General features: G+C 39.8%; 1 protein-coding gene across 1 annotated transcript; it reads right to left on the reverse strand.

The window, feature by feature from the left end:
* Positions 1 to 3,465: 3,465 nt before the first annotated feature.
* LOC126416367 (L-2-hydroxyglutarate dehydrogenase, mitochondrial) lies at positions 3,466 to 102,304 on the reverse strand. The gene is made up of 7 exons (XM_050084047.1): positions 101,759 to 102,304; positions 79,799 to 80,213; positions 79,476 to 79,670; positions 56,808 to 56,969; positions 23,021 to 23,130; positions 22,428 to 22,607; positions 3,466 to 3,982 (listed from the first exon to the last, which is right to left on the reverse strand). Exons 1-7 carry the CDS (start codon positions 101,875 to 101,877, stop codon positions 3,784 to 3,786), a joined length of 1,380 nt encoding a protein of 459 aa, XP_049940004.1. The 5' UTR covers positions 101,878 to 102,304; the 3' UTR covers positions 3,466 to 3,783.
* Positions 102,305 to 144,179: the final 41,875 nt, after the last annotated feature.

The raw sequence follows: 144,179 nt of genomic DNA on the forward strand, positions 1-144,179 counted from the left end.
TCTGTCCAGCCATGGATGGTGAATGACAATGACCAGTTAATAAATGGTATGAACTGACAAATTCAGAAAAATAATCAATGCATCATCTGATGTTGAGTAAAAAAATTATTATTATTATTATTGTTGTGGATTGGCAAGAGAGCCAACCCACTATGAGAGGAAGTCGAAAGGCACGCGTTTTAGCTCACGCAGGCTGGCGTGAGGTCTGAAACAGGTCACGGAAATTAGACTAGCAAAAAACGTACGTAGCTGCTGGAATACTTAACTTTAATCCATAATTGCTGAACATCGCTCTTGACGGTAAATGTTTTACAGCATCAATAGTAACTGGTAATGGTGCCTTGCTAGGTTGTAGCAAATGACATAGCTGAAGGCTATGCAAACTATCGTCTCGGCAAATGAGAGCGTAATTTGTCAGTGAACCATCGCTAGCAAAGTCGGCTGTCCAACTGGGGCGAGTGCTAGGAAGTCTCTACTAGACCTGTCGTGTGGCGGCGCTCGGTCTGCAATCACTGATAGTGGTGACACGCGGGTCCGACGTATACTAACGGACCGCGGCCGATTTAAAGTCTACCACCTAGCAAGTGTGGTGTCTGGCGGTGACACCACAATTATTACTATTATTATTATTATCAATATATTGTTACCACATATGATACAGACAGTCTGTTAGAACGTATCTGTTTAAATAGGGGCTGGTCCTTGTTGCGTATAAAATGACTGTTTGATTTTGTCCATTATAAATGGTTTTGTGAAAGCCTGTAACTTTGAAAAGAATGGGTTTGTTTATAAATAACTTTTCGTCTAATAGTCATGGTTTTCTTTTATTCATATTTTACATGACACTTTTTTGGAAAATGATTTCCATTTTCAAGTGTGTTCTCTCTTTGTGCTATGCCATTTTTACTTAAAGATGACATAGTACAAAGAGAAAAACCACTTGAAAATGGGAATCATTTCCCAAAATGCATCGAGTAAAATATGAATAAAAGAAAAGCATGTTTGGTAGCAGAGAAATAAGTGTAATGGGTGTTTCTTTTATTAATTTATGTACTCTGCATCTATATGTGATTGGTATATGACAAGTTAGTTGGCAACCATTCCCTAATATATAATTGGTGAACAAGGAACAAATGTTTCACATGAAATTTTACCACATAAACCAACAATACATTTAATTTGCAGTTAGTTACTCATATTGAAAGGAAAAAAAATGAACCGTACATAGCTTTGAAGTTGTCTTGCTTCCACAATATTCCAACAATCAGCAGAAATTGCAAATGCATCTATTTACAAGTTCCATGGTAGCTCTGAATACCTCATTATCAGAAGTTTTCCTAGCATAGTAGACCTTTATGTGCAACTCAGGCCTTTCTGGATGCATTTTTACTTACATTGAGGTGATGAGTCGTGGGATACAGCCTAATACTGTGCCAGACCGCCATCTGTCCGCTGTAGTGCACCAACTAGATGTGGCATGGACTCAACAAGTCACTGGAAGTCCCCTGCAGAAATATTGAGCCATGCTGCCTCTATATTTGTCCATAATTGCGAAACAGTTGCACGGTTTTGTGCATAAACTGTCCTCTCAATTGAGTCCCACAAATCTTCAATGGAATTCATACTGGACGATCTGTGTGGCCAAACCATTTGCTTGAATTGCCCAGAATGTTCTTCAAAGCAATCGCGACCAGTTGTTGCCTGCTGATATGACGCACTGTCATCCATAAAAATCCCATTGTTGTCTGGGAACCCGACGTCCACAATGCTACCATCAGCTCTTGCCAACTGAAATTTGGACTCGTCTGACCACACCATGGTTTTCCAGTCATCTACAGGCCAAACAATATAGTCACGACCCCAGGATAGGCGCTGCAGGCAATGTTGTGCTCTCAGCAAAGGTACTTGCGTTGGTCATCTTCTGCCACAGCTTATTAATGCCAAATATTGGCGCACTGTCTAGTGGATACATTTGTCATATGTTCCACATTTATTTCTGTAGTTATTTCACATAGTGCTGCTTGTCTGTTAGCCCTGGCAACTCTATGCAAACGCCACTGATCTTGGTCATTAAGTGAAAGCTGCTGACCACAGTGTTGAGCATGGTGAGAGGTAACACCTGCAACGTGGTATTCTCAGCACACACTTGAGAGTGTGGATCACGGAATATTAAATTTCCTAACAATTTCCAAAATGCCATGTCCCATGCATTGAGCTCCAACTACCATTCCACATTCAGAGTCTTTTAATTTCCACTGTGCGGCCATAATCAAAATTCAAACCTTTTCGCATGAATCGCCTGAGTACAAATGACAGCTCCATCAATGCACTACCCTTTTATATCTTGTGTACACAATACTACCGCCATCTGTATCTATATCACTATCCCACAACTTTTATCCTCTAAGTGTGGAAAACAAGATGAATGTTTCAATTATAGCATTTATTCAAACTGCACATACAGTTGTTTGCTTCTTCAGGCAACAAGCTCTCATCATCAATCTCATTTCAACGAAGTATTGATGATACTCATACACAGAACCTGAGCCATTTCACATCCGTAACATTTATGAGTAGAGATCAGTTACTTATGGTCAATTTTTTGTCACAACAGATACCCTGAATCCTGATCATGTAAGCAACTCAAGCTGAGCGAGTGAAATATGGAGATCATCTTTAACAAACAAATGATTTGAAGAGACTAATCTTTCCCTACAGCAGCACTATTTTATCCAGTATTGGTAGTATCCTTAAAAAATATGAAGGTAAATGCGCTTTTTATCCTTTCACATGTGTCTGACCTTTCCTGGGTTCTGCGAAGGACAACATGGGCTTCATATGACACAGTATTCTTGAAATCTTTGAGAGTTTGGAAAATCTCAACATCGGTCAAAGTTCTTACACTATTTGGGACTGGGAGCAATGATAAAAAATAAAGCACTGTTGACACCACATGTAGTTAGGGCAGAGAAAGTGTTTGCATTTTTGCAATTGATAATTTAAGTTAGAGAATGGTATAATACAATGGCAAGGCATGGGATGTGCGCTGAGTATTCTACAATTGTATCAAATACAGAGTGTGATGTAACGGGAGGAATAAGGAGGTGACCATGTGCATATTAAAATTTGATGGTCTATCCAATGGCCAAATTTAATCATGTGCTGTATCCAAGTGCCAGCACTAGGGGCTGTAGATTGGCACCTGCAAACTTTGATTTATCATGATACTTTGCACCCATCTCAAGGACTGCATCAACTGTCAGCAGCATCAGCTAATGATGTTGAAGGAGTACTCAATCAAAATTTTTTGAAGTTTCAGTGGCTCTATCTGACACAGTGCCTGGGACCTGCAGCAACAAGAATAATGTTCATCCAAAAATGCATAACTACAAATTTTAAACAAGGATATTTGCTTTAGTATAATTACTGTGTAGACTATCTAGTTATTAGCGCTGTAGGATAACATAACACTCATGAACAAATTTTTAATATCAAAATACTTTGAATATACATGTGATTAAATGCATATGTCTCAATATGTAAAACATAAAGCAGTCAACAAATAAGTTCATGAGAGAGGCACTGTAGGTACGAAGTACATACTCGTTAATAATGCTTAACCAATCAACAGCACAGTTGCAACAAATGTAACACAGTCAGACGAATAAATATTGTAGTCTTCAACATATAAATATAAAAATATTTGCATACAATAATATTAACAAATAACCATTTGTGCAGGCTTAAAAAGACTGTACTAAAGGAAATGCTGCCCAGTGGTCATCACAGATCAAAAACAGCTTTGGCTTTGTCTGCTATCATCATGGCAATGGCTAGACTTGATGTAGCTCCAGGTGAAGGAGCATTCCGGCAATGGAGAATACGTTCACCAAACTCCCCTATTGCTCCAGTGTCAAAGACAAAGTCATCAACAAGCTGCCCTGAAGTATCCATGGCTTGAGCTCGAACTCCAGCAGGCCCTCTGAAAGACATGTACTTTCATTACTCAATGAACATATCATTTACTTCAAGATTACCACACAAAAAAGCAGGTTCAAATGAAATTATACATAATAAATTTATGTTGTAGCACAGGCATGTAAAAGCATGGAAATTGGTAATGTTGACTGACTGACTAATCTTGCATTTCTTCAGCTGGTGAAGGGAAGACAGAAGTTCAAATTTTGCATAGATCGCTGTCATAAGTAAAGTAAATTAATGGGATTACTTGTAACTGGGAGAACAAGAACTCTTCAGAAAATCTGCACACTATTGCCTGTTAGCTAATAACTTGCTGTTTTGTGTGACATAAAATTAAGAAAAATCGTAGAAAGGTAAGGAATCAAAAGAAAGAGAGGAACTTTAGTAAGCTGAAAGAGCCAGAAGAGTGAGCATTTTAAAGGGGGGCATTAGGCAAAAATTAGCTGAAACCAGGGAAAAGAATAGAATAGATGACAAATGGGTAGGTTTGAGGGATGAAACAGTGAAGGCAACAGATAATCAAACATGCAAAAAGATGAGGCCCAGAAGATACACTGAATTTAATAGATAAACAAGTAAATATAAAAAATGTGGCAACTGAAAACAGACACCTAAAAAAGTTAGAATGGCAGAAAGTGCAAACTGGCAAAGCAGGAATATGTAGAGGAGAAACGTGTAGAGGAGAAATGCGAAGTGTTGTATGGCCCTGAGAAAGGAACAGTGAGATCATCAGCTCCCTTAGCCTACTAATTAGAGACAAATATGGTGTATGCAGTGAAAAGTATGCACCAAAAGGTAAATTATAAAATGTAATACTCAGCCACCCTGTTACACTCTCTCTTGCCTCACAGTCACACTTTCAGGTAGCAGACCAAAGTCAGTTTATGATTAAAATATACAGACAGTAACAACAGAGAAGCTAACATAATGTAACAGGGAACTATGCCCAGTTAATAAATGGGAAAATACAAGGTGAAGCAATCTCCTTGGAAAAACATTAAAACTGTCTACCTAATAAACTACTGAAATAATCAATTTTTGACAATATAAAGTGATTGGATAGGTAAAAAAAAAAAAAAAAAAATACTCACCAAGCAGCAGCAGGAGAACATGCACAAAAATGTTTAACTTATGCAAGCTTTTAGAGCCAGTGGCTCCCTCTTCTGGCAGAAGAGGAGAGAAGGAAAAGGACTTGAGAGGTTTAGGAAAAAGGATACAGTTCAGATAAGTCACCCAGAATGCTGGGTCAGAGGAGACTTACCAGACAGGATGGAAAGGAAAGACTGATTGTTAGGAACTGCACCAGATGATATTTGAAAACCTGAGATCTTAAAGATGGAAGACAGGGTACTTCCCAAGACAGAGATTACTGCTAAAACATCTTGCACGAGTTAATAAGAGTGAAAAGCTAAGAGCATTGTATGTAACGGTGGTGGGAGGGGGGACAGGGAAAACTAGACAGGTCGACAATGAAAGATGTAGAATACTAAAATAGAGTGAAGACAGGAGTAGTTACTGTGAAGAAATGCTGAGACCGAAGGAATTAATGTAAATTAAGGCCAGGTGTATAGCAAGAACCAAGGGCATGTTGTAGTGCTAGATCCCACCTGCAGAGTGAAGAGAAACAGGTGTCTGGGGAAAGAATCCAGATGGTGTGTGCAGTGAAACAGGCACTGAGGTCATGACCGTAATGTTGTGCAGCATGTTCTACAGCATGATATTTGTATTGCTGGTATACACCCTCTACCTATGCCCATTCATTCATCCTGACTGACACCTGAGTGGTAGTCATGTCGATGTAAAAGGCTTTTAAGTGTTTACATAACAGCTGCTATATAACGTGTCATTTCACAGGTGGGTCTCCCTTTGATGGTATTTGTTTTGACAGCTATAGGGCTGGTATAGGTGGTGGTAGGAGGGTGCATAGGCCAAGGCTTGCAGTGGGGATGGTCACAGGGGTAGGAGCAACTGGGTAGGGAGATGGGTACAGAAGGATCATGGGGTCTGACAAGGATATTGCGGAGATTGGCAGGGTGACATAAAGCTATTCTAGGTGTGATGGGCAAAACCTCAAGACGCAAAGGATCTCATTTCAGGCATAATTTTAGGAAGTCATGGCCTTGTTGAAGTAGCTGATTAATACATGCAAGAGCATGATAATACTGAGTGTCAAGAAGTGTCTCCTGAAGTTCTTTTTGAAGGGATCAGCAGTACCAGGATTGGATGTGATGGCCTGGGAAATGTGCTTTTGAACTGGGCTGGTGGGGTAATTATGTTCAGTGAAGACTGAGGTGAAAATGGTGGCGTATTGCTGTAAAGAGTCTGCATCTGAACAAATAAGTTTGTCTCAAATGCCAAGGCCGTATGGGACGGAATGTTTGACATGGAAAGGATGGCAACTGTCAAAACGTAAGTACTGTTGTTTGTTAGTAGGTTTAATGTGGACTGAAGTGTATAGCTGGCCTTCGGTGAGGATGAGGTCAACACCAAGAAAAGCGGCATGGAATTTGGAATAGAACCATGTGGAATTTAATAGGGAGAATGTATTTAGAGATTCCTGGAATTTTAACAGGTCAACCTCACCATGAATCCATATGGCAAAGATGTCACCAATGTATCTAAACCAAACTAGGGGCTGAAAGCTTATCGATCCCAATAAAGCCCCCTCCAAGTGACCCATGAAAAGTTTGGCGCAGCTGCTATATGACGTGTCATTTCACAGGTGGCTCTCCCTTTGATGGTATATGTTTTGACAGCTATAGGGTTGGTATAGGTGGTGGTAGGAGGATGCATAGGGTAAGGCTTGCAGTGGGGATGGTCACAGGGGTAGGAGCAACTTAGCTGCTACATCTGCTGCTTCATTACCCTGAATTCCCTCTTGCCCTGGTAATCAGCAGAATGATACCTCCTCCTTCTACTGCCTCTGTAAGTGAAAAAGTATACCACTGATCAACTGCATATACTTTTTTGTTGGGTACGTGTGACAAACAACCTGAAGGGCACTTAGGGAGTTGTTGCAGTTGTTGCATCCTGGTTCCCACAGCCATACCCCTGATCCATTTGTATGTCTGCCCCTCAAAGATGAAGTAATTGTTGGCAAATGTAAAGTTGATTATGGTGAACATGAAGGATGTCTTAGGCTTGGAATCAGTGAGCACTGACTGAGGAAATGTTTAGCAGCAGACACACCATGAATGTGGGGGATGTTGGTACAGAGGGCGATGGCATCAATGGTGACAAGAAAGGTTTATGGAGGGAAATGAATAGGCACGGATTTCAGATGATCTAGGAAATGGTTGGTATCTTTAATACAGGAAGAAGTCTTTGTACTATGGGTTGTAGGTGTTAATCATCTAAGGTAGATATAAGTTTGAGGGGTGCCCTATGGTCTTTCTACACCCATCACAGTACCCTATGGCTCCTACAACTGTGACCATCCCCACTGCAAGACTTGACCTATGCACCCTCCTACCACAATCAATACCAGCTCTATAACTAGCAAAACATATACTATCAAAGGGAGAGCCACCTGTGAAACGACACATCATAAACCAGCTGTAATGTAAACACTGTTCAGCTTTTTAAACCAGCATGACTATCATACAAGTATGAGTTAGGATGAAAGGGCATAGACAGAGGATGTATACTGGCCATACCAATATACTGTTGCAGAGTATGCTTTGCAACATGACAGTCATAACCCCGGTGCCCATCTCACCACACACACTATCTGGATTCTTCCCCCAGACACAAGTTTCTCCAAATTCCTTCCACAGGTGGGAACTAGTGTTACACCATATTCTTGGTTCTCACCACCCACATGGCCTTAATTTACATTAATTCCTCCAGTCTCAACATTTCTTCACAGTAACTACTACTTTCTTCACTCCGTTTTAGCTTTCCACTTCTTTCATTCTCTGACCATCTATTTTTAGCCATTCCCCCTCCCACCGCTGTCACATACAATGCACTTTCCTTTTCACTCTTATGAACTCATGCACAATGTTTTGGCAGTAATCTCTGTCTTGTGTATTACCCTGTCTTCCACCTTTAAGCTCTCAGGTTTTCAAATCTCATCTGGTACAGTCCCCAAAAATCAGGCTTTCCTTCTAATCCTGTCTGGTAAGACTCCCATGATCTGGGATTCTGGGTGACTTTTCTGAACTGTATCCCTTTTCCTAAATCTCTCCAGTTCTTTCCTTTCACCCTTCTTCCTTCCCCTTCAGCTATTATGTCGGAAGGAGGAGACTCAGGCTCCAAAAGCTTGCATAAGTTAAACCTTTTTGTGTGTATCTTCTCCTGCCACCACTTGGTGACTACATTTCTTTACCTATCCAGTCATATTATATAATAAACTACTGTGAAGTTCAGACATCAAACACCAACAACATTCAATTCATCATCTCCTAAAATAGATGGCAGGTCTGCTGGTAAGCTGGATGCAGCGCTTATAGTCTGATACACAGCACACACTGTTAAAATGTGATGTACAGACACCTACACACCACAAGCCACAAGCTAGCGTATTCTGCCTCCTGCTGGAGGAGAAATCCATACATCAGAGGACATTGTCCTATCTGGAGGACTGTTAACTGTATGTCCTCTCACTGCATTGGCCAGAAAGAGGAACACCACAGATGTTTGTTTCACTGACCGCAGCATGTTGTTCCCCAACCCTAACTACTACTCCTCCAACAGACGCAGGATCCTATGCCTCAGGTGAAGTAACTGCACAGACATGGGCAGCATGCTCAGAAATTGTATTTTCCACACACGTATTCTTAGCTGCTACATCTGCTGCTTCATTACCCTGAATTCCCTCTTGCCCTGGCAATCAGCAGAATGATACCTCCTTCTACTGCCTTTGTAAGTGAAAAAGTATACTACTGATCAACTGCATATACATTTTTGCTGGGTACGTGTGACAAGTAGCCTGAAGGGCACTTAGGGAGTTGTTGCAGTTGAGGAATTTGGTAGCATGATAACACTGGATCTGCTACAATCCCCCACACCACAAAAAAGCACGTATATAATTGTCATACACAGTGATTGCATGAGGCAAGCAAGCCTTGAGAACATATTTTGGAAATGACACAACACAGACAGTGGAATTCCCTGTCTTAGACCCAACAGTGCAAAGCAGAAAACTCTCACAATGCCCAGATAAAATTCTGTAAAACATTGATTTAAAAACATAGCCTGGGGTATAATTCCTTTTGTATGCTGACATATCAAAAAGAACTCTGGGAATCTTTATTAACCAAGGAATTGAACAACTCCAACCTCGTAGTACAGAAACATGGTCCACATTAAGAGCTGCTAGATCCTGCCGCACACGAATCCCAAATGGCATCATTGCTCGTGGTCTGTTTCTGAATAGTCGGTTCATTAGAGGGCAAACAATGGTATGGAATGCTGGTGGCTGTAGGGTTGATAGTAGGTCACATATATAGTGCATCAGAAGCATTCTGCCACTGGAAGATGAACAGTGGCTCACCAGCCTCAACACAAGAGGCTGAGAATCAGATTGGTTCTGTATGCTCCTCGCACAAACACCTCGTAATACTGGAGCAGATATGTTTGGTCTGTTTCCCATCATCCTTGGCTGACGCATTTCAAAATAATTCAATGGTTTTAGACCTGTAGCCTTTTATTCTTCAGATATGGCAACCATGTCAGCTTTCAATCAAATGTGAGACAAAGAAACTTTACCAAACTTTTAAAATCGAGAACACTACCCCTCATTTTAAGAATAGGCAGATTAAGAGGGCAACAAGAACAGCTAACTCATTCTCCAAAACAATGACTTAACTGAAATCCAAATTGGTCAGTAATTCTTAAATATTCATATATTCTGAAACCACAACATTCAGTTTATGTTTGACTGAAATTTAGTCCACGTACGAGGGTTTCAAAAGGATAAAAAAATAAAAACTATTTAAAATGTTTGATGGTCTGTATCTCAATCTCAATATATTTCAGTTAAGTCACATTTCTCTGAGGAAAATTTAAAACCTGTGCTATCTGCTCATTCCTCCAAGCACCTTATCATTAACTGCTGCTGATGAGATCTAATTGCAGTGTTGAATGAAGAGCAGAATATGGCAAAGTCATCCACAAACAATGAACATCAGATGGAAGACTCAACCACTGACATATCATCATTTATGGCAATAGCAAACAGACTCACACTTAAAACAGATCACTGAAGGACACCATTTTCTTGTTCAAACTGCTCAGAAAGAGTAACACCGACATGATACACAAGACATAAGGTGGAAAGGAAGGACCGAATGAATATTGGTGGTCATTCACTGAAGTCACATTTGTGAAGCTGTCCTAGGATGTGATGTTTCCAAGTAGTGTTGTAGGCACTCTCAAGTTAAAAAATATATATATATGAGGTGCTGTCTGGGTAGGGAAGATAAGTTATATTTCCACCTCCAGCAGGATGAGGTTGTCAAGAGTAGAACGATACCTCCACGTATGTCAACTAAGTAATTCCCATGATTCTGGGACCTAAGTCAGATTCTGGTTGACCGTGTGTTTTAGTGTCTTTCCCACACAGCTTGTGAGGGTCACACTTATGTAACTATTGGGCAATGTGAGATCCTTTCCTGGTTTCAGAAGGGGTAGTAAATTGTCTTCTTCCATGATTCAGGATTATTACCAGTTAAACGAATTTATTAAAAATATACTTTTAATCCTGTGTCGTGTACTGTAATATGCTGTAGGGGATTTGAACCTGGTGCAAACTCCTAAGTTTTCACATAGGAAAGGGACAGCTGTAGTCCTCGATTTTGTTGGAATGGAAATTCCAACCACTCCTCTCCATTAATTCCTGAAAGTGGCAGAAAGCTAGATCCTGGTTTTTGGTGGCAGTGATCAAACTGAAGTACTCTGTCATTGTCTGTGCTGTTTCCAGATACAGACTGGAGACATCCTAGCTTCAGTATAGTATTTATAGGTGCTCACACACATTCAGCAAATATCCTCTTTATGGTGTCCCATACCTTTGTAGAACTAGTGGAATGATTTATTAAGTCCAGAAATGCTCTTCATAGCCTCTTCTTGCTCTTTTTGACTGTCCTTCATGCTTTTTCCCTAGTAAATGAAAAGGCTGCAAGGTTGATAGCAGATGGGTGGCATTTGAAGTATTGCAAAGCCATCTGTCTAGCCCTAATTAAGGAGACACACTTGATGTTCCACCATGGGATGTGTTGCCTCTGAAACTGGCCTGAGGACTTTGTGATAAATGCATCAGCAGCATGGTGGAATATGCTGGTAATGTGATGCACTCAGTCTTGGATACTGTATTGGTGTTCAAAAATAGCTAGCTGTTTCTGTAGCATCCAGTCTGCTCTGCTAAGCATCCACTGTGGTGGATTTCTTTCAGGGTCAGCTCTATCTGAGAGGTGTAACAAGACAGGGATGTGGTCAGTCGAATGCAAGTCATCAAGCACTTCCCACTGAGCAGCATCTATATGGGCTGTGGTGGAGAATGACCCCATAGCAGGCTGTGTGCTATTAACAGAAATAAGAAGGCAAAATTCTTCTGACACAAGGAGGATTTCAAGAATTCAACCCCTGCCTCACCCTCACAGCACATTATGTGCATTAAAATCTCCTACAACCAAGAATGGTTGTGAAATCAGGTCAGAAAGAGCCTCTGTATTTGAAACTTCATTAGATGGCAGATACACATTACACAGTATAACTTCAAATGAAATGTGCAGTGTGATAGCAACTGCCTGAAGAGCTTTTCCAAGAAGAACAGAAGCAGAGTGGTAAGTGTCATTCACAAAGACAGACAGCCCACCTTTAGTCCTGTCCTGACTGAGGTCATCTGTTCGATGGAGGCTGATCACTCAAAGCACAGGGACATCAGTATGTTTAAAATGTGTTTTCCTGTACACACACACACACACACACACACACACACACACACACACACACACAGGGATCTCCCCCACGCCAACAGCTTTGGTTCCTCCACTTGTTCTGAGCCCGTTCATTTTCCACTGGAGCACAGGAGCCATCCATAAAGCAAAATGTAATAATTCTAGCATTACTTTTCCTCAATAGCAGTTGTCAATATCAATATTATTTTTTTGAATTTTGGACAGGTCAATATTATCTTAGCTGCTTTTCTGAAAACTTCCATATAATTTTATACACAATATGATATACTTTAAGCTAAAATTTTGAAAAGGAATTACTTTATTTTCAATGTTACAATCAATAAGTACTAGCTCTCAATGCACAGTTAAAATTATTTTTTTTACAAACATTTGAAATTATGAATTATTTGGCACACTTAAAATTTCTATTACTATTTACACAATTTAGTACTGTTTACTACATTTATTTCTGGGTTCATTTATGAAATAGTAAATGAACTTAACAGAAATTCATTTTTCAAGAAAAATTGTAATGCATTTTGTGTTGCTTCTGTAACAAGTGATGTTAAATAAAATATGGCGTTTCAGTCTTCGATCGCTATTCTTTATTTTCAATTACCGGTTTCGGGCTAGCTGCCCATCTTCAGGTCATATATTGCAGTTACTCTGTAACTTGTCAGTACAGAACACTCGGTTCGCTGTCATAAGTAAAGTAAATTAATGGGATTACTTGTAACTGGGAGAACAAGAACTCTTCAGAAAATCTGCACACTATTGCCTGTTAGCTAATAACTTGCTGTTTTGTGTGACATAAAATTAAACATAGGATGCAAAAAAACCAGTAAAGATAGGAGACAAGCAAGACAGTACACATTTCTTCAATCCTCAAGTCCAAGCAAATTTTTCTCCCTAATCTTGCTACAGGTTTACATGGCGTGCTTTTCTTTCTGCAAAAGAACTATTACTTCATCGAAGTTCGTCACATGTTTTGCTACATGAAAAAACGAAATGTCGTTGTCTAATACCGATAAAGCTGTTAATACAAATAGTACCCAAGACTGGTGTGGTTACTCAATCTGATTACGTCTATTTTGTCACTGTGTGCTAGATAAAACAAAATAGGCCTTTCTAATATTACAACAATTGTACCACACACAACACGAGCGAGTCTGTTTTGGCAATAATGATCATTTTTATAGTACGACAATATAATTCACAAAGTGCCAATACGAAATACCTATTTGGCCTACTACAATGAAAAAGCTTTATGTTAGGAAATAGTTTCACATTCATTCATACGCTCCAGTTTCTCATGCATGAGACCGAAAAGTAGTAGAACGAAATTTTTGTATAAATTTGGAATCGTCATATTCTGCCATAATTTGTGAGACGTCCCAGTTTCTTCTCCTTCTTCGTTCTAACAAACAATCATGTCATCACTAATTCTGTAACTATTCCTACTACTGTCAAAACTCATTCTCCAGTTAACTTTACTAACCCTGCCACAACCACCGGTTTAGTTATCCAGCAATTACTCTCCGGTTAGGCCTTATTACGTGTTCGTACAATGCGTTTTCCGCGCTACTCCCAGAATGGAACTTAAGCGGCTGCCAGCCGGGGACTACAACTGGCCCTGTCTCATGTAGTGATCTGGCCAAAAAATTTTTTGTCAGAATTTCACTTTCTTGGATACACCATGAAGATAATACTAATCTGTCTTGCCTGTTATTCCTGTTAGTTGTTTATTTCCACTCTGGTGGTCTGAATCTATGGATTTCGCTGGTAATTATAACAACAGTAAACATTTGCAACGCTAAACAAGCAGCAGTTGGCATTCACCAGTTAGGCTTTGTTCCACTCAGCTCCTATAGGCCCGTACTGTTTTGTCTGCAGGAAAGTTCATTTCTAGATGCGCAGAGACACCACGTACACTATGCAAACATTCAAAAATCAGCTTCTAATTCATTCAAAAATCAACTTAGACCGTGTTAAAAAAAAATGTTCAAAAACCAGCAGAAGTGCGTTTCAAAATCATACGAATAATCGATAGACCGACGTGTGCTGGACGCTAGGTGCTTTGTGAAACAAGGTTTTTTTTTTTCTCTCAAGAATATGAATTTGCCCCCTCCCCCCCCAAAACTGCCACCCAGTTCAGATACCTCGGTTTGCCATCCCCCCCCCCCCCACCCCCCCCCCCCCCCCCCCCCCTCCACTAGATCCGGGCCTGCTGCGCTCGTGTGAATCTGGCATCTTGGGCATGCCAGTAAAATTTTTCCGGGTACCATGTGGCTGATTGCTGCTACTGCTGCTTACACAGCCAACAGCCACACTTATTTAGCCAGAAGCGGGAGACGGTATTACTCATATGCGACTCAACTGCGCACGTGCATGAGCCCGTTCGTAACTGCTTAAATGAATCTAATGTAAACAGTTGTGACGTCACGCTCAATGGAGGCAATTTGTTGTTATGAAGCATTGCATAGTCTTCCTAAAGCCTTTGGCACATTTCGCTGTTGGCAGATGCTTGTATGTGCACTGTGTTATTTTATATGATGCATTTCCTTTGCAACTGAAGTTTTATTTCCGTTTTTTTCTCTCGTTCATGTTTTAATGCAGCAGTATTACCCTGCAGTAGCGGGATACAGTAATATCCTTTGTTAGAGGATCAGTTCTTAGCAGTCAAAATTTAACTGAAAACTGAAACAACGAAAAATTCCCGGAATATTAAAAAATTCCCGGGTTTTTCCCGGTTTTCTCCCGGATGAAAAAATTCCTGGGTTTTTCCCAGATCTCCCGGTTGTCCCGGGTCGTATACACCCTGTCTATTATTCGTTACATATGATTGAACTTACTGATATATGATTATGAACTTTATTCATTTTGTTGTGACAAAACATTTCTGCTAGTGTGTAACCAGTGTGGTTTGGTTCATGGCTCAATCCCCACATCTTAAGCCTAGGCCCTAATGTTTTTAATTACTTTCTCCCTTCATGAGTCAACATATCTATAAATATTCTGGTCTATGTGGCTGACTGATTTTGTGCTACACTCCTACTTTTGATTGAGTTTATTCTTCTGGTCTGTAGCCATCATTGTGAGTGTTTTGAATTGGCTCACTCACCCTACACTTACACTCTAAATATTTTTTCTTCTCTTTTGATGATTTTGAAGGTGTGACTTTATAGATGTAAACTTGCAATTTGTAATTCTAGTAATTTACACTGCCTCTGCACTTATTTCTATAGTTTAGTGTTGTAATATTGTAGTTTTGGCTTTGTATCAACTGTCCTGAGACAGAATGTTCCACAGATCCGAAAATCTGAATGCCATGTCCTCATATATATGTATAGATTATGACTTGTATAGTAGATATTTTTCTTAGATTTTCTGTGATATGTTATGTATCAGATACTTCTATACAACTGTATTCTATTTTCTGGCATGATTTTGTTCACTGTTTGGCAAACTTTATAGAAGGTCACAAAATATTGTAAATACATTGTTTCCATATTATGTGAGGGGGATATTGTAACAGGACATCCCCCTCTATCATTACTGTTCCTCAACAGTAGTTGTTGATGCCAATATTATTTTTCGAATTTTGATCAGGTCAATATTATCTCAGCTGCTTTTCTCAAAACTTTCATATAATTTTATACACAACATGTTATACTTCAAGCTAAAATTTATGAAACGGAATTACTTTATTTTTGATGTTACAGTTGATAAGTACTAGCTCTCAATGTACAGATAAAATTATTACTTTTTTTTTAAATTTGAAATTACGAATTATTTGGCACACTTAGAATTTCTATTACTAATTATGCAATCTAGTACTGTTTATTACATTTATTTTTGGATTCATTTATGAAATAATAATCAAAATTAATAGATATTCATTTGTTGAGAAAAATTGTAAACCCTTTGGATTATGGTTATTACAGCAGAGTGAAGTAGTAGTAAACACGTCTCTGATGTGATCAGATGTATTTTTGTATTTTGGGTGAACAATGTAATTTCAGTTTTGTTAATGTGAAATTCAAAAGGCTGTACGATATACTAAAATGTGACAAAATATATTAACATAACAACAAAAATTCTTGAAAAAACTATCTTCAGATTTATTTAGATAAATTCAACCATGAGGACCTAAAATGTGGGAATTTCAGCTTCAACAATCAGACACCTAGACAAGAAGAACTGGAGCCAACTCTACACAAAAAGCTATATAAACTAGAAAGTTTATTGTAATCTTCACTCCTCTCAAATATTTCATAAAATACTTTGCTTATTGTGAACAATAACTGGAATTAAGAAAGGAAGGGGGAGATTACATATATCAACAGCCATTATATTGATATTGTTTTATTGGGCAACCAGTTTCAATGTTCCAATCACATCATCTTCAGGCCTGCTGCATGAATGACACCAGGTACCATTTGTATATGTTTTACACGTGGCACCAATACTCTTGGTTTCTTAGATATCTGAGCTTCATGAGTATGTGTGCTCTTCACACATGTGACAGGAGTGAGTAGGAGTTGCTGCCACGTGTGTAAAGAGCACACATGCTCAAGTAGTTCAGATATCTATGGAACTAGATACAAATGCTGGTGCCTTATCTTATACATGCACGAGTGGTGCTTGGTGTCATTCATGTGACAGGTCTGAAGGTGATGTGATTGAAAAATCAAAATTGGTTGCCTAATAAAACAATATATTAATATAATGGCTGTTGGTACATTACAATTAGATTTCATTGACCAGCCACTGTCTCACACTCCTGAACCTAGGACAAAATTGCATTTCTATCAGCAATTTATCGTAGATCGCTGGAAGAACGTAAAGTACCTAGCGACTGGAAGAAAGCGCAGGTCGTTCCCATTTTCAAGAAGGGTCATAAATCAGATGCGAATAATTATAGGCCTATTTCGCTTACGTCAATCTGTTGTAGAATAATGGAACATGTTTTGTGTTCTCGTATTATGACGTTCTTAGATAATACAAACCTCCTTCATCATAACCAACATGGATTCCGCAAACAGAGATCATATGAAACTCAGCTCGCCCTATTTGCCCAAGAAATTCACAGTGCCGTAGACACTGGCGAGCAGATTGATGCCGTATTCCTGGACTTCAGGAAGGCATTTGATACGGTTCCGCACTTACGTTTAGTGAAAAAAATACGAGCTTACGGAATATCGGACCAGGTTTGTGATTGGATTCAGGATTTCCTAGAAGAAAGAACACAACATGTCATTCTTAACGGTTCACAATCTGCAGATGTAGAGGTAATTTCGGGAGTACCGCAGGGAAGCGTGATAGGACCTTTATTGTTTACAATATACATAAATGACTTAGTTGACAACATCAGTAGCTCCGTGAGGCTATTTGCAGATGACACGGTTGTCTACAAGAAAGTAGCAACATCAGAAGACTCGAACGTACTCCAGGAGGACCTGCAGAGGATTAATGCATGGTGCGACAGCTGGCAGCTTTCCCTAAACGTAGATAAATGTAATATAATGCGCATACATAGGGGCAGAAATCCATTCCAGTACGATTATGCCATAGGTGGTAAATCATTGGAAGCGGTAACGACCGTAAAATACTTAGGAGTTACTATCCGGAGCGATCTGAAGTGGAATGATCACATAAAACAAATAGTGGGAAAAGCAGGTGCCAGGTTGAGATTCATAGGAAGAATTCTAAGAAAATGTGACTCATCGACGAAAGAAGTAGCTTACAAAACGCTTGTTCGTCCGATTCTTGAGTATTGCTCATCAGTATGGGACCCTTACCAGGTTGGATTAATAGAAGAGATAGACATGATCCAGCGAAAAGCAGCGCGATTCGTCATGGGGACATTTAGTCAGCGTTACGGAGATGCTGAACAAGCTCCAGTGGCGGACACTTCAAGAAAGGCGTTACGCAATACGGAGAGGTTTATTATCGAAATTACGAGAGAGCACATTCCGGGAAGAGATGGGCAACATATTACTACCGCCCACATATATCTCGCGTAATGATCACAACGAAAAGATCTGAGAAATTAGAGCAAATACGGAGACTTACAAGCAGTCGTTCTTCCCACGCACAATTCGTGAATGGAACAGGGAAGGGGGGGATCAGATAGTGGTACAATAAGTACCCTCCGCCACACACCGTAAGGTGGCTCGCGGAGTATAGATGTAGATGTAGATGTATTTATAAGGCAGGTTTACGTCTTCCCCTTTCTCTTCTGTGTGTAGAAGAAGCCATTTCACAAATGGTACAATGGAGAGGCCCGGTGAGATCATTTAAGCAATTCTCAAAGTAAACAGTCATATTGTCATCTGGGTGTTTTTCTGTCTTACGGTCATCTTGCTTTGATTGAGCCTTCCTGACAGTATGCTTCATCTTAGTCTTCTCCTTCAGAGTTGGTAACATCTTTAGGCCAAGGCAAACTGTTCTTCTGCAGTTGCCTTCCAGTGTGATGTCTATGGCATGGGCTGAAGTGTTGCTTATGACTGATATTTGTGATGAGATGGCAACAGTTTCTTTCAAATTTCTTTCTCCAAGGTGCATTTGCAAGACCAGTTTTTTCTATCAGAAACCATTGTGACGTCTATGTGGAAACACTTTTTCAGGTTTATTTTTGAGAGGTGCAGGAAACAAAACTGTAGAGGCTGGTTGTTGAAGATATTTGTACACTTTCTTCATTCCAGCATACAGTACAGTACATTGTACACACTCTGCTCCAAGCTGTATGTGAACCTGAACAATTGACATATGACACAAGAGTTCAGAGGAGGTACAAATAGCTCCTTCAACAATGTCAGCCATAGCACTCTTACCATACATAGCTTGATTTTTATACCCCACAGTGGTTTGCCTGAGTTTATGGTATGTGAAACACCTCATGGGGTTGGGGAAGTATGGTCTGACTTTTAGTCTTATGAAGCCTGCTTTAATGTAATCTGGCAAAATCAGCCAACTGGACAGCAATGTAAAAAATTCTGATTTTGACAGTGTTCCACTCTGATCATGCATTACTTCTCACACTTCAATGACCCCTTTGTTATCTGTCCGCTCCTCCTTAAGCTCTGTAGTGTCCATATGCAAGCTGTCACTGCATGTTACTACTGCCTGACTGTAGCAAAAGGTGCAGTTCAGTGCAACCTCAATAGGACACTTACTCGAAAGTTTTGACTTGAGGAAGCAAGTGGCTTGCTGTGATATAGCTGCTTTGACCAGTAATGTTCCATTATACAACCACTTAGTACCTTCAAGTGTTCCAGCCAATCAGCCAAAAGTAGTTACAGAAAAAGCACTTCACCCAGACAGAGCCTCGTATATCTGGGTAAGCCTTTACAAAAGATGTGCAGCAGGATCCACAGAGGGTGCCCACTAACAACTGTTCCACACCACTGGCAAATAGCACTCCCGTAAGATTGGGGAATTTTTTTATAGAGGTTTGTAATGTCCTCTTGATCCCCCTTGCCTGTGATACACAACATTCCACCACCATGCCGCACAGTGGTCACTGAAAAATGCCCAGAGCTTACGACGACAGCAGAATGGCGGCACCTGCCACTTACTACTTCATTAGGAAATCCATACCCAGTAAACGATTGCTGAGCTCCCTGAGATGCTTGACATTTAGAACAACACAGGGGAGCATGTGTGGCTTTACCAGAATATTGAGGATAAGATGAGCATTGCCCCCCCCCCCCCTCCCCCCCATCCAAAATCCTGAAAGGTGGAAGTAAACAAATTTGAACACAACACAATATTAAGGAAAGATAAGAGGAAGTAAATGAAGATGGGATGGGAAATATGATACTGTAAGAAGAATTAGACATGGCCCTGAAAGAATTAAGTCAAAAGGAGGCCTCTGGAATAGATGACATTCCGCCAGAGTTGTTGAGATCCTTGAGAGGTCCATCCATGATAATAAAATTCCACTTGGTATACAAGATATACCAAATGAGCAAAATACTTCAAGAAGAATGTAACAGTTCCAAGAAAGGCAGGTGCTGACCGGTGTGAATATTACCAAAGTATCAGTTTAACGAGCCATGGTTAGAAAGCTTTTGACAATACTGATTTGACAAACTACAAGGAGTAAATTGTTATCTACAAACTGTAAAGCAACCAGGCTGAAGTCACAAGGCTCAGAGGACATGAAAGAGAGGCAGTAGTTGAGAGAAAATGGGACAGGGTTGTGACCTATCCCAAGGATTATTCAATCTGTATCTTAACCAAGCTGTGAAGAACATGAAGGAAAAATCTGGAAAGGGAATTAAAGCTCATGAAGAAGAAATAAAATCTTTGAAGTTTGCCAATGTTGGAGTAATTCTGTTGGAGACAGTAGTAAAGGACTTAGAAGAACTATTCAATGGAACGGACAGTTTCTTGAAATGATATTACAAGATCAACATCAACAAAAGTTGACTGAAGGGTAACTGGATGTAATCAACTTAAATCAGGTGATTCTGAGGGAATTAGATTAAGAAATGAGACACTAAAAGAGGTAGATGTGTTTTTATTATTTAGGATGAAAAATAAGTGATTATGGCCAATGCAGAGGGGATATAAAATGTAGACTGCCAATAGCAAGGAGTGTATTATTGAAAAAGAGAAATTTGTTAACATCAAATACAAATGTAAATGTTTGGAAGTCTTTTTTCAAATATTTGTGACAGTTTATGATTTTCACAACAACTGTCACTTTTTTATAAACAACCAGTTTCAGTCAGACAACTAAACATCCTCAGGTATAACACAACTTCAATTGCATGAAATGTGTCATATCATGAGAACTCGTATATACATAAGACCCAACTGGTATTAAAACCACAGCATGTTGTAAAGCATCAAACACAACTAACGTAATAAGTTGATGTGGGCGAAGCATATGGACAGGATATGAAAGAATGTGCCTCGATTGTAGCCTTTTACAGGAGTGAAACATGGGTGATAAAATAATACAGACAAAAAAAAGGGACGACACTTTTGAAATGTGGTGCTACAGAAGAATGCTGAAAGTTATACTTGGATAGATCAGATAACTGACGAGAAACTACTGAATCGAATTGGCAGAGAAAATAAATTTATTTCAGAGCTCAATTAAAAGAAGGGTCCAAACGATAGGAGATATTCTGAAAAAAATGGTTCAAATGGCTCTGAGCACTATGGGACTTAACTTCTGAGGTCATCAGTCCCCTAGAACTTAGAACTACTTAAACCTAACTAACCTGAGGACATCACACACATCCATGCCCAAGGCAGGATTCGAACCTGCTACCATAGCAGTCGCGCAGTTCCAGACTGAAGCGCCTAGAACCGCTCGGCCACACCGGCCGGCCATATCCTGAAATGTCACAGAATTGTCAGTTTGGTAACATGCAGAACAGACTAGCATAGAGAGCTGCATCATACCAGTTTTTGGGCTGAAGACATCATCATCATCATCATCATCATCATCATCATCATCATCAACAACAACAACAAGTGCCACAGTGACATGAAAACTACTTGGGCACTTTCAAAAAGTGTTAAATATTTACACACTTATGATTGTTAGAATCACAAGATCTGAGTTTAACATATTTTTCTGAATTGAATTTCCCATTTTATATAATCACCTATCTACTCTGATGAAACAAGAAACGTGTATGGAGAGACTACACACGTTACTTCAAACATATCTATATTGTGATGAGAAACCAGTAAAAAGTGAATGCTACTGCCTAATAGAATGCAAAGTTATGGTTAAATTTTTAAGGTCAAGACACTTACAGAAATAATCAGTGTAACTACTTTACAGATGAGCAATATTATTTGCTTGAATGACTTTCTGTGATTTACTTTTAGTTGTAGCCCTCCTGCCAATACCCACAGTTCAGAAGAGGAGATGGTATGACAACTGGATTTGCAGCAATTCTTAGATTCCATACATTCCAGTACAACCTATCCATTTGCATACTCACAGTGATATCCTTGACCAATCATAACAAAAGCAGATGGTAGTCCGAATCACCTGGTTGGTGAATAAATGGATAAGTATGATGGGGGTAACTAAACAATAGGCTTAAGATTCATTGCAGAACGAAATTTTTTCTCAGGGGGGGACTGCAGACTGGAATGAAATTTACACAAATTAGAACAGTTTGTCATAGAGAACTAAAATCTGGATTGTATTTCTATTTAAGTGGAAGTTTGGGTTTGAATACTGATGCCATATACAATTTTAAACTGTATAGAGTTTTGTTTTAGTTTCATTTAGACAACTAGCAAGAAATGGACATGAAGTGATATCAGATTACTAACACTGCACACCAGTGCTCAAAGCTCTGTTTTAAAATACATAGATCTCACTGTACAGTGACTGTATTGAGCTCTTTGTCTTCTCCTGCTTCTTCTTTTTTACTTTTATGATAATAGGCAATTCAGGACAATTCGTTTTATTTTAAAAGTTGAAAATTACTCAAGATTTTAACAAAATTCCAAAATTACTGAATTTTTGTTTTCTAAGAATATATTTTAATAGGACATACATACCTTTCAACATCAGAAAATGTAATTTCTGGTATGTACTTCTGCAGCTCTTTCACTTGGAGGAAAGGGAATGCTGACTTTAGCATCTCTTTGCTACCATACCCAAGATATTTAAATGCCAGTTTTCGAAATCCGGGATATGCTAAAACCTCTTTTAACTCCTTCCAGTCAAAATCTTTCCACCTTGAAAAATAAATATAAATCATTTAAATGTTCTCTCTCTCTCTCTCTCTCTCTCTCTCTCTCTCTCTCTCTCACACACACACACACACACACACACACACACACACACACACACACACACACACACACACACACCAATTACAGCAGCAATGAAATACATCATTGACACTAGTCTTAAAAGTGCCAAGAACAATGTTGCACAAATGAAATAGCACTGATGAAGGTCTAACATTACCTGTGGGATGCATAACTCACCTTGAATCAATGCAATTTCTCTCCCTGATATTAAATTTACCATATGCAACATCTCAGAATTAATCTAATGATTTTACACCACTGAGGACACAAGCAAGGATAATATTTAATTATATCAAACACAGAATACTATTGCTATGCTCTAACATATTGCATACCTGTAGCCTTCCCGTTTAAATGCAAGGATAGCATTTGGTCCAAGCCATACACTGCCATCCATTCGGGGTGTAAAGTGGACTCCTAAAAATGGATACCTCGGATCTGGAACCTTCAAAAAAAAAAAAAAGGGAAAATCAGTTAAACTGAATTACAAATAAACTATTGTGATCTACATCTACATCGATACTCCACAAGCCATTGCATGTGCATGGCAGAGAGTAACCCATACCACTACTAGTCATTTCTTTTCCCGTTCCACTTGCAAATAGAGTAATGGAAAAACGACTGCTTATATGGCTCCGTATGAGCCCTAATTTCTCATATCTTATCTTCATGGTCCTTACTCGCAATGTATGTTGGTTGTAGCAGAATTGTTCGGCAGTCAGTTCCAAATGCCGGTTCTCTAAATTATCTCAATAGTGTTTCTTGAAAAGAACATTGCCTTTCCTCTATGGATTCCTATCTGAGTTCCCAAAGCATCTCCGTATCACTTACGTGTTGTCTGAACCTACCAGCAACAAATCTCACAGCCAGCCTCTGAATTGCTTTAATGTCTTCCTTCAATCCATCCTGGTGTGGATCCCACACACTTGGGTAGTGCTCACGAATAGGTTGCACCAGTGTCCTACATGCAGTCTCCTTTACAGGTGAACCACTCTTTTCTAAAATTCTCCCAATAAACCAAAGTCAACCATTCACCTTCCCTACCACAGTTCTCATATGCTCATTCCAGTTTATATAGCTTTGCAACATTATGCCCAGATATTTAAACACTTGACTGCGTCAACCAGGTCACTAGTAATACTGTATCTGAAAGTTGCAGGTTTGTTCTACCTACTCCTGCACATTAACTTATATTTATCCACATTTAGAGGTAGCTGTCATCACACCAACTTGATATTTTGTCTAAATTGTCTTGTATCTTCCTACAGTCACTCAGCTTCGACACCTTACCATACAACATAGCACCATCAGCAAACAACTGCAGATTGCTGCCCATCCTGTTTGCCAAATCATTTATGTATATAGGGAGCAATAGCAGTCCTATCACACTTCCCTAGGGCACTCCTGATGATACACTTGACTCTGATGAACACTCGTTGTCGAGGACAACATAATGGGTTCTATTGCTTAAGAAGTCTTTGAGCCACTCGCATACCTGTGAACTTATTCCGTATGTTTGTACCTTTGTTAACAGCTTGCAATGATGCACCATGTTAAATGCCTTCCGGAAATCTAGAAATATGGCATCTGCCTGTTGCCCTTCACTCATAGTTCACAGTATTTCACTTGAGAAAATTGCAAGTTGAGTACTGCAGAAGTGATGCTTTCTAAATCTATGCTGATTCGTGGACATAAAGTTCTCAATCTCAAGGAAGTTGATTATATTCGAACTGAGGATATTTTCAAGGATTCTGCAGGAAACCAAAATCAGGGATATTCGTCTGTAATTTTGCTGGTCTATTCTTTTACCCTTCTTATACAATGGAATCACCTGTGCTTTTTTCTAGTCGATTGGGACTTTGTGCTGGGTGAGAGATTCACAATAAATGCAGGCTAGGTTTGGGGCCAATGCCATAGAGTATTCTTTGTAAAACGGAATTGGGATTCCATCCGGACCTGGTGATCTATTAGCTTCAAATCTTTCAGTTGTTTCTCTACGCCAGGGATGCATATTACTATGTCATCCATATGAGAATCTGTCTGATGATTGTATGAAAGTATGTTTGTATGATTTTCCTGCATGAATGATTTGTTGAAAGTGAAATTTGAAACTTCAGCTTTTGTTCTGTTATCTTCAATTGCCACTCCAGACTGGACAACAAGGGACTGAATGGAAGCCTTAGACCCACCCAGTGATTTTACATAGGACCAGAATTTTCTCAGATTCTCTGCCAGATCTTTTGCTAAGGTGTGACGCTGGTAGTAGTTGTATGCTCCACACGAAGATCTTTTCAAAGATGCACAAATCTCTACCAACCTTTGCTTGTCATCATTTGTGCATTCTCTTTTGAACCGAGGGTGCAACAGCCTCTGCTTCCTCAGCATCTTTCAAATTTCATTATTAAACCATGGTGAGTCTTATTCATCCATTACCTGCTTTCTAGGCACATAACTCTCTAGACCATGATTTAAAATCTGCTTAAACTTAGCCCATAATTCTTCTATATCCATCTTACTGGAACTAAGTGATTTCAATTCACTATCTAGCAGAAACACTCTCCTAGCCCACCTGACTAATTTATTAACTTTTGTAACCATAGCTGCTATGATCATATCATGATTGCTAATCCTTCTTTCTATATTGACATTGTTGATAAGGTCTGGAATATCTAAGATATTTCCATTGCACGTGGCCAGCCAAGCTAGCTGCTAAAGACAGTTTCCAGAAAAGTGTTCAAAAGTATTTTGTATGACTGTCTGTCTGTACCCCCTGCAATGAATCCACAGACATTTCAGTCTATACTCGGTAGGTTAAAGTTGCCTCCAACAAGTATTGCATGATCTGGATATTTACGCACTACTGACCATAGACCTCCTTTCAATGGTTCTAGAACTGTCCCAGTGGAGTTAGGTGGCCAGTAAAATCACCCAACAATTAACTTGGTTTCATTTACACCTGTTACATGCAACTAGATAACTTCACTGCCACACTCAACTTCGACCTCAATAGAAAGAACATTTTTGTCAACTGTAATGAACACCCCCTCCTGATGTCTTTGCAATATAGATTCCACGCCTCGCCAAGTATCTCAGGGCAGATGCGCAAAACTATAGACCTATATCTCTGACGTCGATCTGTTGTAGAATTTTAGAACATGTTTTTTGCTCGAGTATCATGTCGTTTTTGGAAACCCAGAATCTACTATGTAGGAATCAACATGGATTCCGGAAACAGCGATCGTGTGAGACCCAACTCGCTTTATTTGTTCATGAGACCCAGAAAATATTAGATACAGGCTCCCAGGTAGATGCTATTTTTCTTGACTTCCTGAAGGCGTTCGATACAGTTCCGCACTGTCGCCTGATAAAGTAAGAGCCTACGGAATATCAGACCAGCTGTGTGGCTGGATTGAAGAGTTTTTAGCAAACAGAACACAGCATGTTGTTATCAATGGAGAGACGTCTACAGACGTTAAAGTAACCTCTGGCGTGCCACAGGGGAGTGTTATGGGACCATTGCTTTTCACAATATATATAAATGACCTAGTAGATAGTGTCGGAAGTTCCATGCGGCTTTTCGCGGATGATGCTGTAGTATACAGAGAAGTTGCAGCATTAGAAAATTGTAGCGAAATGCAGGAAGATCTGCAGCGGATAGGCACTTGGTGCAGGGAGTGGCAACTGACCCTTAACATAGACAAATGTAATGTATTGCGAATACATAGAAAGAAGGATCCTTTATTGTATGATTATATGATAGCGGAACAAACACTGGTAGCAGTTACTTCTGTAAAATATCTGGGAGTATGCGTGCGGAACGATTTGAAGTGGAATGATCATATAAAATTAATTGTTGGTGAGGCGGGTACCAGGTTGAGATTCATTGGGAGAGTGCTTAGAAAATGTAGTCCATCAACAAAGGAGGTGGCTTACAAAACACTCATTTGACCTATACTTGAGTATTGCTCATCAGTGTGGGATCCGTACCAGATCGGTCTGACAGAGGAGATAGAGAAGATCCAAAGAAGAGCGGCGCGTTTCGTCACCGGGTTATTTGGTAACCGTGATAGCGTTACGGAGATGTTTAATAAACTCAAGTGGCAGACTCTGCAAGAGAGGCGCTCTGCATCGCGGTGTAGCTTGCTCGCCAGGTTTCGAGAGGGTGCCTTTCTGGATGAGGTATCGAATATATTGCTTCCCCCTACTTATACCTCCCGAGGAGATCACGAATGTAAAATTAGAGAGATTAGAGTGCGCACGGAGGCTTTCAGACAGTCATTCTTCCCACGAACCATACGCGACTGGAACAGGAAGGGGAGGTAATGACAGTGGCACGTAGAGTGCCCTCCGCCACACACCGTTGGGTGGCTCGCAGAGTGTAAATGTAGATGTAGATGTAGAGCTTTCCGCTTCGGATTTCAGCCGGCTCTTGGTCCCAAGAGTAATTTGAGTGCGAGAACTTTCCTGGAGGGCAGTAAATTTGGGAACTTTATTACAGATACTTCGACAGTTTACTGACACAGTTTTGACAGTTGAAGTGTCTTTACTCTGAATGCAGTCTGGTCTGACTTCCCCTGCTGCGTATCAACTGGTGAGTGTTCATCACAGCAGCCTGAAAAACCCTCACATGCACTCCACAAGTACTCTGTGACCTGAGTAGTTGCTTCCTTTGTGTAGTGCATTCCTGACCTATCAAGGTGAATCCTATAAATCCCCACACCATAACAGAGGTCTAGAAATTCACTGCCAAGACCAGTACAGAGTCAACGAAGCCTTTGGTCGAGACCCTCCACTCGGCTCCAATCAAAGGATCTACATCTACATCTACATTGATACTCCGCAAGCCACCCAACGGTGTGTGGCGGAGGGCACTTTACGTGCCACTGTCATTACCTCCCTTTCCTGTTCCAGTCGCGTATGGTTCGCGGGAAGAACGACTGCCTGAAAGCCTCCGTGCGCGCTCTAATCTCTCTAATTTTACATTCGTGATCTCCTCGGGAAGTATAAGTAGGGGGAAGCAATATATTCGATACCTCATCCAGAAAGGCACCCTCTCGAAACCTGGCGAGCAAGCTACACCGCGATGCAGAGCGCCTCTCTTGCAGAGTCTGCCACTTGAGTTTATTAAACATCTCCGTAACGCTATCACGGTTACCAAATAACCCAGTGACGAAACGCGCCGCTCTTCTTTGGATCTTCTCTATCTCCTCCGTCAACCCGACCTGGTACGGATCCCACACTGATGAGCAATACTCAAGTATAGGTCGAACGAGTGTTTTGTAAGCCACCTCCTTTGTTGATGGACTACATTTTCTAAGCACTCTCCCAATGAATCTCAACCTGGTACCCGCCTTACCAACAATTAATTTTATATGATCATTCCACTTCAAATCGTTCCGTACGCATACTCCCAGATATTTTACAGAAGTAACTGCTACCAGTGTTTGTTCCGCTATCATATAATCATACAATAAAGGATCCTTCTTTCTATGTATTCGCAATACATTACATTTGTCTATGTTAAGGGTCAGTTGCCACTCCCTGCACCAAGTGCCTATCCGCAGCAGATCTTCCTGTACTTCGCTACAATTTTCTAATGCTGCAACTTCTCTGTATACTACAGCATCATCCGCGAAAAGCCGCATGGAACTTCCGACACTATCTACTAAGTCATTTATATATATTGTGAAAAGCAATGGTCCCATAACACTCCCCTGTGGCACGCCAGAGGTTACTTTAACGTCTGTAGACGTCTCTCCATTGATAACAACATGCTGTGTTCTGTTTGCTAAAAACTCTTCAATCCAGCCACACAGCTGGTCTGATATTCCGTAGGCTCTTACTTTGTTTATCAGGCGACAGTGCGGAACTGTATCGAACGCCTTCCGGAAGTCAAGAAAAATAGCATCTACCTGGGAGCCTGTAGCTAATATTTTCTGGGTCTCATGAACAAATAAGGCGAGTTGGGTCTCACACGATCGCTGTTTCCGGAATCCATGTTGATTCCTACATAGTAGATTCTGGGTTTCCAGAAATGAAATGATACGCGAGCAAAAAAACATGTTCTAAAATTCTACAACAGATCGACGTCAGAGATATAGGTCTATAGTTTTGCGCATCTGCTCGACGACCCTTCTTGAAGACTGGGACTATCTGTGCTCTTTTCCAATCATTTGGAGCCCTCCGTTCCTCTAGAGACTTGCGGTACACGGCTGTTAGAAGGGGGGCAAGTTCTTTCGCGTACTCTGTGTAGAATCGAATTGGTATCCCGTCAGGTCCAGTGGACTTTCCTCTATTGAGTGATTCCAGTTGCTTTTCTATTCCTTGGACACTTATTTCGATGTCAGCCATTTTTTCGTTTGTGCGAGGATTTAGAGAAGGAACTGCAGTGCGGTCTTCCTCTGTGAAACAGCTTTGGAAAAAGGTGTTTAGTATTTCAGCTTTATGCGTGTCATCCTCTGTTTCAATGCCATCATCATCCCATAGTGTCTGGATATGCTGTTTCGAGCCACTTACTGATTTAACATAAGACCAGAACTTCCTAGGATTTTCTGTCAAGTCGGTACATAGAATTTTACTTTCGAATTCAATGAACGCTTCACGCATAGCCCTCCTTACGCTAACTTTGACATCGTTTAGCTTCTGTTTGTCTGAGAGGTTTTGGCTGCGTTTAAACTTGGAGTGGAGCTCTCTTTGCTTTCGCAGTAGTTTCCTAACTTTGTTGTTGTACCACGGTGGGTTTTTCCCGTCCCTCACAGTTTTACTCGGCACGTACCTGTCTAAAACGCATTTTACGATTGCCTTGAACTTTTTCCATAAACACTCAACATTGTCAGCGTCGGAACAGAAATTTTCGTTTTGATCTGTTAGGTAGTCTGAAATCTGCCTTCTATTACTCTTGCTAAACAGATAAACCTTCCTCCCTTTTTTTATATTCCTATTAACTTCCATATTCAGGGATGCTGCAACGGCCTTATGATCACTGATTCCCTGTTCTGTACATACAGAGTCGAAAAGTTCGGGTCTGTTTGTTATCAGTAGGTCCAATATGTTATCTCCACGAGTCAGTTCTCTGTTTAATTGCTCGAGGTAATTTTCGGATAGTGCTCTCAGTATAATGTCACTCGATGCTCTGTCCCTACCACCTGTCCTAAACATCTGAGTGTCCCAGTCTATATCTGGTAAATTGAAATCTCCACCTAAGACTATAACATGCTGAGAAAATTTATGTGAAATGTATTCCAAATTTTCTCTCAGTTGTTCTGCCACTAATGCTGCTGAGTCGGGAGGTCGGTAAAAGGAGCCAATTATTACCCTAGTTCGGTTGTTTAGTGCAACCTCCACCCATAATAATTCACAGGAACTATCCACTTCTACTTCACTACAGGATAAACTACTACTAACAGCGATGAACACTCCACCACTGGTTGCGTGCAATCTATCCTTTCTAAACACCGTCTGTACCTTTGTAAAAATTTCTGCAGAATTTATCTCTGGCTTAAGCCAGGATCCCAACCAATTCTGAGAACGTTGTTGCAAATTGCAAGCTCTGCTTGCACCCCGCACACAAAGCCACCTCTGCCAGCAGCCTGTGTGAACTGAGGATGGCCTCAGAACCCATGTGACAGGTATCATTGGTGCAGACATGAGTCACAAGTTGCAGACGACTGCACCCTGCACACTCAATAACCGCAGGCAAGGCCACCTCCACATCTTGGATAAGGCCCCCCGTCAAACATACTGCGTGCACATTGGCTTTCTTTCCAGCAGCCCTAAATGCTATCTGCCTAAGGCGCTCCATAACACGCCTAACGTTGGAGCTCTCGATAACCAGTAACACCCCCCGCCCCCTCCCTGCCCCAATGTGCCTGCTCAGACCCTGCTGAAGGAGCAGCCACCTGTCCACTCACAGGGTGAATCGGCAAGGCCAGGTGCCTAGTATCCACATTGATCCTCTGCCTCAATCAACGCGAACGCCTTACCATTGGCACTCACCCTGCTGTGAGAGAGAATCCACTGTATCGGGTACGCTAGGAGGTGCCTCAGAAGCAGAGCCCTTGGGCAAAACAAGTGACACCGGAATGTTCCATATGATGAGCTAGATTCTCCACCACCGCTACAGCCCAAGGCAGCAACCTGAAAGTGACTGACCATAGACAAAAGCACATTCAGCTGTTCGCAAACTGCGGCCAGTTCCTCCTGTATCCGCACTCAGCATGCACACATCTTAACCATCCTAACAAGACTAACTGAAGGAGTATACTACAAAAGCAGACAGCCTCCTAGATATGCAACTTGCTACCCTTCTGATGTGTCACCAAAGCACACTGATGTGTTAATGAGCTATGTAGCTGGCTGTCCAGTGCACAACTATTGCACTACAGACTGAATCAATTCACCCTTACAAAAACATGAGATTGAATCTCTTGACAGAAAAAGAAACAAAAATTTTAATAAATATACTACAAGAAAAATACAGAAAAAGATAAACACTTAACTTGCCACTCTGTAGATGTATATGACCTGTACATCACTATTTTGGAAATTATAATACCGGAAATAATATATTCATACAGTATTACTAAATATAAATATTATTCATGAAGAAAGAAAACTCAAGTTTCTTTAAAGAGAAAAGAGCAATGGACAAAGACAGAGTTTGAAGTTGTCTAAATTTGAAGACCTTATTTCAATAGTGGTACACTAATTTTGTTCATTTCAAGACACAGAGGATAAAACGTAACTGACTGATGATATTGCAGCAAGGTATGAACTGCAATATTTCAGGTATCTCAGTCAAAGGACTGCCATCAGTCAATTATGTTTAGGCCTCAGTATCTCAACAAAGAATACAGCTGAAGGTATACCACGACAGAAGTAAGGTCTTGATTTCTTATTATGGAATACATTTTACAAACATGAGACAAAATTATAAAGTAAAAACAGGAAAATTCCACAATATATACATAACGTCATACTATGGAAGTCATTAGATGCTTACAAAACAACTCTAGATCTGTGGCATTTGGAACTAGTGATCATTTCTTCAGGCACAGAGTAAATCTTGATACAAAAAGCAACTCTAGATTTCATGTCTTGTTTCTCTCTCATTCTGGTAGGGTTTGGTAGTTGGTCTTATTAACAGCAGGATTTGTACACTGATAGTTTACATCCCCTTGAAGTGAAACACTAACGCCCATCTATTATAGTCTTGATATAAATGTTGTCATATTCTTAGAGACTGTTTCACTACATGAGCACACATCCATATTCAAAATGGTCCCATGATAGACTAATCACAAGGTTGTCATATTTCTGGTGCCTTGGAATTACTGACTCTTCTCTAAGGCAAAAGCAAAATGTACCTCCTGTCGTGCAACATTGTCCTCAGCTGAAACGTGTCAACCTAGCTGTTCATTAGAGCCATGACTGTCCTTTAGTCAGGCACTGAGTTTAAATTTATCTAGATTCACCTCACATTATTGGATTCAGCTTCTTACAGATCCTGATAAGTTAGGCCCTACTCTCATCCTCACCAGCATCATTATATTATAAGATTATTTAAGACTCTTAAAGTTTCAAAAATATTAAAACCCCTCACTGATAGGGGAAAAAGGACAAGCAGAATATAAAATGTAAACCAAACATAATTTTTCATCTGTGACTTAGTACTTCTTTCACATCTTTCAATGATTTGTTGACATGAAAATGCCGAGTTGCACTGTAGTGGATTATTTCTGCTACCTTTTGTGGATATGTGAAAGCTGTGATTTCTTCTAATCACTGCGGACGGCCTTTTATTCACGGAATCTATAGTATATTTTGGTTATAAAAGGGCATAACACTGCAGTAATTATTGTATAAAATTTGAATGGGATTCTGTCAGGTTCAGGGACCTTATTCAGTTTTAGTTATTTCAGCTGTTTTGCAACAACACTGACTTTAATACCTATATCACTTGTCTCTGCAGTTGTGTGACACACAAACTAGAGAAGTACTCACACACACTTGTAAAAATGATCTTCAGCTTTTTCTGTCATGGCTCTGCTATCCTCAGTTACAATTCCTGTATCATCCATATTGTGAGGTAATGGGCAAATTGTGACGTCCTGAAAATATTCTAAGTTCGGAATTGACATGGTCACACGGGACACTCGGCAGGTGGGCCGCTCGGCAGGCTGACCACGTGGTGCCGGACGTTGGCCGAAGCAAGAGGAGTCCAGCCCGATCGCACTGGAGGTCGAAGTGGCCGATTACTATTGATTGCGTCAGGCCAGAAGTACTCCACAGTGACACAAAAAAATGGTAGCAGCATGCTTATAAATATATTTATTCATCTATGTCTTTGTTTATATCTGATACATACTATTCATGAAGAAATTGGTTAAATATTTACTGTCTTTTAGAAAGCTCAGAGACATTAGGCTACTGGCCTACCTTTTGTTGCTATTCCTTTGATATATGTTGCTTTAATTTGTTTATGTATTTAATAATGTGAGTTAGAGCGTGTTTATGGTCCATCCGTAGGAATATTTACTTAATTTCAAGCTATTTAAACGTAAATCCAGTATTTCACATGTGTTTCAATATGTTTGTGAGTGTATGTTGGCTTGTAGACCTGGAGGGAGTGCTCTAGCCAATCACAGTGCTCGTTACTAAGAGAGATGTATGGAGGTTGGGGAGAAGCATCATTTCCGGGGAGGACACGGGTAGTTCTGAACAGGGCGGCGCGAGGGAGAGAGACACAGGCCATGGGGAGTGCTGGACGTGAAGGCGCGCGGACGCACAGTTGCTGGAAAGACTTGAGGAGTGGAGCAATTTGCGCATGATCGTGATAGGTAGAAATACTTCACAGTTCCGACTTGTGTACTTGTGAAATTTCCGTGGCTTCTGCAGTGAAGACGTGGTAAGCGTTTGGAAGTGAATATCTCACGAGCTATGTTGTTGTTCATAACTAATTATGTGAAGTAGGAATCTACTGTTTCCCTGTTATTCAACTTATATTTTATTTAACTGCTGGACCATCAACACCAATAAGTGTTTTGCAGAAATATACTGCATTCTCAAAAGTACTTCTACTATCATACTCATTATTTAAAGTCATTAAGATAGTACCTGCCGATTTTATTTAATTACAATCTTTCATTTATAAATTTCTATATTACATCCAAAACTTTGTTGTGAATGCTTCAACAGTTAACCAAGAGGATTTTAATACTCTCAAATGTGAAGGAGAATTTCTTTGGACCCCGCACTGATACTTCCAGCTATCCTACAGCTATCAATATCTGGGATGGAAGCAGAGTCACTTAACATAAAAAATCTTATGTGCACCTCACACACAGTCATCTATCTGGGTAGCAGACTGCGATGTGTAGTGCACATCTGACCCATTTAGGGGGTACCCTACAGTTCTCAAATCCATGGCTTAAGTCTAGGAAGTCACAGTCCAGCTTGTCACCGAACCTCCATAGTTTCTGGTTCAAGCCTTCCCCTCAACAGATTGTAAGCTTTGTTGAAACTCCATGAGCAAGACTGGTATTTTCAACCTTCTCTGCCAGTCACTGGAAAATCAAAGAATGACCTTAGAGCCTAGATGACAGGCATCATTGGTCTCAATGTGTACAACAATGTGCAGTTCATTATATCCTGTTCCTCAATGGCTGCAAGAATTGTATCTTCAGCGTGCTAAATGAGCCTCCCAGTCTTACACATTGGTTGCGCATGGTGTTCTTTTCCATCCTTTGCTGCCACTTCACTTAGGGATAACTATTCACCATTCATTTGAACTATTAATGATTAACAGACCTCTTCCCTTTTGTGTCTGCCCCCTTGACACACAATCAGCACATCTGCCAACAGGTGAAGTGGTTTTTATTGACTCAGTATCAGTTTCAGTGGAAGACAGCACCTTAATCTTGTGTTGGTTGTAGCACCCTGAGCTCTCCCTGGTCCCTTTCTTCCCTGTACAGGAAGCCCCCTATCACTGACACACCACTCACAGTCAAGTGGATGAGTAATGACAGATCCCGTATCTCCTGCAGAAGACATACGGTCCACATGAGAGGATAGTGTCTGAGGTACATTTGGTATCTCCGGTACATGACTCTCACTAGCCCTCTCAACAAACCCTTTCACAGCAGCTTCCAGTTGCTTGAAAGCAGTGAGAGCAACTTCCAGCTGCTTATGAACAGCAACTGATTCGTCCCATGGCGGAGAACAGCAAACACAGTGAGACTGCATTGTGTTTGGTGCAATACATTACAGAACAGTAAATTAAAGTCCTTGTCATGTAGGAAGGCAGCCCATCATTAGCCACTGGCAGCCAATAGTATTCACTCTCTTTCCTTAGCGACTAACAGTGAGTTACAGCTAGACAGCGAAAATCCCACTCCTGCCTCAACTCTGTTGCCATACTTCACAACAACAGAATTATTCATTCAACTGTCAGTGTTCCTCATGTAGCAATATAGCTGTGAATGTGTACCTGCAAATGATTTAGTACGATTAAAAAAGTCAGGTGATGGCAATGCACATGAAGTGCTTCATAAGCAGGCAAGAGGGATTATTTACCGCATTTATAGCTTTCTCATACATGAATTTGAAAGTAAGTCTACCAATGTCTGAAGACACAAGAACAGACTGCAGAAGCATGTGGTGTCAGCAAGAGCTGTACAAACCATAGAAGAAATTGGTTTCATGTCGCCTGGAAACAATCGAAATTGCAAGAAATCTGCAACACAAATGGACAGTTTTAAGAATGATGTTTTATAGTGCTCCATGTGAATGGTGAATGCCTGACATCACAAAAACTTGTTACAGTTATGCACGAGAAAACTGGCTTCATAGGTAAGTGCTCTGTAAATGTAAAAAATTTAGAAGACATTGGTTCCAAATATGTTAGGAAGAGAGTTTTCATTTCAAAGAAGTGACACAGGTGCACCACAAGCTAAATCCCATATAAAGATACACAAGAAGGAGATAGTTTAGCAGTGTACTACCTTGATGAAACATGGGTCAATCGGGATCATTCTAGGAAGATCTGTGGGAAAATGAGTGATGATACTGATGGTTTTAAAGTTCTCATAGGAATAGTTTCTCAGATAATTATTCTGTATGCTGGCTCTTCTGGTTTTGTTCCTGAATGTAATCTTGTATTTAGGTGTAAGAAAAACAGGAATGACTACCATTCGGAAATCAACGTTGTCAGTTTCATGACGTGGTTCAAAATTCTTGTCATACCTTGCTTTGAAGTGGGTCTTGACAGTTATAATTCAACTGCTACAGAGAAACACCAAGTACAAACACCAGAATGTGGATTTTTTCCTTGGCTTAAAAATAGAAGTACTTCACATAGTGTAAACCAGACTTGTGCTGGTCTTCTGCAGCTCATTAATTTATAAAATTCATGCGACAGAATGTACAAACTTGATGTCGTTGCATGGGAATGGGTCACACAGTTTTGCATTTATCCATGTGTCACTGTCAGTATAGCCCCATGGAATTGATTTGAGCAAAGGGCAAAGGCTATGTGGGAGAAAAAAATAAAACATTCAATATAGCAGAAACTGGAACGCCTGTGCGTGAGGCGATGGACAACACACCCCTTCAGTGTGGGCACAGTCTATGCAACAAGCTGAAAAGTTTCAGAAAGAATAATTTGACAAAGAAGTGATGATGGATATAAGCCTTGAACCTGTCGTCATAAGTTTACAATCAGACAGTTCGGAAACAGACTCAAATACCAGTGATGATGGTATTGCAATGTAGACTTTGGAACAAAGTAAAGTAATAATATTTTTTAGTTTTAAAATCTGGTGGTTTAAAAAATATGTTTGTCAACATGTCACTTACATACATAGTAAACAGAGCATACTAGCTTTATTTATTATGACTTTGCATCCTATGAACTATGCAGACTATAATTCAACATACTGCCCAAGGAGAAGTTGAGCATCTCCCAGCATGTTGTATGCTCTGATAACATGCGAGAATGCGGCTGGATAAAAAAGTCTAGTATTTCCACATGTAAACCACTGACATTTTCAAGGCACGAGCTGGAAAATGCCTTAAAATGACAGTAACTGTCAGTTGTCAAGATATCGGTGGTTTTTTATGTTATTGGTTAGCATTCCATGGATATATTTGTAGCTGATGGTTAATTGTTTGCTTGTTCAATGTATTACAAATGCGATCTTTCACTGTAATGTCAAATGAGTTAGTTTACACCCAGAATGCCTGTTGACAGCGGTAAATATGACAATATTATATAATATATAAATTTTTACAATAGCCTCTTCTACCAGTAAACTTATACACATTTTTAAAAATTCTACTGGATGCAAGCAGTTATCAAGCAAATATAATGATTTTTGTTTGTCCTTGAAGTTAATTTTGTTGTGTATTAAGTATTTACCTACAATATAGTTCAAATCACAGTAAATGATAATTATTGCACACAATTTCAATGATCTTGTTGTTCGACAATTGTCATTTTGAGGAAAATCGTACTTCATGTTTTCACAAAGCTGTGTCAGCTGTTCTCGCCTCCCAACATTATGCAGACTAAATCTACGGAGCAGTGGACGCTACTACATCTTCAAGACACAAAGTAATATTTCTCTCATGATGATTAACTGAAATCGGCTTTAAGATTTATTATTCCCCTCATAGATTTGAATGTATAATACAAAGGACCATAGCAGAATGAACCAGATTCTTGTCTGCAGAAACACTGTTTGGTAACACGGACTTAGTTTGCCAGGTCTCTGCTGCCGCATGTGTGCAATTCTCATCCCTCCAAGCTTCCTTACAACTCTGCCTCTATGCACGAAAGTGCCATCATATGTGACGCGGGCCATATAACTTTAAACTACGCTTGCTGATTCTTCATTTATGGGTCTGGTCGCCTTTTAGAACTGAAACACTTAACAGCCACAACATCTATTATGAGAACAGAAAACTACAAAATTTACTGTTTCTCTGAAACATTTTTCAGGTCATGTTCACGAACAAATTAGAAAACAGTATTAATTTACAATAAATATAGACAATACACACTCTTGTTAAAAGAGGACACTAATGTTATTTACAGTGACAATAAATCACAAATGCCAGTTTACTACAAAAGAGGTTATGCACAACTCAAATTACAAAAATTCTAGAAAATACACTTTTTCTCACTTAAATATATGATGAAATTAGAGAATAATTGGTTTTGAATGAGGATTATGTGGCCAAAAGTTTCTAAAAAGCACAAATTAAGTTTACAATTGAAGATATAGTGACAGCATTCTGCACCACTCGCAGAAATTCGAAATAACACAATATATCATGATACACACGTGTATTAACACACCATGCACTTCATGAAAGAACTGTCCAACTGTAGTGGCCTTATTTGTTCATTTGTAAAATTATACTACGATTTTATAGGCAATTTGTATCTAGTGGAAAAGGCTCTATACTCAAGCCACCACAAAAAATTCAATATCTTACCAAATGAAGAGATTATGAGAATTTTTCTATAACTGGAGGCTTATAACTAATTTTTCTTCTCATACACTGAGTAGACTGTACTCAATTTTTATGGTACTTTTTCCCCATAATGCATCAATTAATACAATATTTAAGTGGTTTTAAGATTTCTTTTAAACACACATGCTATCCCAACCAGATAAATAATTGTTTTGTAACACACGTACTGCCTTTAATACTTCCTGTTCACATGGTTCCACAAATTTAAAATTAGCATGTAGTGCAAGGTGATCTGGTATCTTCACATGTCCATCTTTAATACTAGTAAACTGGCCAACAGTAAACTAGTAACAACAAAGGGAGAGCGGCTGTATATGCAAAAAATAAAAACTGGACCAGTGTGAGTAGGACTGGTGCTCTGAGGATCCTGTACAAACTTAATTAAGTATATTATTATAATGAAAATAATAATAATAATAATAATAATAATAATAATAATAGTAATAATAATGAAAAATGAAATGATTGTATGGCATTGTTGGCCGGGAGGTCCCATTTGGGGTAGTTCGGCCAGGTATTGCAAAAGGGACAGTAAACCTTAGGACCTGGTATAAATTTCAACTGGTTTCCTTTATCTGTTCCTGAGAAAAAGGGGTCTTAACAGTCAGACAGACAGACAACCAGAGATCCTCTAAGGGTTCCATTTATATGGGACCCTAAATATGGAGATATGTCTAAGGTCCTTAATACTGTTGTAGCACGACCCAGCCTTCAGCTGGAAAATTATTAGTCTTTAACAAAAATAGGGAAAAGTGCAATAGAGCACTGCATTAACATATGCAGGTCAGTAGCCAAAAGTGTGGTAACATGCGGGTCACAATAACAGACAAGTCAGCAGATTGTGCAGCAAAAATATCTGTGCTCAGTAATAAACCATGCTGTACTGCCGTAACAGTGTACCAAGAATGGTGGTGTCACCACACCACGACTAGTATCTTTTTTTGGCAATCTGACTAGGCATTATTGAAACAAATGGGGACTGGAGGCACGTAAATAAGTACAAATTTTAAGGCAGAGAACATTTGTCATCACTGGAAACCAGCAGTACCACCATAACACCAGAGTGACACTAGTCAGTGAGACGACTGGGCTAAACCAGCAACAGCCATGGGCTTGAGTCTGGATTACGCCTGCCACCTGCACTTGGTGTCTCAGCACTACCGATGTGCTGTCTGTGCCTGCCACATGGTCCCTGAGTTCCTAGTGGGGCTTGGCACCACAATGCCAGCTGTCAGCTGACTACTGTCCGAGAGCACTGCCGTCTTCAGGTGGTGATGCAAGCAAAGTGAGGGACCACCGGCCCTACACAATGTTGAGGGAAGCAGTGCATGTGAGTCTCCTCATGCTACCAATGCAGCTGCATGCAAAGCCGAGAGGCCATCTACCGAGAGAGGCGCCACTGCAGCATGACATGACACATTGCTGATGTCAATATCTGTGGCCTACAGAGGTTGCCAGCCTCAGCAGTGCAAGATGCCAGCCCAACAGCACCTGGCAGACACCGTTCCCCATTCATCAGCTCCAGGTCAGGTCAGAGAGGTGAGGCATCCAAGCCTACCTCATTACAACATGTACCAAAACAATAAAGTTCTTGGTGATTGTTAACAGTATTTGCCGTGGATGCCCTCCAATCTGTCACCACTATTCTGAAATTACCAATTAGTGTCAATAGGGATTACAGTCAGCAGTGGAGGGGTGCCACTCTGACAGCATCATCAGAGCCACAGCCCACAGTATCATCATTAGGGCGAGTGATAATAGCTTTTGCTCTTGTGTGGTGATAGTTTAAGGGACATAGTTATACGAGGGTTACCTTTACAAGACCAGCTGACTTACTACAGTTTAAGTGGAGTTCTAAAGATGAGTGTTTGTGCATAAGCATTGTACTCAGTGTAATTTGCTTGGGCACTCTGCCCCTTGTGCTGATTTGGTTGCAGTGAATTGCTTTATATTTAATCATTTTGATGCACAGTTAGACAGAGTGATGAGTCCAGGTGCTTCACAATTAGATATAAGAAGTATGTCGATAAAGTACTCTGCAACACCTGTTCTATCTAAATTAGTTATGTTAACTATGTACAAAAAGATACATTGCTACTTACCGTAGAGAAGACATGTTAAGTTGCAGACAGGTACAATTAAAAGACACTCACGTATAGCTTTCAGCCAAAGTGTTCAACAGTAAAACACACACACAGCCAAAGTGTTCAACTGTAAAACACACACACACACGCAAACAAGCAAACACACCTCACACACACAGAACTGCTAAGTCCAGTACCTCAGTCGGAAATGCAACTATCATGTGGAATGCAAGCGGCATGCACAGTTGATAATGTGATTGTAAATAATGTATTAATAAAGAAGAATCGAGAAACATACGGATCACAAAATAGAACTGCCAATGTCTCAGGTTCTTAGAGTGAATACGGCTACTGGGTCATTCCATGTCAGTTCAACCGGGGTCTCCAGCTCAGTCTCAGATTTGACTGAAATTCATTACACTAATTCTACCATGTGTGGAACACTCGTGAACAAAGTATTAGTTTCCCCTGCCAATTAGTTCCAGAATTATGACTTATGAAAGAAGGTGGCATGACCCAGAAATTGCAACCCGCATCTGGCAATCTATCTTCAGACCCAACTTCAGGTCTTAATAACTTTGGAACTATTCCATACAGTCCAGTGAAATTTTTACAACCCAGTAACATCCATTTAGAAAACACACTCCATGAATCAAAACACCAACAACATATTTCTGAGGGAAAATAAAAAATCCCAAAATGTGATTAAAAAAATGTAATACGTTAAAAGGTGCCCTCTATGGCAAATATAATTCACTCAAAAACGGTATAAATTTTTTGTGGTAAGCTTAATGTGGCCTAAACACACACACAGAATTCATCATGCCCATATCAGTCACAAAAACTGAGTTACATGCACACAAAAATATAAAAATTTGAAAAAGTACCTGAAAAACATGGATTTTCTTAGTGTGGTAGCACAAAAGGGACAAGTGGTATCCAAGCCAAATTTCACACATTTCATAAGTAGACCATAATGATAGATATCTCAAAATTTCAGCATGTTATTGCAAGGCATTTGTGTATAATGGAAGTTGACATGTGTATTTGGTGATGTGGCCATTGTTCCACAACACAGTTTTGTAAAAACATATCGTAAACTGTTATGCCTCTTCTTATCCTCTCCCATAACTGTTTAATCACTAAGCAACAACATACAGACAGATTAACACAACCTATCATTAATGTTCACTGCACCTTAACTGCTAAAAACCAGTCGATTGTGCTTCCAACAGAAGTTCTCCCACACTTTAGCTACTGTGTATTCTGTACATTGAGTGACAAATTGTACTGTCTTCCTGACACTGTGGTATGAACTGGAACTGTTGTAAGAATATGTTCAAAAGGAATCCAACACCTGTCTGCCAAACGTAGCCAATGATCCTAAGTACCATTTGTCATCATAAACAGCAATAACATAGCAACCTGGTTGTATGTTGCTGCTTTTGCTTCTGAATCCTGAGTCAGACACACAGTGAAGACACATGTTGTGCATGAACATACAGTTATAACCAGACAGTCTGCTCATCTGCACATTGTCAGAGTCCGCTGGAGAGAAGTGATGATTTCTCTTTGTGCCTGCAACAGTTTTAACGTGTTCTAGTCTGCTTTTTAGCAACTCTTTGACTGGTTTCACCTCATCTTTCGAAACATAGAATGATTGTATGCCACAGATATTTTTCTGTACCCAGGTAAATAATTGAAGAGGTGTTAGAATGTGACCTCCTGTAGGGTGCTGCAGACTAGCTTGTGATGCCATGCGCTTAAGGATAGCACCAATACCATCACACACATTTTTACCATGACTTGTTGCGAAAAAATTCCATCCTGTGTGAATCTGAAAATATGGTAATGCATGCATATATTTTTGAGACTTTTACAGTTTTTGTACTGACTAGCTGCCCCATCACTGAAGTATTTCGCAAAATGTATGTGAAGCAGCCTGTTTTTCACATTTTAATATTTTGGGGGATCTAAAATTTAAAAACCTCTCTCACACCGGCCTGATTTAGCTTCACTGGTCAGGATAGTAAAAACCATGCGTATATTAAGGGATTTTCATTCACAAAGCAGGCTTATCACATTCACACAGTTCAATACTGTTCTATCCTGATTAAATTGAGCTTAACTTAAATTCTGTAAGGCAGTGAAGCAATTTCGAAGTCTCGGTGTGGCGAAAATTGTCAGTCGATCTCCTGAAAACATTTGTAATAATTATTAACTTTCGGTGATCACATGGGAAAGACTGAAGATCTGCTGGTAAGACCATGTTAGCCTATTTATTGAAAGTAATAAGCTGGATATCTTGAGCATACAAAACGGCAGGTTCGTCCAGTGTAAATCAGACGTTCCCCACTGATCCCGTGCAACACAGTGTAGTAAGCAGACACTGTCAATACTAATCAGTTAAATAATACGCGAACACACTTACTTTAGTTTAGTTCATGTATTAAATTCCTTCTCATACAGAATCTCATCAAGATGGCGACTAGCTCAACAATACATACATATACATCTTTGTTCTCTCCCGGCTAATCGGCAAGACCTGAATCCCTCTTTTCATAAGAGAAAACATAGATAGCAGACAAGCTATTCCATGGAGTAAATGGATGCTCCAAGGAATAATAGGGCTTGAAACTACTTTGCATTGATAATCATCGTATATTAAAGTTTAGGAATCGGTAAGATAAGAAGAGATATTTCGAGATATGTACTGAGTTATATAATTTATAAAAAATTTCTGAAAATATCGCGGAGAGACCGCTGCAAGAGACATTACAACATATGCCATCACAGTGCAAATGTGGGCATGAACTGCAATGGCATCATGAATTAAACAGTCACTAAAAACGCACAGGTTCATGACAGACATATCACCTGATTCACCCCTATAGTAAATCACAAATGGCTGGAGAGTAGCTTGGCTGTTGTCCCAATAATATCCTTGGATGGCATCTTGAACTATAAATGCATAATTTTCAGAAAATTCTAATATTACTATAATTTCACCTTGTTTCAAATTATCCTTACAAAACTGGAGATAAGCTGATTGTGCTGTTGCTGTGAAGCTGTGTGTGGTCAGTTTGTCAGTTTTTTGACAACACATTTCAACAAAATCTTCCACTGTACTTTGCTTTGTTTCAAGACTAGTGCGATCCATGCGTGTCCATTGTTTATAAGAAACTCAGTTGCTTACCCTGAGCCTGCTGAAGTTGTGGAAGCACTCCTTGGGTTGCTTTTATTTTCCTACCTTGCTTTGCCATATATGTAGAAACATTGAATTCCTTTGCAGTGTAGTCAATAGACCAGCTGGAAGGTGCAAGGGTAAGAATAGCTACTTTTTCTGGCGTGTGAATATGGTACATTTTTCTTTCAAATCATGCACAATGTTGTCCAAATCAGAGCATTTCTGGCATGATTTCTGTTCCTTTGGAGCAGATAGCTCTTCCTCTTCCACCATTAGTGTGTCAGGTATTTTGTGTTTTAATTCCATTTGCGCTTCTTGTAGTTTTCTTCTACCATAGCTGGGCCTGTCTCTTTTCCCAACTTTGTGTGCCTTCATGGGAGACAAACCAAGAGCAGTCACTGAAGTATTTAATTTCTCATCCGCTGTGGTTGTAGGTGGCTGATACTCTTCGTCACTGTCATGTAAATTATGAGAATATTCTTCATTTTTTAGCAGTGTAAGACACCTAGAACATAACTATTGTCCTGGTTTCATGTGAAATCCCATGCACTGATCCACTTTCAATACTGATTTTATATCAATTTCTCTGAGGCTACATTTCACTCACTGTCTTCTTACGAATCCGAAATGGATCAAAACAACTTCTTTGTAGGAAAGAATACTTATCCAGAAACACTTTCATATGATGATAACAAACACTAAAGTTTCCTTGAACTGTACTTCTTGTGCCCACAGGATGTATCCCGGATCTCCATAGCAACAAATCATGGTCCGATTCACCCAGATCATACAGTACAAAGCGAATGACACATTTTGTTCCATATGTTGTTTTTATGAAATTCAGATGCTTGTGCTCTACCAATACTGCAACTTGTTTGAACAAAAACACCACTAGTACACTCTTCTGCCTCCTACCGACTTTCCACAACAGTACTGTCCAGTTTCAACTAGAATCTTAAAAACATGAGTAACCTGTAATTGTTGCTTGTTTCCTTTGTTGTTCCTGCCTAACAATGACTCATTCTGTCCTTGAAAACTACCATTATTTAACTTTCTGTTGCCTAATGGTTCCCAACAATTGCTGCAGCTTCATCAGAAACAAGCTGTCTGCATCATCACTATTACTTGCTAAATGGTGTTAAAAGAAATGTAACCAAATGCATCTCTGTCAACTTTAATTGTATACAAATTCTTTGCAATAACAAATTGAAATTTTGCCACATATTATATTATGATCTACTTATGCAGTGTTTGAAATTTGGCTTGGATATCACTTGTTCCTTTTGTGCTACCCCACTTAGAAAATCCATGTTTTTCAGGTAATTTTTCAAATTTTTGTATTTTCGTGTGCATGTAACTCTGTTTGTGTGAGTGATATGGGCATCATGAGTTCTGTGTGTGTTTAGGCCACATTCAGCTTACCAAAAAAACCGTGTTTGAGTGAATTATATTTGGCATAGAGGGCACCTACAATATGTACCTTTTAACGTATTTCATTTTTTTAATCACATTTTGGAATTTTTTATTTTCCCTCAGAAGTATGTTGTTGGTGTTTTGATTCATAGAGTGTGTTCTCTAAGTGGATGTTACTGGGTTGTAAAAATTTCACTGGACTGTGCAGAATACTTCCAAAGTTATTAAGACCTGAAGTTGGGTCTGAAGATAGATTGCCAGATGCAGGTTGCAATTTCCGGGTCATGCCACCTTCTTTCACAAGCCATAATTCTGGAACTAATTGGAAGGGGAACTTAAAATTTTGTACATGAGTGGTACACACTTGGTAGCATTGGTGTGCTAAATTTCAGCCAAATCTGAGACTATCAGCTGGAACATTTTCTCAAATTGGTTGAACTGACATTGAATGACTCTACTGCTAATCTTGTTTTTCCCTTCTCTGCTTGGGTGTCAGAGGATGTGGTAGTATTTGTGGAAGATCTCAAGTCATCGGCATTGGTTTGTTGAGGTAAGCAGATTGCAGTTTGCGAGGTTACATTTGACAGTGGAAGTGAAGTTGTTTGTCAGATGCACAGAAACATTACGTAATGAAGAGAGTTTTGATCAACTGAGACATAGGTTAAAACAATGGTACAGAGAGCAGAATTGTCAAGGTTATAGGTGTGGTAATACAGATGGAGGATTTCGTGGATTATTAGGAAGTTGAATGTTCATACCTATGAGTTATCACAGAAGAACAAGACACACAAAGCTGTGCTGCACGAGGCCCAGCACTGAGCACACGATGCTTTTCTGAGATGTCTGGTATCAGAAATATCTGCAAGAAATAGCTGTGTATTTTTACACAGTCCAATCTAGCCACTGTCACAAATGATGATGATGATGAGGAGGAGGAGGAGGAGGAGGAGGAGGAGGACAACACAAACACCCAGTCCCCAAGCAGAGAAAATCCCCAATCCAGCCGGGAATCAAACCCGGGACACCGTGTCCAAAGGCAACAATGCTAGCGACTGGACCATGAGCTGCGGATGTATGTGCAGGGGTGCCTAAAGATTTCCCTACTGGAATACGATACTGGAGATCGAGGGGGGAGGGATTGAAGATGTGCATTTCTTTGAATATAAAGTGTTTTGAATGTAGATCAGTGGGTCATATGTAAATATAGTGCTACCAGCCATGAAAAATTGATGGGCTTAATAGAGGTAGCCAGAATGGTGGTAGGGGAGGTGTAGGTCACAGACAAGGATACGGGGATGGTAATAGAGGTGGTCCAAAGAGAAGTAAGGGTCTGTCAAACTTAGGACGGAACTCCAGGGCTGCCTACATGAGTACACAGTAAAAATAAATACAGTGAGAATGAATGCAGAGGCAAACTATGCCATTATGAGTGTAACAGATGGTAGGAAAGAAAAGGTTTTTGCCGCAGTGACGCATGTGTCAGTGGCCTCAAGAGAGATAGTGGGAAAGAGGCAATGGAACCCACCATGCTATTTTATAATTTGCATGGGACAGGGGACAGTGATATACGACCGTTTCTACATAGATATTACGCAAGCCGCTGTATAGCACTTGTAATTTCCTTTCCTCCTCCACTAGCAAACAGAGACTACCTCTATGCTTCCATATGTGCCATAATTTCTTGTATTTTATCTTCGTGGTCCTTACGTACAATGTATGTTGGTGGCAGCAGAATTGTTCAGCAGCCAGTTTCAAATACTGATTCTCTAAATTTTCTCAATAGTGTTCTCAAAAAGAATTTTTCCTTTCCTCCAGGGATTCCCATTTGAGTTCCTGAAGCACCCCTGTAACACTTACGTGTTGTTGGAACCTACTGGTAACAAATTCGGCAGCCCACTTCTGAAATATGGATCCCAAATACTCAGGCAGTACTTAAGAACAGGTTCCACCAGCATCCTACAAGCAGTCTCCTTTACAGATGAACCATCGACCATGCGCTTTCCTTACCACACTCCTCACACGCTCATTCCATTTCTTATAGCTTAGAACTTTACTCTCAGATATTTAAATGATGTGACTGCATTAAGCAGGACACTACAAATGCTGTATCTGAACAAGAAAGATTTGTTTTTCCTATTCATCCACATTATTTTGTTACTTTTCTACATTTAGAGATAGCTGTCATTCATCACATCAACTAGAAATTTTGGCAAAGTTGTCTTGTATCCTCCTACAGGTATTCAACTTTGACACCTTATACACCACAGCATGATCAGTAACAATCACAGATTGCTGCCCATCCTGACTGCCAAAGCATTTATGAATATAGAGAACAACAGCAGTACTATCACACTTTCCTGGGGCATTACTGGTGATATCCTTGTCTCTGATGAAGACTCATCATGTGGGACAACATACACGTCGCATAACTTAAAAAGTCTTCAAGCCACTCACATATCTGTGAACCTATTCCATATGCCCATGCCTTTGTTAATAGCCTGCAATGGGGCACCTATCAAATCTTTAATAGGTCCATTGTGGTCAGTAGTGGTGAGTTTTCTGTTCGAATCAACCATGTTTAAGAAATGAGTAGAATTGGTGTTACATGCAAGTGAGAACTACAGCAATATCCTAGCACTGGAGTTTGTGCATCACCATTGGGCCATAATTGACCTTCAACAATGTGTAGCGGAACTTCATGGGAAGACATTCTGACTACGGGAAACTGTTGTCAATATTGATCTGTTTAATGTAGAAAACAATCCATTTAAAGCATTAGCTATGACATTACGGCTTAATTCACATGACTGTGTCAGGAGGCATCGGGAAGACACTATGGGTGAATGTGGAGCCTGAATTACCAGTTGATATATTAAGTGGAACAGAAACACTTGAGGGTAGTGAAATATTGGATGCAGCATGTTGTTTGGTAAAATGTGATGTTGTACACATACAAGAGAGAGATGGCAAAGTGGTACCTATCAATGTGAATAATTTTGGCACCGAAGAAGTTAACTTCTTAAAGGGAACATTATTGGTTACATTAAATATTCCGGATGACGAAGGTTGTCACAAAGGAGGTGTTAGCTATGATGAGGCATAGGACACTCCGAGGACTATATTTTGTGAGAAACTGAAGCATTTAAAGGGAATGGCTAGGATGCAGATGGAGGATCCGTTGCTAGAATTGCAAGATTTTTCCCCATGAGAACCATTACCTGATACACCAGTAACACAACACAGGATTCTGAGAGGAAATGAAGCACCAGTGTATTGGAGGCTTTACAGAATCCCACAATCACCGCAACCAGTTTTTGAGGAATTTATAAATCAACAGGCGGCTGATGTGATTGTAGAAGAGAGTACTAGTCCCCAGGGGGAAGGTGGTGGTGCAGAAACTGTGACTGTGCTGTCAATACTTTCCTAGTATCCATGTGCATCAACAGGTTTGTCCGTGCTGACTAAGAAACAGGCAGTGTTGATAACATCAGTGAATGGCACAAGCAGTAGTTGATTGGTGACAGGCAGTGGAAGCAGTTTCATGAGTGAGTGACAAGAGGAAGGACCCACTGATTTGAAGTACAACATGCTTTCGACTGGAACCTGGTGTGCAAAGCGACAAAGCAGAAGTAGTGGTGGTCATCACAGTCATGAAGTGCAATTTGATTGATGTGGAAGAACCCTAGCTCAACCTTTTATGAGCTGAGGGCAGCAGATGATATACTAAGTTCTGTATCTTTCACTGTCCAGTTGAAAACTGGTTACAAGGTTCGGAGGCTTTCCATGGTTCTTCATTGGTTTGTCTCCTTTATTTTAGTTTAGTAACTGTCACAGTGTTTAGTGTTCAAAAATTTTACTTCAACAGCCAGTACAAAATTGTATTGGTATATGAGCAAGTGCAACAATGTGTTAGCACACATAAGTGTATTCGAACATTCCTTGCAAGTTAAAGGATAGAGGTCAGAGTGTGTTAGTGGCAGAAAATTTCATTTGAACAGCCAGTATAAGGCTGTATCTAATTTGAGGGTAACTGCCACAGTAAGTTTGCACACTTAACTGTATTTTAATATTTCTTGCAAATCAAAGAAAAGTTGTCACTGTGAGTTAGTGGCTGAAAATTTCATTTGAATAGTCAGTATAAGGCTGTATCTATTCTGAGCATAACTGCCTCAGTGTATTAGCATACGTAAATATATTTGAACATTTCTTGAAAATGAAAGAATAAATGTCACAGTGTGTTAAGCAGCCAAAAATATAATTTGAACAGCCAGTATAAAAATGCCTGTTCTGAAAGTAACTGTAACAGTGAGTTACCACATGTCAATGCATCTGACCATTTCTTTCAAGTTAAAGTATAAATGTCACAGTGTGTTAATGGCTGAAAAGTTCATTGGAACAGCTAGCATAAACTGTTTCTAACTGGTGGTAGTTGCCACTGGGTGTTAGCCCCCACAAATGCATTTGAATTTGCATCTCTGGTTAGAGCATATGTGCTACTATCTGTTAGTAGTGGTTAATTCATTTGATAAAGACTGTACAAAACTGTTACTACATTGGTAGTAACTGCCCCAGGCTGCAGCATTCGTAAGTGGAGTTGAATTTTGCTACTTTTCAAAGTATGTCATATACTGTTAATCATCGAACAGTTTGCATGGGCTGTACACATTGGTTCGTTCTTTGAAGGCAACTGTTCCAAGTGAACTGCTACCTGCAAGACTGTTTAAAGTCCAATACATTCTCTTCATGAAAGAGTAATTGCTGCTGTGGGCTAGTGCCTGTAAATAGCATCTTGAGGGAAGCCTTAATATTTTAAAGTGTTTAATATTCAGCATATGTTGTTTAACAAAGAGTAACTGCTACAGTGCGGTAGTGGCATAGTTCTTAGCTGAAAAAGGTAGTTTGTGGCCTAGTGCCTATAAGTTTATTTATTATTTGGTATACGTTAATTTTAACAAAAGTAACTGCTGCACAGGGGTAGTCTTCACAAGTTTCATTTTGGGGAAATTTTTTAAAATAACTGTTGCTCAGTGACAAATTCTTTGTAACTTCATTTGTTAATAAATTGTTGTTCTAAAAGTCCAGTGGCTTTCACTCTAGGACCCTGTGTCCTAGCTTACCAGCTCTAAGGTACTTCTGTCTTTTCACCCTGCATGCAAAGGTGGTATCACTTACCAACCAATGCTCAACCCTAGTCTGGAATATATCTATCAGTTGAGTAGTGACAAGGAGGCCCACTTGTTGACTTGTAGGTTTAATGGCTTATCCATCAGATGCACTTCAATGAAAGTTTGTTCTGGCCTGCAGGCAATGTATGTGGCTTCCTCCTCTTCTACCCCGCATGCTATGTCCCACGCGCTGGTGCTGCATGCTGTAAACAGTAGTAACACAACTCCATGCCTCTAATTGGCAGCCCACAGTGTGGGAGACTTCAAATAACTGTGCAATATTCAAGACCTCTTCTAACGTAGAGTCCTCTAATTGAAAGGCACATTGTTGCACCTCCCTAACCTGCACCTGAACGAATGATTGTGTCCCCTAGAGTTCATATAAGACTTAGTCATAAGGAACAGACACTTATGACTGAGACCATGAAGCTCAGCCACCTAAACTCGAAACGACTGCTGCAGCTATTTGCGACATTGATAGAATTCAACACGTGCGGCGAACACTTGCATACACCTGTGGTGACAGGGGAACAGCAAACTACACATAGTGTCAAAAGAAAGTGACACTGGTTCTTGTAGAGGAGTAAATAATACATATGAGGGGGTTTCCATAGTAAGAAAAGAGCTCTGGCAGCCTCCATGTCAACCTCCCAGAATGGTATGTTATGTTATTGTGTGCTTGTGAATCTATATTTATTTCTTGAAGGATGCTCATGATTGCATAATATGGAGGATTTCCAGTGCTTTGTTTATGGATTTATGAACATCCCTCAAGAAATAGAGATATATTAAGATGTACAAAATATGAAATAATACGCACACATTTGTAAGCCACGTGCAGTAGCAGTGTGTTGTCATCTGTGACAGTACGCCATCAAAGAGCAATAATGTGAACTTCCAATAGAGCCCAACATGGACGAGTGCCTATTCAAACCCTGCCATGTTACGCTCAGAATCAGTCATCTGTTATTACTGCTTGCATACATTTGCCTTATCTTGTTGCGTTCAGTGTATGTTCGGTGATTGGAATACATGCCACAGTATAAAAAAGTTGTATTAACATTCTTGGTTGTGTTGTGCATCCAAGTTGTGAGAAAAGTGATGAAACATGTGGAATTTTTCTCTGCATGGGTTTCAATCTCTGGCTGGTCCTCCATCGCTTCTATGATGTCTAACTGTGCAACTGATGAGTTTTTATGCCGACTAGTTAATCAGCAAGGGGTTCTTGCTGTGGTGTTACAGCATCTCAGTCAACAGCAGGAGGGAGGTGTTCGCCACAGCACAACACAATCAAACCCAGGCACGGCAAATGATTGCCTCTCTTTTGGCCAGTTGGCCAGTCTGGGTCCATCTCACTCTACATCACCTGCCATGTCACCCCTTGCATATCCTGTTTTGCCTGTCGCTACCTCGGTCATTTATCCCCCACTGTTTCTGGCTTACAATGCATCTGCTGAAAAATGGAAAGCTTACAAAAAATGGTTGCACCAGCATTTTCATGCGTTTGAATTGACTGATGTTACCATGTGCCATGCTTTCTTTTTGTCTTGGTTGTCACACCATGTGTATCAACTCCTTTGCCAACTGGCCCCCTGTGTAGGGTCAGTCTTCACTCTACTTTGATAACGTATGTGCCCTCATTTCAAAATACTACTGTCAATGGACGCACATCATTGCCACTGAAGTTGAGTGCTACCAGTCTCACAAGAAACCAGAACATTCCTATGAGACTTGAGCAGTCAAGCTTCATGGTTTAAGCCATAATTGCCACTTTGTCACTGATGTACATAAGGAGTTGTACGCCGACCAAATGGTTCACAATGCAATCATTTGGTTGGTCCCCAATTGTGAGGGAACCTCTCAATGTGAAAACCTCTCCCTCTCGGGCATTCTGATTATTGCACAATCGTTTGAGGTTTCTAGGACTGCAGGTACTCAAATTCAATCAGGATGTGAAGTTACAGAAGTTCAACCCACTTCCACTTCCCCCTGCCATTTTTCAGACAGTTTACAGGGGAATGATATGATAGCAGTGCTCTGCGCACAAGCAAAACATCACGGCAGCTGCCTCAATTCACTGCGGCAGTCATGGCTGCAGAAGCAGCGCAGTAAGTCCAGTAATGAACAGCAACGTAACTGCTCCACGCTTCCCTCTTGTCCATCGTGTTTTGTCACTCATGATAGGTCAGACTGTTCTAAGCAGTGGGCCGTTTGCCACCAGTGTGGCAAAATGGGCCACATTGCTCCTGCTTGTACTGCAAAATTTCAACAGCCTATTGCAGTCACTGACATTGATGTCAATTTTGTACCAGCAATTTCCATTGCAATCCAATAAGCTTTTTATTGATGACAAGGTTTATCAGGTTTTGCACATGCCAAGTCAACACTGGTGCTGCTGTGTCACTACTCAACTTGCAAATGTACATGGACTTGAGTCCTCTTCCTTTAGCCCAATTGTCATGAACATTAGTTACCTACAATAAACAAAACGTTCTGATATTAGGTAGTTTCTCAGTCCCAGTCATATAAATCAGTGATTTGACCACTGACTATTCTGGTGGTGAACAGTGTATGCACCGAAAATTTGTTTCGTTCGGATGCCTTTAATCTTTTCGGGTTTACTATTTCCAATTACATTAATCTCGTCACTCATCATGCGCCTTATACACATTACGCTATGAATTTTCCGCCTTGTTTTTTGCGGATTTCTGTTGTGCCAATAATTTCAAAGCCAACATCACCATGAAGCCTTTGGCCAGAAACCGTTTCTTTTGGGCTCACCCAGTGCTGATGGCACTCTGTGTCCAAGTCAAGGCAGAGCTCGACCGCCTCACGACCTCCTGGGTCATCCTGCCAATTGCATCCAGCATACAGGCTACACCCTTGGCCATTTTCGAGAAGTCACTAGGACAGTAACGCCTTTGCGACAATTTCAAAGGTTCCGTCAATGCTCAGTCTATCATGGACACATGTCCCTTTTCGCAACCTTACAAACCTTTTGCTAAGCTCACTTGGTGACCAGTATGTTTTAAGATCGACCTCTCAGATATATATTTGCAGCTTCCCTTTGATGCTTACTCTCAATGGCTCTTGGTCATTAACACAAGATTGCCTTGTATCAATAGCATTTGGCGTGGCCAGCACCCAAGCAATTTTACAACAGTTTCTCGAACAACTCATGAGGTCTGTGCCTGGCTGGCGCAAACTATCTTGATGATATTGTGGTCTCCGGCTCCTCCACTGCTGAACATTTCAACAACTTATGTATGCTTTTATTGGTGTTACAGGCCGCCAGCTTAAAGTGCAATTTGGAGAAGGGCCACTTGTTTCAGCCTTCTATTGTCTATCTCGAATTTGATATCTCTAGTGCTGATAACAGCCCTCAGTTTGTGTCGCAAGAGTTTGTCTTCTTCTCCAGCACCTGCAGGGTTCACCACATTTTCACCCCGTCCTTCCACCCACAATACAACAGGTGAGGCTGAAAGGTTAGTTGTTAGTTAGAACATTCTAAATGCAAATGAAAAAGTACATCAATTGGTCCCCGACCAACATTGCCTTGCCAATTTCTGTCTTCCTATTGGTTCACGCCATTCGGCAACAACAACCCCGCCAAACTTCTCCACGTGCATCAACCCCCAACATTCCTGCACCACCTGCGTCCCAGCCATGGACACCGACCCATGCAGCCGTCCCCCCATTTCCGGCCTGAAGTGGTTGTATGGGCATATGGGTTTGGTTATTGCCAAAACTGATTTCTGCCATCATCTCCCAATGCCAGGGCCACCGCAGTCTCTGCGACATCCACAAGAACAAGGGCCTTTGTGCTCGTCATTACAATCAGATGTGCCTGCACATGGCTGACTGGACAACACCGTCCAGAACACCGATGTCGCCACACCTGTCTGTGTCACTCGCCATATCACCTGATGCAGCCAGGTCCCTGCCACAACATACGAGCGGGACCCCATCACCGGTGGACAAACCTGGTGCAGCTTCTCCAATATTGCTACAAGCACTGATGTAGCCGCCATCCACACTGGAGCCATCTCCTCCACCTCAGCCATGAACTGTGGGGGCACCACCACAACCGGGCCCTGGACATGTGGACATGAAGCTTGTGCCGATGTCATCCATCTTACTGTACAGGTTAACACAAGAAGGCAGACTGTGATGCTGTCCACGCCCAAGTACTTCTGACCATATGCTCCAGTACCAGAACAGCACCTCAGAAAGAGCCTCATGAAGGAAGACGCCACAGACATCTCATGACTCCTAGCTGTTCCCCAAGCGAAGAGGAATGAAGTAATGTTCACACACTTGAAAGTACTGTGCTTTAGCAGTGTGTTGTCATCAGTGAGAATGCGTCACGAAATAGCAATACTGTGAACTTCTGACAGAGCCCGTCATGGGCAAATGTCTATTTAAATCCTGCCACACTGGGCACGCACTCAGTTATCATGTTATTACTGCTTGCATGCATTTGCCTTATGTTATTGTGTTCAGCATATGTTATGATAACTGGAGTATATGCGACAGTCTAATAAAGTTGTACTAACATTCTTGGTTGTGTTGTGTATCCAAGTTTCAACACAACAACCTTCTAAATGAGCTGAATGAACAAACCGACCTCAAGCATAAAAAATATATTGGAAACTTTATTGATACTATAAAACAGGAAGATGGATAAAATTAACAAACCAGACACAGCAAGTAACACACATTCACCGTATTAGTGTAAACACCGCACAATAAATATGTCAAACATATCATGGGGAATTTTCTGAAATACCAAAGGACAAGAATACAAATGGTAAAACACATCAAAAGTGTAAAATTCAATATGGTTTGTTTGAAGAAGATACAAATCCTGCCCTTGGTCAAAATTCAGATTTCAGCAGAAAAAGGCTGGTACCTCACATCAGACAATATAGAGCAAAATTATGCCTACTGTTATGTTCATATTATAAAGCAGATGAGTTACAGTAAAAAAAAATCATAGTTGTATGTGTGTATCCGTATGAGTAAATATCAGCTGATTAAGAACTTATAAGCAAATGCTTTTTGCTCCTTTTGCTGGTGTAAAACCTGAGTCTAGTGCTAATGTTAATACAACAATCATAGGCTATGTGCTATTAATCACTGAAAGCATAACATTGAGATACCTTTATGTACTTATGAAACAAAGAGAAACTATGTTTTAGAAGCTGAAGGGAATATTGACTAAAAAAGAGTATTGTTTCATGTACACTCCTGGAAATTGAAATAAGAACACCGTGAATTCATTGTCCCAGGAAGGGGAAACTTTATTGACACATTCCTGGGGTCAGATACATCACATGATCACACTGACAGAACCACAGGCACATAGACACAGGCAACAGAGCATGCACAATGTCGGCACTAGTACAGTGTATATCCACCTTTCGCAGCAATGCAGGCTGCTATTCTCCCATGGAGACGATCGTAGAGATGCTGGATGTAGTCCTGTGGAACGGCTTGCCATGCCATTTCCACCTGGCGCCTCAGTTGGACCAGCGTTCGTGCTGGATGTGCAGACCGCGTGAGACGACGCTTCATCCAGTCCCAAACATGCTCAATGGGGGACAGATCCGGAGATCTTGCTGGCCAGGGTAGTTGACTTACACCTTCTAGAGCACGTTGGGTGGCACGGGATACTTGCGGATGTGCATTGTCCTGTTGGAACAGCAAGTTCCCTTGCCGGTCTAGGAATGGTAGAACGATGGGTTCGATGACGGTTTGGATGTACCGTGCACTATTCAGTGTCCCCTCGATGATCACCAGTGGTGTACGGCCAGTGTAGGAGATCGCTCCCCACACCATGATGCCGGATGTTGGCCCTGTGTGCCTCGGTCGTATGCAGTCCTGATTGTGGCGCTCACCTGCACGGCACCAAACACGCATACGACCATCATTGGCACCAAGGCAGAAGCAACTCTCATCGCTGAAGACGACACGTCTCCATTCGTCCCTCCATTCACGCCTGTCGCGACACCACTGGAGGCGGGCTGCACGATGTTGGGGCGTGAGCGGAAGACGGCCTAACGGTGTGCGGGACCGTAGCCCAGCTTCATGGAGACGGTTGCGAATGGTCCTCGCCGATACCCCAGGAGCAACAGTGTCCCTAATTTGCTGGGAAGTGGCGGTGCGGTCCCCTATGGCACTGCGTAGGATCCTACGGTCTTGGCGTGCATCCTTGCGTCGCTGCGGTCCGGTCCCAGGTCGACGGGCACGTGCACCTTCCGCCGACCACTGGCGACAAGATCGATGTACTGTGGAGACCTCACGCCCCACGTGTTGAGCAATTCGGCGGTATGTCCACTCGGCCTCCCGCATGCCCACTATACGCCCTCGCTCACAGTCCGTCAACTGCACATACGGTTCACGTCCACGCTGTCGCGGCATGCTACCAGTGTTAAAGACTGCGATGGAGCTCCGTATGCCACGGCAAACTGGCTGACACTGACGGCGGCGGTGCACAAATGCTGCGCAGCTAGCGCCATTCGACGGCCAACACCGCGGTTCCTGGTGTGTCCGCTGTGCCGTGCGTGTGATCATTGCTTGTACAGCCCTCTCGCAGTGTCCGGAGCAAGTATGGTGGGTCTGACACACCGGTGTCAATGTGTTCTTTTTTCCATTTCCAGGAGTGTATTTTGAGCATTTGGAATATATGATATTCTCAAAACGTGGATAAATGCATAATATGTATAAAACTTACAGGATAAATGTTCCCATTCACTAGATGGCACTTATTTTTCTTTAGAAGTAGATATTCCCCTCTGAAAGGAATTATTCGTGGGTCTCCACTACAACCACTCATTTTTGCCAGTACATCAGAGTGCAGCCCAGAACAAACAATAACATAAGCTGCACTCACTGCCTGAAATAAAAACAACTATAAGTAAGATGTAAATGTTATGATATACTTTATAAGAAAGTTTTACTGAAATTTTTAATCATAGATTACAGTTAGAGTGCATTTACAGCATTGGCAGCTCTTGAATTGTATGCTGAAGTTGGTAATTCAGTGTTTTTTTTTTTTTTTAAAGAGAAACATAATTACTTTTACTGATCTAGTTATTACAAATGATTGACTCGTAGCAAATCCCAAGATGTAGGTCACGTTTGAATGTAACAATCTACTTGTAGGTTGGTAAAACCAATTAATCTCAAAAAAAGATATACATTCATTACTGCAGTAATTGACTTGTACATCTCATCTCTGACTTCGTAGAAAACTGCTATAATGTGATTAAATTTAAACTTAACAAAACAAGATACAAGATAACGTTATTAAGAAGCCACAGGAAATTATGAACGAGCATTCCGATTTGCTACCAGCAGCAGACTCAGGATTCACTGTATTCATTTCCCAGCATTCACACACTGTTGTTACCTACATCAGCAAACTACGCAACACCCACTGATACCATTAGTGCACTTTTATCAAGATTTACAGAATACGTATACACATAGAAAAGTTTCCATCTGATATCAAAACATTTTCTTTCTTCCTCGTGCTTATTGGATACTCATTCTGTATCTCTCCTCCTCTTCTCAGCATCACCATCTCAGTATCTAAATTGAAAATAACAATAGAAATATTAATGATAAGTAATTTAAAAATCCTCCCCCCATGAACCATGGACCTTGCTGTTGGTGGGGAGGCTTGCGTGCCTCAGCGATACAGATGGCTGTACCGTAGGTGCAACCACAACGGAGGGGTATCTGTTGAGAGGCCAGACAAATGTGTGGTTCCTGAAGAGGGGTAGCAGCCTATTCAGTAGTTGCAGGGGCAAGAGTCTGGATGATTGACTGATCTGGCCTTCTAACACTAACCAAAACGGCCTTGCTGTGCTGGTACTGCAAACCGCTGAAAGCAAGGGGAAACTACAGCTGTAATTTTTCCTGACGGCATACAGCTTTACTGTATGGATAAATGATGACGGCGTCCTCTTGGGTAAATTATTCCAGAGGTAAAATAGTCCCCCATTCAGATCTCCAGGCGGGGACTACTCAAGAGGACGTTGTTATCAGGAGAAAGAAAACTGGCGTTCTACGGATCGGAGCGTGGAATGTCAGATCCCTTAATCGGGCAGGTAGGTTAGAAAATTTAAAAAGGGAAATGGATAGGTTAAAGGTAGATATAGTGGAAATTAGTGCAGTTCAGTGGCAGGAGGAACAAGACTTCTGGTCAGGTGAATACACGGTTGTATATCAAATAGGGGTAATGCAGGAGTAGGTTTAATAATGAATAAAAAAATAGGAATGTGGGTAAGCTAATACAAACAGCATAGTGAATGCATTACTGTGGCCAAGATAGATACGAAGCCCACGCCTACCACAGTAGTACAAGTTTATATGCCATCTAGCTCCTCATATGATGAAGAGATTGATGAAATGTATGACAAGATAAAAGAAATAATTCAGATAGTGAAGGGAGACGAAAATTTAATAGTCATGGGTGACTGGAACTCGACAGTAGGAAAAGGAAGAGAAGGAAACGTAGTAGGTGAATATGGATTGGGGGAAGAAATGAAAGAGGAAGCCGCCTGGTAGAATTTTGCACAGAGCATAACTTAATCATAGCTAACACTTGGTTCAAGAATCATAAAAGAAGGTTGTGTACATGGAAGAAGCCAGGAGATACTGGAAGGTATCAGATAGATTATATAATGGTAAGACAGAGATTCAGGAACCAGGTTTTAAATTGCAAGACATTTCCAGGGGCAGATGTGGACTCTGACCACAATCTATTTATTATGAACTGTAGATTAAAACTGAAGAAACTGCAAAAAGGTGGAAATTTAAGGAGATAGTGTAGGGAAGCAGCCTACTCACGCCGTAATAAATTCACATCAGTCTTTCCATTGTGTGCCAGCCAGTCCGCTGTAACTAGCTCTGACGTCATAAATGTTGCGCAATACTTTAAAAATCAAGTAAATAACCTGAAATGGTTCTAGCATGTCAGGAGTAATACTAAATTAATATGTGTTGAATATCAGTTCGATAACTTTAACCATTTTCGAAATTTGGACGTTTTTCTGTAAAAATCATTGGCGCAACAGAAAAGAGCTAGAGACTTAAAAAAATTATATTTAGATTCCTTTTTCATAATAATTTAATAGAAACAGTACTTTGGATCTCACAAATTAAGATTTTAGTTGAAATTCATAATTTTCTGGTTTGTGTCTTAAAAATTAAGGAAGCAAGATAGATTAAGTAGGCTAATAAATAAGGCTAGGATGTTTATATTTAAACAGAATGGAGATCCGCTATAACCATAAAGATGTGAGAAGTTTCATTTGAATAACTATAAAACTATAGCGATAGCGTATCTCCAAAGGGCAAGTTCAGAGCTCGTCTACTGCGTGCAGTGTAATTAAATTAATTCTCTCGCCCAAAATATTTAACTTAGCCATGTCAAACTTTTATTATGATTACTTACCTGTGTGTTGAATGCACATTTCAATTGAGAGCTTCATCGGCCATCAGCAAAAGAAGCTATGATTTATTCAATAACTTAATGTGGTGCATTACTAGCCCAGGGGCTAGTCGGGAGAGCGGATTTGATCAGGCGTTCCCTTAGCCGTCCGCACGGCGGCTTTATATATAAGAACGCTGCGCGAGGAAGCAAGACCCCAGTTCTCTCCAGACGCTGAACAACACACCATCTGTGTCGGGAGCCGCGTCACGTCGGTATAATTGCTATAAACAGCCTCGGATGCTGTATTAAGTTACTCGGGATACGCGTAACCATGAAATCTTTTTTGAGTGAAGTGTTAATTCTGGGATGACTTTAATGATCGATCTTCAGTTTGCGTATGTCGTATTTTCACGTGCCGTTGCGGGACAGACATTCTACAATTATTTAGCGTGGCATTTGATGAACATTATCATCAAATTACGGCGAGCATTCATTTAAACATTTAATTTGGACAGTTATAGTTGCATCAGCGAATTAGACTCTGAACTGCTCTGTTAGTCAGATTGTGTGGATTCTTTTTTTTTCATCTGTGACTTTCAGAATACAGAGAAAGTTTTTTTCACGATCGTTTTTGATTATGAATCCTAGACAATCTCCTAATTCCTCAGAGCTATAAGCTGCAGCTATAAGTGTGTTTCTCAGATGAAGTGGGCACTAGGAATTCTATTTACAGGCTTCACGTTTTGCTAATCACTTTCTGGTTGCCAATATTGTAGTTAGAGAGCCAGTGTTGAGAACGGCAAAACAACAGCATAAATAATAGGAACACTTATATAACAATTAATTCAACCACCCGCCGCCCCACATATGGTGCATCGGCCGGGAAGTGTTTCAACATTCAAACATTTATACAACAGTAAATTTTCTAACCGCCGCCTCACAATAGGACCTGAATAAACTGACTAAACCAGAGGTTGTACTGAGTTTCAGGGAGAGCATAAGGGAACAATTGACAAGAATGGGGGAAAGAAAAATGCAGTAGAAGAAGAATGGGTAGCTTTGAGGGATGAAGTAGTGAAGGCAGCAGAGGATCAAGTAGGTAAAAAGACGAGGGCTAGTAGAAATACTCGGGTGACAGAAGAAATATTGAATTTAATTGATGAAAGGAGAAAATATAAAAATGCAGTAAATGAAGCAGGCAAAAAGGAATACAAACTTCTCAAAAATGAGATCGACTGGAAGTGCAAAATGGCTAAGCAGGCATGGCTAGAGGACAAATGTAAGGATGTAGAGGCTTATCTCACTAGGGGTAAGATAGATACTGCCTACAGGAAAATTAATTAGACCTTTGGAGAAAAGAGAACCACTTGTATGAATATCAAGAGCTCAGAAGGAAACCCAGTTCTAAGCAAAGAAGGGAAAGCAGAAAAGTGGAAGGAGTATACAGAGGGTCTATACAAGGGCGATGTTCTTGAGGACAATATTATAGAAATGGAAGAGAATGAAGATGAAGACGAAATAGGAGATATGTTACTGCGTGAAGAGTCTGACAGAGCACTGAAAGACCTAAGTTGAAACAAGGCCCCGGGAGTAGACAACATCACATTAGAACTAATGACAGCCTTGGGAGAGCCAGGCCTAACAAAACTCTACCATCCAGTGAGCAGGATGTATGATACGGGCAAAATACCCTTAGACTTCAAGAAGAATATAATAATTACAATCCCAAAGAAAGCAGGTTTTGACAGATGTGAAAATTATCAAACTATCAGTTTCATAAGTCATAGCTGCAAAATACTAACACGAATTCTTTACAGATGAATGGAAAAACTGGTAGAAGCCAACCTAAGGGAAAATCAGTTTGGATTCCAAAGAAATGTTAGAACACGTGAGGCAATACTGACCTTACGACTTATCTTAGAAAATAGGTTAAGGAAAGGAAAACCTACATTTCTAGCATTTGTAGACTTAGAGTAAGTTTTTGACAATGTTGACTGGAATACTCTCTTTCAAAATTCTGAAGGTAGCAGGGATAAAATTCAGGGAGCGAAAGGCTATTTACAATTTGTACAGAAACAAGATGGCAGTTGTAAGAGTCAAGGGGCATGAAAGGGAAGCAGTGGTTGGGAAGGGAGTGAGACAGGGTTGTAGCCTCTCCCCGATGTTATTCAATCTGTATATTGAGCAAGCACTAAAGGAAACAAAAGAAAAATTTGGATTAGGAATTAAAATCCATGGAGAAGAAATAAAAACTTTGAGGTTTGCCGATGACATTGTAATTCTGTCAGGGACAGCAAAGGACCTGGAAGAGCGGCGGAACGTAATGGACAGTGTCTTGAAAGGAGGATATAAGATGAACATGAACATAAGCAAAATGAGGATAATGGAATGTAGTCGAATTAAATCAGGTGATGCTGCAGGAATTAGGTTAGGAAATGAGAGGCTTAAAGTAATAAATGAGTTTTGCTATTTGGGGAGCAAAATAACTGAGGATGGTCGAAGTAGAGAGGATACAAAATGCAGACTGGCAATGGCAAGGAAAGCGTTTCTGAAGAAGAGAAATTTGTTAATATCGAGTACACATTTAAGTGTCACAAAGTCTTTTCTGAAAGTATTTGTACGGAGTGTAGCTATGTATGGAAGTGAAACGTGGACAATAAATAGTTCGGAAAAGAAGAGAATAGAAGCTACAGAAGAAGAATACTGAAGATTAGAGGGGTAGATCACATAACTAATGAGGAGGTATTGAATAGAATTGGAGAGAAGAGAAATTTGTGGCACAACTTGACTAGAAGAAGGCATCGGTTGGTGGGTCATATTCTGAGGCATCAAGGGATCACCATTTTAGTACTGGAGGGCAGCGTGGAGGGTAAAAATCGTAGAGGGAGACCAAGAGATGAATACACTAAACAGATTCAGAAGGATGTAGGTTGCAGCAGGTACTGGGAGATGATGAAGCCTGCACAGGATAGAGTAGCATGGAGAGCTACATCAAACCAGTCTCTGGAATGAAGACCACAACAACAACAACAATTTAAAAATGACATTCTGTGATGAAAACAAAGTTTCAGTGCTAATTAACAAAGGGTTTCTTTGCCTCTAGCTCTTTTGGTTTGCACAGGCACAAAGAAGGAGACTTTAGGCAAGTACATTTTTTGCCATGATTGTTGTTTATTTGGGGCACCTGTAACTTTGACTGCAATTGTCTTCATGTTTACATTTTTACATATATCCATTTCAAAATTTATCAGCTAATTTACAGAGAACAATGCAATAGGAAAACAAAGAATTTCAAAAACGACAAAGAATTCTAGAAATTTATGAACTGTGTTTAACAGAGGATATTTTTCAGTTTCCTAGCCAGTGAAACGGCTTGTGGCCTGACAGCCTGTAGGAAACATACTGGCCAGGAAAACATGGCCATTCACACGATGACCACACAAGATGTCAACAAAAAGTCTGACATGGTTCACAGGTTCAAGTACACCGATAAACCACAGGAACTTGAGAGAACCTACGACCAAAAGACAAAAGAACCCTCCCAACCTCATTAAGAATACAGGTAACAGAAAGACTGACTTTCTATAGCAGAAAGGAGTAAAAGAAACCACATTCCCCCTCATTCACACACACACATAGATATATTGTACAGACCTGTGTTCGCAATCATAGTACTATGTGGAGTACTTGTAATAGCGAGTACTCAACTCGATGAATTTATACTGTGTAAATTTCGATGTTGTCAATGTTGTGCCCACTTGTCACTAATACAGTTCTTATATGATCCAGATGGACTGTCTAATTCTAATAGCAGGTCAGGTCACCTGGTAAGAGGTGAGAGGAAACTAATTAGTCAGCAATATGCGAGAGGAGGTGAAGAATATCAGGGGATTCTGAGGAGATGAAGATATTAATCTCAATGGCAAAGAAGGTGGGTGAGTCATTTTCTCCTGACAGTTACACCTCAACAGTAGTAAAGGCGGAGAGAGTGGACCTCACTACAGCAGATCCAGTGAAAGAGACAACCTATCAGGGAAAACATAAATCCACGTCATGTCAGACAAGCAGCTACATGATGTGTGCCTGTCTGCATGTTGATGGTGACTCCAAAAATCAATACCGTTTGTTACCGGACTGGTAGGCTAAAGGCATCTGTTCCACTATTGGAGAGCCTGATAAAACCCATCTGGCAATTTTCTCAGAGATGTACCTGTCATGAAGGGATTAACACCTGTTCCACCTCTTCACAATTTACTTGTAACCAAGGTATGATGGTAAACACTGAATAGGAAAGCATTCCAGGAGGCGAACAATCCTTAATCACAGGAAACAGTGGTGCAACTGTACCATCAGATTCTTCATAGCCCAGAACAGCACATAAGGAAGAATCAGAACTTCCTAGAAATCCTCACATAAGGCCTAAACAAAAACATTTGCTAGATACACTTTACTAAAGACCCGGAAACTTAAACAATTGATGGGGAACAAATTTCACAGCCAAAAGGAATCTAACAAAGTCCATAGCAAATTTTACATCCAATCGGAGCAAACATCACTTCTCTCATTTGGATCAGCAAACAACATCTGTACTATCATAAATGCACATGTATCTACCAACAAAGGCAACTGAAAAAGTAGAACAATTGTGAGAAACATTAGAAAAAGAGACATCAAAAATACCAAAGCACCACATAAAACTACTCATAGGAGACTTCAATGCACAGACCAGCAAAAAAGAGACATACAAGGCTAGTAGGAAATTTTCCTGCGCACAAACACGTCAACAACTTGTGCAGACAATTTAACACTAATGTCAGGCTTTTTCAGAAAATTAGCACAGAGATAGAAGACCTGGTCTTCTCCTAAAACAAAATTCGACTCATATCATCTGAATCACGTGGCAGTAACCAAACAAACCATAGGGAAAACCTGAATGTGTGGGTCAGAAAAGGACTAGGCAAAGACTCAGACCACTACTAGATAGAAATAAAAGCCAAATTTCTACAAAAATACTGAAACACAAAATTACAATAGTCCATGTAATTGACACAAAATTCACACAAAGAAGATGGGAAACTGGCCTGACATCAGAGAAGCAATGATAGACATGGTGACAGAATGATAACAACCACCAAGAAGAAGGAAACATAGATTGTGGAAGATTCAACAGGAAGACTCATTACCAACAACAAAGATAACTGCGAGTGACTACCAAGTTCGAGAGTCTTCTAAACTGCGAGGAATGGACACGATAACTAATTTTCAGTCTCAAAAGGATAATCCACCTTCAGAACCACCATACTGAATCACACTGAATAATACATTAGCCTACTGAAAAACAAGTTGGCCATGTGAAGAAGCAATATTAGATGAGATGTGGAAACTGGAAAGGAAACAGGCAGCTGAAACCATTTATGAAACTATTAAAGACTGCTAGCAGAAGGGAAGAATACCAGATGAATGGAAACAAGTCATAATCCATCCACTACATAAAAAAGGAGACAGACACATACTAATTACCAAGGCATATCTCTACTTCCAGTCACCGACAAAATTGTATCTAATACTATTAAAAATACAGAAAACCAAGCACAATACCCAATTGACAAGTACCAAGTGGGGTTCAGAAAAAGTAAATCATGCCCAGAGCAAATGTTTAACTTGAAAACAAGCCTCATGATCAGAAAAATATAGAACCTTAATGCAGTCTTTACTTTCACTGACCTCAAAAAAGCCTACAACCCGACAGACTGACAGTTGCCAATCAGCTGGAAGAAGCAAGCATCAGAAAACTCATCAGTGAGTGAGTTGAACAGACACTCACACACAAAAATTTAGAAGCTAAATTCCTAGGAGAAGTTTCTAAATCCTTCAGAACTAGCATAGGAATTTGGCAGGTCTCTTGCTGATTCTCTTCAATCTGGTATTAGGCAAGATCATTTGAGTGTGAGATACAGAACTAAAAGAGAAAAACACTGATGGAATTCATCTGGGACAAAGAAGAGGAAGATTCAAGTTGAAATATCTCACTTTTGCTGGTGATATTGCAATACTTTCTGAGGGCAAAACAGATGATAATACAATGACAGAAACAATTCACAAAATTGCAGGTAAAACTGGATTACAAATATCACATGAGAAAATACATTGAACATAAGCACAACAGAGAACAATATACAAAAACACAACACAAAACATCAAAAGAGATATTAAGTTTAAGGATTTAGGAGAATGTATACAATCAAACAGATTAGGTAACACCACAAATGTAGGAAAGACTCAAGAAAATTGAATTAGCAATGTCACCTAAAACCATTATAATAAAAGATCATTATTGCTCCATGCAGAAATTAAACATTCTGTAAACTTAATTAAATCAGAAGCACTGTACGGATCTGAATGGCTTCCACTGAATAAAAGAAGTGAACAAATTCAACCCGAAAATGCAGAAAGAAAAACACAGAAAAAATTTTAGGACCACAAAAGAACAAAGATAACAACTGCACAAGAAGAGCAATGATTTATACAAAAACACAGATACAATCACATACACTATAAGGAAGAGGAGATTAAAGTTTTATGGCCATCTTCACAGAATAAATGACAATAGGCTAACCAAGAAAATTTTCAATTTCATTTCCAAATTAAAAAATTCCACAGGATGGCTGGGAGAGACAGTAATGGATCTGAGTAGACATAACGTCAAGAAGGCACCATAGAGGGCAGGGAAAATTTCCAGCTTCTGATCAATACTACAAAATTTCCAATTCTAACAACAAGAACCACAACATGGGAGAGTGATGTGTCAAATGAACAGGAGAAGCTCATAAGGCAATGCACGAAGAAGTTCTGGAAGATAAGATGAAAAAGATTGTACCATAGTCTTAGGATCTAAGAGTTGTAGAATTGGCCAAACTCTGTAATAATAATAATAATAATAATAATAATAATAATAATAATAATAATAACAAAAGAAAATAGTTCTTAAATCAATTGCATGCCACTTGCATTTCCCAAATTTTCACAAGAATATTTTTGAAATGCTGTATTCCTCCGAAATTCAGTTGCTTTTAAATTACGCTAAAGGGATGTACTAACCAATGATGGAAACACATTACTATTACTATATTAAAAATTTTATCTATTTGATTTTTATTGTTATTGTAATTATTATTTCTTTCTTTTCTCAGACGTTATGTCTGGTCAAAAATGGAAAGTGACGCAGACCTTGATTAAGTGTCACTTCCTTTTAACTGTATGGTATGTGTTATATTGCACTTAGGAACTTCCGGGTAATTGAACATGTATGAAATAATTACAGATTTCTGTAGTTGTATATATAAGTTTGGATGTAGCTGTATTGCATTCATGTACTGGTGGATATTGTGTGGTATGACTCCTGTAGTTGATAGTATAATTGGTATAATGTCAACTTTATCCTGATGCCACATGTCCTTGACTTCCTCAGCCAGTTGGATGTATTTTTCAATTTTTTCTCCTGTTTTCTTTTGTATATTTGTTGTATTGGGTATGGATATTTCGATTAGTTGTGTTAATTTCTTCTTTTTATTGGTGAGTATGATGTCAGGTTTGTTATGTGGTGTTGTTTTATCTGTTATAATGGTTCTGTTCCAGTATAATTTGAATTCATCATTCTCCAGTACACTTTGTGGTGCATACTTGTTTGTGGGAACGTGTTGTTTTATAAGTTTATGTTGTAAGGCAATCTGTTGATGTATTATTTTTGCTATATTGTCATGTCTTCTGGGGTATTCTGTATTTGCTAGTATTGTACATCCGCTTGTGAAGTGATTAACTGTTTCTATTTGTTGTTTGCAAAGTCTACATTTATCTGTTGTGGTATTGGGATCTTTAATAATATGCTTGCTGTAATATCTGGTGTTTATTGTTTGATCCTGTATTGCAATCATGAATCCTTCCGTCTCACTGTATATATTGCCTTTTCTTAGCCATGTGTTGGATGCGTCTTGATCGATGTGTGGCTGTGTTAGATGATACGGGTGTTTGCCATGTAGTGTTTTCTTTTTCCAATTTACTTTCTTCGTATCTGTTGATGTTATGTGATCTAAAGGGTTGTAGAAGTGGTTATGAAATTGCAGTGGTGTAGCCGATGTATTTATATGAGTAATTGCTTTGTGTATTTTGCTAGTTTCTGCTCGTTCTAGAAAGAATTTTCTTAAATTGTCTACCTGTCCATAATGTAGGTTTTTTATATCGATAAATCCCCTTCCTCCTTCCTTTCTGCTTAATGTGAATCTTTCTGTTGCTGAATGTATGTGATGTATTCTATATTTGTGGCATTGTGATCATGTAAGTGTATTGAGTGCTTCTAGGTCTGTGTTACTCCATTTCACTACTCCAAATGAGTAGGTCAATATTGGTATAGCGTAAGTATTTATAGCTTTTGTCTTGTTTCTTGCTGTCAATTCTGTTTTCAGTATTTTTGTTAGTCTTTGTCTACATTTTTCTTTTAGTTCTTCTTTAATATTTGTATTATCTATTCCTATTTTTTGTCTGTATCCTAGATATTTATAGGCATCTGTTTTTTCCATCGCTTCTATGCAGTTGCTGTGGCTATCCAATATGTAATCTTCTTGTTTAGTGTGTTTTCCCTTGACTATGTTATTTTTCTTACATTTGTCTGTTCCAAAAGCCATATTTATATCATTGCTGAATATTTCTGTTATCTTTAGTAATTGGTTGAGTTATTGATTTGTTGCTGCCAGTAGTTTTAGATCATCCATGTATAGCAAATGTGTGATTTTGTGTGGGTATGTTCCAGTAATATTGTATCCATAATTTGTATTATTTAGCATGTTGGATAGTGGGTTCAGAGCAAGGCAGAACCAGAAAGGACTTAATGAGTCTCCTTGGTATATTCCACGCTTAATCTGTATTGGCTGTGATTTGATATTATTTGAATTTGTTTTGATATAAAGTGTGGTTTTCCAATTTTTCATTACTATGTTTAGGAACTGTATTAATTTAGGATCTACTTTGTATATTTCCAATATCTGTAGTAACCATGAGTGGGGTACACTATCAAAAGCTTTTTGGTAATCAATGTATGCGTAGTGCAGTGACCTTTGTTTAGTTTTAGCTTGATATGTCACCTCTGCATCTATTATCAGTTGCTCTTTACATCCTTGTGCTCCTTTGCAACAGCCTTTTTGTTCTTCATTTATAATTTTGTTCTGTGTTGTATGTGTCATTAATTTCTACGTAATGACTGAAGTTAATATTTTGTATATTGTTGGTAGGCATGTCATGGGGCGATATTTAGCTGGGTTTGCTGTGTCTGCTTGATCTTTAGGTTTCAGATAAGTTATTCCATGCGTAAGTGTATCAGGGAATGTGTATGGGTCTGCAATGTAACTGTTAAATAATTTAGTTAGATGTGAAAGTGTTGAGGTGAACTTCTTTAGCCAGAAATTTGCTATTTTATCTTTTCCAGGGGCTTTCCAATTGTGAGTAGAATTAATTGCTTGGGTGACTTCATGTTGCAAAATTATCACTTCAGGCATTTGTGGTGTCATCTTGTATGAGTCTGTTTCTACTTGTATCCACCGTGCATGCCTGTTATGTTGTACCGGGTTTGACCATATGTTGCTCCAGAAGTGTTCCATGTCTGTTCTGTTTGGTGGATTGTCTATTTTAATGTGTGTGTTATCTATTGTCTGGTAAAATTTCTTTTGGTTTGTGTTGAATGTTTGGTTTTGTTTCTTTCTATTTTCACTTTTTTTGTATCTTCTAAGTCGTTTGGCCAACGCTTGTAATTTCTGCTTCTTTTCATCTAATTGCTCTATCGCTTCTTGTTGTGAGATTTTACCTAACCTTTTTCGTTTTTTTTTTTCTGACATTTCATTTCTTATAAATTGTGTTAGCTGTCCGATGTCCTTTCTCAGTTTTTCTATTCTGATCTGTAGCCTGTGTTGCCATGCTGGTTTTGTGGGTTTCTTCAGTGTGTAGGTGGTTCTGATCTCTGCCTAGTGTGTATATTTAGTGTAGTGAGTGCTCCTACATAAACCAGTAGTTGTAACTCTTCCATAGTTGTATTTTCATTTATTTTGTTGTGTATGATTGTGTTGATAGTTTTTATTGTTGTTTCGACTTGTGGGTTGTTTGGCGGTCTATGCAAGAATGGTCTAATGTCTGTATTTGTATCTTTGTATTCTATATATGTCAGCTGAAATTTTTCTTCTATATCTAACATGTGTGTCACTTCCTGTTCTATTTGTGCTTGTTCTGGTGGCTGCCTTAAGATTTCGTTTTGCTCTGATTGTTTAATTGATGCATGTTGTTCTTTGTTTGTTTGCTCTGGGATGTTTGAATCCATTACTGTATTTTCTTCTTCTTCTGATTGCACATTGTTTTGTTCCAGTATTTGTTGTACTTCTTGTTTGATGTTTTCTAATTCTGACTGGGGTATCCTGTTATTTTTGATTATTACATGGATCTGATCAGCTAGTCGTTGTTCTGTTAAAAATTTTAATTCTGGGTATCTGGTAATAAATGTTGTGTATACTTGTGATCTGTATCCAGTTGTGTTGGTTCCTAGGTTTGTTGCTTGGTAATAACAGAACATGGGGTGTCGATTAACTTCATCTGACCATCTCATCCTCTGTCTTTGTTTTCCTTCTAGGGTGGTTGCAGGAAGCATATCCTGCAAAACACCTCTATTTGGATTTAAATCATTTTCCAGTTGGCTAGCAGTGTCGTTACCATTGTGGGCGGGCATAGGGTTCAAGCGTCGTCCCCGACCATGACGGTGCTTGTCCGAGGCTTCTTTAGTTCTGTCCTGAAACCAACTAATCACACTAAAAGGGGGGTTAGCCCTATTAGTGGTTTGTTCTTTTCGTCGCCTTTTACGACTGGCAGAACATTATTATTATTATTATTATTATTATTATTATTATTATGAACATCTATGGTTGTGCCTCTGCGGTTAACAACCATAGTTGTTAATTGGAGCTTACTCCATCCAAGGTTAACTACCTTCGAAAGTCAACCATGGAAAGGTCTTTTAGGAAAAAATTTCCAATGTCCTGCCAAAGAAAGCTGGAGAAGGAAAGAAGGTGGGTAGCCACCTAGAAGGCTTCAATGAGTCGGAACATTGGCAACCACCCATTCTTATGCCAGTTCATAAGAACAGGATCAAACAAGAACAGATCAACTATATTGCAACTCATAATATAAATTCTCTAATTAAAGCAGGAAAACTAAAAAATTTGACGGATGAATTTGATAAACAGAAAATTTTAGTAGCAAGACTCCATGAAATGAGAAATACTACAGAAGATCCATTCGAATCACAAGGTTACACAATTTACAGTGGAATAAGGGTTATGAAAGAATGTCCCCAATTTGGAACTGTGTTTATAGTCAAGGTGAAAATAATAGATTTGATTATAGATTTTCAAGCCATCTCCCCTAGAATTGCGACTTTGAGTTGAAAAGCATCCAACAAAATTTATACCATCATTAATGCCCATGTCCCTACTAATGAGAAGAATTCTCTAACAAAGACTAGGAACGAAGTAGAAAAGTTTTGGGATCTCCTTGACCAAACATTAAACCAAGTAAAAATTAACAATGTTAAGATCCTGTTAGGGGACTTCAATGCCCAACTCGGAAGAGAAAGGAAATACTGGGATATCATTGGGAACTGGGCTCCACGTAAACAAACAAATAAGAATGGTCGAAGACTTGTTGAACTCTGTAGGGAACACACACTGATCTCAAAGTCGACATACTTCAAAGGAGGCCAAACAAACTTAAAACTTAGAAACATCCTGATTGGAGAAAAGGAGTATGGCAGCTGGATCGTGTATTTATGGACATATTCTTCCACAGAGAAATCTACAATGTTAAAGTATTAAGAGGGGTAGATACAGCTTCAGATCATTACATTGTCAAAATCAAAATTAAGTCCACACCACTAAAAAAGAAACCGAAGTGCAATAAACGAAAGAGGAACTTTGATCCCCTCCAATTAATTAGAAATGATAAATATAGAGAAGTCACACAAAACATAAAACTGACAGATAATTTAGAAGAACTGGTTCAAATTCTGCTTGTTGCAGAAAATTTAGCCCCATTGAACCCACGTAAAAAGACAAACTCAGAATGGTTAAAATTTCAAACACACAAAACAGAAGAAAATGCAATCAACCTCAAAAATATCAAGAAAAAGTTCACACAAATTATCAGGCAAACCAAGAGACAATCACAGAAAGATCTAATCCATTCAATAGAAGAAAATTATCACAAAACCAATTCCAGAGACTTTTACAAAATGCTAGGAAGACAATTACAAAAATTTGCCCCTCCCACGTTAATGCTGAAAAGGGAAGAGGGAATAATGGCACACAATGACAAGTAAAATGTCATAATCATGGAAAAAGCATTTAGTAAACTTCTGAATTGTGAAGAACCCCAGGAACTTTTAGCAATTAACACAGACACACCCATCAAGACTCTACCCGATCTCATACATCCTCCAACAATCCAAGAGGTGGAAACAGCACTCAGAGAGATGAAAAATTATAAGGCATGCAGAGAAGATCAAGTTTTTGCAGAAATGTGGAAATATGCCACAGATACAGTTCAAACATCCTTACACATAGCCGTAACAAAAATCTGGATAACAGAAAAATTCCCCGAACATTGCACCACAGCCATAATCCACCCACTCCACAAAAAAGGAGATAAAAGCAACCCAGATAATTACAGAGATATCTCTCTCTTAGACTGCACATACAAGATTTTCTCCAGAATCCTATACAAGAGGACCAAAGAACAACTAGAGGAAGAATTAAGTGAATACCAAGGAGGCTTCAGACCTTGGAGAAGCTGTGCAGAACAGATCATCACTTTAAAATTAGCCACAACATATTACAAGAAATGAAATAAACCTCTTGTGATAACCTTCGTGGACTTTAAAAAGGCTTATGACTGTATCTATAGATCTTCAATGTTAAAAATCTCAAGAAATTTTGGGCTTCATACAAAATTAACCAGTTTGATAGAACGCACCTTAACCAACACTGTATCAAGTCAAGTTCGGGGGAGAAATCTCTCATCATAAAAACAGGTTTAAGACAAGGAGATTGCTTGGCACCCCTGCTGTTCAACTGTGGTTTAGAATACATAATGAGGGAATGGCACAAGACTAATCCAAAGAACATCCAAACTGGAAGGCCCAAAGACAACATAAGTTTAAATTGTCTAGGATTTGCTGATGACCTTGCTCTCTTGTCCAACAGTATTCAGCAAACCAAACATCAAGTTATCTCACTACAGGAAATAGCACAGAAAATTGGTCTTGGAATATCCTTTGAAAAAACAGTCATCCTGTTAACTGACCCACCACTCATAAACAAAATTGTCATGAGAAACCAAGAAATCAATATTGTAGATAAATTTAAATATCTGAGAGAAATCGTAACATGTAACCTCAATAAAAAGCCAACATGGCGTAACAGAATAAACAAATTGACTAGAGCATAATATATCACAAAAAGAGCCTGTCAATAGCAACAAAATTAAAACACTACAAAACAGCCGCTCAACCAGAAATAACATATGCAAGTGAAACCATCTTCAAAACAACTAACGCTGCACAAATAGACAAAATACTCAAAATAGAGAGAAGAATCATCAGAAAGTACATCAACAAATCATACTGAAAGATAGACACTGGAGAGTAGCTACAAATGAAAGTCTACAAGGAAAAATAACTGGTAATGAGTACATTTCATTTTTCGGACATCTAATCAGAACACCAGAGAACAGAATCATCAGGAGAATAATAGAAAAATTGTGGAATAGTAAGTGTAACATTAAGTGGATTACAGAAATCAAGGAAGATGTGGATGAGCTACAGATTACACTGGAAGACCTAAGAAACAAAACTGACAAAATCAGGAAATTTACAGACAAACAAACCAAACTGCAAACGAGAATCAACAAACAGACAATAGGAAGGGTGATTTCCGATGAAGAAAGAAGGATGAGATCTGAGAGAATGAAGTATTATTATTATTGCACACATCTGTGAAATACTATGTGGTGTATGATGGGTACTACTCATTTGCTCTACATGTCAATCCTTGTTTTAACGTTTAGACAGCTCAGCAAACTGATCCTATTTCTGTAGAGGGGGAAGCCAACCATTAACTGTTCCTTTTTGAGACTCATTTTGCACTTTCATCAAATATTACATAGTGTAAGTAATTAAAACTGGGATATTTAATTTGAAGCCACATTACGTAATAGTGTAGTGTGTTGCACATAACATGACAGGTGACAGAAAGCAGCTCAGTAAAAAAATTGACCAGCCATTTGATTTGTCCGCAAATAAGTAACAGTCAGTGGATGATTTATCCCAAGTGTAGTTTGCATTGCAGTTCTTGCATTTGCAATTGTTTGTACTGATCCTTTTGCGTATTTGTTTCTTGTTTCAGTACATTCCCAATGAAAAACAATAATGCTAACTATGGAAAATGAAGAAACTTCACAAGCCAAGATTACTACAAAAGCATTTTATTGGATAACTGATTTCAAGAGAGCTATGTTGTCATCACTGACGTTATGTTTTAAAAAGTTTACAACATATTGTCCATCAATGTTACAAGTTGTTTCACTTTGCATATGCACTTCCCACTACTCGAAGATCACAACACATCAGCATGTCAAATATAAAAGTATTATGTACAAATATAAACATAACTATATTGTGCCGACTACACGTGTTCATGTTCACCCCCAGCTAGTATCTCAGTTGTCAGCAGGTGGTGAACACAAACACTTGCAACTGGTGCAATATAGTTATGTTTGTCTGTAAATAATATTTTATGTTTTACATGTGGACATGCAGTGATCTTGATGGTAATGGGAAGTATATATGCAATATGAAGGAAATTGCTACACTGATGGGCAGTATGTTGTCAGGGTTGCCACAAGTTTCCCCAAGTGAAATTCCTTGATTTACAGACAAGTCTTAGAATTATTCCCTGACAAATTTTAAGATCTCAAGGATAAGTTGAGACATAAGTTGATAATCTATCTCTGCAGCTACGGTTCAAGGAACAATAGCGCCATGAGGAAATATCTAAAGGAAAAAACTTTCAAGCAGATGGCGTTTCCTGATGTGAGCAAAAATCTGAAGTACTAACATCAACATCATTTGTAATGAACTGTTTTAGATGGAGAAAACAAACCAAATGGTATAGATGTTTCCTTAAGATCACTGATACTATTTTATTTCAATAAAACGGAACACATTTGGTGACAAAAATACACATTTCCTTGGAGTTGCAAAGTGATTTAGAATACCGCCACTGATTTCAAAAATAACCTCAGAAAAAGTAGGCCTCTTGAAAGAACTGTATAAGGTGAGGAAGAATTGTGTAAACCAATGCTGTAGGTGATCACCAATAAAATGTTGGTTCTACTATGTTCATTATTGTTGGTTATTACCCACTGTGTTATATCTATTATTTTACAGGATTTTGTGATTTTTGTTCTGAGAAATATATATGTACATAGCGTACAAACTGTCAGCAACTGACAATTTTCTTCTTATTATTGTCCATACTTTCTAACATATAAACCACCTTTTAACTGACAAAATGTCTATAAAATGCCACACTGTACAACATACTTGTGGTGAGACAGTTGCAATTCCTGAAGTCCATCGCCCATGGCCTCTAGCCTACTGAGGAACACTGCAGTCCTGGGCCCATTGATAAACTATGAAAATCTGCTGCATTACGCCACACACGAACACGCCCGACCTGTGGGCAATTTGATGAGACTAGATCTGACGAGCAGGACCTGCATATTAGTGGGAACTGAATGGCTTCAGATTGCCAGGTCTGATCCACTTCAGATACCTGCAGAAATGGCCTGTGGTTCTGGCCTGTCACGGAAATCCACTTGTGTGGCCAGCTATTCATGAGCCATGGATAGCATGTTGACGAAATGAGATGATGGTGATCAATCCATGCAGCACATAACTTGTTCAAATACTCTGAGAATCAATAATAATGAGGATACATAACAAATCACCTTAAAGATGATTGCTGAGCTGCAAATAGGCACATAAAAAAAGACAATCACACTCTCACAACTAAATTTTCAGCCACAGCTTTTGTCAGAAAATGAGAAAGAGAGAGAGAGAGAGAGAGAGAGAGAGAGAGAGAGGGAGAGCGCATGCGGGCGCGCGCGCACACACACACACACACACACACACACACACACACACACACACACACACAAAAAAAATCACTCACACAGAACTCATGCACACGACTGCTGTCTCCGGCAGCTGCGTCTACAGCCTCTGAGAATCAGATCCAAACAAACCACTTCTACCTCACTGTCTCTTGTCAGCAGCTGCTAGGCTAGCGGCAAGAAGTGATGGCAGCACTGACTGCAAGCTGAGGGAGTGCTAGGAAGGGGAGAAGCAGTAGTAATGAGGGAGTAGAGAAGCAGCACACGTATTCAGCTGTACCCAGCCAGCTGCAATGCATGACACCTCAGTAAACAAACCATTTCATCTACTGAGACAAAAATGAGATTTTTCCAGGGTTTTTTTTTTTTTCAAATTTCCCGGTTATTTCCCTGATGTGTTAGAAATTCCATGATTTCCAGAACCTGTGGCAACCCTGGTTGTATACATTTTAAAGCATAAGATCTAATGATTACAGCATAGCTCTGTCAAAACCAGTCATCCAATAAAATGCTCTTTTAGTGATCTAGGCTTTTGTCATTCTCCTCAGCCACCATACATTGCAGATTGCTCCCAAACTGACAGTGCCAGGAATATATAGGGTATCCCACCTAACCTTTCACTGACAATATCTCTGGAACCACAACAGATCTTGACAAATGGCTTTCATGGGTATGAATGTACATTACATGCTCACAAAAGTAAATACTATGAGCCACACTAAACCATGTGCGAATATTGGTTTCAACACAAACTTCCTGTTTTTTTAAATGGACACTCCATATTATTCCACATGCAATCAATAAAAAGAGAAATCACAATAATAATGATGTTAGTTGCATCGCAATACATCAATTACATCCTGATAAATTGGAATGCGAAGTTGACACATGAAATGTACTGCTATTGCACTTCCTGCGATGCAAGTGTGACCCACATGTTGCTCATGACTGCGCTGTGATTGACATACTACGATGCAACAAATGCTGCACTTACATATTGCTATGTACACTGTTAGTAAACTGGGAAACATACAAATGTCAAGTCACCCAAAATGAAAACCAGGACACAGTTTACTCATACGTGCTTTATTGAAATTTTTGACAGTACTACAATCCACATAACAGTAATGAAATACCGATAACCACCAGCCAGAGTAAACAAAATTAATGACTGTCAAAGGGTCGCACAAAGGGACACAGGCTATTTGTACATCAATTACAGAATGGTACATGCGATGTAAGGGACAGGTCACTGAATATCTTTAATGACTGCGACACTATTGAATCATTGCAGGTGGTGCAATGCACACACAAACATATAGTAGTACCAACAAAACAAACATATCTTCTCCGTAATACACAAAATGTATGCTGGTGTGCAAAAGGATACAGCAGTGTGAAGAGATCGCCATTTGTTTGGCAACACTGCTGTGTGCACTTCATCATGGATCCACTCACAGCTGTTGGAGTTTGTGGTATTACTGCAGTGCATGCTGCGGTAATGTGGGCTTTCATGTTGGCCACTGTTGCTGGGACATGCAGATATAACACATCTTTCACATGTCCCCGGAGAAAGAAGTCCACAGGGGTGAGGTCCAGCAACTGTGCTGGAAATCCCTGAATGGGACTGCCCCGTCTGATCCACTGATGTAGGAATTGTTGGTTTAGTGTCTGTAATGTCACAAAGCCATTATGTGAAAGGCATCCTTCACTCTGATACTACATCATTTGACGCAAATGAAGGGGTATGTCTTTCATCAGTCCAGGTAAGGAACATCTCAGGAACTGCTCATACGCTCATCCACTATGAGTGCAATCAATGAAATACCAGCCAATGATGTGGTGTCCTACAATACCACACCATGCTCTGACACTCCACTGACACTGATGTTCAACCCGGCGAATCCAGTGTGGGTTTTCTGGAGACCAGTAGTGCATATTGTGTAAGTTGGCTTTCCCATGGTTTGTAAGAGTGGCCTCATCAGTAAACAGAACTCTATGCATAAAGTAATGACCTTGCCACAGAACCCACTGATAGTATTCCAGCCGATTGTAAATGTCATCATCATGGGGGCCCTGATGTAGCACCATATGTATGGTTGATATCTATGCCTGAGCAGAATACACATCACACTTGTTTGAAGGATTCCCATCTGTCTCTCCATTTCACGAATGCTTGCTGCCAAAACAGCTACCTCTGCTGCTTCATGTGTTACGTCTCTACTCTGGATCCGTGTTCTTAGAGACAACCATTCTGTTGTGCAAAACCTTCTAACAATATTCATGCAGGTAAGGCAGATCGGATGATGCCTATTAGGGTACCACTGGGCATACACCTGTGCCACACATGTACCATTTTAGTGACATTCTACAGATAGTAATATCATGTCAACCATTTCTTCATTTTTGCCACTTGTGAATATCATGTCGAATGCCTAGAATGGATGGTCAGGTAAATTAATATCATGGTTACAACAGTGACACCAATTACAGTGGTACAGTACACCACTGCCACATACCTGTACGTACTTCCACACACAACAACCTGCTTCATAGTGAGCTATTCCCGCACACAGCACCAATTGTGTCCCACTCCTCTACACAACTGCAGAGGCAAAGGGTTGACTGTAGTGGTGTAACGGGGTGGCGTACACCAACCGGTACTGTTGCATAGTCTGTATGTGGATAAATACAACGTGCTCGATGAACATCATTATGTACATATCAATGTTTGTGGGAGAAATCCCTATTATTACTTTTGATCCTCATGATAAAAGTGGAAGTAAGAATACATACGTCAATCACATCGCAATTACAAGCAGCATGAGGATCACACTTGCATCACGAGAAGTGCAATAGCAGCTGATTTCATTTATTTCATGCATCAATTTCATGTTCCAATTTCTCATGATGTAATTGAATGTTGTGATGCAATCAATGCCACTATTATTCTAATTTCTCTTGTTACTGATTGCGTATGGAATAATATGTTGTGTTCATTTAAAAGACAATTTTGTGTTGAAACCAATAGTTGCACACAGTCTAGAATGTCTCATAGTATTTACTTTCATGAGCCCCTGCTGTACATTCACACCCATGAAAGCCATTTCTCAATACCTATTGTGTTTCCAGCATTAGTGGCAGTGAAAAGAGTAGGTGAGACAACTTGTAAAATGCTACCTACTACGAAAGCAACAGAAATAATATTTAGAAGGAATGAGGTTTGGTCATTGGAGAATGTGACTAATGAAATTGTTAACACTTTACTCTCATTTAACACAATCACAAAATGCTTTAAATGTTAATTAGTATCAGCCTGCACTGGCCATTCTCATAACCATAAAATAATTTATTTTACATGTCTCATGATTGCCAGAGCAGATCAGAATTGGTTAATGTTTTGAAGTATTTTCTGATTGTGTCAAATTAAAATAAAGTGTTGACAAAATAGCATTTGATAGATACATTTTCTTCAACAATACAGTGACATCATTAACAGAAGCCCAACATGTTGTGTTCTGGTATTCTCCAGTACAAGGAATAGTGGTTTTAGTGTGCCAACGGACAAATGCAGACTGGCTACATAACATTCACTAACTATGCCTTGTTCTCATTTCTGCCTACCATCTTAAAAGCAACTAACTATAGCAAGTGTTTATCAATAAGTAGAAACTTCATCTTATTAAATATCAAATACCTTACATTGTTTTCAGATGTGATATTCACAGGATATGTCGTTGAACCCTTTGTAACAGGTTTCCTCTGTTCTTTAAATCCTGTAACTTTGAAATTGAGATATATTTTTCCTCCAGCATCCTCAAAGTCTTTGCCATAATGTTCTGTAACCAAACCCCAGTCAACAATTCCTGTATGTGGAGAGTGTATTGCTTTAACACCCTAAAACAAAAAAATATATGCCAATACACTATCTACAACTGTGTTATTTATACCATATCTACACACATGTAACAGTCTTACTTGTATACAAATAATGATAGTTTTACTGTTGAAGATATAGTACTTACATGGCAGTGAGGCTCGATTTCTTGGATCTCATGACCAGAAATCATTCTAATATCACGAACATTATTTTTCAGCCCTCTTTGATACAGCTCTTCTAATGCTGGTATTTCAACTGGATCAGTGGCAACTATAATTTTACCACATTTCTTGTACGGAATATTCTTTTTATCAAAGTATTTGTATGACAAATAGCAACCTTGCACACACAATTTTGCCTTAAGTGACCCTGGCTTATAATATATACCAGCATGAACGACACCACTGTTGTTACCACTCTGGTGAGCAGCAAGCTTATCTTCTTTCTCTAGGACTGCCATTTTGAAAACTGGATACCTCAGCTTAAGTTCTCGAGCTGTGGCCATTCCCACAACACCGCCACCAATGATGACGATATCGTAGATTTTATCATCGGGACAGCTGTTTGACAGAATACCTTTTAATATAAACAAACTGTAAAGACCACACAAACATGTTTTTTTAGGTATCATGTTTAACAATATGATTTTTATATCATGGAAGAATTTTTTTCCCCAAGTTCGCTGGCTCTGAGCACTATGGGACTCAACTGCTGAGGTCATTAGTCCCCGAGAACTTAGAACTAGTTAAACCTAGCTAACCTAAGGACATCACAAACATCCATGCCCGAGGCAGGATTCGAACCTGCGACCGTAGCGGTCTTGCGGTTCCAGACTGCAGTGCCTTTAACCGCACGGCCACTTCGGCCGGCCCCAAGTTTGCCAAGCACTCTGTGTAGTGCAGTTGTTCCCAACCTTTCTGAGACAATAACCCCTAAGTGTCATCAGATGTTAGCTAGTAACCTCCCACCCCCACCCCCCTTACCCCAACACCCACCATCATAGTGAATCTTTTTAATGAAAAATAATTTTCTTTGAACACTTTCATATTTAAAATGATGAAAGGTAAGTTGTCTTACTAAACCATTAACTAATGAGACAATAGGTACTGTTTATTTCTAACAATCTTTACTTATGGATTGGTGATGCAATTCCCAGGGCAGTGCAGATGATATCTACAACTCCTCCTCAAAAATGGAAAGCTATGCACACTGAGGGTAGATGCTTCTAACAGAACAAGTGGTAGACTTCAGTTTGCTGGTGGAACACTGGGGACATGCAATCAATCAACAAAGGAGATTGCTTACAAGTGACTTGGGTGAGCCATTCTAGAATATTGCTTAGATGTGTGGGACCAGTACCAAATAAGATGAATGAGGGGTATTGAACTATACACAGGAGGACAGCATTAATGGTCACAGGTTTGTTTGACTCATGAGAGAGTGTCATACAGGTGCTGACGAAACTGAACTGGTAGACTACTGAAGGCAGACAAACTACCCCAAGAAAGATTATTAACAAAGTTTCATGAATTGGTTTTAAATTGTAACTCTAGGAATATACTACAACCCCATATGTATCGCTCACATAGGGATCGTAAGGACAAGATTACAATAATCACAGCATGCACAGAAGCATTCAATCAATTATTCTTCTGTGCACTGTACATGAATGGAACAGTAACAAACCCCAATAACTGGTACAACGGGACATACACTCCTTGGTTGTTTACAGTTTATGGATATAGATGTAGAACATGCTACCTCTGCATCACTTTTCCCCCTACTGACATTTGTTTCATCAACATATTGCATCCCATTTAAAGAGAACCAAACTAAAATGTGTGCACAATAATTAGGCCTACTGTCTGTAAATCACTTGATTGCTATACTTCTTACTTGCGAATGGGCAGAAATTGGAAGACTTCTGGCAGTCAGCTAGCTGGTAACAACAACAACAACAACAACAATAATAATAATAATAACACTGTGTAGGCCTTACAGCAGTTTAGTACCTATTACAAAGTTACTATTGTGCTGAGCTATCAATTAGTTTGTTTATTGTTGCAAAATGAATAATGAAGCAATAACTGATCAATTTTGGGAACTATGTACAGCTTCAAGAAGGCTCTCCCATGAGATATTTAAGCATATGTGATGTATACGTCCCAAATTTTACTGTTACGGTTGCATGGAACAAAGTATTGAATATGTGTGTAGTGAATGTACTACATGAGGAAGATGATAATCACACATTTCTTACACAAACTGTAACCTCCACTGCATTGTATTACACGCTAATGCAAGTATTAGCCGGATAATTATAATGGACATGACCAATGTAAGTATTTTTTATAAAACATAACAATTCGTAAATTTTATAATCAGCCTTATGAAATAGCGATAATACTAATGATCAATTAAAAAGTAATTTAGTTTCATAGTTGAAACACAGTTGAAACCTTTAGTTTTTACCCATCAGAAAATTACATTTCGCACCTTATGGAGTAATTACCCTCATGCTAACTGGTGTAGTATAACACCACAAATGAATCAATTTAGTGTGTCATTGTGAGTTAGTCTGAATCAAAGGCTGTTTTTATTCACCTCAATAAGCACACGAGACAAAAAATTAGGTGCCACCATGAGGCATCATGACTAATACCACATAATATCACCTGTAGCCCCGATAATGGCCTCAATTCAGCAAGAAGATAGCTCACAAGTTAGATGTACCACATCCAGCTGCAGGAAGTCGATGAAGATTTGATCCCACAGATCTACAAAAGAGCAGGAATATCGACTGCTACATTTCACCTCATGTTCTAAGCAGTGCCAAAGTTTCTGTGAGGTTAAGACCACGGATTGATGGGCCAGTCAAAGTGTGACTGGGTACTGAGTGTTTGTCAAACCATGAATGTATGAATGCAGCCCTGTGAACACTGTTGTCGCCTTGGATTGCAGCCCAAATCAAGTATTTGTGCGGTCTGCAGTTCTCAGCCGTATTTTATAATATCCATCTAGTAACTAACAGCTGAGCCCAAAAAGTCAATTAACATTAAATCTTCTAAAAGAGCATAGTTTTCGTGCTCCGTAACAGACAAAAATAATTACCGAGACAGTAATATTTTATGATCACTCAATTTTAATTGATACTGATGAATGCGATTGTGAGTAAAGTTGGCTGCTACCACAGGGACAGAGGGGTAAGTAGCACAGTTATTGCAGGTTTAAAGGATGTGAGAGGGGCAATTTTTTATTATTTGTCTTCCAGTACTGTCAACTCACAGCCATGTGTGACTCATAGCGATCAGCTGCTATGGTATAAATTTTGACATGGAAGTAAGATCTATCGTTTAATGCTTATAACACAGTGGTCATCTTCAAATGTGGTACTTGTTTGTGGCATGGAACATCAACTTACAGCTGTTGTAATACAATGCAGTGAGCAAAAGAAAAATGACATTGAAAATACTTAATAAGTAGATTTAATCATGTCTCGTAATGCGTATAATCAATCAGGGTAACTTTTTCTAGTCAGGATACCTTTGCACCATGTAATACTTTTATTTCAAATGGCTGGCGTTCTACCAACTTGATTAATTTTGTATTAACAGCAATAGTTTGATTACTTCTGTGACTTCTAGTTACGATTTTAATTGTCCATTCAGTGTTCTACTAACTCTTATGATAGTGACTGAAACTGAACAATATGGAATTGCAGTGTCTGTATTGTAAAGATGTACAATGCAATGTTCCTTTGGGCATGGCTGTTACTTGTGCTGGGATAGATGAAGCTTTTAAGATGACCACTCACACAAAACACAAAACACAAAAAGATTTTCACTGTCTTCGTTCCATTAAATAGCTGGAAGTGGTTCATGTTCACAACTGCAAAAATATTTCATGAGATCGAACAAAGGATGGTCAAATAAAATCTTCTTGGTTTTCAAGCCACATCAATTTGAATAAAATTCTTGAGCTTTTGATGGTTATCCCCACTGTTGTCATCAGGAGTAAAACTACTGAGTGCTGAGGCTGTCACAACTTTCTGCTTATATAGCCACAATTACGGCTGCTGGCACCAATAACAGAGGACCAAAATGATACATTGTGGAAGGTGAACAACAATGGATGCTTAACACTTGTAGGGTGGTGGGCGTGGCAGTTTCAAATGTGGTGCCAGACCCTTGCACCACCTGATGTGACTTGGTCCTGTGGCAAGCCAGAGTTGCTACAAGCTGCTCAACTCACCTTCTGCCCACGTGCCATTTCGGCTCTCTCATATTGATGCCAGTGACTATAATCGTGGCTGTACAAGCAGAAAAAGTGCTAGCTCCAGCAGTCAGTAGTTTAGCTCCTGATGACAATGGCAGAAATCGCCAGCAAAAGCTCGAGAATATTATTTGAATTGGCACGGCTTGGAGACTAAGAAGATTTTATTCAGACATCCCGCTGCCAAAGACTCCAAGGACACAATGCATGGTCAATAAATATATTTTGTTGTTTCAAAGTAAACCTGCAATACTGAAGTAACACTTTGTTTCTGCTCCTTATTTACACCTGATTTTCTTTTGACAGGTCTAAAGCTGGTCAGAGCATTAGATGTTGCAGATAATACTAAATTTTTAAGACTGGTCTAAAGTTAACTTGAATGACGGTGTAACTTTGTACCAGTATTAAACCCACAATTTTACTACGCTAGGGATTTAATTAGTGTACATTTTCACTTTCCTTGGCACTCAGTAACTACAAGTGTAGGATGTTACGATGTCTGTTGTGATGTGTACTTCCAACTTTGCATTCAGTATTTTCAAAACATGGAAAAAAGTGGTACAAAGTGACCCTGAGTGAGCGTAATGCATTTAAATATAAGTGCAAATACTGTTATTAATCAATTTTTCACCCACTTACATACACAACAAAGCGCTTCATCAGACAATTACAACTTTGGGGTCACTGAGATAGCAGCAGTTTGCAACAGAGAACAGTTGACATGAAGTGTTCTAAATGGTGCTGACTTTCAAAAAACATTACTACAGAGGAGGAGAGGTGGCCAACTTATTGCCCCCTTGCTACAGCTAGTCTATTGGGGGCTCATAACATATTAACATATGCAGGTAACCAATTAATAAGGTCAGTATATACACGGCTCTATGTGAACCCCCCCCCCACACACACACAATTTCAGTATTGGCCCTTGATCAAATCAGTTTCACTACCGCCGGTGTACATCATGAATATGTAGAAAAAGAAAGGGCAATGCCTGATTGCCAAATATGTCGAAATAAAGATCCTGACTGATAGAATGAGTGGGATAAGGCCATGTCATACAAAACACCCCCGAAATATCACAGGACCATCTCCAGATTGAACAATATGTTCCGCACACTGCGGGTTAAATATATCACTGGGAATTTGGTGCTCTTGATGTTTTGCTTCATTTGAAAAAAGAGGCAAAGTTGGAGAAATGGGGTACGATTCCAAGTGTCATGCCTTAGTGCCCACAAACAAGTGTACAACGTGTACTTATGTTTTGTCAACATCTGACAAAAAACTTAGTCAAGGGTCATTCCATGTCAATTCAACCAATTTGAGAAAATGTTCCAGCTGATAGTCTCAGATTTGGCTGAAATTTAGCACACCAATGCTACCAAGTGTGGAACACTAATGTACAAAATTTTAAGTTCCCCTGCCAATTACTTCCAGAATTATGGCTTGTGAAAGAAGGTGGCATGACCCGGAAATTGCAACCTGCATCTGGCAATCTATCTTCAGACCCAACTTCAGGTCTTAATAACTTTGGAAGTATTCCACACAGTCCAGCGACAACAGCGAAAACTTTACAGCCCAGTAACATCCACTTAGAGATCACACACTATGAATCAAAACACCAACAACATATTTCTGGGGGAAAATAAAAACTTCCAAAATGTGATTAAAAAAATGTAATACGTTAAAAGGTACATATTGTAGGTGCCCTCTATGCCAAATATAATTCACTCAAAAAGGGTATAATTTTTTTTTTTTTTTTTTTTTGTGGTAAGCTTAATGTGGCCTAAACACACACAGAACTCATCATGCTCATATCACTCACACAAACAGAGTTACATGCACACGAAAATACAAATATTTGAAAAATTACCTGAAAAACATGGATTTTTGAAGTGGGGTAGCACAAAAGGGACAAGTGATATCCAAGCCAAATTTCAAACACTGCATAAGTAGACCATAATATAATATGTGGCAAAATTTCAACTTATTATTGCAAGGCATTTGTGTACAATTAAAGTTGACAGAGATGCATTTGGTTACATTTCTTTTAACACGATTTAGCAAGTAATAGTGATGATGCAGACAGCTTGTTTCAGATAAAGCTGCAGCAATTGTTGGGAACCATTAGGCAACAGAAAGTTAAACAATGGTAGTTTTCAGGGACAGAATGAGTCATTATTAGGCAGGAACAACAGAGGAAACAACCAACAATTACAGGTTACTCACGTTTTTAAGATTCTAGTTCAGACTGGTCAGTACTGTTGTGGAAAGTCAGTATGGAGGCAGAAGAGTGTACTACTGGTGCTTTTGTTCAAACAAGTTACAGTATTGGTAGAGCACAAGCATCTGAATGTCATAAAACAACATATGGAACAAAATGTGGCATTCGCTTTGTACTGAATGATCTGGATGAATCGGACCAAGATTTGTTGCTATGGAGATTCGGGATACACCCTGTGGGCACAAGGAGTATAGTTCCAGGAAACTTTAGTGTTTGTTATCATCGTGTGAAAGTGTTTCTGGATACGTATTCTTTCCTACAAAGAAGTTGTTTTGATCCATTTCGGATTCATAAGAAGACAGTGAAGTGTAGCCTCAGAGAAATTGATATAAAATCAGTATTGAAAGTGAATCAGAGCATGGGACTTAACATGAAACCAGGACAAAAGTTATGTCCCAAGTGTGTTACACTGCTAAAAAATGAAGAATATTCTGATAACTTACATGACAGTGACGAAGAGTATCAGCCACCTACAACCACAGCGGATGAGAAATTAAATACTTTAGTGACTGCTCTTGGTTTGTCTCCCATGAAGACACACAAAGTTGGGAAAAGAGACAGGTCCAGTTATGGTAGAAGAAAACTACAAGAAGCTCAAATGGAATTAAAACACAAAATAGCTGACACACTAATGGTGGAAGACGAAGAACTATCTGCTCCAAAGGAACAGAAATCATGCCCGAAATGCTCCGATTTGGACAAAATTGTGCACGATTTGAAAGAAAAATGTGTCATATCCACACACCAGAAAGAAATAGCTATTCTTACCCTTGCACCTTCCAGCTGGTCTACTGACTACACGACAAAGGAATTCAATGTTTCTACATACATGGTAAAGCAAACTAGGAAAATAAAAGCAACCCAAGGAGTGCTTCCACAACTTCAGCAGGCTCAGGGTAAGCAATTGAGTTAAGAAATAAAGGTGCTAGTGTCGGACTTTTATGAAAATAATGACTACAGCGGAATAATGCCTGGAAAAAAAGGCTACGTAATGATGAAAATGGGAAATATACGTGTACAGATGAAAAAAGACTGTTGCTATGCAACATATCAGAACTATATGTAGAATTCAAGGAAAAGTATCCCAATACCAAAGTAAGTTTATCACCTTTTTTCAATCTTCGGCCAAAATGGGTTGTGCCTGTAAGTGCAAGGGGCTCACACAATGTTTGTGTATGTGAAACCCATCAAAATGCTAAGCTGATGTTAGTTGCTATAAAGGACACTGGTCTGGATTACAAAGGTGCAATGAAGCTGCTAGTGTGTGACATCAGTTCCTACCAGTGCATGATACACAGGTGTGAAAAGTGTCCTGGTAAGGCAAATCTTGCAGAACACATGAATAACAAACTGTATGCTGAACTCCTTATGGATGACGATGAACTTGTTTCTTATAAACAATGGACACACATGGATCACACAAGTCTTGAAACAAATAAAAGTACAGTGGAAGATTTTGTTGAAATGTGTTGTCAAAAAACAGACAAACTGACTACACACAGCTTCACAGCAACAGCACAATCGGCTTATCTCCAGTTTTGTAAGGATAATTTGAAACAAGATGAAATTATAGTAATACTAGACTTTTCTGAAAATTATGCTTTTGTAGTTCAAGATGCCATCCAAGGATATCATTGGGACAACAGTCAAGCAACTCTCCAGCCATTTGTGATTTACTATAGAGGTGGATCAGGTGATGTGTCTGTCATGAACATGTGCGTTTTTAGTGATTGTTTAATTCATGACGCCATTGCAGTTCATACCCACATTCGCACTGTCATGGCATATGTGAAAAACAAGCTGCCTCACATACATTTTGCGAAATACTTCAGTGATGGGGCAGCTAGTCAGTACAAAAACTGTAAAAATCTCAAAAATTTATGCCTGCATTACCACGATGTTCAGATTCACGCAGAATGGAATTTTTTCGCAACAAGTCATGGTAAAAATGTATGTGATGGTAGTGGTGCTACCATTAGGCGCATGGCATCATGAGCTAGTCTGCAGCACCCTACAGAAGGTCAAATTCTAACACCTCTTCAATTATTTACCTGGGTACAGAAAAATATCTCTGGAATACAATTGTTCTATGTTTTGAAAGATGAGGTGAAACCAGTCAAAGAGTTACTAAAAAGCAGACTAGAACACGTTAAAACTGTTGCAGGCACAAGAAGCCATTGTCACTTCTCTCCAGTGGACTCTGACAATGTGCGGATGAGCAGACTGTCCGGTTATAACTATAGGTTCATGCACAACATGTGTCTTCACAGTGCTTCTGACTCCGGATTCAGAAGCAAAAGCAGCAACATACAACCAGGTTGCTATGTTATTGCTGTTTATGATGACAAATGGTACTTAGGATGTGTTGCAGAGTGCTGTGAAGCAGAAGGTGATGCATTTGTGAACTTCGTGGCACCAGCAGGACTAGCAAGATCATTTCATTGGCCACGTTTGGAGACAGGTGTTGGATTGAACATATTGTTATGACAGTTCCAGTTCCTACCACAGTGTCAGGAACAGTACAATTTGCCACTCAATGTTCAAAGTACAGTAGCTAAAGTGTGGAAGAACTGTTTGAAGCACAATCGACTGGTTTTTAGCAGTTATGGTGCAGTAAACATTAATGATAGGTTGTGTTAATCTGTCTATATGTTGTTGCTTAGTGATTATTTTATGGGAGAGGGTAAGAAGAGGCAGAACAGTTTACGATATGTTTTTACAAAATTGTGTTGTGGAACAATGGCCACATCACCAAATACGTCTGTCAACTTCCATTGTACGCAAATGCCTTGCAATAACATGCTGAAATTTTGAGATGTATATCATTATGGTCTACTTATACAGTGTGTGAAATTTGGCTTGGATACCACTTATCCCTTTTGTGTTACCACACTTCAAAAATCCATGTTTTTCAGGTAATTTTTCAAATTTTTGTATTTTTGTGTACATGTAACTCAGTTTTTGTGACTGATATGGGCATGATGAGTTATGTGTGTGTTTAGGCCACATTAAGCTTACCACAAAAAATTTATACCCTTTTTGAGTGAATTATATTTGACATAGAGGGCACCTACAATATGTGCCTTTTAACGTATTACATTTTTTAATCACATTTTGGGATTTTTTATTTTCCCTCAGAAATATGTTGTTGGTGTTTTGATTCATGGAGTGTGTTCTCTAAATGGATGTTACTGGGTTGTAAAAATTTCACTGGACTACATGGAGTAGTTCCAAAGTTATTAAGACCTGAAGCTGGGTCTGAAGATAGATTGCCAGATGCGGGTTGCAATTTCCGTGTCACACCACCTTCTTTCACAAGACATAATTCTGGAACTAATGGCAGGAGAAACTAATACTTTGTTCACGAGTGTTCCAGACATGGTAGAATTAGGGTACTGAATTTCAGTCAAATCTGAGACTATGGGCTGGAGCTCCTGGTTGAGCTGACATGGAATGACCCTCAAATACCGATAGAGATATAACAGTCTTTTTTCAGTGTGCCTGCCTGCCAATCAAAGCCTGCTCTGTGTTAGTAGTAGCAGTCTGTCCTTTCCATATTGTTCTTATACTCTGAATTTTTTCTCCAACCCTCAAATGTTATATTGGATTCCTCTTTCTGTTGGGCCCCTTCTCCTCATCCCTCCTTCTGGTTACAATGAGAATGTGAAGTGAGTGAAAGTAAAACACAGGTCGTAGTATTAAACTAAAGAGTGAGGACTGCTTTTGGTGATTGAAGTAGTTTTCACCCCAGAGGAATGTTACAGCTGCCATTTATATTTGTTTCCCATCTAGGAGTGTAAAGCAGCATACAGTGGCATACATGGTTTTTTATGTATGTTTCAGAGTTACTAAGTGGATCTACGTACATCTTCAGTGAGTTATTTAGTCACTGAATTTGTTGGAAGGTAATCAATGTGTTATTTAGTTATGGGTCATTCCATGTCAAGTGTCCCAGTTTAGAAGATGATTCCTCGTCGAGCATCTTGAATTTTGATGAAATTTGTACAGGGTGCACCTGAGGGCCCTACATGAACTTATGCAAAGTTTCAGGCTCACCTTTAACTTTGCTGAGGTGCTAGAGCCATTTTCGTGAAGACCACTTTTACAGAGACTGAAAACTTGTGAAGAAATCAACTTTGGCATTCCACTGTTCCTAATGTAAAAGACTCTTGTTTCTGGGTAACTTTGTGTGCTCTACACACAAATGTTGCAAGCAGAGTTCAGAAAGCAATGTATTTGGCATAATCTCAGTTCAAAGTGGGCAACAAATCATGTCATGAGAAATTTGCCCCATAGTTTAACGAGGTATAAGTAGTGGAGAAAGTGCACAATGGACCTGGTCTTTAGCCAAACTACTGTCTGTCTGGGTGTTTAGTATATCACAAATTTTGGCCTGGCTTGTGTGTTTAATTACTGTGCTACCATTCTGTAAATTTGCAAAAAACATGAATGTATCAAAATATACCCGTGTTCGAAGTTATGTATCTCAAAATGGACACATACCACATTACAATCATTAACAACATTCAACAGAGCACATTTCATTCTATTAGAATAACTTATCTTCATTTTGGTGTCTCTTTCGGTAAGGTGCAGAAAATTTGCCTAAACTATTGACTTTTTTGGTAATTCAGAAATTCCTTGGGTTGGTCCATGGTAGCTATGCCACTACCAATCTCAAGACTGGTGACCCCATCACCAAGGGGTCACGCCTGATAGCTATCCAGGGTCAGCCATTGGTGGGTTTCTTTACTGCAGGTTCCCAAGCCTGAAAGTGGGTGTCTAGCAAGTTCCCAAGCAGGAATGTAAATATCTAGCACGTTCCAAAGTCTGAATGTGGGTATCTATCAGGTTCCAAAGCCTTTTTTGGGTCTCTCTGTGGTTCCCAAGCCGTAATACAGAATTCTTCAATAGTTAAATGTTTTAACTTTTTGCTGATGTTCAAAACTATTGCTTCTGGCAAACTGCATTGCCATCCCATCATTGAAGCACCTGGGACTGGTATGACTGCAATTATCTGTTGTTCTGGGATCTAGCATATGTCTCTTCTAATAGGCCAATGAAATGATTGAGGAGCTCCATGAGGATGCATGAAATTAATCAAGGCATCTTTTTCTTCACATGAAACTTCACAGATATTTCCTATCCACCATTTTCCATCATAAACGCAAGCAACATACTGGCCAGACTGTAGTTCATTAATGGTAACATGTTTAGTAGCAACTTTAGCATGTCGGTTAACATTTGCTATAAAGGACAATGTATCATTTGATACTATGTGAATCCTAAGTCGCTTTTCATCAATTGGCACAAAATGGTGATGGTCTCTTGTACCAGACACTGTACATCCATCCTCAAAACTTATCTCTTGATCAATTTTTGCATCTTCAAAAATGGCTCTGAGCACTATGGGACTTAACATCTATGGTCATCAGTCCCCTAGAACTTAGAACTACTTAAACCTAACTAACCTAAGGACATCACACAACACCCAGTCATCACGAGGCAGAGAAATTTTGCATCTTCAATAATTTCTTTTTTAATATAGATAAACTCAATGCCATGAACATTTTTTTTGCAATATTCAAACAGATCAGTTGGTGTTAAGATTTGGTTGTCAATTGGGCATTGAAGGCTATCTCTTGCTGCTAAACACCCCCAATTCTGTCACGTGGTGATTTCCTATGGCTTGTTCCGAAAAAATTCCATTCTGCAATAATGCCAAAATCTTTTTGATGATGGCAAAGATTTAGGAAGTTCTTAAATTTTTTGTACTGTGCTGCAAACCGTCGCTAATGTAATGAATATGCTTAATTTCTTTAAAAATGCATTAAAGGGATTTGATCAAGTATGTTAAAAACACATGCACTGCAACTGTGTCATGTCAGACGCAATCACTGATTATGCAGTAGCTGACACTCTTTAGGTCTTCATTACCTTTGTAGTAAATGACAAATGGATGTATTGTAGCTTGACGATTTTCTCAATGGAATCCCTGTACTGCGTCTTGGACAATAAAGGACAAATTTTCTGCGAAATCCATTAATATAATCAATTCGCCTGGTTTGAGACCTTCTTTAGTGAACTGCAAATGCTTGTTCTGATGCTTTGCAATGTAATGGTGAGTAGAAAGGACCAACAGTTTTGTAACTAATAGTTCAATGAATTCTTCAGCTGTCATTTCTCTGGTTTCAAGCGTATCTCTATCAGTGTGAGTCCATTGTTTGAACTGGATTGTATCCTCAGGATCAACATCTGCAAAAGTGCTTTCCAAATATTCATTTACAGCTTCTGTTCCTGGACATACTTCATAGCGATGAAGCATGCAATCCTTTGTTTCCAAATTACAGACAATTTTGCTCAGTAAAATTTTGTAATCTTCTTTTATTGGGCTATGTGCCAACATTAGTTTCACATTTTGATGTATTGTGCAGACACAAACTGAATGTAAACCAGCTGTGCCTACAGTCACACACCACTTTGGCCTTAATTCACAAAATTTGGAAAATCCAATTTCCGGTCAATTTTTATAGCGGTATGCAACAAACATTTCTTTTAAGTTGCTTAGTAATAAGTATTTCTGTTTTTTTAACCTTTCCTCCATCTATCTGAACAGTAATACAGTCCTTTTTTCCTGGGCAAATCCAACTAAACTCTTCATCATAAAAATGTTCTATGACTCTTGCCTTCACATCCTCAGAAAGCACTTTCCCACATTTACCTTTGGGCTGTGCCAATATTCCCTGTTCAGCTTTTAACTCTCTAGCCTTCCTTACCATTCTTTCTGAAACACTAAATTCTTCCATTGTCTTTTTGATAGACCAGCTTTGGGGAACTAAGGTCAAAATTTGAATTTTCTCGTTATTATTTGATATATGTAATTTTTCTTTCAATTCTTGGATCAGCTCAATGTAATCTGAACAAGTCAGGCATTGCTTGCTTGTGGATGGTTGCTCCATTTCACTGGGGTCAAGTCCTCCCACTTATGCAATTTTCTTAATAATTGCACCTTCAACTTGATGTATTTTGTGCTTTGCATATCCTTTTGTATCCCTTGCACCAATTCGATGAAACTTTAATGGTGATATTCCAACAGATGTTAAGCTTGTATTCAAATTGTGACCAACATTAGTCTCATCATCTTCATCTGACTGATATGTAACGTCCATTTGTGAATATTTCAGTACATCAAATTCTTTTCTACAGGAAGGGCACATTTTTTGGCCTGGTTTAATATCAGACATGGTTATCCTTTTTAGTAGGTCAGCTGTTTCTATGTTGATTGAGCACAAGCTTTTTTGTGCAGTGTGGTTTTTCTTGCCAAATGGGTTGCAGCATGATCTTTGCAAAAATTCAAATCTTTTTAGGAGTAAAGCTTCATGATGGAAGCACAGTTGAGTATTTTCAGTAGAGTGTAAACCACCCCGTCTAGTAAGTAATTCTTGTTCTTCTAAGGAAAGTTGCTTTACAACTTTCAGTCCTTTTAAGGCACTGTATGTTGTTAAATGGCATGGGGAATCAGTATTTCCAAAATTGCATACATTAACTTGATCTTGTTCTTCCATTTTAGCAACAACTTGATATGCTTCAGACACTAAAATCAAACTGTCGAGTCCTAAATAAATAAAAGAAATAAAATTAATAAGCATTCAGCTTCTCAAAAATTATGTAGCACTCTCCAGTACAGTTAAATGGTTAAATTTAGCAATGAACCTGTCACAAACAGGTTTAAAATCACTGAATAAACAGGCAAAATGAATATTTAAACAATGAAGACATAATCAACAAAACTCTCAATTTTAGGCGACATAGATGTAAGAGAGGGCCTGATGGCCCTAATCTTGCCAGGTTAAATACATCAATAAATAAAATAAATCAATAAATAAAATAAATAAATAAATAAATTTTTGCCCCTTACCCAAAGAGACACCAAAATGAAAATAAGTTTTTCTAATAGAATGAAATGTGCTCCGCTGAATGGTGTTAATGAATGTAATGTGGTAGGTGTCCATTTTGAGATACATGACTTCGAACATGGGTATATTTTGATACATTCATGTTTTTTAGCAAATTTACAGGATGGTAGCACAGTAATTAAACACACAAGCCAGGCCAAAATTTGTGATATACTAAACACCCAGACAGACAGTACGGTAGTTTGGCAAAAGATCAGGTCCATAGCGCACTTTCTCCCCTACTTATGCCTTGCTAAACTATGGGGCAAATGTCTCGTGACGTGATTTGTTGCCCACTTTGAACTGAGATTATGCCAAATGCATTATTTCTGAACTCTATTTGCAACATTTGTGTATAGAGCACACAAAGTTGAACCACTATATCCAGAAGCAAGAGTCTAGCTCTTTTGCATCAGGAACAGTGGAATGCCAAACTTGATGATTTCCTCATGACTTTTCGGTCTCTGTAAAAGTGGTCTTAATGAAAATGGCTCTAGCACCTCAACCAAGTTAAAGGTGAGCCTGAAACTTTGCGTAAGTTCATGCAGGGCCCTCAGGTACATCCTGTACAAATATCATCAAAATTGAAGACGGTCGAGCTGGGAGCCCTAGGACACTTCACGTGGAATGACCCTTATGCAAGTTGATGGATAAATCTTCCACAGCACACAAGAATGAGAGAGAATATTTGTATAGTAAAGAGTGCCCAGTCATGAAGATTAAAATTCTTCTGGGTGTCATATCACATCATTGTGTAAAATATTTTAATCATAAACTTAAAACCAACATTATGATTGTATTACAATGGGCTTGCTCAGGGCAATACTGGTTTAGGTGGAGAAAAGGTGGCTCTATGTACTGCAGACAACTGGTGTCAATATGTCATACTTTTGAAAACTTATGAGCCCTAACATATAACAGGCTAGTCGTGATAGATAGGGGAAGGTAGGAAAGAAGCTACACATGGGCTAGCCATCTTGCCTGTGACTGGCAATAGTCTGCAAATTAGCTCTTCACTTCTGGTGAATGCGTTTATCTCCTAGTGTGTGCAGAACTGCACTGACAAATCCTCTGTAACTGTTTGTTTAGAATGTCACACCCATGCCCGGTGAGGCTTCTGCCTTGTGACTCTTCGTGGCCTGTTGGACTGAGATAGCTGGCACCCACGATTTGTAGGTGTCCTCTCTACTGATGTTGTCAGGCTGCTTAATAATTTCAATCACCTCTCAAATCTTGCACTGCCACATCCACGCCTCTTTCGCCAGCACACAGACAAGTGAAACTATTAAGCAGCCTGACAACATCACTAGAGAGAAAGGCTACAAACTTAGGGCATCCTGGGTGCCAGCTATCACACCATGAGCAGTCACGGGGAAGTAGCCTCACTGGGCACAGACATGGCAGTCTAAACAAACAGCTATAGGGGAACTTTCACTGCTTTTTTTTTACACACACACACACACACACACACACACACACACACACACACACACACACACACACACACACACACACACACACACACAAAAGAAAACATGCCCACCATAAGCTACGTGCTGATCAGCAGCCTGTTTCACTGACAAACTGGCTAGCCCATGAATAGCTTCTTTCCTACCCTCCCCCTTTCTGGTGTGTCTAGTCCATTATATTTTTGATTCCATAAAGTTTCAAAAATATGACATAGTATCACCAATTGTCTGTAATAAATATAGCCATCTTTGCTCCACCAACATCAGTCTTGCCCTGAGGACGGCCATTGTAACACAGTCGAAATGTTGATTTTAAGTTTACAATTAAAATATTTTATGCAATGACGTGGTATGACACCCAGAAGAATTTTAATCTTCATGACACTGGCTACAGAAACCTATGTAGTTATGTCAGTGTCCAGTCATTTTGAACATGCTTATAAACAATGTAGGAGACAATAGATTGCTACTTACCATAAAGAAGACTCTTCAAGTTGCAGGCAGGCATGATTAAAAGACACTCACATGTAGCTTTCAGCCACAGCCTTCATCAGTAAACACACACACACACACACACACACACACACACACACACACATGAGTGCCAACTCCAGTACCTTGGGCCGGGGAATGGTATTCTGGCCCAAGATGCTGGAGTTGGCAGTCATGTGTGTGTGAGGTGTGGTGTGCTTGCTTGCTTGTGTGTGTGTGTGTGTGTGTGTGTGTGTGTGTGTGTGTGTGTGTGTGTGTGTGTGTGTGTGTGTCCTCTCTTTACTGATGAAGGCTGCGGCTGAAAGCTACATGTGAGTATCTTTTAATCACGCCTGTCTGCAACTTGATTGTCTTCTTTATGGTAAGTAGCAATGTACATTTTCCTACATTATTGATATCCCTACCTGGAGTTTCCATTATTTGATTTGAATGTTTTTACATTGAGAAGACAAGCTGCCCTAATAAAGGAGCTGCAACATAGGATAAACCACAAAGGAATGGGAAAAGTAAACTATTTAGTTTACTGGAATTGCAAAGAAAAAATTTAAAGGCTTTTTTCAGTTAACACAATGTTAGTGTCAGTGTGGATGCAACAGTATCAACATTATTCTAACTCAACCCTTGCTGTAAAATGGAAGAATCATTTTTGGGTAAATGTCTGAATGAAGTGTAAACATGACTTCCTAGAAATTACACAATGCGTTTTTGTCCAAATTTTCAGAGCGAAACAAAAAATGGAAAATCAGCAAACAGAGTATAAAACTAACCAGCCTGAGGCCAATGTTTGCAAAAAATATTTAATTGCTTGAAAGTAATCTATCTTAATTAATGATTTGAGGGAGAATTGAAATATTTCTTGAATAGCTTCTACTAACTGTGTAAATGAAGTGTTAAAAAGGTCATCTCTTCACAAACACTAGCTATTTTGTGCACAAGAAAAGTTACATTGATGAGATATTTAGTTGCCAGATGGGCTTCCTTCAAAGAAAGTACTAAATTTAGCACTTTTTGAGAACAGCAGACATCAGAAAGACAAATTAGGTATCAAAAAGTTTCTTTTTCCAGTGCAGAGGTATTTTGCACATAAAAAATTATATTGGTGTGATATTTAACTGTCAAAAATAGTTCCTACAAATAAAGTACTAGGTTAATACTATTTTGAGAACAGCAGATGCTAGTAAAGGATGTGAGACGTCAATAAGGTCATGCTTTGTGAACAAAACTTGAAAATAAGGGAAAAAAATGGTCAAAAATATTCTGAAATGATTTGTCTAAAAGTAAGAAGTAATAAGAAGGAAAATATATTACAGAAAGATGCTTGAAATCATAAAAGTGTGTGAGGTGTATCAATTGTTACTCTAAATGCTTTTGGATTAAAGGAGACAAGTCACAGATGTGTTGTGTTGGAAGCATTTTGGTCAAGGCAGTGTGAAAAAGGGTTCACTGGAAGAAATCCAGAGAGAGAGAGAGAGAGAGAGAGAGAGAGAGAGAGAGAGAGAGAGAGAGCTTACAAGTAGACTGCACTTAGAAGGATGAGTTCTAAGTTTTACATTTACATTTCCAGTCATATATTTATGTCATATTTTGGTATAATTTACTCTACACTGCTGTGTTTTGAAAGAAAATAATCATATGCTGTATTTTATATTCTGTTAAACAATTTAGTGATTAACAAATACTCATCAGGACTCTTTCTGTCTACACATACTGTGTCACTTGATTTAAAATCCTCATTGTGAAAGAGCCGGTGTAACTACTGGAACAGCTTGTCTGGGTTTCTAGTGATGTATTTGTGTTCCTTGTGATATACACAGGGAAGAAGTGGGGGAGGGGGGGGGGGGGCGAGTGGTGGGAGCAGAGCACTTCAACAATCATTCTTCTGTTGCCATAAGATATATAGCTGTAGTGAACTGATTTATTAACCACTATAATGAATGATAGCTGGATGTTATTTGTGTTTGTGATGTTCTATTAATTTTCTTCAATCAGTGCAAATTACGGTCTTACATTATTACTACACAATTTACTATTCTGAAAAAATTGTGACTAACCCATTTATAGTCCATCCAGTGCCACATATTTCACAATATGCAAGTACACAGACTGATTTTGAAGGATAGTGTCTATTAAGTTTAGTATAACTGGAGCCCTATTTAAAAAGAACTTTCTTTCTCACCACATTAAAGCAAATGTATTTTTAGTTTCTGAATATTCTTACTATCCTACTTTATGACTATGGCTAGAGTGTCAAAAATGATTTACATGTGAAAAGAAAGTTTCACTTCAGGTTTTTGACAAGGACACAAACTCAATACAGAAATTAATTTTGCGAGACTGCAGTGAATGTTTATCTTTATGCTTTCCCTGTTTATAGTTTAAGATGATTGTATGCACAATATTACACTTGGAGCTGATCTTTATTATGTATCTTGAACAAACTTGACATGGCATTAAACCTTAATCTTCCTTCCTTGGAAAGCAATGAAGAGTAAATGTACTTGAGCAAATATGAAAGCACTCCCAAGAAGTCTTTCTAACAGTCAGTCAGCAACTCTTGTTACAGAAAACTTTTACTGATGATGGTTCCATTGTCTCAGCAGAATATTTCACAAAATGACAGGAAATAAATCTATGCCGAATATAGAATCAACTCTGACTAGAGTTCAGGATAGTGAGAGACCCTTCCCAGCACAAAGTATGATCTTATGAGTATCTTTATCACTTATCAATAAGTTGTCTCCATTATAATTTGGTGCTCTTATGAACATAAAAAGATTTTTGATGCAGTAAGTGACTAATTTTTTAGAGTTTTTGTTGGAACACAAGGTAAATCACTTGCCAGAGAGCTTGTTCAAATATTGGTTTCCCTGTGGGTGGTATGGGTAACTTCAGGCCTTTTATTAGTACATCTGTAGCATCGTCAAACTTTATACATCTTAAGAGGCTCATTAACAGCTATAGTTGGTTATTTATGTAGCTTAAAAACAGGAGCCTACATAGTTAGCAGCTAGTGTTACGGGATGTCATATTTAACTCCCCTCGCCAACTACCCCTTTATTCCACTTTAAGTTAAGTTTTACTACAGTAGAGAGCCAAATAATTGCATTTCCTGTTAAGAAGATATACCAATTCAGGATGCCAGTGAAAAGCTTTCCCAATTACATTATTTTCTTAAAAAGATCTCAGATAATGTAAATTCCCTCTCTTCCCCCCCCCCCCCCCCCTCTCTCTCTCTGTTGAAACTTCATTCCAGAGTTTAAACATAAATTTAAAATTTATTTGTGTTGGTGACAAGAAGTTACCTATACATAAGTTCTGCAAATCATAATAGAACATGATTATTTACATCTCATTTGCAAGTGCAACATGTAAAGATTCGCTGTCCACAAGAGTACTGTATGTATGATACAATAGCCAAGTTTCATTAAATGGTGTCAAATAATCAGAAGTGTTCAATTCTTACTTACGCAGTTCCTAATAGAAAAATCCATACACATTTTGGATGAATATCCAAACCAATAGTACCAATTTCCTCCAGTTGTTAAATCTGAAGATCTGTATTATCTGCAGTAACATGATTCTTATTACCTATTTTTTTCTGTTTTGGGGCAGTTACTGCACTCACAAACAAAGTTGACACTTGGCACAATGGCTGATGGGAGTGATCGCAAAGGCATTTCCCATTTACCGTCGTTCCCATCAACCAACACGCCGAGTGCCAACTTTGTTTGCGTGCATATTAGTGTCATGAACAGTAAGCACTTTTGTCTTTAACCCACACAGTAATTTAGACAACATAATCTAACATTACTCATTAGAAATTATTAATTTTCCATCGACTATTTACACTTGCCAACGGGTTCTTTACTTTCACAAGATCTCTTTTTTTTTTTCTTTTAAATGTCTGTTAACCTGTCTTATTTGTTCATGACACATATTAACTGTAGACTATATTCAGGATTTGAAATGAATAAATGAGTAATATATGACCCATTAGTATGTGTAATATTTACTGCTGGCTAGCACTGAAATTTTCACTTATTTCAGTCCATTACTTAGCATTTAAACTAGACATGACAAAACTTACAGGCATATTAAACTGTGTGCGAGACCAGGACTCGGACACACTGGCTTTTGCATGCAAGTGCTCCACTGACTGAGCTAGTCAAGCACAACTCAGGAGCTATGTCTCCTGCTTACCTTGCAAGACTCACTCCTGGAAGATAGGATATTGCGGAGACATGGCTTAGACATGCCGATCAGTGCACACTTTGCTGAATTTGAAAACTCATTCCAGAAACAATCCCCCAGAACACAACTCTGCAATATCCTTTCTTCCAGGAATGGCAATGCCACTAGGTACTTCTGCATCTCTTGGAAGGCAAGCGAAGAAGTACTGGTGACAGAAAAATTGCGAGGGTGGATCGTGAGCTCTTGCCCAAAAAAAGGCAGAGAACCCAGTTTTGCAGTCTGGTACACAGTTTTAATCTTCTAGGAAATTTCATATCAGTGCACACTCCGCTATAAGGTGAAAATTTATTCTGGGCATGATGTTTCCCAGATGGTGGTCACTGTAGCACCAGACATCACTTATGTGGTGACCGGTAATTGTTAAATTCAATAAAAATTTGAAATACACCTAGTAAGTAATCCAAGATTATTAGAAGATGTAAATATGTGTAAGTAAGTCTCTAAGTAACAAAACATAAACATATTATCAAAATAAAACTACTGAGAAATAATGGCAAAGAGGGAAAAATTTATTAATGGGCTATATGCAGAATAAGTACTGATTTCATGGTAATTTCAGTGTAATAGCTTTAATTGTGATTCTGGGAGCTGATTCTGTCATAAATGGGTTTGGGTATCAGTAACTATAGCAATATTTAATTTGTTTGTTTATTTACCTGCCTAGTCATCATGTACACAGTATTACATCCTTTATGCCATCAGACATCTTATGCATATTGTGATAATGTATTTCTAACAGCTCTCCTTTGTATTGTAAAAGTACTCTGGGCCATCAGTTGCCCCAGAATATTATTCCATATTTTAGAAGTGAATCAAAATATGCATTACAAACACTTTTCCATTATCCTCAATACCTCACAACAGTTACTAAAATGAGTTGATATGAATCAAATGCCTACCTTATTTCTCATCACTCTGGATAAGTCGAAAAATATAGTCTCCTTGCTACATGCCTCTATGTACCTTGAGATGGTTATTAATTGTGATTCTTGGGTAAGCAACATTTTTATTTTGTGCGTTATGGAAACTTCTTATTTTCAATTAGCTGAGTACAGAGAGACTAGTCAAAGGTGTTAATGTGTCGGTGTGCATTGTTCTTTGTATAATTTATCATGTCAACGGTAAGAATAACTTGTTACTTAAACCTTACAATTATTGGAGGGTGGCGCAGAACTGAAAGTGGCTTTGGGCACGTTCAACACGACACTATGATAGTTGCCACTTGAACTGTTATGAGACTTATTATAACGGCAGTAGTTACTGATTATGAAATACCTGACAAGAGCATTCAGTGTTTCATGTCTAAAAGGAGCACAGATTTGTTATCAAGAAAGTTAATCTATTGCTACAATGAAGTTTTATGATCCACTGTGTCTTTTCTTTACCTGGTAATTTTAACTGAGTGCCGACGATGTAAGTTAGGTAGTCTGTCGCCGCTTAATGCAAATAAGCACCGCGAACGTGAAGCAAACTGCAAGTTACGCCCACAACAAATGGATACCATTGTCCGAAGCCTTTGCAAAGCCACACTAATGTTATAGTTTATTCAGTGCAGCATTCCAGTGCGCGAAGAGACGCGTTAATTTGTGTTCCGTGCACCTTTACATAGCTAGTACTCTTATATTTACAAACACGATTTAGTTACCGGCGATAACGCAGTTTACGCAATAGCTTTGGATCAGAGTCAGACGAAGATGTTTCACAAACAACGCTCGAGTTCAGATTTCTGTTTCCACGAAAGCGAGCTCTATGAGATAAAGCATAATCTTCAGAGTGCTTAGTCCATCTGCAGTGCCACTTACGTAACATTATACAATTTGTAGGAGAAACTATGATGCCAATCTGAATGTTACATTTTATTTCAAACATTGGAAAAAAAATTTCTATATCTACAAGTTGTCAATACTGATCTTTCTCATACAACTCATTGACAACCACCTTCGCTTTGGTACGTCGCTCCTCGCATATATTGCAACATTCCAGAGACTATAGACTAGTGGGTCATGAGTTCATTGGACTCTCTTCTACACAGTTGTGTCGCACCATACGTATGCTGTATGTTACACACATCTCACAGACAACAACAACCGGTGTTGGTAGAGTTGTGACAATGAATAATGCTGCAATTTGAGCTGGTTGTTTCTGCTGTGGGTTTCTGCAAGCAAGTACCAAATATCAGCGTACTGCAGAAAAAAATTAGGTTTTATTACACTAATATGTAGAGTTATGCCTTTTGGTCACAGTATTGAAACAAATATTATAGTCATATACAAGATCATACGCAGCTTCTACAATACTAGGTGAATATTGCTACAAGGAAAAATATAAAACAGAGTGCGTGTTCAATTGTGTTCAGTTAAGCTTATATTAGCTCTTTTCTTCTTCACATGGATGTTCATTTCGCTGTTCTGAATTCCAAAAAAATACTCTACTTTATACACATCCATTCATTTACATCACGTGCATATGATATGAGCTTTTTTTCTATAAATGCAATGTGGTGTGTAGGCCCCACATCTCAAGACAACTGCTTATAATCTATAAGATGTACCAAAATCAGTGCTACAGTACTTCTAATCCCACGTAATATTTCTCATTAATAACTTTTTGTAATATGAAAATGGACTAGAGTGTGTGTATATCTAATTAATAACACAACAACCTCCACTGTTCATGGCTTAACATGACATAGATTCAAGAACAATGGTTCAAATGGCTCTGAGCACTATGGGACTTAACATCTGAGGTCATCAGTCCCCTAGAACTTAGAACTACTTAAAACTAACTAACCTAAGGACATCACACACATCCATGCCCGAGGCAGGATTCGAACCTGCGATCGTAGCGGTCGCGCGGTTCCCAGACTGAAGCGCCTAGAACCACTCGGCCACACCGGCCGACGGTTCAAGAACATAACTGACGTCTCATTTGGCAACTTCATCCCACTACCCCCACCCCCCAATCTCCATGACACCTCTTTCCTTGTGCACTTTAACCAATGTTAGTTGACTTGCTGATTGTGGCATGTGCTGCATAAAACTATTGTATTTGGCCACCCCTTTCAGCTAGGCACCTCATCATGCAGTTTGCGTCGCTTGGACCTTAGACTGTCTCTTAGTCTAGCATAGAGAGGGTAAAATCATGTAGGCATAAAAATATTAACCGAAATCTATTGACATGAAGATGCTGGTAGACAATGAGAACAAATTCATAAACAAAATGAAAACTCTGTTGCGATTACTTTCATTCCATATAAGAATTTTTGAGCTGCTCATATCATTCACCCAATCTTTGTGCTATATGTTCGTGTGTGTCTAGTGTCTAATTTATAGCTGTTTATGGAAACAGAGTCAGCTCACATCTTTATTATCATTTTTTAAAGTAGATCATCTTTATAAACAGTTAACATCAACAGGAAGATAACAACAATGTGATCTACAGATTTTAAAAATAACTAACAAATATTTTACATGCAACTGATACTAAATAAAATTTATTCGCCATTAGTATTACATTCATGTAAGATATTTACAAAGCTCCTTACATGTTTCAAGTTAGAATTGTGTTATTTAGAGGTCTTTAATAAACCACTATCTTAGTAAGGAACATTGCATTAACTTGAATACACTGATAATGTGCAATGTCTAACAAGAAAGGATCAAATAATGATGCATGCTGTTCTCTAAATTTAAAGATTGTATACTGTTGTATATTATTCTTAAAATGAATAAGTGAAGTTGTCCACAATCGAAATGCTGGTCTGGATCCTAAAGTGCATTACTCATGCTATGCATGGTTCTTTAGGATGCAGCATGCCCTTGCATTCATCTAACTTTTACAGTCTGTTATTGGGGTAACTACCATTTAATGCTGTCTTTGAACCATGGTGAGAGTATGCATTTTTTTCACATTTCCAGTGATGAAAGAAGCAATAACTGCTATAAAATTGGTTGTTTAATAAAAGTTAATCCTGAGAAAAATTATTAATCACGTTAATAACTGTACAACACTGATACTGAAACACATTGCATTTGAGTTGAAAAATGAAATAAACTTTTTTTTTTATATTTTTGCCTTGGCTAAACTTTTCTGCTCAAGCATGAGATCTCTGATTATAATTTGCATTTGCCGACACACGTGCTAGAGGATTATTTCTTACCACTTTTTTATAATGCATTGTAGTCCAAGTCATGGCTCTGGATCTCGGCCGTTGAACTGGAAATAAAAATCTGAAAACTACATCTTCTGCTGCCTTGTTTGTCGTCTGTGGAAAAAATGCTTATTATAATTTAGGTGGGTGAATTCTTCGCTTCCGCTAATTTTATAAATTAAAATTTCCACATAATGGCGTCTATGGCTGCAGTGGCGGCTGCAATCGTTGCACTGAAAATTACTTGAAATACAGGTATTTTAAAGGAAGTTGACCTGAGATAGGTCTCACCTCTTACAAATAAAAATGAATATTAACATGAAACTAATATATTATCAAGTTAAGATTACAATTGATCTTACATTTAAAAGCACTCGCCAATATGTCCGGCTTCTAGCACTGAAGACAAGAGAGAGTGAACAGATAAAAGAAGATAACTGAACAGTCCTTTTTCATCTACATTGTCCATTATTGTCAGAGTGCATCCTTTTTATTCTTTGCACTCGAAAGTCCTTAACAGAATTTTATACATTAATAATAATAATGATAATAATACATGAGAAAAATTATCTACCACCTAAGCGGTCATTATTCATGCACGATATAAAATTTAATGTAAAAAAGACTAAATTTATGTCATCTAACTTTTCACTTCATCTTATGAAACCTTTTCAATCAAAACCATGTCTATATAAAAGAAACTCGTGTTTCCTTGAAGTTCTACAGGTACTTTAACAGAGGGTGAGTTCAGCTGATGAAAAGTCTACGGACTGAAATCCTGTGAGACACGAGATTTCACTCTTTAGACATAACTGGTTTGGCATCTTATTTTCCCGAGTGTAGAAGTTTGGAATATCTTAAGTGCGTCAATATTATTTGAACTGGGCAATCAGATTTTCTTAATTAAGTGACAAGTGTGTTCTAAATACTTACTACAATTCATAGTTATATTGGTGAGAGGGCCGCAATGCCTACTAACTAGTTTTCGCCCAAGCCAATTCTTTCTGTTCGCACAATAAGACTCACACACACTTTGGCTCTAAAACCTGTCAGTAACATACCAAAGATATTACTGAACTATGGATTAAGGGCAACAGGCAGATTCTATATTTCTATATATCTGGAAATCATTTGACACAGTGCCCACTGCAGGCTGTTCACAAAGATACAAAACTTCTTGAATAATAGAACCCAGTTTGTCATACTCAATGGCAGGTGTTCATCAGAGACAAAGGCATCGTCAGGAGTGCCTCAGGGAAGTGTGATAGGACCGCTGTTGTTCCCTATATACATAAATGGTTTGGCAGACAGGGTGTGCAGCAATCTGCAGGTGTTTGCTTATGATGCGATGGTTTATGGTAAGTTGTCGAAATTGTGTGACTGTAGGAAGATATGACTTAGAACAAATTTCCAGTTGGTGTGATGAATGGCAGCTAGCTGTAAATGTGGAAAAATGTAAATTAATGGAGTAGGAAGAGTAAACCTGTAATTTCGGATACAGTACTATTAGTGTCTTGCTTGACACAATCACGTCGTTTAAATATCTGGGTGTAACATTACAAAGCAATGTGAGATGGAATGATCATGTGAGAACTGTGGTAGGGAAGATGAATGGTCATCTTTGGTTTATTGGGAGAATTTTAACTGGTTCACCTGTAAAGGCGACTGCATATACGATGCTGGTGCGACCTATAGTCGGGGACTTTTAGAATGTTTGGGATAAGTACCAGGTCAGATTGAAGGAAGAAATCGAAGCAATTCAGAGGTATGCTGCTAGATTTGTTACCAGTAGATTCAAACAGCGTGTAAGTGGTGTTGCTTCAGGATCTCAAATGGGAATCCCTGGAGGGAAGGCAATGTTCTTTTCAAGAAACTCTATTGAGAAAATTTAGAGCAGCTGACTGCTGAAGAGTATACTGCCACCAACACACATTGCGTCTAATTACCACGAAGATAAGGTACAAGAAATTAGGACTGATGTGGAGGCAAACAGACTGTCATATTTCCCTTGCTCTATTTGGAAGTGGAACAAGAAAGGATACCAGGGTACCATCCACCAGGCACCCTATGGTGGCTTGTAGAGTATCTACGTAGATGTAGATGAATTACAGAACATGACATGACTTCTGAAGGAAAATGAGTGATTATCGTCGCTTTAAGAAACTTACATTATCACATGCATCTTACCAGATCGTGGCTAGGACGACAAAAAGTAAAGATGGCGGTTATAAGGGAATTATGTCAGACAAATGATGGATACTGCTTTACAAAGATAACTTAGTTACTTAACTTATTCCTCCAAACATTAAGTGTTATGACTCTATGTTCATATACATGAGCCTTTTCTTCAACATAAATAACACACTTCATAGGTAGTCTATTACATTTTCTCTTGATTAAAAACAAATGCAGTGTTTTTGTCTGACCTTCAACATTTTCAATAATAAATGGGCAACCAGTCTTTGACATCTTTAGAATTGCCCCACATTTGGATATCTTTTTCTTTTTCGGAACTTCCACCTTTAAATAGACCTAAGTATCTCTTCACTTGTTTTTTCCTCTTTTGTGTAATTTTCTTCATTCTGATTTTTCATCTTTCCTGAGGTTCCTCTTACTCTAGAGTATCTGTGATAATGCAACTTTGACATTTATGTCTATTATTTGTTACTTTATGTCTGTTTTTGTCACGTGGCTCCTTTTTTTGTCATTTAGGCTAGAGGCTAATAGTGCATATGGCCAGGTAGAAGAAATCGTTGGTTCATTAAAACAGCTTCCCTCATGGCACAATGAGTGAAACTGCCAGTATTAGTTTTACTTTGATTTCTAATCATTTTGAATCAGGAAAACGATAACACTTCGAGTTAAAACGCGAATTTTGTTACACAACACTATGTAGTAATTTTGGAAGTGTGAGTATGAAAAACTGTCATGGGCACACTGAGACACTACCTTACTCTGCCCTAAGGGCTGTATTTTTGAAGACAGTAAAAGGAATCTAACCATAATGTGTTATCATCATCAGACTACGAAATATACAGCTTGAAGTATTTGGATTGCAATCATATTTCGACTTCTGACTGATTTATGTTAATGCTGAGATATTTTAGTTTCAGATCTTCCACAAAAAGTTTACTTTTTGTGACTTAAAAGAGATGGTATAATTTTATTGAAAGGAATCAACACTAACCATTCTGAGCAAGGTAGCTATGGACCTAAGTACTTCCTCCTACTGCCATTGAGGAATCAATATTGCAGATATAATACATGCAAAGGACATAGAAATGTCTTAATGTGACCCATATCTCATGACATATCTCTATGTGACCCATGACTCACTGTGATCCACTTTCCCCTATTTTTTTGTCACAAGTATTACAGATAATTTTGAATGTGTTGTGTAAGGTGTAGAGTTTGGTTTATAGCAATGTATCACATGATACATGTGAATTTTTATAACTGTGTTACTCTTGAGCTTCTCCCGGCGTATTTGACAATCAAAATATGCACAAGTGTACTACCGGGCTACAGTGTCCAATGGGCACAATATTTCGGCGATCATACATGTCACCATCATCAGGTGAACTGACGGACTGAGCTCCTGTGAACGTGCCGGCACGGTGATCCGTACGCTATGGCTGCTCAGAGGGAACTGGGTTCGGTCGCGGCGGCGGCCGATTTAAATACCTTCCGCCCGTGGCGCGCTCCCTCCGCTGTCCGCGCCCCGCGCCACGGTCGCGCGGTGGAACAGATTGCGACGGCACGGGGGCAGGATATAGGGTTAAAGGTAAACCTAGCTAATTAGCCCAAATTGTTGGGAATCCCTACCACCTTTAACTGTAAATGAGACAATTATCAACTTGTCTCCTCCAGCAAAGAGTCTAGGAGTAATAATAGATGAAAGTCTAAACTGGACAGAGCACGTATCTGCAATGTGCAGGAAGGCATCAGCATCTTCCTATACCCTACAAAAACATATAGGTTTTCCCCTCCTAACCAGAAAAAGAAGCTTGTGCAAACATATGTACTTCGAATTATTGATTACAGCCATGTTTCTCAAGAAAGCTCATGGCACCTGTAACTTGTTATGAGGACCTATGTCGTTATATCTATGGTGTTTGACTCTTTGAATATATTTCAACATCATCTGCACAGCTATCCTTGCTGCGTGCTGACAAACGCAGAGATTTCCATACCTTTGCCCTTCTACTGACTCGTCTATGTACGCTGTACATCACATCTCTCGTCGACCTTAACGCTGTAGCCAGAACAACATGGAAGAAAAGCCCATTCCTATTACAGCAAGGACCTTTCTGTCCCACTCCATCGTTCAACCACTTTATCGAAATCCTTCTCAGTAGCAGAAGCCCGACTCTGGAATAACCTTTCACATTATGTTAGAGAACTAAACATCATCTCCAGCAGTGGCTAGCACACTGGACTCGCATTTGGGAGGACGACGGTTCAATCCCGTGTCTGACCATCCTGATTTAGGTTTTCCGTGATTTCCCTAAATCGCTCCAGGCAAATGCCGGGATGGTTCCTTCGAAAGGGCGCAGCCGACTTCCTTTCCTAATCCAATGAGACCGATGCCCTCGCTCTCTGTTCTCCTCCCCCCTCCCCCAAAAAAAACAAACATCTCCAGCTTCAGAAGACAGTTAAAGGTGTATCTACCAAAGCAACTATAACGATTACCAATATCCCTGTACGCACTCATCATCCTTGTACATCCATCGTTCAAACCATATCTTCCTCATTTCCCAGTATTCTTAACTTCCCTTTCGCCAGAAGTCACTGTATCAGAAAACATCTATACTGTGCTCCTATATATTCTTTTTATATCTATCACTATCAGTATTATTAGTATTGTCAGTATATTATTACTGTTGATATTTATTATTACTGTCACTGTAGTGGCAGCAGCAGTAGCACAAGTACTACATTGGTACATAATCGATAGTATTTACTCACATTGTTACTATAAAAACTGAAATCATTGTAATACTATTTGTCATATTGAAACTGTTATTTCTTAGGTAACTATGATGTAAAGAAGATATTGTATGTATGAAACCCTAGTCCAATATAAGAGAGAGCCTGATAGCCCTAATCTCATCAGGTTAAATAAATAAATAAAGTCAGTATTACTGACAGCATAAAACATTAAGAACAAGTAAACAAATAAGTCGTGCAAGTGGTGCTTCCTATACTTGTGCAGTAAACAGCAAGGCAAACATCTGTTGGAGTAAAATTCATTAGGGAAGTGGAGTCACAAAAAAGTGAGACATTTGAGCGTTTATATGAATGAGTAGTGTCTAATGTTTTGGGCATGTCCGATAGAACAAACACCACACACTCATATAATTGATTCGCCTCCATGGGCTATAAATCTACAATGTCCAGTGCAGATGCATAAATACATTCAGCCTCCATTGTGAATCTAAAATTAGCGAGCACAGAGGACATGGATGAGGACAGTGGTGAAGGTGGGAGCGTGGATCATCTGAGGAGCGAACCAGGATAGTCGGCTCATTTGTGACAAATGCTGTGTCCAGGTGGCGCCAGCAGTCAACGCAGCTGCTTTGTAAGCAGGAGATCCTGCTTGGAATCTCAGTGTGGCACACATTTTCACTTGTCACCACCAATTCCGCATAAAGTCTCGTTGCAACTGATGTCATCAGTTCCTTCCCTTTCCTTTCCCTTCTCCCCCTCCAATTTACATAGCTTTTAAGCGTCCCCAAAAGAACTTTCGGAGCAGCAGAACATTTTGGAAAAGAAGGGAACTGTCTCCAGAAAAACGGAATGAATGAACACCCTAACTTAGCACCCATCAACTGATGGGACATACCTTAGCCTACTTGGTCTGCTGTGCCAGCCTCCCACCCTGGTGGTGTACACTTCAAATCTGCAACTGTGCAGCTGCTCAGCAGCCATTACCTGTGTGGGCATCCTTCCTGCTCACTTCTACTCGTGTGGGCAGACATTTCAGCTGTGAGACATCTTATCCAAGCTGGGTCCATCTTGTGCTTCTGCATGCCTCAGTGTGCCCTCTCCTGAGCATTTAGTCAGTTAGTTAGTTTTGTATGTCTTCCATTGTTCAATCTCATGGTAACTATTATGATGTGGGACTTATCCAGTGCATAAGAAATACTCGCATGAATCAAGGTTTATTTTAAAAAAGCTTAAAATTTTTATTACTTGCCCTATTCCCTTAAATGGCACAAAATGCACATATTATACCTATAGATTTATTTATTCTTATTGTAGAATTCATCTGTGGTCTAGAAGGAGTTGTCAAGTAGATATGATTTCAATTTATTTTTAAAACTATTACTGCTGTCTGTCAGACATTTTATTGCATTTGGTAATTTATCGAAAAGTCTTACAGCAGAATGTCTAACTCCTTTCTGTGCCAAAGATAGGTTAAGTAAAGGATCATGTCAGTCTTTCTTTCTTCTTGTATTACAATCACAAATGTCACTGTTATTTTTAAACTGGTTCTTATTGTTGAGAACAAACTTCATTACTGAGTAAATGTACTGTGAGGCTGTTGTAAGCATTCCTAACCTTTCAGACAGATGCCTACAAGATGTGTGACTATGAACCCCATAAATTTTTCTAGTCATTATATATGGCGGTAGTATCTGTTCCCGAAAGAACAGTTACCGTGGATGACCATGCAGCTTTGCTAGAAATGAAATGATAATTAAATGGACACCCTAGCTGCAAACAGGCGTTGATGTACTTCATTGGGGACATGTTGAAAATGTGTGCCCCGACCGGGATTCGAACCCGGGATCTCCTGCTTACATGAGTATGATGGGCGAACATCTATTAGGTGCACTACGAATGTAGTGGTGTGGACATGTTGGGAATGTGGATCTCACTGGGAGCGTGCAAGGGATAAGTCCCTGCAGACGCACTATCCTCTGTGCCCACGGTGGCTCTGATGGATAGAGCGTCTGCCATATAAACAGGAGATCCCAGGTTCGAGTCCCGGTCGGGGCACACGTTTTCAACATGTCCCCGATGAAGTACATCAACGCCTGTTTGCAGCTAGGGTGTACATTTAATTATCATTTTTTCTAGTCACTTTTTTTTTGAGCAGTGAATATTTTTGGCTAAGTGTTGAGTTACCCCAAAATACTATTCTGTATGATATCAAAAAGTGAAAGTATGCAAAGTTTGTTAGCTTACTAATTTCTGTATCCTCAAAATTAGCAATTATTCTGATTGCAAAAGTTGCATAACCTAGTCTTTTTAGGAGATCCAAAATATGAATTTTGCAATTAAGTTTCCATAATATGTACACCCAAAAACTTACTATGCTCTACCCTGGCTACAACTTCTGTTGATGTGTTATATTTATCGAAGGAACTGTACTCCTTGCAGCAGAAAATTTAATGTACTGTGTTTTTTCAAAGTTCAAAGCAAGCCCATCTGCAGAAAATCAATTACTAACTTTCCCATAGACATTATTTGCATCATTTTCTATTGGAATTTCTTTTACTGGATTACTAATGAAGCTTGTATCATCAGCAAACAGTCAGTTTAGCTTCTTGTTTCAGTTAAGAAGGAAGGTCATTCACATATATCAAGAACAGAAGGGAGTCTATGTTCGAGCCCTGTCGAACACCTAATGTAATTGCACTCCAGTTAGATAAAGTGGCAAACCTCCTTAAATCACTTAAACCATATAAAGAAACTTTTTGCTTCCTGTTCTGTAGATATGACTTAAACCATTCACAAACTGTTCCATTTATACCATAGATTTGTAATTTCTGTAACATAATGTCATGGTTCACACAATCTTATGCTTTGGCTAAGTTACAGAAAATTCCTATTGGTGTCACTTTCCTACTTAAAATCTCTATTATTTGAGCAGGGAAATTGTATGTTGCTGTCTCAGTGGAACATCATTTTTGAAATCTGAACTGTGATTTACTAAGTATCGCATCACTATTGAGATAGCTATCCACTTTGAGTACATTACTCTTTCCACGATTTTTGAAAATGCTGTAAGTAAGGATACTGGTCAGTAATTATTAACGTCTGTGGCGTCCTCTTTTTTTTTTAGAGAGGCCTGATAATAGAATATTTTAAGCTTTCTGGTAAAATACCTTGAGTTGGTGATGCATTACATATGTGACTCAGAACATCAGCTGTAACTGCTTCACATAGTTTTAATATCTTGTTAGAGGCGTCATCTACTCCAACAGAACATTTATTTTTCAAAGATTTAATGATTTTCCTAAGTTCACAAGAGGTTGGTAGGTGAAAATTAATTTAAGATTTCTCAAGACTGGCTTTTCCATGTACTGCTTGGCTTTTTCTTTCGAACTATTCTTACCAATTTTTTCATCTACATTTAAGAAATGGTTGTTAAATAGATTACTTATTTACTGTTGGTTAAAATAGTCTCATTATCTTTAATAGTAATACTATTTACCCCAGTGGTTACTTTTCCTGTCTCCCTTCTAACAACATTCCATACTGATTCGATTTTGTTGCCTGATATTCTGACAACTTTTCTCAGTATGTTACAATAATTTTTACTGTGTAAAATTACTTCTGGGTCTTTTCTAATTCTTGCTGTCTCATACAGTTTTCTTTTTCTTTCTGAAGACACTTTAACACCTGTAGTAGTTCAAGGTTTCTTTGAATATTATTTGGTTTTACAATGGGTAATTTTTTTGGGCAACAATGTTCAAAAATGGATATAAATTGATCAAGAAATATGCTGCATTTATCATTGGCATTTGGCTCATTATATAAATCTCCCCAATTAAGGTTTATTAAACTTTCTCTGGTGTGCTCTATAGGTACAAGGTTGAGCAAACTTACACTTTTACTTTATGGCTTCTGAACTGTACACAGTGCTAAGTTTTGTAAGTTGACCAATTGTGCATCATGGTCCTATAATCTATTTATCACAGGGAAAACATCCTTTTGTTGTACAAATAGGCCTACATTATCTATTAGAGTGCTATTGTCTTGAGCTACACATATAGGGAAACTGATCGCTGACTCTAAGTTATATGTCATTAATAATGCTTCTATTTCACTTTTCCTATAAGAATTGTTTAGGAAGTTTACATTGAAATCACCAAAGATTAATAACTTCTAGTTTTTGTCTGACATACAGCATAATAGGGAATCATACTTTTTATGAATAGCTCCCAATCTCCTAATGGGGGCCTATACACTGTTGTTAACATAAGCACTATATTATCTAGCTGTAGCTCACATGCACAAACTTCAAAGTGCTGATCGACACGAAGTTTGCTTATTTCTACAGCTTTGTGTTTATATCCTTGTTTTGTGTAAATGGTAACCCCTCCTTTATCCATGCTAGATCTGCACGTGTAAGATGCTAAATTATACTCATTTATACCGACACTTTCCGTCCTCACAGTGACATGGTTTTCAGACAGACAAAGTATATCAATCTCATTCTTATTTTTGAGATCATCTAAGCACTCTAACAGCTCATCTACTTTATTTTTAATTCCCCTGATATTTTGATGAAGTAAGTTGATACTACCCTTAGCTTTATCCCTGTCTATTGTGCATGAAGCTTCTTTTATTCTATTTTTCTTGATTGTTGTCTGTCTTGACTTTTGCTTTAACCTAAAAACTTGTCTGTCTGGGACCATTAACCACAGGGATCATCCCTTGTGTGATTGTGTCCCCCCCCCTCCCCCTTAAAGTATTTGCTAATAGAGAAGCTAAATTATCTTCCACCTTCCTATTTAGGTGCAGGCCATGGTTAGTGTGTACCCATCTACCAATAGCAGCAACTCGAACAACACCGAGGCTGTCTCTAGACTGTGTAACGACCACTCTGGGCTGTCGCTCTCTGCTGGAGTCAGCGACCCTGCCAAGTTGTTGCTGTCACCGTTTGATTGGCTGTGCGACTCCGCAAGCTGATGGGCCACCTGTTGGCGGACGCAGCACTTTGCAGGCCACATACAGCTTAAGTTCTGCGGACGTTTGCGTCTTCGTGCATCTTCACGACTGCTATAGTTTACTGAAAAATAAATGAATGTTTTACCAATGATGTTTTCCTGGCGATATGCCGGATGCTATCAGGCACCTACTCACTGCTTCACTGGTACCCTGTATTTGACACGGTGCCCCACTGTATGCTATTAATGAAGGTACGTGTATATCAGACAGGTTCTCAGACATGTGAGCGGTTCGAAGACTTCTGAATTAGTAGCACCCAGTATGTTGTCTTCAACGGAGACTGCTCATCAGAGACAAGGATATCGACAGGAATACCCCAGGGAAACGTGACAGGACCGCTATTAATACACAAGGACCACGAACATACGATAAATTATGGCTTATATGGAGGCATACAGAGTGTCGTCCTTCCTTTCGCTCTATTTGCGAGTGAAACAGGTAGGGATATGAGTAGTAGTGGTAGAGGATACCCTCCCCCACGCACCGTACGGTTCTTGCGGAGTATGTGTGTAGATGCAGATGAACATGCCCAGGATGGTGAACTACTGGCCTAGTGACCTCTGTGGAGCCACTTCCATACGCACCATAGAGGCCCTCTATCACAATCCACCATGGTTTATTTCAGAGATTCGATTAAAGTTGTCTCTCCTCTAGGCTTTCTTTTTGCGAAGTTTCATAAATTCTTATCTAGAAGCACTCTTCAAAAAGTAAGTTACACATTGTTAAGGTAGACCAAGTATCTTGTATTAAATGTTGCACTACTAAGTGTTACAGATAAATGACACTGTTATTTAACGTAAGTCAGCAAGTCTCTATAAACTGAGATCGGAACTTAGTGCCAATAGTTCAGTTCCTTGACGATAGAAATTCGTTTCTTGGTCACGGAGTCATCTGAGAAGTGCTATTGAGCATGTTCATCGTCAGAAAATCTGCGACGGCTTCGAATCAGTCTGTAGATTGCCTGGACATTGTCGTCTGTAGCCGTTGTCGATGGCTTTCCTTCCTGAAAAGCACCAACACATCTATCTGTGAGGCCTTGGTCAAGTTGTTGGCACCATTTCACTACAGCTCGACGCGACGTTGCATTTGGTCCACTTACAGCCAGAATTTCGTGATGAATATACACTCCTGGAAATTGAAATAAGAACACCGTGAATTCATTGTCCCAGGAAGGGGAAACTTTATTGACACATTCCTGGGGTCAGATACATCACATGATCACACTGACAGAACCACAGGCACATAGACACAGGCAACAGAGCATGCACAATGTCGGCACTAGTACAGTGTATATCCACCTTTCGCAGCAATGCAGGCTGCTATTCTCCCATGGAGACGATCGTAGAGATGCTGGATGTAGTCCTGTGGAACGGCTTGCCATGCCATTTCCACCTGGCGCCTCAGTTGGACCAGCGTTCGTGCTGGACGTGCAGACCGCGTGAGACGACGCTTCATCCAGTCCCAAACATGCTCAATGGGGGACAGATCCGGAGATCTTGCTGGCCAGGGTAGTTGACTTACACCTTCTAGAGCACGTTGGGTGGCACGGGATACATGCGGACGTGCATTGTCCTGTTGGAACAGCAAGTTCCCTTGCCGGTCTCGGAATGGTAGAACGATGGGTTTGATGACGGTTTGGATGTACCATGCACTATTCAGTGTCCCCTCGACGATCACCAGTGGTGTACGGCCAGTGTAGGAGATCGCTCCCCACACCATGATGCCGGGTGTTGGCCCTGTGTGCCTCGGTCGTATGCAGTCCTGATTGTGGCGCTCACCTGCACGGCGCCAAACACGCATACGACCATCATTGGCACCAAGGCAGAAGCGACTCTCATCGCTGAAGACGACACGTCTCCATTCGTCCCTCCATTCGCGCCTGTCGCGACACCACTGGAGGCGGGCTGCACGATGTTGGGGCGTGAGCGGAAGACGGCCTAACGGTGTGCGGGACCGTAGCCCAGCTTCATGGAGACGGTTGCGAATGGTCCTCGCCGATACCCCAGGAGCAACAGTGTCCCTAATTTGCTGGGAAGTGGCGGTGTGGTCCCCTACGGCACTGCGTAGGATCCTACGGTCTTGGCGTGCATCCGTGCGTCGCTGCGGTCCGGTCCCTGGTCGACGGGCACGTGCACCTTCCGCCGACCACTGGCGACAACATCGATGTACTGTGGAGACCTCACGCCCCACGTGTTGAGCAATTCGGCGGTACGTCCACCCGGCCTCCCGCATGCCCACTATACGCCCTCGCTCAAAGTCCGTCAACTGCACATACGGTTCACGTCCACGCTGTCGCGGCATGCTACCAGTGTTAAAGACTGCGATGGAGCTCCGTATGCCACGGCAAACTGGCTGACACTGACGGCGGCGGTGCACAAATGCTGCGCAGCTAGCGCCATTCGACGGCCAACGCCGCGGTTCCTGGTGTGTCCGCTGTGCCGTGCGTGTGATCATTGCTTGTACAGCCCTCTCGCAGTGTCCGGAGCAAGTATGGTGGGTCTGACACACCGGTGTCAATGTGTTCTTTTTTCCATTTCCAGGAGTGTATGTGTTGGCTTGAACATGAACCTTTCCAAAACAAAAGTAATATCCAACAAATGGGTCCCAGCTGGAGATGTGAAAGTCAAGGACAGTCTACTAGAAGAGGTCAGTGAATATGTCTACCTTGGCCAGATTATAAATATGATGGAAGACATAAGGCCAGAAATCTATCGACGCATCAAGCTTGGCTGGCAAGCATTTGGGAAGAATTCAAAAATATTCAGATAAAAAATGCCAGTAAATCTGAAGAAAGCAGTATTTGATCAATGCATTCTTCCTGTGATGACGTATGGCTGCGAGACATGGACACTGAACTCATTCACAAAAGGGAAACTTAGGACAGCACAGAGAGCCATGGAGAGATCAATGCTGGGCTATACAAGAAAGGACAGGAAAAGGGCAGATGACATCCGGCCTGTGACGATGGTTAATGACATCTTAGAGAGAGTAGGTTTCCTTGAAATGGCAGTGGACTGGCCACGTTGCAAGAAGAAAAGACAACAGATGGACGAAGCTAGTACTGGAGTGGTGTCCAAGAGAGCACCGGAGGCCTAGAGGAACACCACCAGACAGATGGGACAAAGACATCAAGAAGATCGCTGGTAACACCTGGCAGAGAACTGCCCAAGACCGTCCCACTTGGAGAAGACTTCTGAAAGCCTACCTGAATCCACGACTCGAAGAGGCCACATCATCTAATGATTGAATTGGCTGATGATGATGATGATGATGATGATGATGATGATGATGATGATATGTGTAATTTAGACGTGTTGCCCGTAAGAATCGTACTATGATGCGACTGCTAATTATACAGGAGCAGAACTGCAGCTGTGGGAATCCGAGAACATACACTGAGGTGACAAAAGTCATGGGATACCTCCTAATATGGTGTCGGACCGCCTTTTGCCCGGCGTAGTGAATGGTCTCGACGTGGTACGAACTCAATTAGTCGTTGGAAGTACACTACTAAAATACTGAGCCATGCTGCCCCTACAGCCGAACATAATTGCGAAAGTGTTGCAGGTGCAGAATTTTATACACGCACTGGCCTCTCGATTATGTCCCATAAATGTTCGATGAGATTCGTTACGGGCGATCTGGGTGGCCAACTCATTCACTCGAATTCTCCAGAATGTTCTTCAAATCAATCGCGAACAATTCTGGCCAGAGACATGCCGCACTGTCATCCATAAGAAATCAGTCATTGTTTAGAAACGTGAAGTCCACGAATGGTTGCAAACGGTCTCCAAGTAGCCGAACATAACCATTTCCAGTCAGTGATCGGTTCAGTTGGACCTGAGGGTCCAGTCCACATTATTATGGAGCCAGCATCAGCTTGCACAGTACTTCGTTGACAACGTGGGTCCATGGCTTCGTGGATCTGCGCCACACTCGAACCCTGCTACCAGCTTTTAATAACTGAAATCGGGACTCATCTGACGAAGGCACGGTTTTCCAGTCGTCTAGAATCGAACCGATGTGGTCACGAGCCCAGAGAGGCGGTACAGGCGATGTTGTGCTATTATCAAAGGTACTCGTGTCAGTCGTCTGCTGCCAAAGCCCATTAGCGCTACATGACGCCGCTCTCTCCTAACGGAAACGTTCGTCATACGTCCCACATTGATTCCTGCGATTCTTTCACGAAATGTTGCTTGCCACTGATAACCCTACGGAAATGCCGCTGCTCCGGGTCGTTAAGTGAAGGCCGTTGGCCACTGCGTTTTCCGTGATGAGAAGTAACGCCTGAAATTTGATATTCTCCGCACACTCTTGACACTGTGGATCTCGGAATATTGGATTCCCTAACGACTTTCGAAACATAGTAGGCCATGCGTCTAGCTCCAACTACGTTCCGCGTGCAAAATCTGTGAATTCCCATCGTGCGGCCATAACTTTGAAAACCTTTTCACATGAATCACCTGAGTGCCAATGACATCACCGTCAATGCACTGTCTTTTTATACTTTGTGTACCGCTATCTGTATGTATGCATATCGCTGTCCCTTGACTTTTGACACCTCATATTCTCTTCCGACAATGCGTCACACTTGTTTTGCAATGGTCTTAGCGTAAGACAACGCGTGTAACTTACGTTTTGAGATCCCCTTGTCATATAGAGTCAGAACCACAGTTTGTTATATACTATGCGTGTAGTAATATTGCATTTTTCTCAAGAAATTTTTACTTGAGCAAAATATCGTGCAAAACTTAAACGCCTTAGGGATAATAACCATGCAGTGTGTAGTTTTCTATGAACAGCTGTTATCACTCAAGCATGAAGCACTTACAAAATTCTTGTTTGATAGCTATCAACCCGCACACGCATATGACAACAAATTAATGCCTGAGTTTTGTATATATATCTGTATTTATGTCATGAACTTCCTGCAAAAACAACAAACATTTTTTCACGAATATAATGTACCCAGTATTGTAGTTTTTGGTCTAGCAATTAAACAGTTGTTAAACACCGAATTTTTTTTTAAAAAAAGCAAACCGTACTTGTCTGATTAAATTTTCACGCTTCTTATTACTTGCTTATCTTTATTAATTTATTTTTTACGATTAACAGATTCAGGAGGATGTAGGTTGCAGTCGGTACTGGGAGATGAAGAAGCTTGCACAGGATAGAGTAGCATGGAGAGCTGCATCAAACCAGTCTCTGGACTGAAGACCACAACAACAACAACGATACACTAAACACAAGTAACTGTCCTCTAACGAGATGTGAAAGCGTTCTAGGATGAGGAGCTAGTCGAGTTTTGTGATGTCACAGTGACGAATAACTCGTTCCACAGCATTCCGAACGACTGAATAAGACCTGTCAGAATTTTGTTTCGAGGGGAGGAACGTGGCCAATGAGATGCAAGATTGCGTTCTACGTCACAAGCAGATCTTAGAAGATTATAGCACTTGCAGCTGAAGTCCATATTTCGTGGGTTTTACATTATAACTAAAGTGCTATGAATATATGATCCTTCAAAGAACCATCACATTGGGAAACTCTCGAAAACGCGTCATTCTAAAACGACGTGTTGTAATAAAATGACAGGAAATGTCATATTTGTGGTTGAATAATTTTCGTGTTATAATTTGTGTGATATAAAAGCATGCAATTCCAAGCATTGGCACATTGAAGCTCTGTCGAAATTAAATGACAGTTAATGATGTACATGAAACACATAGATGTACATCATACCAGCCTACCATAGCGAAGTGAATAGAGGCATGGAGCTGTAAAGTCGAATGTAGTTAGTTCGCGTTTTTTTCTCAGGAGTGAGTTTGTTCGAGTTTAGCATCATACCAGGGAACACAGGCAAACGAGTTGAAAGGTTTCTCTCTATGTCACTGCCTGATTAAATCGTAATTAAGTTTTTATTTATTTATTAACCCAAAAAACTATCCATATTGGAGATATAGAATTCTGTTATAAATATTGTGTATGTTACACAATCAGCACACAGATACGTACATTAGCACATCTGTGCACACACACACACACACACACACACACACACACACACACACACACACACACACACAAACAAACATAAACATACACAAACACACACTCTCCCATATGTACTCACTTTTACATGAAGTACAGAAAATTCAATGGTAATATTGCACCAACTCTACCATCTGGTGAGCAAGATATATGAGACAGGCGAAATACCCTCAGACTTCAAGAAGAATGTAATAATTCCAATCCAAAAGAAAGCAGGTGTTGACAGATATGAAAATCACCGAACTATCGAGTTTAATAAGTCACGGCTGCAAATACAAACGCGAATTCTTTACAGACGAATGGAAATACTGGTAGAAGCCGACCTCGGGGAAGATCAGATTGGATTCCGTAGAAATGTTAGAACACGCGAGGCAATACTGACCCTACGACTTATCTTAAAAGATAGATTAAGGAATGGCAAACCTACGTTTCTAGCATTTGTAGACTTAGAGAAAGCTTTTGACAATGTTGACTGGAATACTCTCTTTCAAATTCCGAAGGTAGCAGGGGGAAATACAGGGAGCGAAAGGCTATTTACAATTTGTACAGAAACCAGATGGCAGTTATAGGAGTCGACGAGCATGAAGGGGAAGCAGTGGTTGGGAAGGGAGTGAGACAGGATTGTAGCCTATCATCGATGTTATTTAATCTGTATATTGAGCAAGCAGTAAAGGAAACAAAAGAAAATTCGGCGTAGGAATTAAAATCCATGGAGAAGAAATAAAAACTTTGAGGTTTGCCGATGACATTGTAATTCTGTCAGAGACAGCAAAGGACTTGGAAGAGCAGTTGAACGGAATGGACAGTGTCTTGAAAGGAGGATGTGAGATGAACATCAACAAAAGCAAAACGAGGATAATGGAATGTAGTCGAATAAAGTCAGGTGATGACGAGGGAATTAGATTAGAAATGAGACACTTAAAGTAGTAAAGGAGTTTTGCTATTTGGGGAGCAAAATAACTGATGATGGTTGAAGTAGAGAAGATATAAACAGTTGACTGGCAATCGCAAGGAAAGCGTTCCTGAAGAAGAGAATTTTGTTAACATCGAGTATAGACTTAAGTATCAGGAAGTCGTTTCTGAAAGTATTTGTATGGAGTGTAGCCATGTATGGAAGTGAAACATGGACGATAAATAGTTTAGAGAAGAAGAGAATAGAAGCTTTTGAAATGTCGAGCTACAGAAGAATGCTGCAGATTAGATGGGTAGATCACATAACTAATGTGGAGGTATTGAATGGAATTGGGGAGAATTTGGCACAACATGACTAGAAGAAGGGATCGGTTGGTAGGACAAGTTCTGAGGCATCAAGGGATCACCAATTTAGTATTGGAGGGCAGCGTGAAGGGTAAAAATCGTAGAGGGAGACCAAGAGATGAATACACTAAGCAGATTCAGAAGGATGTAGGTTGCAGTAGGTACTGTGAGATGAAGGAGCTTGCACAGGATAGATTAGCATGGAGAGCTGCATCAAACCAGTCTCAGGACTGAAGACCACAACAACAAAAACAAATGATTTATTGGGCTTTATCAAACAAAAGAACTTGCACAACTTGCAGTAAGAGATTTTGTACCTTCTTCTTTAAATTTTTGTATTTCACAAAATCTAAAAATTTTTCTACTGAATAGGCGAACTTCTTCTTTTGCCTTTGTCCCACACGCACACGGAGTCAGCATAGTAATGAACGGATTTGGCATGGTTAATTAAGGGGTAGCGGAAGCCCTTCCTGTTGCTACCCTGTACCCCAGATGGGAGGCAATATGTGTACCCCAACTACCTTCATACAGTGTTAGCTATATGTAAATGTCTGAATGTAATTTCGAATTTTCTATGAACCATGTAACTGAGATGGGACCTGGGTACCAGCCCAGTATTCATCTAGTCCGAAGTGGGAAACCGGCTAAATATCACATCCAGGCTTGCTGCCTAACCAACCCTCATCATTAATGAATGTATCAGGCGGATTCAATGTAGGCTCAATGCACCTACCTAAAGCCAGGACACAGCTTGCTCACATGCACAGTTACTGAATGATCAAATAGAAACAGCCTTAGGGTTTTACTAAAAATAGTGAGAATAATGAAATAATTTTTCTCAAATGGCACATTATCATAAAAGTGTTTTACAACGTTTGTAAAGGAAGCATTAAAAGCTGATGACCTTTCTGACTGGATATGTAACTTTCCTTTTTGGCTTGTATGTGGTTCATGGATAATGAAATTTGTATTTATGTATACTACGGACAGAGCGGTATGGTTAGCACACTCACGAGAGAGGTAATATGCATGTTAATAGAGCTAATATAGATCAGTTTTACACAGGTTAATTTTCCTAAACAAACTGTGAGGTCTGAGGGCCAGATACATCCGACAACTGCCGCTGGAGAGTATTGCGGTCGCAAACCAGAGTAAGGAGCGTTATTCATGTGATGTGCCAGCTCGTTTCTAGGCATGCATCAACCTTGATGGAAATCATCTGTTGTACTTCACGATGAGAAGCGTGTCTTGCCTGAGGACAGCTAAACGAATGGTGAAAGCAATCAGCAAACGTCAAGAATTTAATCTTAACTGTGAAACATAATGAAGCAATACTCACCTGGTTTTTACTTGACAGTTTGAATCATATGCAAACAAATAAAAAGCAGCACACAAAGGAATTAAAGACATTAGCTGTCAGTGAGCATTGATTTATATCAATGAGGTAAGTTGAAAATTTGCCCCAGAATGATTTGAACCTGGGACACTGGCATACTAGGCAGACACACTGACTACTACACCATCCAGACACAGCAGTCACAACAAGCGCATGGACTACGTTAGCATGCTTCCCATCAGACCCAAAGTCTCAACTTCTATCACACACTTCTGATGTACTACCCTTGCTCATTAGCCTCATTACTTGAGGGATCTCACAGATTCCCCTAAGTGTTCGATGTTGTTGTGAATCTGCATTGAAGGGATCATAGGCCATCACCTTAGTTATATATGTGGTGTCTGCTCTTTCAGACAGTTAAAGCGAAACGGAAAATGATCCCTTCGGTGCAGATGCACAACATGCTTTAACTCTTATGGGAATCGGCGAGATGCTGTGAGTAATGAGGCTAATAAGGAGAGACACTGTATCAGTAGTGTGTTGAATGAGTTGAGAGTTTGGATCTGACAGGAGGTGTGCTAGGGTAGTCTGTGCAGTTGTGGTGACCACTTTGTCTGGATGGCGTACTAGTCAGTGAAGCTGTCTTCGTGAGTTCGATCCCCGGCCTGGCACAAAATTTCAGCTTGCACCATTGATATAAATCGGTGCCCATCTTTAATTCCCTTGTGTCTTGATTTGTAGTAGCTGCAGGATCTAAATGGTGCGTTTTTTTTACATGTCCAAAAGAACAGACATCCACCCATATAGATAAATAAGAAATTAACTTCACATCAATATACAGCAACTCTGATAATGAATTCGTTCAAGTTAAAACACTGCAGCTGTTCGTTACATGATATACACGTCGGTGTGTCCGCAGCTCGTGGTCGTGCGGTAGCGTTCTCGCTTCCCACGCCCGGGTTCCCGGGTTCGATTCCCGGCGGGGTCAGGGATTTTCTCTGCCTCGTGATGACTGGGTGTTGTGTGATGTCCTTAGGTTAGTTAGGTTTAAGTAGTTCTAAGTTCTAGGGGACTGATGACCATAGATGTTAAGCCCCATAGTGCTCAGAGCCATTTTTTACACGTCGGTGAATGTAATAGCCGATGATAATTTACAATAACGCATAAAATCCTGCTGCATCTTTCTTTTCGGCAGGAGTCTTATGAAGTTTCCCTCCCCTCTGATCTCGAGCAGTGCAGTCCGAGCACAGCCCTGTGGCTTCATTCCAGTGGCAACATCTGAAACTTCGAAACACTTCCTGCGGTACCAACGTAACAGAAGGGTCTACTGTATGAGAAAGTGTCACGTGAGGCGACTTCAAGCCAATCACGAACCGTAGTTGGTGGCAAGCGGAGGGGATACATGACCATACCTTCCCAGTCCAGAGTATTACTCCAGTCATTTTCACATGAAATACTGACTTCACCTCTCTGAGCATGTCGTGAGAATCGTCTTCTCTGTGCTCAAACACAGCTCTCATCTTCATTCGATGCCTCATGACAAAAGAATAGATTCCCGCTACACTGATTGATTTAAAGATTGGAAAAGTCGGTTATAATCACGCCATCCCGTAGGAATTTTCGTTCTGACTCTGAGCTGCCTGATAACTTAAATTATCGAAATATCGAATGTAGAACTGTTGCGGAGTTGTACCTAATGTTTGTAATCTACTCTAACGGTATGTTGTTTGTGATTATTGTAGTCGTTTGAGTTTAGGATTTCCCGTTGTATAATGATTTTGAGCTGACTTATTGCTTGCCGAAGTATCGCTCCATTTGGACGACGCCACCCGACTGAGTACCCGAGAACATTTCAAAATCACTATTTTCGTTAATCACGTTCATGTCTCAAGCAATAAACTGACATAGCATCTTACTCAGAAGGTAATCGTCGATTCTCATTGACAGTCAATAACGATTTTCATGCTAAACATCGGAAAAAGATATAACGTACTGCAAAAACAGCGGGTGATCAAAAAGTCAGCATAAATTTGAAAACTGAATAAATCACGGAATAATGTAGATAGAGAGGTACAAATTGCCACACATGCTTGGAATGGCATGGGGTTTTATTAGAACCAAAAAAATACAAACGTTCAAAAAAAAAAATGCCTGACAGATGGCGCTTCATCTGATCAGAACAGCAATAATCAGCATAACAAAGTAAGACAAAGCAAAGATGATGTTCTTTACAGGAAATGCTCAATATTTCCACCATCATTCCTCAACAATAGCTGTAGTCGAGGAATAATGTTGTGAACAGCACTGTAAAGCATGTCCGGAGTTATGGTGAGGCATTAGCGTCGGATGTTGTCTTTCAGCATCCCTAGAGATGTCGGTCGATGACGATACACTTGCGACTTCAGGTAACCCCAAAGCCAATAATTGCACGGACTGAGGTCTGGGGACCTGGGAGGCCAAGCATGACGAAAGTGGCGGCTGAGCACACGATCATCACCAAACGAAGCGCGCAAGAGATCTTTCACGCGTCTAGCAATACTTTTTTTTTTTTTTTGGTTCTTATAAAACCCCGTCATTCCAAGCATGTGTGTCAATCTTTACCTCTCTATCCACATTATTCCGTGGTTTATTAACTTTTCAAATTTGTACTGACTTTTTGATCACCCGGTATATTCCAAAAGGTATTACAAGAAAATATTTAGCTATTTGTAAAGTCATTTAACTAAAAAGGGTATGTTTAGAAAAATTATTGAACTGACTGGACATGGTTGTTAGCAAGAAGTTTCAGTTAAGGATAGAAACAAACAGAGAAAATAATGTGGTAGTGTAGCAACTTCGGGAGCTGGCGGTCGTATTGCGAACAGGAGGCTACGCATGGTGTGTGGATGAGTGGTCCAGTTCACACCTGGAGATGTCAGTGACAAAGTCATATCTGTAATAACATTTATTTATCGTGTAAAGTGTATAGGGTCATGTTTTCAGAGTAGTGGCCAGAGGCCGGGCGTAAATTTGCGTGCCACGCAGAAGTGATGATGCTTTGTCAGCGAGTCTTGACGTCGCCCCACAGGTCGGTACAATGACCACGTGCTATACTGGTGGCAGCTTAGGGACGAGAAGGTGCCGACCGCTAAACATCCCACGATACAGTTCGGCTCCCACCACACCACTCTCAAAGGGAGCCTGTTGTGTGTTTAAGTGGGAACTGTCGACTGTGGTCGAGGATGTCGACTGTCATGACGACTAGGACCTGGTCATCCACTACAGATTGGCCAAGACTAAAGCAGATGCTCATGAGTTTGACAGGACGCTGCACAAAAGTGCCACACTTGCTCGGTGTGGAGATGGCAGCTTGCAGATAATCCACAATGATCACCAGCGTAGATGGACTGGCTGCATCGCAGTCTTCTCATCCACAATGACCCATTAGGTGGCAATGACAGAGCATGACTCTGTACGCATCAGGTTTGTTGGATCTCTGTGTTGAAGTCAGCAAGCAGGTAGCAGCCCGACTGTCATCGATCAGCTTGTCATGTTTTCACTGATACATAGGAAACTGTCATTCTCTCTGTTTCTAGCGACAACTATTGCTAAACAGCGAACCTGGAGATGAGGAAGTAAAGGAAGCGAACTGTTTCTATTGATAAAGAAAGAATTTGTTCTTTGTAACTGAAGCAACCAGACACTGGTTGGTGCATGTTATAAAACATCTTTTCCTCGAAAGAGTTGTACTGATATCATATATGGATGCAGATCTGGGGAACAGCGCCTGGAACAGAGTATTTAATGAGAGTGAAAGAAAGACTATAAAAAAAAATAAAGAACGAACTGGAAACGTATGAAGCCCAGTGATACAGAAGGGTATTAAAAATTAAGAAGTCAGCATGTTATTCCACTGCTTATTGCAGAACTGAAGTCTAGCTAAACATCTAGGGGAGCAGAGCAGGTGTGTTACCCTGCTACATAGTTATGGCTCTATACGCTTGTGTAGGTGAAATGGCACACACTTACAGGTAATCCTGCTAACAAACTCGATTACTGCAGTAAGTTTACTTACTTGTTTGTACTCTTAGGTTCTTCGGTGACAAAAAAATCGTTCAAATGGTTCTGAGCGCTATGGGACTTAACATCTGAGGTCGTCAGTCCCCTAGAACTTAGAACTACTTAAACCTAACTAACCCAAGGACATCACACACATCCATGTCCGAGGCAGGATTCTAACCTGCGATCGTTGCACTCGCACGCTTCCGGACTGAAGCGCCTAGAACTGCTCGGCCACTGTGGGGACAGGCACAGAACTACGGTCTCATAATCGACGTAGGCTGGAACTTAGATAGTAGCAACTATTTATTCACAACCGATACAAAAGAGTTACATGTTTGCACCTGTTACTGTCCTTCAGAGTAGTCACCAGCGTTGTGTAGAACCCGTTGCCAGCTGTATGGAAGGCGTAGTATATTGTTATCAGAGCGAATGCCCTGAAGTGGTTCCTTCATCTTCGGAATCAAATCAAAGTCACAAGGACTTAAGTCCATGGATTATGGTGGATGGTACAATACTTCCCAGTTCCATCGACTGAACAGAGCAGCCATAGCTTGCGTTGAATGCGCTCGCCCATTGTAGTGCAAAATGGTGGGCGGGTTGTGCAGAAACTGTCCCAAAGCTGGTCGTTTCTGGAGCATCACCTGCGACCAACTTTGCGAAAGAGCTGTTCCAGAGATTCGACAGGCAGTAGACCGCTCCATTCGCACCATCAACGGGACAGGCTCTGCTAACAGTATACTACACCTTTCACGTCGCTTGCAATGGGTTCTACACAACGCTAGTGACTACTTTGAAGGGCAGTAACAGGTACAAACATGTAACTCTTTTGTATCGGTTGTGAATAAATAGTTGCCACTATTTAAGTTTCAACCCTCGTAAAATTGCTTTTCCCGGTAATCATACAGTTCGATAACGAACACAACATTCTAGCAGTGCAATAATGTTCGCCCTGGTGCAGTCTGCATTGTTCCCAAATGTATTCAGGATTGAGGCTCTCCCTGAGTGGTCCCTGACCTCCTTTCCCTGGGAGGGGGGGGGGGGGGGGGGGCGGGCTAGATGTGGCAATGTCACTATGCCCACTCCCCCACCTCCCATGCTCGCTCTCCCCTCCACTCATTTCCCCCTCCCACCACTTCCCCCTTTCCCCACTTGCCGTTCCCCCCACTTACCCCCTTCCCCTATCCTCCTCCAGTTGTGAATTGGTCGGAAATCGACTCACTCTGTGCTGAGCTACTGAAGAGGAGAGACGTAAGGTACTGTCTTGGGTTCAAATGGTTCAAATGGCTCTGAGCACTATGGGACTTAACATCTATGGTCATCAGTCCCCTAGAACTTAGAACTACTTAAACCTAACTAACCTAAGGACATCACACAACACCCAGTCATAACGAGGCAGAGAAAATCCCTGACCCCGCCGGGAATCGAACCCGGGAACCCGGTCGCGGGAAGCGACAACGACTGTCTTGGGGATTGTGTTCATTTACTTATGTGTGTATTACCCTGCTAGAAGAACTTCCTAAATTTTGGCAGGGAAACTGAACTGACAGTTGTCCTACAGGCCTGGTGCTTGACATTCAAATGAACTCAACTTTTTTAAAATTGGCGGCACAATGCAAAAATGCTTTGTGAAAAAAAACTTGTCTACACACAGAAAAACACTCGAAAATCGACAACTGAGACAAAACCTTAATACCTCCTATACATCGAAAAAACACCTTCTAAATGGTCTGATCATGGGTCACCAGATACTGTGAAAAACTTTGAGCTGCACTTAGCACAGCTTTAACGAAACAACAGTTCTTCTAGTAATACACAGCTTGGTACAGACATAAAAACTTCGCCTACACAGGTATAAAAACACACACAGAAAAGCTGCTCGAAATTCTCACTTGTATCCTAATGCAACATACGACGTTAAAAACGAAACAAAATATCACAGAACTCGCCATCTTGTTCTTACCACATGCACAGAAAAGTCATACTTATCTCGGAATTCCCGCCCATGTCTTAATGCACTACACAGTGTTAAAAACGAAATTAAATATCACTAATCTTTCCTTCTTATTCCAATTGCGTGCATAGAAAACCATACTTAATGCGATACACAGTGATAAATATTCTGAAACCTTGGCTAAACTCACATACAGATCATATAAGGACTCGAAAACATACAGCAAAAGATCGCAATTCACGAGCGAGCTGACGGATCACACACTCAGCATACAAGTCCTCCCTACCTCCGCTAGCTGCCACAGCTGTCGGTGGTTAATATGTCACACTGGCCAGTGCACACTGCTGCCACTGCCAGCGCCGCCACATTGCGGCCGGCGAAACTACTGTCACACATCAGTGGAGGCCACTCACAGCCAAATACCTACTGCACACTAGATCTGTTTTTTGTTGCTCTGCAAGAGACATCGTGCCAGCCTGCCCATGTACTGTTCATTTCGTTCATTGTCCGTAATCCCAGGGTAGTCATGGTAACAGTTCTGCAAGCCTCCCATGGAAATGGGATGTTTCCTGCAGATGTGCTTCTAGAAATGCTTCTCCTTTGGATGTTAGTGGGTGGAAAACAGGCATATTTTACTAGAAATGTGTAACAATATAACAGGGCTACTTATCTTGTTGTCACAATTGATAGCGTTCTACTGGCTCCTTCTAAGAAGGAGTATGCACATAAAGATTTCCAGAGCACCCACTAAAAATCAGCAGGTCTTGGTATACTAGGACCGACCGTAACATCCTCAAAAAAAAAAAAAATCACTATCAAAGATGATACCAACTCATTTCAGGAAGGGGCTCTCCCTCCCTCCCCTCCCTCACCTAACAAGGGAGTCTGGACCATCCCAGGAGAAGAAGAATACAATTACGTCTTCTGTGAGAATTTGCAGTTTTGCCTGAAACATAGCAATTTATCTCGCTAGTGATTTACCAGTTTCTTCTGAGAAGACCACCCATCAGAAGCCAGCAGGTGTTTGTTGAAGATAATGAGAACACATACAGGTAGACCAGTGGACTTGCTCCAGCTTGCTGGTCAGAGTTCCCGTAATCCTATTCAATACCTCCAAAATAAGGTGGGGAGCTCGAGGTTATATAAACCCTACCCCCTCCACAGTAACCTTCATTGTGCTGTAGTCTGCAGCTGTGGTTGTTTGCCTCTCTGTGATCGCTATGAAGTGTCCCTCATCCACCGGTACTGCGAGCGCCAAAAGCTTGAGACTGGATGGTGAAGAATGGCTGCATAAGTACATATTTTCGTCTTCAGCAATTCAGATTTGGTTAAAACTGTGCAGCTGTGTGTCTGTGTACAAGTTCCTCAGAAGCTTTGCACTTGTAGATAGGTGGGAGGCTATTCCTTCTACACTTCAGTGATAGTCTGCTGCCCTATAACTTCTTATTATGTATGTATTGTGTACACAAGTTCCTCAGCAGCTGTAAACTTGTTGATCAGTAGGAGGCTATTATTCCTACATTTTACTGATAGTTTCCTGTCCTGTCCAATGATACCATATATATATATATATATATATATATATATATATATATATATATATATATATATATATATATATCAGATTTCATATTATACTTTTGTAGTTAATGCTCAGATTCCATTGTATATTTTCGCAACAAAAATTTTCTTTGTGGTTATTACAGTATTCATTCATCAGTTTCAGGAGAAACTAATTCGAGAGTGGGAGGCTGAAAGAGGGCTGGTTGATGAGAGTATGCTGTGAAGGCGACCCTACAACCTCACTTACATTCTTCACAGAAAAACATATGCAGCAGCTTATTAATTCATATGTGTGTATGCTTAGAGTGTTAACTATCACAAATCATATTTCAGGGATACTCCTAGGATTTGGTTGCTCAAAGAGCTCGAGAAACTTTCACTGGAGGTTGATAAGCTTTACGGCATCAACATTCCAATCACCAATTCAAAGGAGAATAATGATCTGTACACAAGGGGTGTTGACGTATTTGTGGCCGAAACTCCTCGTAGGGGCCACTGTCATCTTACAGAGAGTTCCGTGGTGCTACCCGTAACACACGGAGTCTGGAGTATCAATAACAGATACCTGACTTTTTCCACAATATAAGCAGGTATGGTGCTCACGTTGTTATTGAGCATTTGGCTAAGTTCGGTATGGAGAAGGATCAGGTAAGTGTCCTGCCTGAATGTGTCGAGAAATCTATCTCATTCGTAAAACGAATGGCTCCAAGAATTGTGCTCCTCTTCCTAGACTCGCTACGATTTATGCAGTCACTAGTCCAGAAGCTTGTTGAAACTGTACCTCAGAAGGACATGCACATCATAAGAGGTGCACATTCCTATGACGCAAAGTTTCAGCTTGTGACAAGGAAGGGGGTATTCCCATATGCATATCTGGACTGTATGGAGAAGCTCAATGGAACCAGACTACCCAACATATCTACATTCTCCAGTAACCTTACAGGTGATGTCATAATGGATGCAGAGTATGAGCATGCTGTGAATGTTGGACAGGTGTTTAACATCCGTAATTTGGGAGAGTATGCAAGACTTTTAGGAAACAGAATGGCGTTTGGTAGCTGATGTTTTCGAGAAATTCTGGCATGTCTGCATGATCACACATTATACAAATCCTGCCCTTTATTACACAGCACCTGGGTTGCCTTGGAACGCCATGCTCAATAAAACGCAAGTCAACATGCTTTTGACTGATGCTGACAAGCTTCTTTTCTTTGAGCGAGGGATCCATGGGAGACTTGATTATTCTGGTGTACTGGATGTTGTGGAGACAGACGTTGCATATCCTAAACAGTTTGAATGACGTGTAAAGCGATTTTCCATTATGTGCAAGCAATTAGTTCCATGGGGCGGGACCCCTCAGGTTATGACAATGCTGGCGAATAAGCAGAGACATGTCATAGATATGTCATGCATTAAATAAACCTTCAGCAATGTCTCAGTTTAAGGACAGAGGTAACTGCAATTAGCCACCCTGTCTCCCTCAAGCAGTCAGCCTGGCTGAAGGAATATGTTGATTTAAATACCGAAAAGACGACATTCACAAAAAAGAAAAAAACGATTCCGAAAAAGACTTTTATAACTGATGAATAATGCAGTTTTTGGCAACACGATGGAAATGTGAGAAAATATCGCGAAATTCTTGTCAGGTCTTGTTGGTATGGGCTTTGGGGCATAAGGAAGTGTACTACCAGACCAAATTTCAAACAGGTCACTATCTTCAACGAGAACTTGTTTGCTGTGTAAATGTCGAAGACTGCAGTAGAGTTCATGAAACCTGTCTACATTGATATGTGCATATTAGACCTGTTCAAATTCCACATGTAAAAATTCCATTATGAGTTTGCAAAACCTCATTTTGGTGATCCCGTGTTACTTTATATGGATGCAGATAGCTTCATCTATGGAAGAAAAACTGCGCTCCATATAAAGTAATGAGGTGCCTTGGTGGCATGGTGAAGAATTCGAGACATCTTCATACACAGTCGAAATCCTTACGCTATTGCCGCTCGTGGTCGTGCGGTAGCGTTCTCGCTTCCCACGCCCGGGTTCCCGGGTTCGATTCCCGGCGGGGTCAGGGATTTTCTCTGCCTCGTGATGACTGGGTGTTGTGTAATGTCCTTAGGTTAGTTAGGTTTAAGTACTTCTAAGTTCTAGGGGACTGATGACCATAGATGTTAAGTCCCATAGTGCTCCGAGCCATCTTACGCTATTTTTTCACAGAACAAGACGGTTGTTGGTTTAATGAAAAACAAGGTGAATGTGTCACCGACTGTGGAGTTTGTGTGTCCAAGGTCCAAGATATATGCATGTCACACATTGGAGAGTGCCACTGAGAGACAGGCAAAGGGTGTGCATCATGTGGCATCAAGAGCCCCCGAGACTGAAAATTATTTGCAGTGCCTGTACAGAGGTGTTCGTGCTACTCCACTACAGCTGCCGCACATGGTGCAGTAAACTAGTATTCGGTCTCAAGAGCATGAGGTGTACGCTGTGCTGCAGTCTAAAACTGATTTATCAAAGCTCATGACGATAAACGAGTCATTTATGATGGTGGGATACTTACATTATTCACTTGATGAAAGTGATCTATGAATGAGACAGAGTGAAAGCTTGCTTGTATGTATTTGGAATAGTATGGATCCTTTATCTTATTGTAAATATTTATAGTGTAAATGTATGTGTGTGTATGTGTGTACACTGTAAATGGTTCCTGTAATAGTCTAGTGTTTAAGTTTCACTTGCTGCCAAACATTCTGTCTGATTAGCTTTTAGTGTAAACAGATCCCACTCCGTCTGGAAAATATTCTCTTCCTGTGCTACTACGCCAAGGAAGATTGTATAAATATTCTCAGTCAGCACTATTGTGTCCTGGAAAATTGTGGAAAATATTCTCAACCAATGCTACCTTAAACTGTAAATATTCTCAACCAGTGTTATTGTAGGATGGACTATAAAAATAGTTACTAGTAATAGTAATAAATTTAAAGCCTCTCCACATTGAAAATGTCATAACCAAACTGTATCGAGTCGTAGTTATTAGTATTTCTGCACCGAAATATTAGAACCAAATTGTTTCTCGAAAACCAAATTACGCCTCAAGAACTAAATTGTATCTAGGAGAACTGAATAAACGAAAATTTTGTTTCCATATGTCTTTGTTGTAGTTATTTACAGAAAACTGATCCAAATTGTACATGTAAGGGAGGTGCAAGACATAAATGACATTAGTTTTAGACATGAGTGGTATTAAAGAAGTGAAATTTAAGATGGAGAATAGCAAAATATATGTAATGGTTGCTGTGATTAATATTTATTGTGCAGCACATCTTTCTTTATGGGAATAGGTAGCACATGACCATGTCTGCTTCCAGAGACATACAGCAAACATGTCTAAAATTATATCTCCTGTGCCTGAGAAGAACCACAGATGTGATATCTGGGTAAAGTTACAAACTAACAAGGAGTGAAAGAGAAGTCTGCAGATTGTAAAGTAAGAATTCATTCATTTTTCATTCAACTTAAAAATAATTTTACATTTTCATAAGCAGACACAACGCTATTTTGACACATCTTCTTCTTGAGTATATGGAGAGCAGGACTCTCGTAGAATTCCAGGTCTTGAATAGCAGCAAAGTTGAATACTCAACTTATCTATGTGATCTTCTCCTCACCTTTGACATAGGTGTCAGTGTGCTCGAATAATCGAAGCAACGTCACCATATCTTTATAGGGTATATCAGGCTCATTCCAATAAATTGCATGGTAGAAACATGTTAACCACTATGCTTTCCTGTGTGTTTTAGCACACCTCACTTCCTTAAAGACCTTGGTGATGCAATGTGGAAACTAGCCATTATTCATGTAATGTTTAAATGTCTTTTCTTTGTGCATATTCTCCATGAAATAGATTGATATTTGGTGTTTCCATCAATATAATCACCTTTGCTCTTATTATTATATGATCTTGTAGATGTCAAGTCTGTCATAATAGACTCTGGTTTTTGTAATAATCTACATTTCTATGTACATCATCCTCTATTCGCTTTGAGCTAGATTGCTTTCCACCATCATGCATTTTATTATGTTACATTGTTGTAATTTTATGAAGTGTATGTTTGGGGTTTGACTCTTGCTCTACACATGTTTTTCGAATGGAAGAACATTACTGGACATAAGGGTCAACAATAACTGATTATACACTTAACATTTGTTGTTCAGGGGCACATGTTTTGTAAGTAGGCTGTTTAGGTTCTTATATTGGTAACGCCACGTAGCGCTCTGAAAATCACTGGCTGTGCTGTGTGCAGTCTGTGGCTAGTTTGCATTGCTGTCTGCCATTGTAGTGTTGGGCAGCGGCAGCTGGATGTGAACAGCGCGTAGCGTTGCGCAGTTGGAGGTGAGCCGCCAGCAGTGGTGGATGTGGGGAGAGAGATGGCGGAGTTTTGTAATTTGTCATGAACTGCTATATATATTATGACTTTTGATGATACTAAGGTAAATACATTGTTTGTTCTCTATTAATATCTTTCATTTGCTAACTATCCCTATCAGTAGTTAGTGCCTTCCGTAGTTTGAATCTTTTATTTAGCTGGCAGTAGTGGCGCTCGCTGTACTGCAGTAGTTCGAGTAATGAAGATTTTTGTGAGGTAAGTGATTTCTAAAAGGTATAGTTTAATGTTACTCAGGGCCATTCTTTTGCAGGGATTTTTGAAAGTCAGATTGCGTTGCGCAAAAAATATTGTATGTCAGTTTAAGGACAGTCATGTATAATTGTTCAAAGGGGACGTTTCATATGTCGACCCTTAGCCGAGGATACCTCACTGGAATCTTCTGATTTTTTCTTGTAGTTTGTGTAATTAGTGTAGATTTTGTTTATTGCTAGCGCGTAATTATAGAGAGAATTTCCTTTGTAGTTGTAGTTTTTCATTGTTGTACAGTAAAACAGTTGTGGAATGCATGTAGATTTGCAGCAAGTATTTCGCAGCTGCAATTAACTAAATATTATTTTTAGTGCTATGTTAATGTGTTCTCTTATTTTTGATCTTCAAATTGTGTTTTTCTGTGTTGTCGTGTGAAATACTGTGACAATAATGGCGTGTGAAAAACGTAATACTAGGCTCCAAAGTAAACTGAGAAATGACAGTGAAGACGAAAGCAGTGTGTTAGCGCCGCAGAGTAATGAATTAACTAATGTTCAAAGTAGTAATTTGGTAATTGTGCATAGGGAAATGGAGCGGGCGGCAAACAATGGTGTAGACAGTGAAATAATTAGAGAACAGGGAAGCATTATCGATCGATCGGTCGGCAACAGCTCGCCTCACGAATCCGAAATGACAGGAAACAATCTCGCAAATACTGTAGATTCAGGTTTTGGATCCTCACCGTTTTCTCAAATGAGTCAAGACACATTTTCTGCTTGTCAAAATGTGAATGTTGCCGGTGCAAATTCACTGCCGAAAAGCACTGAGGAACATGTTCCAGACACCAGTGCATTGTTATTACAATTAATACAGAAAATGGGACAAACACAGCAAAAGCTTCAAAAGTTAGACACAATGGAACAAAATCTTCGAAAGTTAGATACAGTGGAACAAAATCTTAAAAAGTTAGACACAGTGGAACAAAATCTTAAAAAGTTAGACACAATGGAACAACATCAGAGACAAACACAGCAACAGTTAGACACAATGGAACAAAATCTTCAAAAGTTAGACACCACACTTGAACAAACACGTGAAGATTTAACTACTGAGTTACATAACATCGAATCGAAATGTCAAAAGGTCTGTAATGACGTAAAAACACAAATTTGTGAGCATTTCCAACCTATTTTTTCGCGTCATGAAAATGTATTACAGAATCACGAAGCAGCCATAAAAGAACTGCAAACTATTGTTCATGAAAATCATGAGACCTTGCAAGCTAAAATTGACTCAGTTGCATCTACCGATTCGGTTACGCAACTTGCAAGAACTCAGGAAAACTTAAAGGACACAGTAGATACCCTGATAATTGGTTCAGAAAGACACATGGAGGAAATAAGTACACTATCCAGGAAAGTAGCCAAACTTTCGGATCAGGTCACTAACTTATCTACAAAGGTAGATGATGATCTGAATGACACAAGACCCGTAGCCTTCACTGACACAGAAGAATATGAACAAATTAGAAAATTCAAACAAAATCAAAATCAAATCAATACACAGTACAAAAGAGAAATCCGGGAAGTGCAAGATCAGTTGGCAAAAGTAGTACAAGAATTACGTATTTCAGAGGACACTCGCGCCCAATACGGGAAGAGGGACATAGGAATACGGAACAACCACAAAATAATAACACAGCGCATTTCGGAAATTATGAAAGAAATTGGCAATGTGCACCGAATTTTGAGATTGAACAGCCGACACGACGTAACAATGACCGACATGCGACTCGCCGACATGATGATTTTGACTATAAGCTGTTCATTACTACACGTAAATTCAAAACATTTAAGAATTCCGGCAACGACATTCATCCACAAGCGTGGCTCCATCAATTCTCTCATTGTTTTCCTCCCAACTGGTCATTAGAGCATAGATTAGAATTTATGTGTGGCTACTTAGAGAATGAACCAGCTGTAAGAATGCGATCGGTCATTCACAATTGCCACAATGAAGGAGATTTTTATCATGCCTTCCTCTCAGCATATTGGTCTCAAGCCTCACAAGACCGAGTAAAACATAGCATCATAATGATGAAACACTTTGAACAATCTGAATTTTCCAGTCTTGTGAAATATTTTGAAGACATGTTGCATAAGAATCAGTATCTTTCAAACCCATACAGCCCCTCAGAACTCATCCGCATTTGCTTAATCAAATTACCTGAACATTTACGGCATATTATTTTGGCAGGACGTTGCAAAGACGACATTGAAGCTTTTCAGGGGCTCCTACAAGAACTGGAAATTGACACTGACATTCGCGGAACGCGAAAACAGGAGCACAACAATTACAGGTCACATCCGTCACAATTCCGCGATGAAAGAAGTAATAACTTGACACGACAAGGCTATTCTCACAACACAAATCGTGACCAAAACAGACACCACCCGTATGACAATCGTTGGCAGAGTAGTAATAATTACAGGGAAAGATCACCTCTCCGCGGTAGTGACTATCACAGAGACAATCAGAGAAACAGACAGTTTGGGAACCAAAATAATTATTATCAAGGGAGACAGAATAACTTTAGACGCAACGGTCCAGCGCGCAGTTACGATTCAGGGAGAAATTCTCCACCACGTGACCGACAAGGAAGAAACTACGGAATCTACCGACATGACGACAGACAATATAATCATAACGACAGACGTCAATTTCATCAGAACTGGCGGGATTCTAACACGGCTGGGCCCTCTCGGCAAGGCGAATTTGTAGAAGTTAGGTCTCCTAATCCCAATAACGACGCGCGCCAACAAAGAGACAGACAATGACTCGCACAGCAGGCAGCCGCGTGCGCCAGGTGGCTCAGAGAAAAATAACATAGACACTAACCTTGAGAAAAATTCCAGTATTCTTTACCAACGTATACCGCATGACAATTGCATTCAAGTTCAAATTCTGAGTACTATGAAGAGTAAAGGATTGCACCACACTTCACATGTAAAACCGCTTATTGAGAGATAATCTGCTTGTCTTTGCCATAAAACTCTTAACTTCGCATTTCTAGTATGCATTATCAGACTTAAGAAACTGTCAACATGCAACAATGTTTGAAGTTAAATATCCAGTCTAGAACCTAGGGAACATTTTTAAACAGAAATTACGATTGCACTGTTATAGTGAACAGACGACACAGTGTTGTATTTGTACATTCTTGCTTGTTAGTTGCACGATTACGTGACGACTATAAGGCTCACATACTGGCACTGCTAATGAGATTTTCATGCAACATTTTGGTTTACTTGAAAAGACATTCTTTTGTAACACTGACATATATGTCTATTTCTATTCTTTTGTAACGCCTGTTTTACTACAAATGTTATCTGTATTGTTATGTTCTTTAATGATGTATTTTGTACCTTTGTAATTGTATTCTCATGTTATAAAATTGTAATTGACACCAGTTCATCTTATTATTAACTTGTAAGTTACATTTCACTGCACACGTTTCTGTTGGTCATAGTATATGGACAATATGTGAGAAGTAGGGACTGTTAGTGTTTGCACGTGTGTTAATAATTCAGCAAGGGACTGGATAACAGCATTGTTGGTTCTAAGGACAGTTCCGAAAACTTTGTGAGTGCACAAGTGGTGGTTTATGGACTTGCTATATTATCTGCAAGACTCTTCAATGGTGATTGTGCACCTGCACAGTCACAACAGATGGCTGCTGACCATCTCTATAAGGACTGCAGTGGGTCTGCATCTCTGATGACCCACCAATACCATTATTTCTACTAGGACTACAGTGGGTCTGCACCTTTGATGACTCACCAATACCATTATTTCTACAAGGACTGCAGTGGGTCTGCACCTCTGGTGGCCCACCAATACCATAATCTCTACCAGGACCACAGTGGGTCTACTCTGTGATGACCTACCTACCAATACTCTTCAAAACTTCGATTGACTGTGCTGTGGGTTTGCTCTGTTGTGGCCCATTACCTGTCTGCATGTCAAGAGTCAGCACTGTCTTTCCGTTGGAAGGACAACACTACTTCTTCAAGACTGCATGGAAATCCACTACTTCTGTGTGCAATTTCTTTTACTAATGAGACTTTGTGAAAAAAACTGTAATTACTATTATGATGAATGATCAGGACTATCTTTATGGACTGTGAGAAAATTTAACTTTTGGCCGACATTGTATCAATAAGTGTGTGCATTTGATTTCTTTGTTATTGTAATTACGATTATGAAAAATTTTAACAAATATGTATTGGCCACTGCCCAAAACAATTTGAAAAATTTTTTGTGGGGAGCATGGGGGCTATGTAAGTAGGCTGTTTAGGTTCTTATATTGGTAACGCCACGTAGCGCTCTGAAAATCACTGGCTGTGCTGTGTGCAGTCTGTGGCTAGTTTGCATTGCTGTCTGCCATTGTAGTGTTGGGCAGCGGCAGCTGGATGTGAACAGCGCGTAGCGTTGCGCAGTTGGAGGTGAGCCGCCAGCAGTGGTGGATGTGGGGAGAGAGATGGCGGAGTTTTGTAATTTGTCATGAACTGCTATATATATTATGACTTTTGATGATACTAAGGTAAATACATTGTTTGTTCTCTATTAATATCTTTCATTTGCTAACTATCCCTATCAGTAGTTAGTGCCTTCCGTAGTTTGAATCTTTTATTTAGCTGGCAGTAGTGGCGCTCGCTGTACTGCAGTAGTTCGAGTAATGAAGATTTTTGTGAGGTAAGTGATTTCTAAAAGGTATAGTTTAATGTTACTCAGGGCCATTCTTTTGCAGGGATTTTTGAAAGTCAGATTGCGTTGCGCAAAAAATATTGTATGTCAGTTTAAGGACAGTCATGTATAATTGTTCAAAGGGGACGTTTCAGTTTGTGTGTGGTACTTTCATTTGTCAAAGATGCAACTGGACTGTGTGTTGATCTCTATATTTTTTCTCTGTGGACGTCTGTGGTGTTTTTCTTATTGGCACAAGTAGACATTTTGATTATCGTAATTTGCTGTTTGTGCACATTTATTATAAGCACCTCAGTCCAATCTGGCAAACTCACCTCAAATATCTTGACAGTAGTCTGGTGTCCATTTCTCCATATGAGTATGATAACTGAGTGAATAAGCTTGGGGTCCCAGAAGATGTCTCCGTGTTGTCTGTCTTAACTGTGATGAATGAATATAGTGGGGGTGGGGAGGGGGGTGGGGAATTCCTGCTTCTTTATTGAAACCTTTGGCTTCTCCAGGCATGTTGTGAAACGTTAGAGTTAGGTGTGATTTTTTTTTTGTGTGTTGTGCCACATTATCTGCCTTCCCCATTTCCAAAGTGAGGCACACACGTTGCGCAAAAATCTAGTGTCAGCAGCAAGGTAATGCAAAATGACAGGCCCTCTGGCCTCTTCATACATTCGTTACAGAACATCAAACCAGCCTATGTTGCATTTCTAAAGTCTGAATTAGCATACATGCAAATTAATGTCACTTTGCTACCATATTAAACTGTCATGTGAAGTAGGTAATCAAGTCCTATGTACTGGTAAGTAAACAATCAGGAGTACTCCGCACATATATCGTAATATCATTCATTTTATGTAGGAGGTGAGCAGGAAATTTTGGGCTATGACGAGGCCAACCGATCACAACAGCAAGATGTGGAGGACATTTGGTCACCGGGAACTGCCAACAATCCTGAAACCTGACTGGTGGCCTTGTCTTTTGATGTTGGGTCTCAGGCGCCAGAGCGACGGACGCTCACTATTTTTACAGTAGCTGAGGGCAGTTTTCTCGTGAAAGTCTCATGTTTTCAACAGGAATGCACCAGCTTGGCATCATGGCTATGCTATCGTTTGGGAATTTTAGAGAAATGGTCGCTGAAATCCATGGGACAGCCAAGAGAACGCCGCCATGTGTAACATCCCAATTCACGCAAAGTGCTGGCGGAGGCTATGATAGGCTAATCGACTGTTACAACAGCACGTGTTTACAGTCACTGTCAGGAATTGGTGGGAAGGAACTTCATTGGCGCCTAAGTTGACACTGATAGAGTCTAGATGAATTTGTTGGAAGAGCATAACTGGAAAAATCTATGTTTATTGGCAACGATTGGCCGAGTTCTTGCACAGAGGAGTGGTCACTTTCGGAGAGTCGGGTGAAACAGAATCGAGAAAAGTTGGTTCTTGTCCATCTCAGGAATGGATCGCGTACTTTGCCACTCTTGTTCCAGAGTAATTTCATCGACAGTTTCACTTGTCCATCCACCTGAACACACACGTAGATTTTTTTTTTTTTGCACGCACTTCAATTGGTCTCCAAGATGAAGCCCCATTCCATGCAGCGCAGCCAACCATGAGTAGTAGCTGTCATCAGCACACCGCCTAGAGCCGTACTGTTGGTAATAAATGCAGTTTCTGCGTGTAGAGTTTCAGTTGGTTTTTCAGCTTTCCAAAATTCGAATTGAACTTTCTCAGCGGAGGACCCAACGAACCACTTTGCCTCCTTAGGGGTATCGTGGTACCGCATCCGATTACCCACTTGTTTATCGACATTATGTATTTTGTCTGTTCTATTGGCTCCCCCTTCTCGTGGTAGGGAAGCACAGGGTTCTGTGCAGTGTTGTTTGTGCTAGTTTCTTGCCAACACCTGTATTAAATGAGGACTATTGACTTGTTTGGTTTAAGTTAATATACATGATTGATCCTTGGACAAATTTTGAACAATTTTGTGTTGCCTTTAAAGAAAATAAACTTAATTGTAAATCTGTAGGGCTACATTTATCTGTCACACTCATTAGAACCCTACTCATCATCATTTTTAGAGCGAAACTTTGATCAATTAATTTAATGGAGAAATTATATGAGAGGCTGGTTATCCCATATACAATTTACATCAGGACCATTACAAGACTGCGTCACACAACTTGTGCAGATTCAATATAAACCCATTTTTGTGTGATTTGCATAAAATCGTGATTCTGCCCCTCTAGCTTGCACTTCAGTCAAGGGTTAAACGATAACAGACAAGTGGCCAGTTTCCAAATGCTTGCTGAGAAAGTCTCTGTTACACTGGCATCTTCTGTGCATGCTACAAACGCAACATCTTTAAATACGAACTGTCTACACCTATCATCATAGAAACCCTGAGCGTCTGCAATGATGTTTACACCTGGAGATGTCGTTGTGAAATGCTCTGGGTATTGTGCAGCTCTTGTTCCTTTATACAGAGCATTGCACAACATCAATGAGCAGGCAACAGTTAGTCACATGGTCACATAGAAACAAAACATACACTGCAATGTGTTCTGGGAAATTTTCCAAAGATTCATATTCAATTCATACATCTCATTCAAGAGGAGAAATAAATAGTGCATCAAGACAAGTTACATCTGATGATGGACCAACAGGGTCCCAGATGCATGGTGTATTTAATAAAACACGAAAATTTGGGACTGATGGCGATTTTTAATTCATACTTTCAATGTATTAAACCAAATCATGTTTGCAGCTGCAAAATATGGATAAAATTTAAAAAAAAACAATAGGTCCAGATTTAATTATCTTGTTTTATTTTGAGCGGTATATTATGATGATTGGATCCAGCTCCTTGAATTTCTGTAGGCTTAGTAGACATTGCTCCTCTTCGTCGTAATAAGCACAGAACGTCGCATATGCATGTTAAATGCTAGACTGTATACCTTTTCATTGCACTACAGGTGTAAATTATCATATGGGTAGAATTTGGAGTTCAGGTAGATTCTAGCATTGGTGAACCTGCAATTGTCAAATTTGGTGGAATCATTTGCTATATTTCCTCTTCTATTTGTCTGAAACGCAAGTAGGATGAATCTGGGCGTCTCCAATAGAACAGAGGTTTTAATAGTCCACATCCGACTGCTTGCAGTCGTTAGCACTGGTTACTCGAAAAGCTCTCATAATGGTGGAAATACACTGGCAATCAGAATATTTAAAAGCTTCAAACACTGCTCATCCGATACAGTGACATGTGTCATTTTTTATTTAATTGACAATGACCTCATTCTCCTCTTGAGCTCCTTAAATGTATTAGTTATTATTCATTGCACTCTGTACCAGAATAAGTTTCTGCTTAGAATTTATATCAATTCGCCACATGTCTTCATGGTGTCTCATAAGCAGTTATAGAAGTATACATGCAGTAGATCTCTTGTATTCTTCCACTGTTCTAGCCACTGGCTCTCATCTATGAACCATCCACCATTTTCTAAATCGTTCAAATCCAAGTAGAACAGAGACATACATTTTAAGAGTTGATGCTATGGCTGCATTGTGTATATGGTCATTCTCGACCTCGTTAGGCTCACCTCATATCTCATGGAACAGGAACTCTAGAACGTTATGTATAAGGTTCGATACCGCTATACCAGGACCATTCCTTTTCGTAAATGATCCCTTAAGATATTTGAAACTCTTTCATGGATGGGTCAAAGCATCTTGTTGTTGGATGACAATCCTAATATCATTGTTCTTGTTAAATGTGGTTGAAACAAAAGCTTTATGTGAGAAGTATTCCTGGTGTATAATACGCTTATCATATTCTACCGGTTTAGTTATATCGAATGATGTCATTGCGAGATTTCAGACCTACCGATTTAAGAAACTCATAGTTTGCATGTGTTATCACCTTGCTGTTCTGTTGTGAAGAGCTGTGGTGTGAGTTGTGTGTTGTGGCTTTATACCTTACACCCATCCTGTCTCCACTGACAGTAGGTGGACGCTATGGAGCTGGAGGCTACTGCGAGTCCTGGCTGGTTGAAGGTCACCACCTCTTCTGATTGCAGCAAGCTGAAGGTCGTCGT

Source organism: Schistocerca serialis, chromosome 8 (assembly GCF_023864345.2).
Source record: "Schistocerca serialis cubense isolate TAMUIC-IGC-003099 chromosome 8, iqSchSeri2.2, whole genome shotgun sequence".
NCBI classification, from domain to species: Eukaryota; Metazoa; Arthropoda; class Insecta; order Orthoptera; family Acrididae; genus Schistocerca; species Schistocerca serialis.

Coding starts and splice junctions, on each gene's coding strand:
- LOC126416367 (XM_050084047.1), bottom strand. CDS start 101,877: ATGGTATCCATTTGTTGTGGGCGTAACTTGCAGTTTGCTTCACGTTCG. Junction 79,671..79,798: donor AAATCGAGCCTCACTGCCAT/GTAAGTACTATA, acceptor TTTTTGTTTTAG/GGTGTTAAAGCAATACACTC. Junction 23,131..56,807: donor TGAATGGGAACATTTATCCT/GTAAGTTTTATA, acceptor TTTTTTTTGAAG/GTTCCAGATCCGAGGTATCC.